The 126,090-nt window shown below is 34.8% G+C and overlaps 2 protein-coding genes across 5 annotated transcripts; both read left to right on the forward strand.

Moving 5' to 3' along the window:
• Window positions 1-8,147: 8,147 nt before the first annotated feature.
• LOC129244796 (ell-associated factor Eaf) lies at window positions 8,148-75,614 on the forward strand. 3 transcript variants are annotated; one of them, XM_054882642.1, is made up of 9 exons: window positions 8,148-8,626; window positions 9,670-10,604; window positions 10,725-10,817; window positions 66,094-66,232; window positions 70,464-70,600; window positions 70,767-70,854; window positions 70,923-71,305; window positions 71,387-71,757; window positions 74,258-75,614. In XM_054882642.1, the coding sequence occupies exons 2-9, from the start codon at window positions 10,478-10,480 to the stop codon at window positions 74,609-74,611; spliced, it is 1,692 nt and encodes a 563-aa protein (XP_054738617.1). In that variant the 5' UTR covers window positions 8,148-8,626; window positions 9,670-10,477; the 3' UTR covers window positions 74,612-75,614. The 3 variants fall into 3 exon arrangements, with proteins under 3 accessions (XP_054738617.1, XP_054738615.1, XP_054738616.1); XM_054882640.1 differs by having other exon boundaries at window positions 8,148-8,561; XM_054882641.1 differs by having other exon boundaries at window positions 8,148-8,557.
• Window positions 75,615-107,991: 32,377 nt separating this feature from the next.
• LOC129244589 (alpha-tocopherol transfer protein-like) lies at window positions 107,992-121,214 on the forward strand. Of its 2 annotated transcripts, none has more exons than XM_054882311.1 (4): window positions 107,992-108,138; window positions 119,924-120,309; window positions 120,377-120,749; window positions 120,862-121,214. In XM_054882311.1, exons 2-4 carry the CDS (start codon window positions 119,981-119,983, stop codon window positions 121,114-121,116), a joined length of 957 nt encoding a protein of 318 aa, XP_054738286.1. In that variant the 5' UTR covers window positions 107,992-108,138; window positions 119,924-119,980; the 3' UTR covers window positions 121,117-121,214. The 2 variants fall into 2 exon arrangements, with proteins under 2 accessions (XP_054738286.1, XP_054738287.1); XM_054882312.1 differs by lacking the exon at window positions 107,992-108,138 and adding an exon at window positions 108,175-108,458.
• The last annotated feature ends 4,876 nt before the right edge of the window (window positions 121,215-126,090 follow it).

Below are 126,090 nucleotides of genomic sequence, written 5' to 3' on the forward strand. Positions count from 1 at the left end.
TTCAAGTGAATCAAATTAATAATAATCAATAAGAAGGCATATGCAAATACAAATACGTGAATTTATATATGTACATATGCGCATATACATACATATATACGCTCACTTAAGTAGGAGAGAGCAAGATGTCGAACGTTGCCGTTCGTTTGCTTTGTTTGCTTTGTCGTTCGTTCCGCGCTTTCGCTTGCAGTTCATTCAATGCAATGAGCAAGGTAACGACAAATGAGCGAGGTAACTACATATGAGCAAGGTGACACTAATGAGCAAGGTAACACTAATGAGCAAGGTAACACTAAAGAGCAAGGTAACACTAAAGAGCAAGGTAACACTAATGAGCAAGGTAACACTAATGAGCAAGGTAACGGCAATGAGCAAGGTAACGACATATGAGCAAAGTAACGACACATTTTTTCGTGCGTGCAGCCTGTTAAATCGAATTATAAGACGTTATCTAGTCAAAAACAACAACTAAAATCCGAAATTGTTTGCCCTTTCTTTGTGAAATTTTAATGTTAGTGTAAGTGTTTAATCAAATATGTTTCATTTTAAAGACAAGGGAAACCGCAGGCAGGGGCTAGTATTAATATAAAAATCAATTTCATTAGCTCAAATCACAATAGAGCTCAAAATTCCAGAAACAAAGTGTGATTGACATCCGAATGAGAGTTTAAACCAGAGAAAATTAACTCTTTCCGGGGCGCTGGTATAAAATTTATACCACATTTAAATATTTTTCCTGCATTTTATGCGCATTGGTATAATTCTTTTGACACTTATACAGGCAAATTTAAGCTTACATTTTCTAAAAAAAAAAGAGGTTGTCTGCAAAGTCGGTTTACTGACGATAGTTTAACGTGATAACGTCATAAGAAAATACTGATTGAATGGTTGCATTTTTCAAAAGAAAATTTTAATTTTATTTGTTTGATACATATTTTGTATGGATATAGAGAATGAGTTAACATTAACATAACATATACTTTAACATAACATAACATAACATAACATAACATAACATAACATAACATAACATAACATAACATAACATAACATAACATAACATAACATAACATAACATAACATGACATAACACAACACAACACAACACAACACAACACAACACAACATAACATAACATAACATAACATAACATAACATAACATAACATAACATAACATAACATAACATAACATAACATAACATAACATAACATAACATAACATAACATAACATAACATAACATAACATAACATAACATAACATAACATAACATAACATAACATAACATAACATAACATAACATAACATAACATAACATAACATAACATAACATAACATAACATAACATAACATAACATAACATAACATAACATAACATAACATAACATAACATAACATAACATAACATAACATAACATAACATAACATAACATAACATAACATAACAAATTACCCCGTATTAAAGCACTTATCAACAGCTTTCATTTGATACCCATATTGTACATACACAACCAAAGGTTACCCGGGTCCACGTTTTGACCTATATCTCGAGACCATATCTACCAATATGTACCCAAACAATACGGAAACCATCTTCAATACCTCCTTAACAATGTGTGTAAGTTTGGTTTAATTCGGTGCAAAGACCCGGCGGGTCCACGTTTTGGCATATATTTCCAGACCCTAGTCATCAATAGGTATGAAAATTACCCCCTATTAAAGCACTTATCAACAGCTTTCATTTGATATCCATATTGTACAAACACATTCTAGGGTCCACGTTTTGGTCTCTATCTCGAGACCCTAGTCACGGAGCGGATGGAAATACTCTGAACTAAAGCATTCACCAACAGCTTCCATTTGATACCCATATTGTACATACACATCCGAAGGTTACCCGGGTCAACGTTTTGACCTATATCTCGAGACCCTATCTACCAATAGGTATTCAAACTATACGGAAATCATCTTCAATACCTACTTAACAATGTGTGTAAGTTTGGTTTAATTCGGTGCAAAGACACGGCGGGTCCACGTTTTGGCATATATTTCCAGACCCTAGTCATCAATAGGTATGAAAATTACCCCGTATTAAAGCACTTATCAACAGCTTTCATTTGATACCCATATTGTACATACACATCCGAAGGTTACCCGGGTCCACGTTTTGACCTATATCTCGAGCCCTATTTCCAAAATAAAATATAATCCATGTTACTCGTGATGTAGCTTTCGAATGGTGAAAGAATTTTTAAAATCGGTCCAGTAGTTTTTGAGCCTATTCATTACAACCAAACAAACAAAGTTTTCCTCTTTATAATATTAGTATAGATATGGTAAATATTACCATACATTTTTTCCTTCAGATATAATAAAAAAATAATAATAATAACATTAAAACAACAGGTATTATTAACAAACTTGGTTTTATTTGAAATTCTCAAGTAAATCAAAATAATAATAATCAATAAGAAGGCATATGCCAATACAAATACGTGAATTTATATATGTACATATGCGCATATACATACATACATATATACGCTCACTTAAGTAGGGGAGAGCAAGATGTCGAACGTTGCCGTTCGTTTGCTTTGTTTGCTTTGTCGTTCCTTCCGCTCTTTCGCTTGCAGTTCATTCAATGCAATGAGCAAGGTAACTACATATGAGCAAGGTAACTACATATGAGCAAGGTAACTACATATGAGCAAGGTAACACTAATATGAGCAAGGTAACTACATATGAGCAAGGTAACTACATATGAGCAAGGTAACTACATATGAGCAAGGTAACTACATATGAGCAAGGTAACTACATATGAGCAAGGTAACACTAATATGAGCAAGGTAACTACATATGAGCAAGGTAACTACATATGAACAGTAATGAGCAAGGTAACACTAGTATGAGCAAGGTAACGGCAATGAACAGTAATGAGCAAGGTAACGACACATTTTTTCGTGCGTGCAGCCTGTTAAATCGAATTATAAGACGTTATCACGTCAAAATATAACAAGTGTTTGAAAGAGATAAATATATATGCTTTTTATGCGCAAAATGAGTAGAATATTGAAGTATGTATTAAAGTGTTACTCAGAGGTTATCATATTTTGAAAATAAAAGCACGTGCTGCATCGGTTTCCTGCAATTTTAATAAAATAAAGTGTTTATGAATTAATTACTCAGCCAGTGGAATAAATATAATTAAAAAACCCTTAGTGTGGAAAGTGTTTAAAGTTCCTGGTACAAAAAGTATACCACCGCGCGGTATATACGGTATATACGTATGTAAATGATAATGGCTAAAAAACTTAAGCAGGGTGATATATGCAAAATATTGGAAACTTTCGATGATGAAATTGATTTAGCAGAGATTCCTTCTGATACCGATTCAATTGTTGATGAAGTTAAAGTATTCGATGAAGAAAACTTGCAGGAACTCTTTGATGCCATCGTTAAAGATGACAATGAGGATGTGGGAATTGTTGAGAGCGAAGAACTAGGGCTTAGCAGAGCCCATAATTCACGAGAAGTTTATGATAGCGATGATGAAGTTCCTCTAGCTGATTTAAGGAGAAACCGTGAACTGCTTGGGTCACCCAAGTGGAGTAAGCAAAATTCTATGGAACCATTGGTAATATTTTCTGGCGAGATGCAGGGGCTTACTGATGTTATCGAAAGCATGCCATCACACGACAATTTTTCAATTTTCAGTTCAATTGTAACTCAAGCTGTGGTTGAGCACATAGTATTCCAAACTAATTTGTATGCTCAGCAATCTGGTAAGTCATACATTCCAACAAGTGTGTCAGAAATATATGCATTTATTGGAATCAACTTTTTGATGGGAATAAAGCATCAGGCCAGTTATCGAGATTACTGGTCATCTCGCCCAGAGCTGAACGATAGCTCTATATCCAAAATAATGCCCGTGAAAAGATTTGACAGGATTTTAAGCAATTTTCAGTTGAACAACTCTTCTAAAGGGTTTTTCAATAAGGGCGGGTAGATGTTGAAATGGAATAAAATGGCGTTTGCTGTGTGGCACGTAGTGCCGTCCTGCTGGAATCACATGCCGTCTAGGTCCATATGGTTCAATATGGGCCATAAGAAATTGGAAGGGCCACCACGTCTACCGAAAAATGGGCGCAATGCGCGCAACGTTTGCGTTAATGAACACTCATTTTGATAATAAAGTTTTATCATTTGAACGTGCTGTTCAATCGTGTAACTTGCCATGATGATTTGGCATAAACAACTGAATAATAAACAAAAGATTTGATAGGTGTCACCAAAACGAAATGGCTGCCACAGGGCGCCAAAATCGACCCGCGCCAATTGAAAAACCCTTTATAATGCAAAAAAGAGGATCACCATCATTCAACAAACTCTACAAAGTTTAACCATATTTGGATATGCTGCAAGAACGCTTCAAACGGTGCTTCAATCCTGGCGAGTACCTTGCGGTAGACGAATCAATGATAAGATTTAAAGGTAATTTTTAAGATACGTTGATATTTGTATTCTACAGAAACTGTTTTAATAGGACGATCAATTTTGATCCAGTGTATGCCGAAGAAGCCAATAAAAAGAGGGTTCAAAACTTGGAGGTTGTGTGACAGCACTGGTTATGTCCATCGGTTGGAGATATCCAGATCGATCCAGACGAAAAAAAACTCGGAGAACGGGTTGTTCTCGGCTTAACTACTGATTTTGGGGGGAAACACCATAAAGTGTTTTTCGATCATTTTTTCACTTCGTTCAACTTGATTCTTGAATTAAAAAAGCAGTTGATAAATGGCTGCGGAGCAGTGCGAACCAATCGAAAATTTCTTCCTACCGATATTAGACCTGGTAAGCAGTTAAAACGGGGCGACTATGATTGTCAAATAAGTGATTCTGGTAAACTCTTTATGAAGTGGATTGACAAAAGAGAGGTTACAGCTTCATCTAACTTTCATGATCCCAGTAAATTTGTAAAGGTACAACAACACCAAAGCGATGGTTCTGCCAAAGAAATCGAAAAGCCTGAAATAATACACGACTATAATATGCACATGAATAACGTTGACAAGTTAGATCAGCGAGCTGAATAGAAACAGCCGCAAGTGGTGGCACCGAATATTTTTTCACTTTCTTGATATTGCAGTCGTGATTTCTTTTATTATTTCTAAAAGTATAGGGTACCACTTACCCCTTAAGGACTTCAAACTTGATTTGATTTCAATGCTATGCAGTTCAGCCTCACCACCTACTCTTGGAACCAAAAATAAAAAGCAAGCTAGAGTCCGCATAAAGAAAAACAAACCGTATGTAGACCCAAGCCTACGATCCTCGTCATCTCACCAACCAGTCAGAACAACCTTGCAACAACTTGTAATGTGCCACTTTGCCTCAGCAAAACAAAAACTTGTTTCAATGAGTTTTATAAATAATCCTCGCACTTGTACAAAATCCTGCAAGGATAAACATTTTTTTTTACATTTTCTTCATTGAATGTCTCGAATAAATGAAATAAAAAAATCTTTGTGTTTAATTTTTAGCGATTTTTTTCAGTGCGCCGGAAAGAGTTTATGGAATTCCATTTACATTCTCTGCTTGTAGCGAAGCAGTGCGCGTGTGCACTGCATTGCCAACCTACTTTTCCCAACCTATCGTATACACCAACCAAATGCATGCGAAAGTTTACAGTGCCTCTCCAACTATCTAACAGAAATAATTTTATACCCGCAAAGGGTGTGTGAGACCGAAAATTGTATAGAGTACTTAAGTTATTAATAAAATAATAAAAAGTTTTTAAAAAAATAAAGTACGAATAAAATCATATTTATTATTAGGGAGGATTGTGTTAAACCACACAAATCACAGATTAATAATATGCGTTTAGTTTTATTTGAAGCTCATAGCGGTTTATTAAGCCAATGGCAAAAAATTCTTACGAGTTCTCCGGTCTTACAGACCAATGACAGGTGAAAGGGATAATAAGTTGACAGTCTTTTAAAAAATGACTTTTCATTTACAAACTAATTTGTAGCATTAATTTGTTTAATTCGGTTTTTAAAGTTTCTATATTTTATTCATCTAAAACAAAAAAAAAAACACATTTTAAATATGTAAATACTAGTTTGTGAGTAGTCCGTGAAGTAATTTCGACAATATTCTCTTCAATCATTTAACCCAGGCACATCAATAAGGCCTCACCACTAGAGCGAATAGAACAATGCAAGGCGCATTCATTGAAGGTGGTAGCACTAGAACAACAACAATGTTTTGTACGTGTGATTGTCAAAGAAAAGTATTGGCAAAGTAAAAAACCAAAAATGAATCGGCCTGTTTCATTCTGGGCTGACAGCCACATGGACACGGCAAAAGAAAAAAAAAACAAATCAGCTGATTTACCGATACCACCTGTAATAGATTCGCATTATTTTGTGCGTGCTTGGATTCTCTAGACAAAACAACAAAGAAGAATTTGATAATTTAGAGAATACATAAAATAATAACAAAAATCAGATCAGTTGCTCTACTGCTACTGCAAAGGCAAACTCATAGAAGGTGACTTGGCTAGAGCAAAAACAATATACTCATGTATTTTCAACCTTTCATGTTGATATGTTAACAAACAATTAAGACAACAACAAAGAAGGAGGACGGTTTGAAAAAAACAATGCAACTACTATAGCGGACTAAGCATGCGTGGACAGGTGGGTAGCGCATTGAACATTTGTTTTTGCTTTTGGTCTCTAAAATTTGAAAACCTTTAAACCATAATTGACATTTTAGAATAATTTAAACAAAATTTTACAATTTATAGACCAAATAAATATAAAAGTATCAAACCAGCTGCTCTACTGCTGATACAAACTAAGATTTAGCCATCCGCGGCAAAAATGTGAGAGTAACTTTGACTGTTACGTCGTAGGTGACTTCACAACACAATTGTGCTCGCTCACCTCACTTGAAATCTTACGCTCTTCTTGTGCCTGTAAATGTGTCAAATGCACAGGTACACAGCAGCCAACATTTCGATTCTTCCTAAGAAATTACCGCGGAATTAACTCATTGCAGACCATTTGTACGCCATATGTTACAAAAACTTGAAAGAATATGTAAGGAAATTTCCGGTAAGCTGTAATTGCCAAGGTTTTTAAGGAAAACTGATATTGCCAAGTTTTTTCTGCAAAAGTACGGCACTTTAAAACAGCAAGTGTGGAAAAACCCGTGTGGTAAAAATTTAGATCTTGAAATTAGTAAAATTAAGTAAAAACATGCGTCGAGCAGTTTTTTTGTGTACCTGAAAAAAGTAGCCGTGCTGCTTAAAAATATAATTACATGAAATGTAGTTAGGAATGGTAATACAACACATTGACGACGGCACATCAGTTCATTTATTTATTTGTTTAAAGTTAGCGGTTGCATTACATTTGAAGGAGCCCAATTATTTTATGCTTTTTTATTAAATAACGTTAGATTTTTAAGTGGCATCACTATACCTGCTTATTATCGCCTGTTAAATAAGAACTAGGTTTAATTTGGTGACGTCGGCAAATGCAGCCTTCCAGCTGAAATGCAGCGAAATATGCTATTATGATTGCTTTCATAAGAAAGTGTGTATTTTCCCAATTGACGGATGTTCTCTGCCTTCTGTCGTGCTGAATGTGTTTATACTATTACCGTTGGAATTGCCAAATTTGACATATCAGCAGTTTTTACAGGAAAATATTAATACTTGAAACTTGGATACTTGAAAGCGAAGACCAGTAGTTACCTAATAAATTCTCATTATTAATGATCTCTAGTTGTTTTTAATTAATCTCTGGATATATTTTATATACAATATAAATTCTTATTTTTATTTGTTGCTGTAGTTTAATAAAATTAATTAAATTTTCCGTGAGATCTGTTTGCTTGCTTTACGTTCCAAAATTTTGCTCCTTTGTATTTAGGCGATATTTTCAAAAAGAAAAATATCACGAGCCATTAAAATATATAATGAAAATAAATATGGCATGACTTAATGCGTGGATTAATTTTCATTTACCTCCAATGCAACCCTGTAGTACGAATAGGAGGAGAGCGAGAAATAGCGACAAATGAGCAACCACACAAAATCACATAATGTCACACAGCGAAAAGACGAAAAGACCAAAAACGGTGAAGTAGCATTGAAGTGATGAAAGTGCAGAAGACGTAGACGTAGACAAGACAACGACGACAGCGCGACGACGTTGAAATCAATCGAAAGAGAAAATTTTTATTTGACCAACAGTAATGAAAAAGTGCTTAAAAAATCATCAACGGCGTGAGTGCGGGAAATTCGAAAAATTAAATAATTGGGAAAGTGCAAAAAAATTCGTTTAGATTTTTGTGGACGTGTAAAATTTCATTGTCGTCGTTGTTGCGGCAGGTGCGCTGGAACGTCGCGAGGTGCGCCGTCGTCGAAATCGAAACCAAAAACGTCGACACAAAGCATCGAAATAATTCCGTGTGGAAAATAACCCCAAAAAAGTGTGAAATTAAATCAAATACAAAATTAGTGTGCCGAGGCGAAGCTGTGTGGGTACATATACAATTTCTTTTTCTTTCGTATAAGCTAGCGTGTGCCAAAGATAGTGTAGTAATAAGGTACAGACAATATGTAAAAAAAAATCCAATAAAAATTGTAGTGAAAATTGCAACAGTTTCGCCACAGGCAGCAACAGCTCAAACACACACAGCACCACTGTCGCCACGACCACCATACCCGCCCGTCAGCCCTCACCTTTTATTTTTCTTACTGTCACATTCGCAGCTGTCGCCGTCGCCGTCATCGTCATCGTCGTCGTTAGAGTCAACGTCAATGACGTCGACGCACGCGTTGCGTAGATTTGTAAGCAGAAAACGGTGGTGCAGTGCAATGCGCGCAGTTTTTTCTTCATTCCTTTTATACCCATTTTCCACTTCACCTTTACTTTTCTTCTATGAAAAGTGGGCAACAGGCCATATGCTCGTGGGGGTGGCATTGGCGACAGCTGGGTGGCGACGCCGTCTGTCAACGCTGTTGCTGTGCTGAAGGCGTTAGCAGTGAATGTAACGGCGTGGCATACCTTTCAAAGTTGTCGCACGCATTGCGCTGCTGCGCTTTTGTTTTGTGAAAGCCGGAGGAATGTGAAGGACGTGAACGCAAGCAAACATATGTTCTGACAGTCTCAATATATGCAAAAGAAGAATGAGGAAAACGATATTTAGAACAAACGAAAATAATGAACTGAAGATGAAATGAAAAATGTTGGGATGTGTGAAATACGCGATATTGATAATGTACCTGCCTACTAAATTTACAGGTTCATCTGTATAGACAATTTACAACGCTGCCACTAAAAAGTTCATTAAGCAAAGAGGTACATATGTATGTATATAAGTATGTTAGGCAGCTTCCTCAATTACAGTGTTTAGTTAGTGAAAAGTTTTCCGTGCGTGAAGAATATATTTGCATTACTCCTCTGAACAAAACCTTGACATAAGTGGTCAGACCTTACGTGTACCACATTTGTGTTAAATTTATAATTACAAATTTTCAGAACGTTCGAAAAGAAGTAATAATAATCGCATACACAATCTTACGTGTTTGCCTACAATGTGATTAAGGGTGTAATACAGTGAATAACTTCGAGATTTTTTGTTTTCAGAATTGAATATAAAAAATAATTAAAAAATGCGTGCTAAGTGTAGTGCATATTGTCAGTTGTTTTGAATACAAGCGAGGTGCTGGGTATAGCGATACGGCACCCGATAGTGCAATTCGCTGTTGAATTTTAAAATTTAAGTGTAAATAATATTCTATTTTTTCGTACGGTGCGTGTGGTGCAATTTCGAATTGCACCGTTAACCGAAAAAATTCCGAAGTCATCGGGCACCACTACGTTACAGCGTCTCAAGGCCAAGGCTGCAGGTGGTAGCGTGAAACGCAGTCGAATAGGCAGCGCAGCGGCTGGGACAACGGTAACAGCGAACAATAGTAGTGGTAGCGGGATCGGAGGAAGTGGTCGTGTAGCAGGCGGCCGTAAATTTACAGCAGGCGGTGTACAACAATTGCAACGAAGTGGCGGCGGTGCTGGTCAGTGGGCAGCAGCGGCGGCGGCGACGACGACGAGTGGTGCGGGTCCTGGCAGTGGCGGCAGCGGCAGCGGCAGCGGGCAAGGAAATTCAACGACGTCTGACTCCGCTTTGTTGGGTGAAAGGGAATCGGCATATTTGCATGGTTTTCAATCACCAAGCTACACCACCACAACCGCAGGAACACCCACAAAATCATCATACCATCAACAGCAACAACAACAACACCAATCCAATATCAACAACTACAATTATAACAACCACCACAACAATAGTAACAACACCAGTGCCAATTATTGCAATTACTCAGCGTACGCCAATACATCATCGTCGGCATCGCCTCACACCAAGCTACCAACGGCCCCTGCAGGTTCAACTACGATGATGATGACCAAACAAAAAAGTTCTCTAGCAGAGCGCCTAAATATTGGTGACGAAGTGCGCGAATTAAAGCTCGGCTGCACGTTTAATCCGAAAAATACAACGACCGCCTTTCACACGATAAAATGTAAGTGCGCCGCACCAACCTCGAGTTGACATTATTATTATACTTTTGTGCCCTATTTACTTTCTACTTATACTGTAGGTGTATATTAAATATATAAATATTTTTTTTCTCTTTAAATAGATGACTTTAAGCCAGCGAGTGTGGACAAAAGTAAAGTAGCTACTGTTGACGTCGGCTCCAATAATCAAGTTACAGTAACAGTGCCAAATCTAGGTGAGTTGAAAAAAAAAATTAAATTATAATAAAAGAGGGTCTACCATGACAGAGGTTGTACACTTAGAATATTAAACTTTGGAAAATTATAAAATTATTTATTTATTCAACAAGTCAACAACACGTGACTTCGAACTGTTCAAAAGAATAATGAAACTACTACTAAAACTAACTAAACTAAAAGATGGAGTTGAATAGTACAGAAAATTATTTCTAAAGAACCGAGAAATCTAAGTTAGAATTGGAGATCTCATTAAAATGATGAAGTGCGAAAGCTTTAATGATCTTAATACTAATTTAAGGTACACCTTTTACACACTTTCAATCCTGTCAATTAAAAATGTGGGGTATGACCTCTAAATAAACTTGGCGTATTCCTAGAGCGCACGAATACAAGAAACAGCAATTTCAGGGTATCAGGGTCCCTAAAATTTGAGCTGCCACGTAAATAGAAAAGTATAGAATGAAATCCAAGCGAAGATAATTTATATAGCTGAGAAAGATATAAGGCCGTATTCACTAAACGCAGTGAGATTGGGAATTTAAGATATTGGTTTGCAATGGGTAGTGGTTTGCCTCTAATAACAGCGAGCCTTAGTCCCCTTAAGGTATCATTTTGCCATTTACGCCATTTTAGCTTTTTCAGATAAATACGCGTATTTCCAGAAGAATTTCCATTTAGAGTCTAGCCTTTTTAGTCTTTGCTGGAGATGAATTTAGCACTAGCTTTTTTGTGAAGGTTGAAACATTAATTCATAAGGTTTTTGTTATACACAGAACTATATTTTTATAAAAAAATAATTAACAAAATTGACCTTAAAAACTATTACGAATATTGTTAAAAGATAAAGCCAGCACAAGTGTATATGTATGTATCCTGTATAACAAATTTCATATTCAAAACATAACACCAAGAAACACCTGCTATGAAAGGTTCTAGAAAATTATTCGCGATCAGCTATTGTGAGTGATCTCATTTATGAGCGTTCGACGGTGGGCAACAATGCCCGATCGTCTCATATTTTAGTGTTCAAAATACATTATATTACCGATTTTCTGAATTTAATTCTTTTTTTTCCTATTTTTCCATTCTTACATATGAATGTATGTATGCTCACATGCCTACCTGTTCTGGTTATAGCTAAGATGGATTACTTTTTTTTGTCAGAACAATTAGTCCATTGTACTGCACTCGGGTTCCCTTTTTAATTTTCTTTAAATCCACCCGACCTCCGCAGAAATCAAAGTACAAATATCTTGTGGTGCTAAGAAGATAAGGTGGCCGCTTCTTTCAATAACAAATCAGTGCCAAAAACCTCCAGCCTGATTCGAGCGAAAGCCGGGCAGACGCACAGAAAGTGGTTCACCGTCTCATCCTCCTCTCTACAAGGTGGGCAGAGTGCACTGTCTAAGATGCCTACCTTTTCCATGTGTGTCGTCCAGAGAAAGTGACAGAAAAGTCTGCGCCATTAACTCTGGCTGTTCAGTTTTGTTCGCCAAGCCTTAGATTTAACTTAGTTTTCATAGAAACTAAAAGGCTCTTACTCACTACATCTTCACGATCGCACCATTGACTATGTTTAAAAATTTTTGTTTTGCTTATTTGCTTTCTTTGTCCACATGCTTTACATTTGTGCGAAAAATCTATTTTCTATGGTATATTTGGAGGAATAGGAACAATTCAAAATAGGTGAAAAAATTATATAATTTTCTCCATGTTTTTCAAGTTAAATAGAGGTTTGGCTTTTCTGGTTAGCCGTGTTGCTTGTATGGTAGGATGGCTTAAGTCATATGAAATTTGGTGTAAAGGTCTCTTTGCACAAGTTTGCATAACTTCTTACAACTTGGCTAAACTTTAGAAAACTTTACGCTGCTTACGTTTCGCATACAATCATATATAGTAATCAGTATTTCTAAAAAAAAAAAAAAAACAAAAAAAAAAATCAAATTATACTTAAAATTTTTATATATTATTGCCCTTCATACAAAACTGTAGAAATAATGGCTTTGTTATCATTGAATTTGAACTCTTCCGTAACAAAACTTTCAGCGAAATCTAAATTCAGCAGTCTGCCTTTTCTTCGTTTGTTGTATTCATCATATTTATATCTGACAGTTTAAAATTTATGCGAAGTTATGCGAATTATGCAAAATAATACATTAAGTCTTAGCTAACATAGAACTTACATCATAGGGGATTTGACAGAGAGAGGGAGGCGAATGAAATGGAAATAAAATAAATAACTTCACTTTAGGTTAGTTGAATGGAATCAAACTTCCAATCACTAGTTGTTCAGACCTACACAATCTCAGTTTTTCCTATCTCTGTAGTAAATAAATACTTTTATTTACTTTCTGTAGTAAATAAATACTTTTCACAAAAATTGCTGAGAGCCGGTTAACGGTCTGTAGTTGGCCACACCTGCTGCATGCTCTCCACCATGGATTATAACGGTACTTGTTTGCTATTTAGTGAATAACTTTCCAAGCAAACTGTGAGTAACCATTTAGTTTGCTAAGAAGAAAATAAAGAGAGAGAGAGAATGTTGAGTTGGTATATACAGTTTGTCAAGAATGACTTTTGACATAGAAAATAATTCAATTTTTCGACTTCAGTAGCAAAAATAGCACTCCTTATTTATTTTTGACTACTTTTTTTTACTGATTCATATTTATTCACATCATTTAAACGGAATTAATTAAAAATAATTCAAATTCTTTGGAAAACCAACAACAAAAACAAATAACACTATTTCGACACTGTTTTTACGTTTTACTTTTTCAATTTCTTTAGAATGTGTTGCGCGATTAACTTCGATTTACCGTTAACACTGCTCAGCAATGATCACTTTGATGCTTTTTGCTGCAAATGAAGTCGGAAAATTGAATTTATTTTCTATGCCAAAAGCCAATCTTGACATACTGTATGTACATATCATATTTCTGAATCTCTTCAGGAGGTTAGGTTAGGTTGACCTGGCTGGCTGAAAGCCATCACATAGACCTATTGGTCCTTAGCGGTACCAGATGGAGTTTGACCCTTACGTTACCTTGTAGTAGGCTTCTTGTAATAAGCCTGCGGTTTCTTCGAATCTAAGTAAGCTCTGGAGCTCTAACACCGAGATACATTCTAACCTATCATATTGTAGAGCTCCTAAACATGTCATTCGGGTTCTAGCTAATGCAGGGCAATAACATAGAAGGTGTTCAAGGGTTTCCCCCTCTTCTAGTTCATTGCAAAATATGCAGCTATCATTGTTTGCGATTCCCATCTTGTATGTCTGTGCCGCTAACAAATTGTGGCCTGTCAGTATACCTACAATAGTTGTGATTTCCTTTCTCGACAGGGCTAACAGGAATCTGGCGTATTTATCTGCATTTTGTGTACAAATGATTTTTGCGGTTCTACAAGTGGCTAGATTATTCCACCTCCTGTCTATCTTTATTTTCATGTTCGCAGCGAAGTCATTGTTTACCGTATTTAAAGGTTTCAGTATGTCGTTTTCTTGTTAGAAGTGTACCTATGTAAACAGCGCTTTTGGCAATCTCATCTACAATTTCGTTTCCTGCAATGCCTTTATGTTTGGGTACCCAATAGATGTGTAACCGTCTGTCTGCGGCTAGTCTCTCTATGGCTTCCCTGGTCCTAAGAACGTTTTTAGATGAAATTTCATATGAGTTTATTGTCGCTTGATGTTCAAATAGATATTTTTTATTTTATTTTCATGGTGGAAGATCGTTTTGCATTTGTGTTACAGAAGATATCCGTTCGGCGAAGCCAGTAGAAACGACTTGCATCTGCAATCTAAATGCCAGTAATTATCGTAATTCCCTATATCGGCCACTGCTAAATGGTATAAAGTTCTGAAAATTATTTAGAAATACCTGTTTGCATATACAGGGTGGGCCATATAGCGTTTGCTTTTTGAACCACCTATTTTTTTGAGAATGACATGTCAAATGTGGTTCATAATTTACTTAAAGGTTTGACATTAACGAAATGGAACTCTATACGCTTGAACAAAATTGGGAAATATTGAAAACCTATTTCCAAAGTGGTGAGTCTTCTTCTTCTTTTCTGATTTTCACATCGGTGGCTACGTCAATAAGCAAAATTGTCGGATTTTGGGCTCAGAAAATCCACACTTAACTGTAGAGAAGCAAATGCATCCACAACGAGTCACTGTTTGGTGCGGTTTTTGGTCTGGCGGCATCGTCGGACCATTTTTTTTTTTTCGAAAATGAGCGAGGAGCCGCGTTTACAGTAAATGGCGAACGTTACCGTGACATGCTCAACGAGTTGTTTCCAAAAATTGAAGAGGATGACATGGACGACATTTGGTTTGAAGAGGACGGTGCAACTTGTCACACTGCGAAAGTTACACTCGAACTTTTGGCTACCGTTTTTGAAAACCGAATAATCAGCCGAAATTCCGATGTCAATTGGCCGCTTTGGAGTTGTGATTTAAGCCCGTTGGACTATTTTTTGTGGGGAGCCGTGAAGGGCAAATGCTATGCGAACCATCCAGAGACGATTGATGCTTTAAAACACGAAATCGAAGTTGCCATTCATGAAATTGGAGCCCAAACAATCGAAAATGTGCTTAAAAATTGGGTTGATCATAAATTGACAATGTTCAATCTTTAAAAAAAAAAAAGTTTGAAAAAATATTAATTCGTTTTTTTTTATAGCCGATTCAAAAAGCCAATTTGACATGGCCCACCCTATACTAGCACGTGTTTTGTGCATTTATGTTTTATGCATTGCATAATTCAATTTAAAAAACTCGCAATACTTTCCTTATTAATCTACTGCTATTTCAATGTTACGGTGTTTTTAGTCAAGTTTGATGAACACGTGCCGCTGATTATTCGCATTAAACGCGACCGGAGGCTCATATTCCACGAATTTGATATTTTCCAATATGCCTGGATAGACGTTTTTTGATGCCATGAAAATATATTCACATACATTCGAACAGATTTGAGTGGCGAATTTGATTTATTTTGAGTGCTGATAGCATATTTTTGATAAAAAAACAAAATGTTAAGAAACTTCAACTGATAGTTGAAAATTTATAGCTTTCAGCGCTGTTAAAGCACGACAAAAAATATATACTTACGTAAAATAATTTTATTGAATAATAAGAAAAAATTATTACTGTGTTTTTAATGCATGCGCATACGTTTCCAAGTTGTTTTCAAGTGTCATAATGCGCTTGTCCTTTATATTTTCATAAATTTTGCATTGTTCTGTTGTTAAGCGAAAGAGATAAAAAAAAAAGTTTCTTCCAAACAAATGTCATCGGTTATTAACCCACTTTCATAAAGCCTGTATCTAAAAATCCCATATGTTGTACAATATTGTTCGTGTAAATTTCTATGTATGCGCCTCGCAAATGTATGTGTGTGTGGGTATATTAATGAAGCACACTTGTTTTGTTTGACATTCAGTTTTCAGTCTATTCCAACAATAAGCGGTTCGCATTATCGTAAGAGTCATAAGGCGACCAGCTGGCTATGCCATTCCCTCCCTGTGCGCTGTGCTGCGCTCACACCCCTCATATCACTTGCTTCGCACTGGCATTTTGACGATAATCAGCTGACTTGTTGTCTCGCGCTGGCCGATAGACATTGATTGTTTTCACTGAATGTTTTATAATTTTTTGCCGTCCATTTCAATAGTGTTGCTTTGAAAAATCATTAAAATGACAACGTAAAAGGATGATGATATGGAAATGGAGTGAATGTGTGCATGTATGTGTATCCACATAATCTGTTTTCTGTTTTCTAAGAATAAGTAACTCAATGAAAGTGTTTGTGAGGGAGTTGAAGCATTGAATATTTGAAAAAGTTTAAAATTATTATGAAAAGCCATTATAATTAACACAATGTGCGAGTTAAATATAATTAAAAAGATAATTTTGTAGATGCAGCTATTATAACTGGCTCAGCAATGTAAAATATTAATATAATAAGAAGAAAAAATTTGTTTAGAAAAACGGAACTCGCTAAAAACAAACCATACAAAAGTAATTTATTTAAATGTCAAATCTCGCTAAAAGTAAATGAAAAAATGTATAAGCTCCAGTTTTAATTCGTATGCGTTCGTATTTCTTTCTAATATGCGTGTATGTACATATGTATGTATGTCTAGGTCTTCATGCGCAAATAAGTACTTGAAAGCAAGCCAGAACAGAATTAAAAAAATGCTCAAAGCCCAGTCGCGCAATTACAATTATCAATTTTGCCAAAGCTTTAAGGCTTTGAGTTGGGCGCAGAAAGCAAAATGAGCATGGGAAAATGCCAAAAATCTGTCACGCTTGCTGAAGTACAATGCGCACTGGGTCAGAAGACCCGAGTGAGTGGCCAAAACTCTTTTTTCTTAGGAAAAGGCCATAAAACCGATTAAAACCACGTTTATTATAGTTTTTTAACTCTATGAATGCGAATCTGAAGTCAAAATTAAAAAATTCAAAATGGCGGATCCAAAATGGCGGACATGAATTTTAAAAAATCCGTATTTTTGCTTCAAACTCAGAATCTAGGGGTTTAGAACAATGCACATTACGAATATAATGTCAACTTTGAGAAATTCAAAATGGCGGATCCAAAATGGCGGACATAAAATTTAAAAAATCAGTATTTTTGTTTCAAACTCAGAATCTAGGGGCTTAGAACAAAGAAAATACGTCTAGAATTAGCTGTACTCATACACCCAGGATACACCGCGAGGAGGATTCTAGTACGATTTAGTATCCCAATTTTTTTTTGTAATTTTTGTAATTTTTAATTTTTTTTTTGTAATTTTTAATTTTTTTTGTAATTTTTAATTTTTTTGTTGTAATTTTTGTAATATTTAATTTTTTTTAATTTGACTTAATTTTTGAATCTGCATTTAAGCTCAATTTATTCAGAATCAGAAGTTTCTTCTTCTGATAGTTCAAGTTCATCTAGAAGTTTGTGAACGTCATTAGACGCAATCATTTCATGATCGCGTTCGGCCTCTGTTTCATCTTCCGATTCATATTCGTCTTCATTTGCACTGGCACTGCTATGATCATTTTCCATATTTTGAGTATCTAACAAAAGTAACTGTTTAACTTCTGCTGAAAGTGGTAAACGTCTTCTGTTATTAGCTCTAGACAACCTGTTCATACTAGACTAGTTTGACTTGTACGCTATCAGCTCTACTCTGTAGCTGACAATGTTTAACTACATAGTTAGAGCAGAGCATTATTTGGGGTACTACTGCTGCTCTGAAGTAGTAAATGCAAACACTGAATTAAACTCGATTTTCCCTCGATAGTTTTGGCTCAAACATTAATGGGTCAGAATTATTTGAGATTTCTCTCACACTAATATCGATATTTCAGACATGTTTATGAAAAGGCGCAAAAAGGCGCATATATACCTTATTTAATACTTCTTTACGAACAATTTGGCATAAAATTTAACTCATTTGATAGGGGAACTTCGGGGAACTTTGTTTCCAAAGTAAGTCATGTATGAATAAAAAACAGATTTTGTTGATTAAATGTTAAAAAAAAAAACTTATTCAACATAAATACACATGGTTTCAATTATAAATTATTTTTTGATATCCATAAAGAAAAGTTATGGACGATAATAACATCTTGAGTAGTATTTTTCACAACAACTTATTGATAAACATTGTTTCAAAGTGTTAAAAATCGAACTAAAACTTTGACTTTGAACTGTTACATAAAAAAAACTAATTGATAAAAACTAATGAAACTTCATAATTTGGTGTAAAAAATTACTCAAAATAAGATGATGTTATAAATTTCCTATTTAAATTAAGTCGAAAATTTTTATTTTTGGCCACTCACTCGGGTCTTCTGGCCCAGTGTGCAATGAGGTGCGCTGGTCGATGTTTAAAATGCAACACCCAGCGCTTCAATGTGATTTGAAATTATTTTCAGATAAGAGCCGTCAGTGCATAAACCTATGTACATGCATACATTCAGTAACTTGTTTTTGTACAATACTTATTGATTGATTGCTTTCGCGCTAGGGTAATTGGAAATAAGACATTTTGGAGCCCACAGCCCTTAGTGGCTACTTATTCCATATACAATGTAGCTGAGATGGTGGATCAGTAAGCCTTGAAAATTAGAACATATCTGATTGCTCTTTAAATTATATATTTTGTTTGTAACAGAGAATATTTAAAACCAAAAAACAAACGCATCCTAATTTTCTGACTGGTCCAAGGCGCATTCATTAAAGGTGGTGTCGCTAGACCAACAACAATGTTTTGTACCTTTGATTGTTAAAGTAAAGCATTGACAAAGAAGAAAAGAAATAATGAATTCGTCTTGTTTCATTCTTGGCTGACAGCCACATGGACTCGACGAAAGAAAAAGAAAAAAAAAAAACAAATCAGCTGATTTACCGATACCGCCTTTAATAGATTCGCCTTGGACTGGTCTATCAAGTAGTTTGTTGCAGCAGACGCTCACTCATTTTCGTAAATCGAAAAGGTGGAATGTTTAAAAAGTTTTAGGTGGAATTCCTGGCTAACCGTTGAAGAAGAAAGCTTTTTTCTTCAGCACAACGCACTTGCGTACAATTTCACTGTCGCTGTGGCGAAATTACTTTGATTAGGATGCGAAATGCTGCCTTATCCAGTATTTTATGCAGATTTAACTTCTGTTGAAGAAATGTGGCGGCGGACCATTGGCTTGAATGAAGAGGTCATATTTTGAGAGTCTCGAGAAATCTTATTATTAGGAGGGTATGGAAAAATTGGAGTATTTTATGCAGATTTAACTTCTGTTGAAGAAATGTGGCGGCGGACCATTGGCTTGAATGAAGAGGTCATATTTTGAGAGTCTCGAGAAATCTTATTATTAGGAGGGTATGGGAAAATTGGAGAAGCGTTGTATGAAATGCTCCGGGCTGATAGGTTGTATAATAAAACATTTTATTTTTAGTTGCGGGCTAGAGTGCTTTTTTTCAATTTTTAAGGTGCTTGCTAATCCACCCGCGTGATGAAGGGTGTTTCTTAAGAGCTTGAGAACTTAAAATGATAATGCAAAACAGAAATATTGTTGGAATGCATTTTTTGTTATTATAATCTGGTTGGTAATTTCATGGCATTTATTTTTTGAATATTATACGAGTTGCATGGTCCATTTGATTATCCCGATTTTTGACTACTTTTTCCAATAAATCTGAATAATAAAATCTAAATGAGCCCAATCACCAAAAATGAGACATAAACGATGGTAATTTGGCTTCAATTCTTGCATGAACTATATTTTATAGGCATTTAACTCAAGATCCATACGAAGAATGTTCCTCGTAGTCGAAGGACAAAGGCCAACCAGTTGAGAACGACGACGAATCAGCATTTCGGCGGCGTCTTCTTAAACATTTCGTTGATTAAATTTCGTGAATAGATTTATTTTCTTTTCAAAGTAAATTTATACAATTTGTAAGCGTTTTCTGGGTACCTTGAGTATATAGGTATGCTGTGACCTGAAAGATGGTGAACTATAGTTGATCAGATTTAAATCAAGGGAAACCCTGATAGAAGACCGAAACAGTTCTTGCGTGCAAATCGATTGGCAGAATTGAGTATAGGGGCGAAAGATCAAGAGTAGCTGGTTTCCACCGAAGTTTCCCTCAGAATAGCTGGTGCGTTTCAAATTTATGTAAAATAATCTTATCTGGTAAAACGAATGATTAGAGGCCTTATTTTCAAACTTTAAATGGGTAAGAACTTCCTCACCTTTCTTGATATGAAGATTGTGGTTATGATATAATGTGCCCAGTGGACCACTTTTGGTAAGCAGAATTGGCGCTGTGAGATGAACCAAACGTAATGTTACGATCCCTAAATTAACATTTTCTGGCGTTAAACGATTCATGATGCCTTGCCAAATCTTACTCACACAGTTTGCTATTCTTAGCTGTGAAACTATAGTTATTAATATCGAAAGTTCTCATGTAGCCGAAAAAGCACTCGATACAAGGTCGCGCAAAATTAATCATCCAATTTTATTATTGAATAATTTTTTACTAAATAAAAAACAAAAATGATTTTGAGCCATGGAAATCTCAAATGCAGTTTTTGGAGGTTTACAAACGTATACAAGGTCAAATATGGCTGACGTGCGACGCCATTTGCAAAAATTATAAATCTTCCGATAGGGTGATTAATTTTGCGCCACCTTGTATAAGTGATTGGTCTTTCAATAAAGCTTGCATGATATATTTCAAATCTGAAGCTCAGCACTATAAGTCTCAAGAGTCTTTGACTCTTTGCGAAATGACCCAAGCGCATACGAGAAAATTGCGATATTTTCAAAAGCTACTTTAGACATTTTTGATTAACAAGACATTTTTCTGCACTTTATATTGTATGAAACAAAGGAAGCCATGGGGAAGGCCAAGCGCTCAACTTTTGAAGATATCTCACACACAAAAAACTTTAATAACGCACAATTTCCCATTGCTTGCATGTACGAACGTATGCACATACGTCGAATTCTTTAATTATCTCACATTTCTATTCAGCCTCTTTTCCCCCCCAACTCGCCAAGTAGGAGAGGCGTTAATATTAAAGCACACCAACAATGTGTTACGCTCATAATTAGACCCAGATTGAATGATCAAGTGAAAATTCCATAGCCGGCGTCATGTCGAAAAACTGGTCAGAACTCGGAACAAGTTCATTAACAAAACATAATAACTAACAACAACTGCCTGTCAGAACGAACTGAATGCCGAACTAAAGTACCCATAATGGCCAGCGGCAGGGTGGCAGGTGGTATTGGAGGCAGATAATAATGCTTGAAATTGCACTACTGTGCTTGTTCTACAATAAAACTAGTGCATACATGTGTATGTGTGTATGTGCATGTGTTTGTTGTAAATTGGTTGCTGGTTTAATGCCGCTGGCGTCTCATGAAACGTCACAAATGGGCCGTTGGATGGACGAACGCACTTAGCCGCCATGCACATGTACGTGTGTATGCATGTAGGAATTTGAAGATCCAGTGAAATTGTAATGAAGTGCATGCAAACATATGCACACATAATATATTAGGCCGGGTCGATTTGTGGGGAGGCAAAAAAATCACCCATTGCTCTGTGAAAATCATATTCTAGGGATCAAAATAAGAAACTTTGCCGAAGGAACCATACCTCTAAAACGAATTCTGATGTCCCCCAATTTGGGTCAAATAGACAAGCACTTTGACCCATTTTTAAATCGACCCGCCCTAATATACCTATATGCCTATGTATGCATGTATTTTTCATGTGTGTGGTCTAAATGCTGTCGAACGCATCTAGCTTCGAACGATTTGCTGTTACTTTTTCACTTTTTAACTGTTTTTTTATATATTTTTTATTTGCTCGTTTCGAGTTTCTATTTCTGCCATTCTTTCTTGGCTTACAGCATTCACTTCTAGTTGTGCTAAATCTGTTTTTTATGCTTTTTGTATTGGCAACAATTACCGGCGTACGGGCGATTAGCTGTTAGTAGTTGTTGTGCCTGCTTGCTGCCCATTGCTGTCTGGTTTTTCGTACTTTAGCCAATTTGCCTTTTTTGCTTATTAGTTTTCTCGAACCATCATATTTTATTTGGTATGCCAACTATTTTTTGAAGTAGCAACTGGCATAAGTGGAGCTCATACCTTGGCGCTGGCAGCACATGTAATGAAGTGGGGGAGCAGAGGGATGTTTATAGAAGTATTTGTAGTAAACCAGCTGTGCGATTATAGCTGCTTAAATTTTTTGGAATTATATTTTGATTTTTGCCATTTTAACTATTTTCATACAAACACACACACACAACGCCACAACTTTCACAACCATTGGCAAGTTCTGTTTTATTTCTATTATTATTTCTATTTATTTTTTCAATTTCGTTGTTTTGCTTATTTAACTTGCATAAAATTAATTTTATGCTTCACTGATACTTTTATTACCCGCTACCCTTGCCCCTCTACACTGCTTTCTCATCGCGTAGCCTGCTTTGCTGCTTTTAGAATTAACTTCCATACTCGTACACTGCCACTTAGCTAAGCTTCATTAATGGTATTCACTGCGACTGCCTTACTCTACACGTACAGGGTCTTTCAAGCTCCCCAGAATTCCTCTTTTAGTAGTGTTTTGTTTTGAAAATTGTCTCAGATCGGTGGCATCTTTTTTGAAAAGTAGAAAATATATAAATTTTTTAAAATATGTTTAATTTTGCTCAAGAAACGTATAAAAATAATAAAAAAAGTGAAATATAAAATTATTTGCGCGTATACTTCTACCAGCTTTTTGACCGAACTCCTCCTGCTCCTATTTGTGCTGTGCGTTTTGATGTTGTTCCACAAATGAAGGGACCTACAGTTTTTTAAGCCGACTCTGAACAGCAAATGGTTATTTATGAAGAGCTTTTTCGTGGCAGAAATACACTTGGAGGTTTGTCTTTGCCTGCTCAGGGGCCACCGCTATTAGAAAAATGTTTCTAAGATTTTGCTGTTTCATGGAAGGAGACTCGAACCTACGCACTTCCGAATGGTTGTCACACACCAACCCATTCGGCTATAAATTATATATTTTCTATCAGATATTTTAGGCACCTGACTCGGCACAACGCATAAACCCACATGAATAACTCTTTTACTAAATTAAATTTAAAAAAAATAATATTTTGAAGAAGCAAATATTTACTTTGCCCTTTACGCGCTCCATTGCCCGTCTGTTTGTATACTGCAGCTGTGTAATTCACAAATGTCAAATATGATTGACGTAAAATACCATTTGCAAAAATTACAAAATATTTCTATAGGGTGATTAATTTTGCGCCACGTTGTATATATCTATTGTAAGGGAGGTATTGAAAAATATCTACCTTTCCGGTTGAACGCCGTTTAACAAGAGGGTGCAACAAGCCACACAGCCAACGAAGCAAAGAATTTATTGTTACTGAGATTAGCGAGAAACATAATTTAGCGACATTCTGTAACAATTTGACCTTCAAAACCAAACAATTTAACACCGTTGGATTATTGGCTCCATTTGCATAATGGGCTATCTCAAATATGTAATTGATGTGAATAAACCAGATACAGTTGACGCTTAAGATAAAGAAAGAGCTCCAGTGCTGCTTGAATGTCAAAGAGAATTTCACCAAAATAATAGACTAAGCCCTATAAGCGTTCCCACGACAGTCGGTTCTACGTAACCGGAACGACCCGGAATTTATATCCGGCCAAAGACTGTCCCTTCAGCAGCATTCTCCGTATATGTATGGGGAATGCTTATGCTGTTACAACAACAACAACAACAACAACAACAACAACTCCCTATAAGCTTCTATATCCTATTTTGACCGAATTTAACAAAGCGCGCCAGTCGTTTTTTTCCCGTGTAAACCGGTGAGCCAAGTCCTTCTTCATCTAATCTTTCGAACACAGAGGAGGCCTTCCTCTTCCTCGGCTACATACATATGTGTATATATACTTATATATAATAAAAGATGTAAATAATTCCCATTCAAAATGTTTCCAATATGAATTTAAAAAAGAAACTCGTACTTGACAGACCCTGTAGTTTACTATCTCATTTAAACATTTATGTATTCTTCTTTTTCGAGTTATTTTCTAATGCTCCAAATTCAATGTTGCCATCAATTGAGGTTACCCACATTTTTGCCGTTTACGTACACACAAGCGGTGTTGAGGACAACAATAGAAACGGGGTTTTTCCATTAATTTTTAATATAATTCCATATTGTGCTTACCAGAAAAAAGAGAGTTTTGTCTCGTCTCCATAGTGGTTTGTTTATAATAATAATTGCCGCTTACACCCCTTGTTGGGCGTTTGGTAGGGCTCTTCCTCCTATTTGTGGTGTGAGTCTCAATGGAAGGAACTACAGTTTTATGATGGCTCCGAACGGCAGATGGTTTTTTATGAGGAGCTTTTGCATAACAGAAATACGCGCGGAGGTTTGCCTTTCTCTGCCAAGGGGAGATCGCTATTAGAAACACCTTTTTCTGTCATGTGTGCTTTTTTTGTTTTTTTTTTATGCTCGGGGCTTCGAAGTCGTGCACGCAGCAATCATTCGGCTATGGCGGCCGCCACAGTGGTTTACCGTATCAAAATATCCTTTTATACCATAAGTATTTATTACCTCTTTAGTTGATGAACAATTTTTATTACTGTTATTAAAAGCTTAAATGTTAAAACTTCCTGCGAAAATAAAACCGTTTTTAACAAGATTTTGAATCCATATCACATTTTGGAAATTTTTCCATTATTAAAAAAATACCAGTGTGTGTTACACAGATCGATTTGTAGCCAAGTGAAAGATGAAGTATTAAAATGTAAAAAAACAGTTATCTCTTACAATATAACTTATATAATCTTTATACAATCATTTTAATAAAAAACGAAAAAATTAATTTAAATTTTCGTAAGAAGTAATAAAATTTAGTGCTAAGCTCAAACTTGGCTTGACAAAAAAAAAAAAGAAAAAAAAAATAGCAGTAAAATAGTATTAAAAAAAAATTAAATATAGGGCAGAGCTGGGTAAATGCGATTGCCTTACATCTTACAATTAAATTCCAAATGGAATTGGAAGAAAAATTATTTTTAAAATTACTATGAAATTATGTTGAAAATTATTTAAAAATTCTATGGAATTGAAAAGTGATCACCTCCTTTGCTGTGGACCGCAGGAATCGATTACTAATTACAATTTCTTCTAATTTGTAATTGAGAATAATTTCATTACATCTGTATAACCCAGCTCTCGCATATAATTATCTTGTTCAACCGCATTCTTTGGATATTTGAATCTGTCTCTAACATTCGTCTCTATTTGTTGATTTCAGAGGATCAATTCTTGTTTTCAGTACAGTTATCCCGCTTAAACTCCCACTTTAGAGACATTTTCTCTTTTTGATAAGAAAGCCGTACAGTTTGTTGATGAAAATGCGCTGCAAGTCGCTTCTATTATTTTTTCCAACACTGTATATTAATAAAAAAACTGAAATGTATTGTAGCAAAACAGAAAAGAGTTAAATGTGATAATTGTCAAATGTTTATTTCCATATATTTTACAAAATTTGTTTAGTAAATTAATCGTTCGATGGCGTGACAGTTGGATACACAATTTTATAATATTTTTTTTAATAAAGTTTTATTATTTAATGTTTTTTTTTTGTTTTTGTGACATCTAGCGAATTTTTCATTCGCTCTACGTTTCGTTAAACTGTTTTTTTTATGTACGCATGTGTTTATATGACTTTTGTCTACAACTTAGTTGGCTTACTTTTGTATCGAAGTAGCTTTTGCTTTTAGGTCAATAATACCTGTTTTTATTAAGACAGATGCTAAGGGTACAGCTGTGAATGATTAATTGTTTAAATATCGGCATAAAACTGAGCAAGTTTGTACGTGAAAGGTAGAAAGTAAATTTAAATTGTTTTGCCAGAAGTCTACAATGGTGGCTTGTGCGCGCATGTATACCTAGCAAAACCTTCAAATTTCCTATCCGTACAAGTGTATGCGCATAAGAGGTGGCGCATAATTAATCATTATTTTTTAACTTTATTTTGTATTAAGCCTCTGCAGAATTTTTCTATGCGTATGAGAGTGTATGCACATAAAAGGCGCAAAATTAATCATCCATTTTTTTTATTTGCAATTTTACTGTTATGTCTTTTACAATTTGCTTGTACAATTTGAATCTTTAAAAACTTTGTTTTTTTTTTGTTTTTAATAAACTTTTTTCCGATAGGGTGATTAATTTTGCGCCACCTTGTACATAAAATTTTGAATAAAAGTATGTTTTTTCGCCTAATTTTACTAATTTACATTTATAATTGTCGATTACATCTCATTCTCACAAATGGAGGGACCTACAAGTTTAAGCCGACTTCGAACGTCAGATATTTTTTATGAGGAGCTTTTTCATGTCAGAAATACGCTCGGAGGTTTGCCATTGCCTGCCGAGCGGCGATCACTATTAGCAAAAAAACTTTCTAACCCAATGGCTAGTAACGCACCAGCACAATATTTCGATAAGGTGATTAATTTTGTACATACAATTTTGAATAAAAGTATGTTTTTTCGCCTAATTTTACTAATTTAGCACTCACAACTTCACGCTTCCACCATTTCGTTACCGGCAAATAACAAAACCTATGGTAAATTTTACAACCTTTTCACACTCGCCGCACAATTTTTTATCACAGAATTTAATTATTGCTATCTTAGGTGTTAACACCGTGGTAACAATAGCAAAACAGCTGATGCTTGTTTGCAATTTGGAATAGAATAAAAATAAAAAACTTAACTTAATGAACTTTGTTCATTGTTTGGGCCTTTCCTAAAACATGCAAAATCAGCATTTCGGCTCTAAAATGAATGAAATGAAGAAAACGCCCTTTTCGTTGAACCTTTTCTCCATAGAATGTCTTCACTTCATTTCTAAGTTTCTATGGAGAAAATGCTTGAGCGCTGCCCGCACAGAAACTCATACTTATCTTCTTAACTTGAAATATATGCATACGGATTTATGTACATATGTACTTTTAATAAATAACGAAAAAAAAATTTAGCTATCGGAAGTCTTAATGCCTTTTGATCGAAAGTACCTAATATTTGGAAAAATCAAACGGAAATAAGTAAAATTAATAACAACAACAAACAAAATACGTAAAGCCTTATCATTTGCCTACGGCACTTGGTGGCTTATAATGTCTTATTGTATTATTTTCTTATCAGTAGCTGTCAGTGTGTTTGTATCTATGAACACTCAGTGGTCAACTTTTATGTATAATAATTTATTTATTTTTGACCAAATAACTTTTTTTAGGAGTTTTTTGTTTTTATCATTGGAAAAAATATTTGAATTTATTATTTCCATAATATTGCTATGTAAGCGTGACATGCATACATACATAAATATAAAAATTCGTATCTGTTTAAAATCTTGCTAAGGGAGGTTTATGAGGTCTAAAAATTGCATCTGTTCACGATTTTTTGTTTTAAGGAAAAAATTAATTTAGCACTGCTAAGTTTTTTCTATCTTTTAATGAACATTTAAAAACTATAAACAATTTTTGTACTGGTTAAAATAAGTTGAAAAAAATGTTTAACATAGAAATTAGTAGAGCGCTGCAACGGTGCAGTTTCCAACTGGCGTACAAGACACAGCTCGTAATTATTATCTAAAGCAAAAAATTCAAATGGATTTCTAATTGTCATGATTTTTTATTCTAGATGAACTAAGAAAACTGAGAGAAATTCCAAAATTTTAACTTTTTGGAGGTTTTAAAGAAAAAAATGCCTTTCTATAAAAAAAAATTCACTTCATTTTGGTATAAAAATCTTGAAAATTTTTTTTTATCTATTTTCTTAGTTCAAATAGAAGAGAATTTAATACTGAAGGGAACAAGCTATGATTCATTTCAAAAGGTTCATTAGTTATTTTCATTCATGTACGCCAATTCAAAGAAATCATAAAAATGAAAAGTCGAGAAAAGAAGATAAAGTTTGTACTATAGCTGTCCGGTCACAGCGTAACTACCTAACGCTCGCCTACCTCTGGCTTTGTATCTACGGAAATATTGAGTATTAGGCTCTGTAACTTTGTGTGAATGTTCTGAAATATATTAGAAATCGCTTAAAACGAAAAAAAAAATATTGTATTTTTTTGACCTTATAAAGGCATCCATTGTGCACGCCGCACAATACTTCAGTCAAAATATTGCTTCTTTAACAGTCACTTGACGATTTTCCAATACGTTTTCCTGTATTTTTTCTACGATTTCTGGTATGGTTACTGTTTTTGCACGTACTTGACGTGGATCGTCTTCAAGGCTTGTACGACCTCGTTCAAATTCAGCAACCCATCTTTCTATTGTACTAATTGATGGCGAAAAGTTCTTATACACTTTCAAAATTCGTTCATAAATTTCCGTTGCTTTTATTCCTTCCATAAAAATTCGATCACTGCCCGAGACTTGATTTTTTCGATTGTAGAAAATACTTTGACACGTCGATACTCAATGGCTTGTGTAAACAAAGGCTGAATTGTCAGATTGAAATGAGACTTCACATACGTTCATATGAAGAGTCTACAAAAAAATGTAGGTTAGAGCAATGCCCTCTCCTATCGAACCGCAAAACTTATTGAAAAACGTGGTATATTTTGAGGTTTGCCTTTGCCTGTCGGATAAGAGAAGGCTGTTGAAACAAAAACTGTATCTATCATATGGAACCCATCGAACCTGGTACCAACAGTACAGTTGTTACGCACAAATGCACTCGGCTTGTGAAGTGGGGCCGCACTTATTTACCTTCACTTGAAATTAAATTTATTGCGGCCTCGAAATTGAACTTGTGTTATAATTGAAAAGGCTTAACAGACAACCTGAAGGCCACAGTCAATTCTATTCTCTTCCATGATGTTTTCAAATTCTACTAAATAATTAACTTCATAACCTTTTATTTGCGCTCGGCTATTTATTAGATTATTACGTTTTTATGAGCAAATTTAATTGTATTTAGGAAACTGTTTTTAAGCGTACTATACGGAGTTTTTTTTCCTTTGTAATTAAAACTCATTTCCTATTGAATTGCATTTAATTGACCTTTAGTGGTTACATGAAATGATGTAATCGGGCAATCAGTTCCGATTAAGTTTTATTATTTATAAACGTTTAAAAATTCGCAAGTATGTCAGGAAATACTATTTATTTCACTCATGCAAAAAGGTAATAGATGTATTATTTTAAAAATGTTGTTCAGAAAAAAATTGAAAAGTATGTTTCTTTTAAATACAAAAATAACACTCAAGGATGTGTTTCGATATTTAATGATCGCGATCTGGATAAAAATTTTGTACGTAAATGCAACAACAACAAACGGATCCTGTTAGAGATCTGGCTCAACTTACGATGTATTCTGTTCGTTTTGTTTTTCGTCATTATTTTGGCAGCACAGCGATTTGCAATTGGCAGCACTGGCGGTGAGTTTTCGCATAAACAGATGTGAGAGTAACTTTGTTTATTAAAGGCTAAATTAGAGGTGCCATACCATAACGCCATAACCATATTTTATTTTATGCTGTTATAATCATAAAGGAAAAACTGTTTGAGACAGGACTTAGAGACTGATTACCAAGCATGCAACGTATTTTAACTGTCAACCCGTATGCGTATTTACCCAATTTGATACCACTCAACTTTAACTTATCCAAAAATGCAGTTGTCAATGGAAGAAAAGTGTTTTGTGAATATAGAAGTCTTTTAGAAAAATGTAAACAGTAAATATCGTCTTAAGGTAGTAGTCTGTACTTGAAAAAAACTGATGTAGGCTGGAAGTCCGTAGGTAAACTTTTCTCAAAAACAGTTGCTGACAGCAGACGACAGATTCTTCTCCAATGTCCATTTAGAATCATAAATTATTAAATTACGCAAGTAAGGCAACTAGCAGTTGGGGCTATTGGCCTTCACGTTGTTATATTTTAGAGAGATTTTTGATTAGCTTACGTACAACTCATATGAAATCTGCGGCGTTGACTAATTTCCTTTCGCCATCATTGTTGTTCATCATTTATATAATCAGGATTGCTTTTAAACCGCGCTTACCTGTGAACAAAATTTAAGTCTCCATTATTTAAATATTTTGTTAGCAAATCAATTGATTTAAGCATAAAATCAAATGATTTTCTTTTCAATTAACTTTGTTACATGAAATCGGTTGTTACCTCGAAGCATTATATTACTATTCCACATGAATACCTAATAATACGTAAATTCTCATGCATAATCGATTATTTCAACTGGAAAACTAGTTATTAGCGTAAATAATATTTAATGGTTTTATTGATTAATTATTTCAATATGTAAATCGATTACTTTATATTAAAACTATTTGCTTTATTTCACTTTCACTTTCGTTATTACTTTTATATTACTATAAACTCGAACAAGGGCTTAACATCTCATTTATACGATTTTTTTTAAATAGAAGCGTATTATTAGTACTTATATACATATGTACATACTTATATTACCAGATCAGCTTAGTAGGTTTGCTACTAAAAAAGCATGAAACTTCGATTGAAATTGATTTTGACAATTAAATTGAGTTAAATTGGCTTGTAAGTCACAGTGCAGTCTTAATAAATCGCAGTTCACTCTATCGGTCATTTCACTTCACTGCATCGATTATTATATGCCGTCGGTCTACAAAATCTGCAAAAAATTGAGAATATTCGTGATTAGTTAAATTTATTTATATTTTTTTTTCGTACGTCCACTTTACAGTTAAAATGAGAATCTCGTATATTATGACCTTATGTTGAGGCTATAGAGTGAAAAATTCGCTATGTAGGATGGCTTTTCATAACGGAATTGTAACGGTTTACTTTAAGCTTATTATGTATTTTTTATATGCAGAAATTTTAAGCCAAAATTTCTTTATATTTTTTTTATTTATTTTTATTTTATATCTTTTTAATTTTTATTTTTAAACTTATTTAAATTTTTTGTATTATTTTTTTATTTTTTTTTAATATTTATTTATTTTTTTTTAATATTTATTTATTTTTTTATTTATTTATTTTTATTTAATTTTTAAGATTATTATTTTTTATTTCTTTTAATTCTACATCGAAAATTATCGAATTTATTTTTGGTTTTATTTTAATATTATTATTATTTTTTTATTTATGTTTTTTTTTGTTTTCTTTTTGTTTTTTTTCAACTCTGTTCGAAGTTGTATCAAGTTAGTCCATTAGTTAGTGCGTTTCTTAAAGGTGGTTTTAAAATGAATAAAAAAGATGTTTAAATTATTTATTAATCAATAATATATTTTCCTTCATTATTTACAATGTCTTCCCAACGTTTAGGCAAATTTTAAATTCCCTGCTAAAAAAATTTTTTGTCCTAGGAGTCAAAATACGCTTCGATATCCCTTTTTATAGCTTCTTTTGAGGAGTAGTTCTTGTTACTCATATGACATTAAAGTCCATGGAAAAGGTGATAATCACAAGGTGCAATATTCGAGCTCGTCCAGCTTGCCTAATGTTTGCCTTGCGGTATGAGTTCTTGCGTTGTCGTGGTGAAACAAAACTTTGCGTCTATTCACTAAAGACGGTCGATTTTTTATGTGCCTCATTCAGGTTTGATAGCAGATGGGAATAATAATAAGCAGTTATCGTCTTGTTTGGTTCCAGAAGTTCATAATGAACAATACCGGCCATATCCCACCAAATGGACAGGAGAATCTTCTTGGGGTGAAGGCCAGCTCTAGAGGTCGGTTCTGCTGTTTCATCTTTATCTTACCATTGGCGTTTGCGAACAGGATTATTGTAAAGGACCCATTTTTCATCACCAGTAACGATACGGTTCAAAAAGCTTTCATTTCAAGCCGTTGCAGCAGTTGAGAACACACATTCACTCTCTGCTGAAGGTTGGCGACGGAAAGTCTATGCGGAACCCATTTTTCCAGCTTTGAAACCTTTCCCAACTAAACCAGATTGCCTGTGAACTGTTCCATGCGATGAATTCAACCTCTGAGCTATCATATCGACTGTTAAATTTGTCTCAGCTTCCACGAGTTCGAGCAAGGCGTTGGAGTTAAAGACTTCAGGATGACCAGCGCGCGCGGCATCCTCCACGTCGCAGTTACCACTTCGGAATTTTGAAAACCACTTTTGCGCTGTCCTTACACTCACGGTATCCTCTCCATGAACAGTGTTTATCTCTGCAGCAGCAGTTATTGCATTTTTACCACTTTTATAAAAAAATACAAAATATCCCTCTTATACGCGTTAGAAGATTCCATTTTATTTTTTAACAACATATGCTTCTATCCGCGATTAAAATCACTTGTTGAATGCATAATATATCAAAGAAAATATAAATAGTTCCGTTATATTCCGCAAATAATTTTTTGTATGCATAAATCGTACAAAAGTGAAATTATGGGTAAAATACGCACGAACCTATGGACTGACCTGATAGTATTTACAACTTTGATCCATAAGAAATCTATTTGGGATAGTTGTCGATTAAAATATTACAGTTTTACCGCTGTACTGTGATGTGTTTTTAAACAATCGCAAATAGTAGTAGAAATAATTTTCAGCTAAGACCTATCTAGGTCCCTACTAAACCGAGTTCTCTTAACCGTTTTACTACCATACCATCAGCAGTTAGTTTACAAAAATTCGGCTCAGCTGTGTTTGAGCAAGTGTGCATTGAACGTTCCCTGCAATTAACAAAGTCGAGCCAATTAATCATCATATTTCGTGAAATCTACAAAAGCAATTCCAAAAACTTATAAAATTGTTTAACGAGAGCGTTAGTCACACAATAATAAAATCATTTTCACACTTGTAAAATATTTTCGAATATTTTTTTTATTGCTTATTGAGTTCGGTTGTTCTTCCCTTTTACTTTCTGTCAACTACATATGTATTAGCGTTAAACAAAAAAGCCGGCAGCTGTGGCAAACAAAAAATAAATACTAATTCACATCAATTAACATTGAATGAGTGAGCTTCAAACTACACACGCACACACGCACATATATATATATATATATATGTATATATATTATATGTACGAAAAGTACGCAAATGCTGTGCTTGTGGGTAAAGAGGTGCCACCCCAGCGTACACTAACAAGCACCATTTGCCGTCTAAAGTGGCTCGCTCGTTGTTGTTGTTGTTGTTAATCTCTAGTTTGTTATGTGTTGGCGTTAATTGATTTAACGCCTTTCACTTGTACGCGTACGCAGCGCTGCAGGCAACATTTATTTCAATTTCGCTTAAATGTGTAGTCTATTTATTTGACGCTATTTGCGCACTAAAGAAACGCATTAGGAAAGTGCAAGGTGGCACAAAATTAATCATCCAATTAGGGTTTCTGAATCAGTTTTTAATAAATTAGAAAATTTTGAGTGATGGACATTTTTATTTGTGAAATTTGATTGGCGTGCGCCGCCATTCGCAAAAATTATGAATCTTCCGGTGGGGTGATTAATTTTGCGCCACCGTGTACTTACAACATCTCATTTCTAGCACAACAATTATTAAAAAATTAAATATTTACTACATACATACCTACACTCTCGTACAAAATAATAGAATCGCGTTATTTTGACCAGTTTTGACAACTTTTCTTGTTTTTGTAATTTCAAGCAGAAAATTCTCAGCATCGTTTGCAAAAAAAATTGTCAAAAATCAAAATGATTTTTGATTGACTTCTAACTTTTATTTTATTATACCAAAATCGAATGTGCCAACTCGAAAGTTTTCTAAAGCCTGATTAAAAAGTTGAAAATTGTTAAGATTATTTCTTGAAACTTTAAAATTTTTTTGGACACAAAGTTTTAAACTTTGATTTATATTTATTTATTTATTTTATTAAAAAAAGAACCAAAGGCAAGTAGTAAGTGATTAATATGTCGCGATTTTATTATTTTGTCCGCAAGTGTACATATGTATGTGGGTGCCTATATAATGGATGATGAGATTTGTAGTGTCGCATAGTGAGTTGCTAGGTTTTTTAATAGGCTTCTATTAGCAGTTTTAACACAAATGAGCGACAGCCACTTCGTCAAGGCCGTTCGCGGAAATAAACGCACAGCATTGCTGCTGAGTTTTTCTGAGCTGTCTGTTCACACTGCCATGTGCTAGATGTTTTTTCTTTTTTATATTAATTTTTTTATTTCTTTTCTTTTTTTTCTTTTTTTATGTCTTTTTTATTTCTTTTTTTATTTCCTTTTTATCTCTTTCTTAAAATACACACATACATTTGCACACATATCTACCGAAATTTGGCTCATTGGCAATTTTTTGACGTCGTCGCTATCAAAAGCCATATCCCACATAGAAAAGCGGAAAAGAAATTGGAAAGGTGAATGTGCGTCAAAGGAAAAAACTGATAGAAATATGCATTATACATTCATATGTACGTATTTGTGTGTGAGCAATTTTTACTTATATATGCACACAAAAAGCAGAAGTATGCAGGCGAGTTGTAGAAAAAAAAAAAAAAAACAATCCCTCCCGTAAAATGCCATTTCATTTTTATTATGAAAAGAGATTATGTAAATGTCGTGCAAACTGTCAGCAGCGTCACCGTCGCCGTCATCAGCAACTCCTGCACGGTATGTGCAATGGTACTTAATTTGCCAGCACGCCGCAGTTCCACAGTTTCAGCGCTAGCGGAAAGGAAAAAGAAAATAGCGTTGAAATGTAGAAAGAGTTTGCTTTCATTATCGTTGGCTATGCTAGTATGTATGTATGTGTGCATGCATGTATATGCACACATATTTCCTCAACTTCCACCAACAAAAACTCTACTACGATCAGTTACTAGTATTCGTACTGCAGACGCCCATTCAGTCATTCGTTCATTCATCCATGCACTAATTTTCTGCAACTATTCACCAAAGTGTGATGATGGAATATTGCCACCAAGCAACCGAACGACGACCAGCCAACAAACAGTTTCGAAACTTCTCGCGGTAACTACTAGCGACAACTAATGTCAAACAAACAAATATTGCCATCACAGCATAGCCAACCAGCCAGCGCCGTTAAAGCATTTTCGTTGCTTTTAATATTTTCCACCTTACTTTTATGTTATGGGTTTTACGGAGTAAGAAACTATGTTGTTTTAAACTTTAATTTGCCTTTCGAATTTGTAGACCGATATCGATTATTTTATTGCATAAAAATTAATTCGATTATTTTATAAAATATTGATTATTTTAATGTATAAAAAGTAATCGATTATTTTATTGTATAAAAAGGAATCGATTCTTTTATAAAATATCGATTATTTTATGAAAATTATCGATTATTTTATACAAAATTATCGATGCAAACGATAACTAAATTTTGCTTAAAAAGCATATAAGTAAATCAGTTGATGCCGTGAACCTTATTTTTATTGCTCCTAGTTTTCTTTATTATTTTTTTTCAAATGGACATATTTTTTAAATTAGTAGTTGGAGGAGGAAACCGGCCATACACTCCCACACAGACCCAATTATAAATTTATTTATAATTAAATGTTTACTTCTGTCGAAATTCGCTTTAGTTTATTAACAAAGAACCATTTTCGCTTCTGACCCATAAAGGGAACTTTGCTATCCCAGCCGATAAACTGTTCCTATTCTGCTAACTATTCTTAACTTTAAAGTGCGATTTAACTCCCCGTTTTCTCTACTGCATGCAAATATAAATTTGCTAGTTTCTCAGAAAGTGTTCAAATATTTTCAAGGCTGTAATGTCCATAAGCAAAACCAGCTGTTTTTTCATCATCGCCTTAATTAATTTTACTTCACTTTATTGCTTCTTTTAAAAGCTCACATTAAATATATCGACCGATCTTTTGAGAGAACGAAAATGTGTTAATCGCTGTAATGTTATAGACTAGTTGAGAAAACCGTCTTTTAGCATTGATAGACGGCGGCGTAATACGGATTACCGGGACAATTAATCTGATGAAAATTGGCAGACGATTGTTACGTGGGTTAGTGAACAGCTGATTTGTTTATTGGATAGTTTTGCCAGTAAAAGATGGATCTCAGGCAACAAATATGGGTATTAGCTGCCCTGATACTAAAAAATAATTATTTAGTTAAAAAAGGAAGCTTAGATTGCTATTTCTCAAACTGCTTCGGAATATCAAAATTCGTAATTTTTTTGTTGGAAATAATCGTCCGGATGAGTTGATTATTCAAAGGTTGGTAAACAAATCTTAAGCAACTGGTTCTGTCGAGTATAGAAAAGGTGGTCTATGTAAATAAGCCAACAACGATTCCAGAGCTCAAAGACAACTTTGGGATCAAGATTGAAAATTTTAATTCTCTTAAGACAGTCTGTAGACTTGCTAATGGTGGACATTTAAATGATGCCACTTTTCACTTATAATTAGTGAGAGCCGTATTTTGAATAAAAATAGTGAAAACTGAAAGAATTTAAATTTCTACATGTTTTACTTGTAACAACATCCAGACGCATCTTCTGCAATGCCCTTTTTATGTGAACATCGGTAAGCTAAAGAAAAGAAGCAGAGAAGCCTTCTTCCTTCACTGGTAGCGATTGCATATTTTCCTTCTGTCCTAATAATACTTCTTCTGCAAATATGAAACGTAACAAAAAAATTATTATTTTTTATATGAAGCATAATTCCGTAAGGATTTCACTTTTCGCCACATCACTAGCTACAACTTAATATTACTTCAGTGCCATCGTCTGCATGCTGTAGTAGTACGAGTAGTGGTACCACTTTTAATTTTCTCCATTCCCCTTTTGCTTCACTGTTTATACTCTGCAGAATTGTTAGTGTACATAGTTGACTCCTACACATTGTGGCGATGACTCTTGCACACACACACCTCTAAATAATGTACTCTAGATAGATACCTACTCCTTTTCATTTGCGCTTCTATGCAACGCTTCGTTGATTTTCAACGGAAAATACTAGAAAATTATAGCATTTTTTTCTGAGTTGATATTTATTCTTTGTTTCACTTTTCTTTTGAAACTTAATGGCTGCAAAGGTAAAAATATTTAAAAATAAGCTTACGCGCACATGAACACAGACATATATACTTACACATAAGTATGAACGTATGATGCAGCTATAATTTGTAAAATAACGTAAAAAATTATGTCATCACTAAGGCGTCGCAGCGTCGCGGGCGGTTGCTCCTATTAAATAAAAAATAAAATACCTATTTTTTTATAAATGTATTAAATGAATGGGAGGAGGTACAAGAAGCTCATCAACTTACAACTGAGCATATTTATGTTTGGTAGCACATAGACGCCATACTTTGCAACAATTTTCCTCCACCTGGAAAGCCACTCACCACGCACAAATTTAAGTTCATATAAAACAATTTTTATTACTTAGTTTTATCTGTTTGCTTTAGTCTCCGCATAACACATTCAGCGCGCTTAATTTGCCTTCATGAACAGGTGATTTTTTCTTCTTTTACTTTTATTTTTCATTTTTTGTACACCATAAATTTTGCACGGGTTTTACTCTTGTCAAGGTTCTCGCATTCATTGCTTGCGGTGTTGTGGCATGGCTTGACAGCGAGGTGTTGTTACATTGCTCTCACTTGTTTCCCCCTTTAACTTTGGCTAATTACTTCGAGTTGACATGTAAAACTAAGCACTGCCAATTTTAAGGTACATTTTTATGAATGGCTGGTGTTTATGGGAGGAGAATTTACACTGAATTATGAAGGTGGGGGAAGTTTCAATAGCGTCACAACAGTTTTAAATTTAAATACAAGTTAGCGCAAAATTAATCTTCCAATTTTGTTTTTGAGTAACTTCTACTAAATAGTAATAAAAGAGTTAATTTTGAGTGATGGAAATCTTTATTTTGAGCATTACGTGCTCTATTACTTGTCTCTTTGTGTACCGCATCTGTACGAGTATAGTTCAGAAGTATCACATTAATAGGTGTACGAGTATTTGTGGACTAAGAATGGTGACTAATTTGCGACTGTGTTAGGCGTTTTCTGCTGCTGATGAAGTTAATCAGATTTTTGATATCAAGACCTGCTATGTCAGCAGGCGCAAAACAGAAGTGAGAACCAAGATGCTTAACTCTTAGTACCATGAGAGCGGGGCAGCTAAGGAGCAGATGCTGACATGATTCAACCTCATCTTCCATACAGCTGACGCTAAAAGGACTCGAAGTAATTCCGAGTCTCACGGCATGTATACCCCGCGGATTGTGCTCCGTGAGGATACCCACAAAATTTGAGAGCTGAGATTATTTTGCCATCCTCAGAATATCCCTCGAACCCCTCCGATCCAAACGTGGCCAGAAGGATTTCGCGACCTTACACATTCGTGTACTTGCCCAGCGGTCGCTGAGTTGGTGCAAAGCCCGTCCCTCCAGGAGTAGAGTGCAGGTTGTCAAGGGAATCCCGATCCTCTCCTTTCGCGGGCACACTGCCTCACAGGTATCTGTCCAGCTCGTCGGCTTCGCAGTTTCCAGCAATGTCACTATGACCAGGTACCCAGATTATCCTTATGTCGAAGAATTCTGATGCAATCGAAAGTGAGACCAGGCATTTCCAGGTATAAGTAAGTATATTAAAAATTACTACCGAAATTCAGAGTTGGTCGCATTATTCGTCTCACAAAGCAGGTTCTGTGTGCAATAGTGGCTAAATTCGTGCCAAAATATTCGCTATTGAATGTTTCTCTGCTAGTGAGGCTGCATACCGGTTGAAGTACCAAAAATTTTGCAAATTGACGTAATTCAGTTCAAAATGTACTAGTCGATTACAGGCGTTCACCGGCATTGGAAATCTTTGAGCAGCTATGTGGTCAATTTTGCATAAGATCGTAGAATACACCTTTAAAATCAAAACATAAGGGGTTGCATACGTACTTTTTAAAAGGGATAACAATAAAAATAAATACAAAACAAATTTCACATATTGTTTATTAGTGCTTAAACTTTATAAAAAAATGTATTTTAATTTTTCTTTATAAAAATTAGTATATAAAAATCACGTGACCCAAAGTACAATGAAAAAAAGTTGCTCCATGGTCTGCATCACTTCTCCTTGAAATGTTGATAGATCTGTAAAAAGTAAAAAAAAAAAAGAATTAAACAAAGTTGTAGTTAAAGTCTGTCAAAAAATTTTGCAATTTACGGAATTTTTAAAAAAGGTATGCGATTTACATCATAAATGTCAAACTTTAATTATGTTTATACATTTTTTTAATAAAAATATCAAAAATAAATCTATGGAGAAAACACTTTCAAATGTTAAAAAAAAACCGCATCAAAAAATACTAAAAACTGTATGAGTTATCATGCAGACTGTGCCGGAAAAAGTAATTTCGGGAAAAACGAGTTTAAACTTTTAAGGGGGGGGGGGCGGGGTAGGGTCACAAAATCGAAATTTTGTTTCTTCACTCATCTTATAGTAAATCATTTCAAGAATGTTGTGTCAAAATTTTAAGTGAATCGGAGCAGAACTCTCAAAGTTATAGCCTTTGTAGGCAACTCTACCTCGAATGCGGAGCATAGATAATTTTTCAGAGTCATTTTTTCAAACGCGTTTTTCCCGAAACGACTTCTTAAAAGTCGGTGCCAATCACAACTCCGAAACTATTCAACCGATTCTTTTCAAATTTGGCACACGTTTTCTAAATCAAAAATACCTCCCCCCCACACTGTTTTTTTTATTTTTTTTTTTTAAGGTTGTTTTTCACTTACAAATATGGCGAAATTTTTCGCCAAAAATGCTCGTTTTACGTTTTTTTGCCACCAAAACTACAAAAATGAAAAAAAAAAAAATTTTATTCATGTGGGGGGGAGCATTACGTCATACTTTAACTGAAAAATTCGACTTTTTTGGTTTCAGATGATTCTACGACGAATGCCGATTGGCACCGCAGAGCACCTCTCGAAAAACATATCTCCAAAAAAACTCTGTCATGGGCTTATTTGTCAATATTTTATTATTAATATTTTTTAAAAACTTATTGAAAAGATGTACAATAACATGCAACTGATTTTATTAAAGTATCTTAAACCATATTTCTGTAAAAAATTCAAAAAAAAAGTGTTTTTTTTTAGCGCTAAACCCTACCACCCCCTTAAGTGCAAACGAAGGACAGCTACCTGTACTCATCAAACTCTCGTCGGACAGCATCATTTTCTACGATAACTTTGTATCAATGGAAAAATTTTACGTTTAAAACTATAAAGAAAAATAATCTGTAAGAAATGTAATCGATCTTTTGAAAATTCTGAACGTATGTAACCGGCGGCCGCCGTAGCCGAATGGGTTGGTGCGTGACTACCATTCGGAATTCACAGAGAGAACGTAGGTTCGAATCTCGGTGAAACACCAAAATTAAGAAAAACATTTTTCTAATAGCGGTCGCCCCTCGGCAGGCAATGGCAAACCTCCGCGTGTAATTCTGCCATGAAAAAGCTCCTCATAAAAATATCTGCCATTCGGAGTCGGCTTAAAACTGTAGGTCTCTCCATTTGTGGAACAACATCAAGATGCACAACACAAATAGGAGGAGAAGCTTGGCCAAACACCCAAAAAGGGTGTACGCGCCAATTATATATATATATATGTAACCCCTTAACTCAAGTAGTGAAGCCCTTAAGTTGTTTCGGGTGCTCCAAAGAAGCTGTGCTATGCCCCTATTGAAATAGTATTTTTTCTAATATCGCGACTTTCAACTACAATGCAAAACATCATTTATGTTTAATGTAGATATTTGCAAATTAAAAATATATGCTTATTTAAAAGTAAAACCTCCTCTAGAGTACACTGCTGCACTGAATTTACGATTTTTAAGGGAACTCCTTCACCTTTCTTTATAGAAGCACTTTGCAAAATCTTTAACATTCCTTCCGAACCCCTCTTTTATACATAATTTTCTTGAAAATACATATTTCATTTTCAAATTTATGTTGTGCTAAGCCCTTTCTTTATCTCATTATTTATCTATCATATCGTTAGTAATTTTAATTAAACTATATTTTTAGCTCAGTCTGAAATCTTTTATTTTTGGCTTCATTTCCATTGTTATTTTTAGTTAATGATTTTTAAGTATTTATCACAGAAACGACTCTCCTCTACACGTATTTTATGATTATCGCGCTCGTACGTGCATAAAAACTATAACATGAATTAGCATTTTGCGTCGATTTCTAAAGCTGAAGGTGAAATTGTTGGCAAGACCACACTAAAATGTATACAAAAGCAAATAATGCCAGAATAACAATAAACACCACCATTAACATTAACATTAATGTAACGCAAATCCATATATATATATATGTATGTATATATGTATGTATGTATAATATATAAAATGTCTAATTATTAGGCTGCTTCATGAATATTAGCAGACGTTTGGGGGCCATGTGAGAGGCATGGCATAAGCAAACAGTATTGTTATAGATACCACGAACTTTTATTAATTAATTTGTGCTAAATAAAGATTTGCTAATATTAGTTACATTTTGAATATATATGGAAATTTATAAACTATTCTTGCTTCTTATGTCTACCGACTTGCCAATCAGATTTACACTGACTGAGCGGGTTTTCTCTAGCTTAAAGAAGGAAATAATAACATTTTAATCTAGTCTTGAACGTGGGCAAAAAAAAAGTATTTATTTTTTTCTTTTAATTTAATTTAATTTTTATTTTTTGTTCTATTTCATTCTAGTTTTTGTTTATTTTATTTTTACTCCATTTTAATTTAACATTATTTGATAAAATACGTATTCGCCCAGGTGCACTTAAATTGCGAAATCGAATTTTTTACTCCTCCCACGTTGTATTTTTTCTCTAGCCTTCTACTACGGCATACATCTCTCCCCAACTGCATTGCATTTATTTTGTGTCCATTGACTGACACCAATGCACCAATTTCTCCTCATCACCCAAAAGCTGATTATTTATACGTACCGGCGGCCAGCAACGTACATACGCGAATCTCATTTAATCCATTGTCTGCGTTCACTGGCCGCCGGCTTCATTGAGCGCTTTCGTTTTGCCGTTTGCCATTCTCATTTATCTCCTTGATTCATCAGCACGCAACCGTCAGCATGCATATCTCAACCATTTGATTTGTTGTTTCATTGTTTTTATATTTTGTTTTTGCTCTGCATTAATTTTCTCTTCAAATTACAATAGCCTTTCAGTTTTTCGATATTTCTCTGAAATTTGTGATTTATTCGCACGTGTTGATTGTTATTGTTTTTTTGTTTTAGTGTGTTTTTCTGGTTTTTGTAATTTTTTGCTGCTTTCGGTGACCTTAATATGAAATATAATTTACGCATTTTTCCATCATTTAACACTTGTTCAAATATGAATTGCTCCAAGTGGGAGGTGTGAGTTAAGTAAAATAGCAATAGTTAGAAAAAAGCGTTTTAGCAAAGCTACTGGAGTCTGTAATATGAAATTATTATTTACTTATTTTATCATCTATTATCGTATTTTGCATTTCATTTTATTTTAATTTATTTAATTTTCTTTGCGCTATTTTATTTTAGTTAAATTTATTTTATCTCATTTTATTTTGATTTTAGTTTGTACATATTACTTTACATTATATTATATTTTCCATTAAATTTTATTTTATGCATTTTTTTCATTTTATTTTCTTTTATTTGATATTATAATAATTTATTTAATTTTTTTATTATTATTTGTTTTTATTATTATTATTTTTTTTTTATTATATAATTATAATTTTTTTATTATTTGATTTGATTTTTTTATTGTTTTATTTTAATTTATTTCTTGTTTCTCAGGTTATTTTTATCTCATTTTATTTTGTTTGTTTTGTTTGATATTCTCTAATTAATTAACTGTTTTGTATTGTATCATTTATTGTAAATTTATTATATTTACTCTCAATCTCAGTATATTGCCCTTTCCCACACTTAATGCTGCATACCTTTTTAACTCATTTGCATCATCAACATTTTCACAGTTACACTTCAAAATCCCCATACTCATCAACGCTGTTATCAACAGCATCTTTTCGATTCGTCCTCAGTTAGTTTTGTTGTTATTGTAGTGTCATTTGAGTAGTATGAATGAAACATGGGATCACACATCCATACATACACACAGGCAAACAATGCATTATTGCGTTCGTACTTTTACTTCACCTAAACGTGACTTCTCAGGCCAATGAGAGTGCGAATAAGCCGTCAAGTCTCTGCCAGCGTCGCTGTCTCTGCCACATCTGCCAACATTTACAGCAGTCGACATCGATGTCAATGACTTTTCTGTGCTTAACGTCGCTGCTGGCTTAATGTGGGATGAATTTTGTGTGACGCTTAGAGCGATGGGATATGCTTATAATTTTTACTTTATTTCTCCTTTTACTTACTGTTTTGGCGATTCGGTTTAGTGCTTAATTTTTGCGTTTCTCTTTTTTCTCACTCGCCCAAAATTCTTTTATTTTTAATTAAATCCCCTTTGGGTATTTGCATTTCGCATACGACGTCGGCATCTCTTCTAATGAAAATAAACTACTCAAGCAATAAATTTCCCTGCCGAGTTGCTTATACAAGTACACGATAAATTTGTGATTAAAGCGGATTTTTAAAATTTACTTTGAAAGTTCGTAAAATTCAAAACAGCAAAAAAAAAAAAAAAAATAACAACGATTAAATGAGAAGGGAGGCAAAGTGAAATAGGCCGGTTTATACGTAAACGAGTATACATATATTGCTGATTGGATACCGGTTTTGATTTAATAAGTATACAGTTTTCGTGAAAGGCGATTTAAATTTAGCTTAGTAAGCTTGGCGAAGGCAACAAACGTTTTGAAAACTTTACGACATTAAGGAAACTTCATAATAAAAAAAAAATTTAATATTAATAGAAAAAAGCGCTTACTGGTTGTAACTATAATTTGAAATTATTTTGTCCTAAATTTCACATTGTCAGTTCATCATCAACAAAATCAATTTTCGTGTGAGATGCTCATACACAGAGATAATGAAAAATGGCAATGAACTCAGTAGCCACAAAGTCAATGGAGCCAAGTAAATATATATTTTTTTTTGTTTTCGAAAAAAAAAACCGCATGAAACTGAGCTACTTACTGGGAGAGCTCATGGATGCTTGATATTTGTGTTCGAGAGACTCATGTGAAGCTGTAATACTGGCTGATGGATTTGTGCAGGTCGGCACTTCCCCTTTATACCTCCTCGTTTCACTTTGATTGGACTTGACGTGATTAGTCTATTGAATTCATCCATTTTACAACAAAGTTCAAATGCCTCTATGTTTGTGAGCTGATGATGAGCTTTCTTGAGATTTTTAGATTTAAACACAAGTTTATACTACTTGGTCTTGGGGCACTTAGACCAAAACATTTCAAGATTAAAATTAAATGCAATTCAGCGAAGCTATACTGAACATCCCGCTTGCTCATCGAAAGAAGCCTTACATTCTTATCTATTCAAACCAAGATGACTTTTTTTCGAAGACGAGGACAAAGTATCAATGAATCAGCACTTTTTTATGGATAACCCGCGGAATAAAACTATTTTAAATTAAACTAAATTAAATCAACTTAAAATTGGTTTGAATTTAAGTAAATCGTATTGAAATTCTAATTACAATTGAATTGAAATAAAATTTAATTTAATTATCTTCTCACCAAAACTTTTCGTATCAAACTTCAATTTAAATTGTAAAGCCATGGAAAATATTGCAACAACGCTTTTATCGCATTTTGAAAACTTCGCATTTAACGAACGAAATACATAATTAAAAAGTTTTCGTTGTCTTCTATCTTTTTTCTTTTTTGTTTTTTTATTTACTCCTACTTTGTTATTGAACATTGGAGGAGAATAAAAGCGAAGGGGCAATGGGGTGTGCGGTCGCACTATTCGAACGAATAAGAACACACATGTATACATATTTAATTGAATACTTGTTTTTGTATAAATGTACACACACTGCTATTCGAGTGTGCGACGCGGCGTATGCGGTACAATCGAATTTGTGGAAATGGAAAAAATGTGCCGAGAGATTACAAGGCGTTATCAGGCAGGCAGGCAGGCAAGCAAGTCAGTCACTCAGTCCCTCATACGGTGTGACTTAAATTTCTTTGCAGGTGAATTCTGTCTACTGGGTGTTCACTCGCCGCTTGGCTTTTATCTCTACAGTTTTCCGTTTTTGTTTATTTAATTTTTTTTTTTTTTTTTTTTTCATTTTATTCAATTCGAATTTTGAATGCGTGCTACAGTTGAAAAAGAAATTAAATATACTGAAAATAAAAATAAATAAAATTAAATGCCATGAATTTGTAGAAACAACTCACGTAATGGAAGGCAAATAAAACAAAACAAAAAAATACCCAGATTGCGTTGAGTGCAATGTAAAGTTGCTGGTTGATTGTATTGCAGGCAAACTGTTGCTGTTTTTATATCTATTTTCATTTTGTTTCGTTTTGTTTTGCTCTTTTTTCTTGCCTTGCGTACTGCTCTTATTGTCACCATCAACAGCTGCTGTCGCATGTCAATTGTAGTGATGTGTCAATTGCCAACCAACCACTGGCAATCACTATACTTCACTCACACGCACACACACACGCGTATCATCTACTCACTTCACCTACCTCACCCACATCACCGAATGCAATGAGATGGCCTGGCGAATCAATATTGTTTTTATGGTGTTGCAAGCAATTGCCACTCAAGTTAAGCTATTCAATACAATGATATGTGTGCGCTGACATGTTGCTGACATAAAGCTGCATGCAACACGCACTAGTTAGCTGGCGGCAGCAGGTGCAAAGTGCAGGAGGTGCAATGAGTGAAGGAAATTGATAATGCGCATTGCAATTGCTTGGGAGAAAAGATTGATGGGAAAATTAAATATATTATTAGTATAAAAAACATTGTTATGGGAGCAGCTAATTATGCTGCTGATTTGAAAAAGGCCGCACGAGAGTGGGTATGTTTTTATTTGTATACCTATGTGCGTGTACTTATGTATGCAATAATTGTCGCATACTCGTATATCCTTTGTTAGTTTCACCCGTCATTTACAGTATGCGTCTTTATGTTTTATATCGTCTCTCAACGGCAGAGCGGTTTCAGGGGAAGATTTTTTCATAGGGGAAATGCCACTTCTTCAGTCATTTATGTAGTTGCGCCTGTGAAGAAGTTGTTGGTATGACGATTGAACCATTGTTCTCTCCTTCTCCAGTTTCGCTCAAATATCAATAGGGGTCCCCTACTCGAAGTTGACCAGAGGCACGATGCAGCCCGAGCTGCCGTTTAGTCCTTGAGTATTACTATAGCCAATTAGAAGCGGCTCAATTACGCACACGTACAAACACTTGGCAGCACTTGGCTTAATTCTGCCTTAGCTAACCTAAACTACAGCTTCAATTTCATGTCGATAACTGTGTAATGGAAAAGCGTCGAGGGATGAGAAATGTTTTTTTTACCTTTAGATTTTAATATTTTACCAGGTTTTTTGTTTTAATTCATCATCCAAGGAGTAAATTTTTCCAAAATAAAAAAAAACTATTTTTCGTATTTGTCTCAAGTTTTTTTTTAATTAAATACTATTGAGTAACTTTTTTCTAAATAAAAAAAAATATTTTTCGTATTTTACCCAAGTTTTTTTTAAATAAATATCCAATGAGTAACTTTTTTCTAAAACAAAAAAAAAATATTTTAAATGGAAATCTGACTCGTACCAAATACATACGAGATGTGTTCAAAAAGTGTCGCGAATTTTGAATTTTCGCAGATTACTATATTCGAATTTCGATGTTTTTGTGGCGATATGTTGGTACTCATGTCTCTCACTCATGGCGACGAATTCGGCCATTTTGAATGTTCAGTTAATTGTTGACAGCTGCTTTGCTTGCCCGTGTTTCGGCTCGTCTTCGATTTTTACCTATTCAAAAAGATGGATCAAAGAACCTGTATCAAATTTTGTGTGAAAAACGAAATTAAGTGCGCGGAGGCATTCCGAGGTATGACTGTGTCATACGGAGAAGCTACTTTGTAAAATGTTCTCAGAAGGACGGCCGAGCACTTCAACAAACAGACGAAAAAATTGATGAAGTGAAGAAAATGGTATTGGCCAATCGTCGAATCACCGTTAGAGAAGTTACTGAGGACCTAGACATATCGATTGGCTCGTGCCATTCGATTTTTCGATGATTTGGGCATAAGACGGGTCGCCGCAAAATGCGTACAAAAACTGCTCAATTTCGACCAAAAGCAGCATTGCATGAACATTGCTAATGAGATGTTGGACTCTGTCCGAGACGACCCAAATTTGCTTCAGAGGCTCATAACTGGTGACGAATCGTGGGTTTATGGCTATGACGTGGAAACCAAAGCTCAATCATCTGAATGGAAGCTGCCACACGAACCAAGACCGAAAAAAGCGCGCCAAGTTCGGTCGAATGTAAAAGTTTTGCTTACCGTTTTCTTCGATTGCAGGGGCGTTGTGCATCATGAGTTTTTGCCAAAAGGTAAAACGGTCAATAAGGAATATTACCTGCAAGTTATGCGCAATTTGCGCAAAGCAATCCGCCAGAAATGCCCGGATTTGTGGAAGAACAAAATTTGGTCTTGCATCACGATAACGTCCCTGCTCACACATCGTTGCTTTTGCGTGACTTTTTGGCCATAAACAACACACTAGTGATGCCACAGCCACCGTATTCTCCGGATCTGGCCCCCTGTGAGTTCCCGAAACTGAAGAGGCCCATGAAAGGACGACGCTACGCTACGATTGACGAGATAAAGACGACAACGAAGGAGGAGCTGATCAAGATAAAAAAAATGATTATTTGAAGTACTTCGAAGATTGGAGAAAACGTTGGCATAAGTGCATAATATCTCATGGGGATTACTTTGAAGAGGACAAAATAGATATGAATGAATAAATAAATAATTAAAAAAAAACACAAAATTCGCCATACTTTTTGAACACACCTCGTAGGACGGCATTTGCAAAAACTATAACTCTTCCGATAGGGTGATTAACTTTGCGTTGACTTTGTATAAAACTCTTTGCCAACTGCCGAATATTTCACAAAAATATCTCCATGGGTAGCAAAGTTGTAAATTTTTCAATACAGTCCCCAGTTCTGTTAGGTTTTTAAAGCATTTTGTTCGAATATTTTTTTAACCTTTTCCCGAGGATTGGTTCTTCATGACTATTTTTCAATATTCGTTCACCTTTTTAGCACATTTTTTGAGTTTTTCAACAACGTCAGATGCATCAGAGTTAGTACACTTTTGAACTCTAATCTAATTTTTTAGTTCTGGCAGAATTTTTATTATAGCATTCACTTGATTGTTATTTGCAATAAGCAATTAATAAACTACTAAATTTTAATCATTCCATATAGTAATTGCCAAAAATATTTGTAAAATGCTGCGAAGCTGTTTTTGTTGTAACATAATAAAATATTTTCCACTTATGTTTACGTCGGAGTTTTTCCATTTTAACTTTGACGCAAAATCGAATTATTCTTATTATAAAGGGTGGTTAAATTTCAAGGGCCGATGTTGAGTGTGAACCACACCTAAACGTCAACGATACCGTTGGACTTCTTTCTTTGGGGTTATGTGAAAGAAAAGGTGTAAGTCGATAAGCCAGCAACAATTCAAGAGCTATACGATGAGAGAATTCGGCACATTAACGGCATATGCCTCAGCGTCATCGAAAATTTGGACCATCGGATGGAGGTGTGCCGCCGAGGCGGCCATTTGGCCGATATTTTGTTCCATACGGAATCGAGCCATACCAATATTATCATCATAAAGAGAAATTACAATAATTTCCTAAAAAATTGTATTTTATTCAAAATCAACACCGGCCCTTGAAACTTAACCACCCTTTATATTAAATAACTAATAATAGAGCAGGCTGGCTAGCTATTTAAGTCTACGGTGCCAAATCCAATTATAAAAATGGTTTGTGTCTCGAATGAATGTATGTTTCACCTAATTTGCCAAACTTTGGCAAAATTACAAAAACAAACATAAAATTAATATCAACACCAAAATATGTAGTTTGAATAATGAAAATTCACAATTTTGCGTACACAGATTGTTGGCGTCCATGCTGCCGACCAAACTGCCGGCACACACCCACAATATCCATTTAACAGCCAATGAAAGGTAGTGAGTAATAGGAGACAATGTGTGTGTGTGTGTGTAGGGTTATACAGTGTCAACTGATTGCATTTGTGTGTGCATGGGTGGGGAAATCGGAACAAATGACGCATTTCACAGTTGTTGAAAAACGTGAGTACTGTTATTAATATATTAAATAACGGAAAGCAACAGGAAAAAAAAACAACAAAAGCCAAGAACAAGCAAATATGTAGTATATCAACAAATGAATTTCCTGGGTTGCACAAATAGAATCAAGCAACTGCTCAAAAAGGTTTGCATAATAATAAAACATACATGCATATGTACACACATATGAATAGGTGAAATAGTAAACAACAAAATAAATAACAACAATAATAACACACTACCTGAAAACTTTGAAATTAAATTTTGTGCTGGCTTGATTGAATTCACGTTTTGGATTGGAGTGTGTGGCGGCGAGAGTCTATGATAATAGAAACGGGGAGCGACATAGCGGGATTGGAGTTCAGTAAAGGTGTGCCAGAGGGGAAAAAACCAACAAAATAAAACAAAAACAATATATAGATAGGCAGATAAAATGGCATGGACAAAACGAATAGCGAACGAACTTAGTTTTACATATGTACATATGCGACGAAGGCGAGAAAAAAATTTAGCACATACCAATATGATGTCGTCAAATGTGTATGTGTACATTTGAGAAAATAAAATAAAAAGATTTAACACATGTTGCTGCTGCTGACGTTGGCACTATAAAGTACCACTGTCACTATTGTTGCTGCTCTCAACCCCTACTTCTCTCTACCTCTCACACTAAGCCGCTTACTACACACGTGTTGCATTGACGTACACACGAAGAACTGTGAAAAAATAAAATGAATTAAAAAAACAAGCAGACGACGCCACAGGCAGGCAATGTGCGAAATACACGTTTTATTTGAAAGCTTGGGGAAATTAAATGCATTTGGGTGGGTGGGTGTTTGCGTTGAAAAGAGGCAGCGAGTTGCTAAAGAAAATACCTACATATGATGCATGCTTGCAAACATGTGTGTTTGTGAGTAAAGAGAAAAGGTCAAAAGCGCACATATCAATTCATGGGAAAACACCTTATTTGCTTGCATATTTCAACGGTCATTTTTTTATTGATCTGTTTTAGGTAGGTGACGTTGGTAACGTACTTGGGCTCTTGAGGGTTATGAGCAGTAATAAGTTAATAATTTTTCAAATATAAATATTTCCTAGAATGTAAAGAAAATTTACGGATGAAAGTAAGATAAAATAAAATCTTTTGTTTCCTGATATTACAAATCTAATCCTTAATGCTTTTAGACTCTATAGTTAAAATAAAGATCAGCCATGTTTTTTTTCACATTCAAAGGATGGGCTATAATTTTCTTAAAAAATATTTATTGAAATTTAGTAATGGTAGGAAATATTCACATAGATATCAATATTCTGTTCAGTAGGCTGATCCATCCGAGAATCGGAATGCAGTCAATTGTGACCAGTAAAGTATTTAGTCTCCTCTTTGCATATTGAAGCTAAAACTGAAAAAATATGAGGAAAAAATGCCAAGGTGTGCAACTCAAAAGCACAATTTCATCGTGATGGTATACCACCATAAGCAAAAAAAAACGTGAAATGTTTTTAAATTTTTTTTTTAATTTTTTAATTTTTACAATTTTTATTTTTACATTTTTTACTTTTATATTTCAACGTACATTTTATTATTGATCTGTTTTAGGTAGGTGACGTTGGTAACGTACTTGGGCTCTTGAGGGTTATGAGCAGTAATATAGTTAATAATTTTTCAAATATAAATATTTCCTAGAATGTAAAGAAAATTTACGGATGAAAGTAAGATAAAATAAAATCTTTTGTTTCCTGATATTACAAATCTAATCCTTAATGCTTTTAGACTCTATAGTTAAAATAAAGATCAGCCATGTTTTTTTTCACATTCAAAGGTGGGCTATAATTTTCTTAAAAAATATTTATTGAAATTTAGTAATGGTAGGAAATACAGGGTGGCTGATGAATTTTGCTACATTAAGAAACTCAAATAACTTTTTTTTAATGTATGGAATTCATTTATTTTTTTCAAGTTGAAGGTCATTAAATTTTATTAAATGTAGCTTAACTAGTTTTAAAAATAATTGAATTTAAATGCCCCCCATGCTCGTTGACACAAGTGCGGCATCTTAGTAAAAAGTAGTTCATTACTGCTTTGAGAGTTGCGACAGGAATAGCCGCAATTGTTGCCCGAATGGATTGTTTTAGTTCATCCAAATTTGTTGGCTTTGTTTTATAATGTTCTTGTTTACATAAACCCCACAAGAAAAAGTCAGGTGCAGTAAGGTCAGGCGACCTGGGGGGTCAACGAAATTCGGAGTTTCTTGAAATCAGTTTATTGGGAAATTTTCGTCGCAACTCTGTCATAACAGTCTGGGCTATGTGAGACGTTGCCCCATCTTGTTGAAAGCACACAGAGTTGAAAGGAATTCTCTTTCGGCGTAGTTCTGGATAGAAAAATTCTTTCAGCATTTTCAAATAACGGTCTCCAGTAACCGTAACGGTGTGACCATTTTCTTAAAAAAAAAAATATGGCCCGACAATACAGCGTGAAGAAACCGCACACCACACTGTCACGCGAAGAGGATGCAATTCCGTCTCGTGGAGTATCTGTGGGTTAGAAGTACTCCATATTCGACAATTTTGTTTGTTCACATTGCCGTTTAAATCGAAATGGGCCTCATCAGACATGAAAAGGCAGTTTAACATGTTTTGGTCTTCTTCCACCATTTGCAGGATCTTCTGGCAAAATTCCAAGCGAATCGGCGAGTCTGCTGCATTCAGTTTGTTAACCATTTGAATTTTGTAGGGAAATAAGTCTAAATCTTTGACACCAAGTTGAGCAGATAAGCTTCTTGTTGAAACCCTTGGATTGCTTTGTAAAGCTGCAGTTTCGATGATAAGGCCTTCTTGCGACTGTTCCTTGCTCAGCAAAATTATTCACCAGTCTCATTATGGTCCATCTGCTCGGGGGATCGCCGCCAAACATCCGCCTGTACTCTCTCTGTACCAAAACTACTGACTCCAGTGCGTGATAGCGGCGGACTATCCAAATTCTTGTTTGCGTGTCCCAGTTATCCATTTTAATAAATTTTAAAGATCAATCTGCAAATTAAAACAAAAATGGAACAGATAACTTAAAAAGAAAAAAAGTTATTCAATTTTTTTTTTTTTGGTAGCGACTTTCATCAGCCACCCTGTATTCACATAGATATCAATATTCTGTTCAGTAGGCCGATCCATCCGAGAATCGGAATGCAGTCAACTGTGACCAGTAAAGTAGTTAGTCTCCTCTTTGCTACATATGAAAGCATTTGAAGCTAAATTGAAAACATATGAGGAAAAAATGCCAAAGTGTGCTACTCAAAAGCACAATTTCATCATGGTGGTATATCGCCATAAGCAAGAAATGTTTTATTTTTACATTTTTTACTTTTATATTTTTGCAATATTTATTTTTATAATTTTACATTTTTTATTTTTATAATTTTACAGTTTTTATTTTTACATTTTATATTTTTATATATTTTTTTTATATTTTTATATTTTTACATTTTATATTTTTATTTTTTAGCATTTTATTTTACGTAATATTATTAATTTGCTTTTCACATGCCTCGCGCTTAGCTTTTCCATTGCACTCGACGCGTTTGTTGTCAATTCAAAAATATTCGCCTTGCAGTCTTTCTACGGAAGTTTTTATATAACTTTTTAACACGTGCTCGCTTTTGAAAAATGCATCAGCTGCATGGAAAAATTAACACAATTCCGTACTTGCTACTCGTTTTCCCCTTCTTTTTCCATTCCTATTAAACTGCGAAGTGTTTATTTGTGCATGTGTGGATTTGTCTATCAGATAGTACTTTGTGTTGTTGCGAATATCTCGCTGGCTGGTAGCAATGGAGCAGCACGTTTTACATTGGTAATGTGGCACGTTTTACATTTGCAATTATAAACACTAGACCTATATATACTTGTTTTAGTGTAAAAGAAATGAGTTTAGAGATGTTGGTGTCTGGATTCTTTTACTCCATTTGATACAAATGTTGAATTTGTATTTTATTTTGAATGAAATTACAGTAATATGTATTAGTTACTAGTTGATATCTCATAATTACAGTTACCTCTTAACCGGTCACTTCACTTGAGCGGACAATTTTCCTATACCAAGTCTTATGTATCGGAAGAATTTAGCCTCACTTGAGTGTACACCCGTCTGGCAAAAGCTTACTGATGGTGAGTGTCCGCACAAGTGAGGTTTCACTGTTCTTAAGGAATCAATTAAAATACATTTTTTTGGCCACTATTGACAGTTTCAAGGCGCTAGATTTGACCTCTACATAAATCTCTACGTAAATTTTTAAATTCCTTTGCAACGATAACAGAGGATGACTGAAGTCAAAGTAAATTTTGTGAAAATCGTAAAATACATAAAAAGTTTGAAATAGATATAATAAAAAAAATCAAATCGATTGAATAGCAATATTTGAAATGTCTGCAAAGGCATTTCAAATTTAGCAACAATGAAAAGTAAACCAAAATAGGCAATGTAAGAAAAAGGAAAGCCAACTTAAAAGCCAAAGTTAAAAATTCAATAGCTAGCGGATTGTACAAACTATGTAGACAACAGCGCTTAAAACCAGGATCAGCAAAGAGGTGGTGTTGTTGTAAGTGTATGACGTAAATAATGTAAAGAAACAAATTTTGTGCCACGATTTTACAATTTTTAAGCTTACTTTGGTTGTATTGTATTTGTTTTAATTTTTTTTTTTTTGTTTTTATTTTGTTTTTGTTTACACTTACAACTACATAATATTAACGGCATCACAAAGGCCAATAACCATAACCGAACAACCACACAGAGTCCAGTCCATGGCTCTACCTCCATTACAGTGAGTAGACAATGAATAACTGAACGAACGAACGAACCAGTGACCGAACTGTTTTATGTCGTGCAATTAAATGGCCATGGCATAGCAAATCGTATTACGGTTATCTGTGAAACGGCGGTTTGCTTGAAGTTAGCCAATGAGCAAGCTGGTGAACTGTCTCATTTGTTGTTGGCGGGCCTTCTCCTCCATACAACTGAAATGATCAACGATCAACTGAGAGCAAAAACGGGCGTAATTGTGTGGGTATATCAAAATAACGTGGCAATGTGAAACGATTTTAAGATCTATTTTGAGATTATACGATCGATCACTTTGGCAGCAATTACCTTTAACCACTTGCGGTTGGGTTTAAAATGACTTATAAAAGACTTGTAAACATATTAATGTGTGTTTTTGTTGGTTGTTTGGAAAGTTGTTGGCTTAAGTTTTTGTGCACATCAGTCGCATGTAAATTTAATTTTTTGTATTTGTAAAACATTTTTCAAACAGTCTTTCGTATTGCAAAAAGCAGGATGAGAGTGTTAGAGAAAGAAGTTGGTGGGCCCAAAGTTTATAGACTGCTGAAGGCGAGTTTGAAAAAATTTGATTGCAACATTTTTGGTTATTATAGATTGGCGGTAACATTTTCTAGAGCAGCTGATTAGGCTATTATATTACAACAAAAAAAAATGTACAACAGTACAGTCGCAGGCTCATCATTGTTGGTATTAGAAAGCACTTCTTGATATTTTATGTACTGAGAACGCATTGCCGGTGGGCTACGCACACGCCCACTCACCTGCGGCCATCACTTTTAGACAAAAAAATACAAAGCTATACAGAAAGTTTGTTTTCTAATCGCAGTGGTCCAACGGCAGGCAAAGAGCAGGTGAAACTTCAACCTCATGTCAGTCATGAGAAAGCTTCTCCTAAATTTATCAACCATACCAAGGGATGTGGAAAGGTAATGCCAAATTTAGAGAATTCATCAGTTTCAATGACAAACGACATGACACACATATATACATATGTACGTTTGTAATCAACAATGCCCTTTCTGTTTTTGAGACCTTCAGCATTCTCAATATTCATTAAGCAACTCTGAACTTTACGGAAAACGCTTGTAAGGTTTCCATAAATCGAATCAAATGTGAGAAAAATAAATAAACATGCAAAAGGGGGAGGGCGAAAGAAATAAATTAATTGAAAAGAAAAAATTAAAAAGCGAAATGGAAACAAATTATTTCGTTTGCTGTGTAGTTGTAATAAATGTAATAAAGAACAGGTTACTCCTGGTCAAGTAGCAGCTACAAAAACAAACGCATGCATGTAGAAACAGCAGCAACAGCTGGCCAAGCCGGCTGGTTGGCGCACGAACTTTCCAAAATACTTTACCGGAGCAAACAAATCAGAAAACCAGATACTGAAAACAAAAAGAAAAAACAGACACACACACCGCGTAGTCTAAAGTACGAAGCTGAGGTTGAAAGGTTGGTGTAGATGAAGAAAAGAACAAAAAACACACAAAAAATTGACAAAAAAAAACACCCCAGCAACTGTATACCTATGGTAAGAAGTTTGAGCAACAGCCGTAGACCCGAAAACATGCAGCAGTGAATGTTTTGGCTGCCGGCAAGACAAGCTGTTTGTCGCTTTGACTGCCCAGCCAGCCGGTTGGTTGTTTGCTGCTTGGCGTGGTGCGGTGCTTGTCGTGGAGTTGAGCCGAGCGCTTCTCTAACTCGTTCACAGTAGCAAAAGCAAGCAGTAACAGCAGCAGACACGCGCCCGCTCAAGGTCGTACGTTCCTTATGAAAGCCAACCGTCTTTAGCTGTTGCTGTTTTGGTTGCCACAAATAGTTGTGCAGCTGGTGGCGGCGGAAGTGCGGTGCGCGGAACGAATTTATAACTGACTATAGTCGTGCCATTTATGTATATGTATATGTGCATGTGTATGTGCATGCCATTCACGCAAACAGGTCTATGCATGCGGCTATGTGTGAAACCGGAACAGGCGAAACTGTTGAAAATGTTATGGAAGTGGTTTTTAAGGCTTCTGCTCTGATTTCATTATTATAACTTTCTTTTTTGTTGGTGTTATTTATTTTTATTTTTTCTAGACATTTTTCTAGTTTAGGTCGTTTATAGAGTAATGTCGTTCTAAAAGGCAATGCTGCTGCTGCTGCAAACACGTGTTAGCCACTCAAACGTGCTCTGCTGTGAAAAATGTAGCTACCACAAATCGATAGTTGCGAGAGTAAAAATAGATTCTATTTCCGGCGACATGGGTAGGAATTTTTATGAAAAATGCAAATTTTTGTTTACTGTCTTCCTTTATTTAATGATTTTTTTTTGCCAAAAGTGCGAATGCCATGACCATTTTAGGGTTAGTATTTGGTATAAATTTTCCAATTTTTTATATGCAATGCTTTTTGCACACAGATATTTGATTTTAGTTTAGTTATTTATATAGAAACGTTTATCTCTTTATTTATTAGGTGAAATCAAAGGTTCGCGGAGTTTTTTCGCTTAATCTCGACGCTCAAATTAACATATTTAGGAGGGTTGCGTTTTTTTATATTTTGCGCCTAATAATGAAAACACAGTAAAATAATAATGAAAATGGCTTTATTTTTATATTCGCAAACAAAAAGTAATCATTAGGTGCCAAATCAGGGCTGCAAAGTGGATAATCAATTATTTTGATCTTTTTACTGCCCCAAAAACTCTCTTTTGTGAGCCGATAAGCGAGAGCTCGCGCTGTCGTACGGTGCACTAGATAGGGCTGAACTGTGCTGCGCCTGTTTGGTCGTCTGGAACTAGTGATTCGCAGTGGACTAAGCTTCAGACATGCCAAGGATAGCTACTGGATGCCTCCTGATGTCCCCTCGACAGCACCTACATACATAATGAGGCACTAACGCTCCTTGATAATAAAATACTCAGCAAACGGTTTATACTTGGGTGCTACCGAAGGCTTCACCCATGTAGACACCTGCTAGAACCTGAGTCGCCCGCCTGTGGCACGTCAGAAGGCATTTCTTCAACTACTCCGCGAGATATCTAGGACAAAACTAACCAACAACTACTGGACCGGACAGACGCTAAATGACATTCTTCGGGGCTGCACCTTCCACCTTCTCAAACTCCCGACCTCTGAATACCGCAATCGGAGTCCAACCACCACCTATTGCAAATGAAGAGCTTCAGCTACCCCGAGGGATCCGCTTAACTTTGGCACAATTACGTTCTGGCTACTGTAGCAGACTAAACTCCTAGCTATCAAGAATCGACCCCGACATACCTCACATATGTCCAGCATGTGAAGGCACTCCGAACGACAATAACCACCTTTTCACTTGTCACATCAAACCTACTCACCTAACACCCCTCTCCCTCTAGACCCAACCTGTTGAAACAGCACGTTTCCTGGGCCTACCGTTAGATGAGCTAGACAAAGATGGCCGGTAACTACATTTCACTGATAGGGCTTAGTAAGCAGCTACAACAGCAACTCGCGTTGTCTTCGGCGGTTGGTTTTGCTTAATTCTTCGAAAACTTCTGGATTAAGCTCGTCTTGGAACACTCATATCGTCGATTACTGTTTTGTTTTCGGCTTATAGATCCAAGGTACGCCACTTGTTACGATGTCATACGAGGCGTGCTTTGCACCACCGCGGCTGAATTTCTTCAATTATTTCTTTACACCAATCAACACGAATCCGTTGTTTTTTTTTTCAAATTATGTGGTATCCAACGAGGACAAATCATCATGACGACCAAATATTCATGTAATGTCGAATGTATGCTAGTGCCACCAATGCCCAAGGATAAGGATACCTCTATCTCGCGATATGTCTTACGACGATCTTTCGTTGTCAATTGACGCACAGCATCGATTGTTTGCTACCCTATTTTGAAGTTAGTAACGCTCATCTGATTACTTTGGGAGCTGCTTTCTTCCCAAAATGCAGACCCTGAAGAGCAGATTGAAAATTAAGTACTCGATGATTTTAAGAACAAACAATTCTTTATGTAAATTGTGTTAAAAAGTTGTTTGACAAATCTTCAATTCCTGTGCAATGGAATAACTGCTCAGATGCCGGTCCAACTCGCTGTTTTCTGTGATTTGATCAACATTTTCGGCGATTGGTCTAACTCAACAGAATCTTTGAGAATCTTGTAATGCTCTTGCATTTAATGCTGTTTCGTGGCTCATAAATAACACATATTTTTTTCGCCGTTTGCTCCGATTTTTCACCTTTGTCATAGTGGTACCGAAGCAAGTAGCGAATTTTCTTTCCTTTTTACATTAATTTTGCAACGCTGCAACAAACAACTGGCTTTAAAATAAAATAAATAAATAATTGGCGTGTACACTTCTGTTAGGTGTTTCGCCGAATTCCTCCTCCTATTTGTGGTATGTATCTTGATGTTGTTGGCTTTACTCAACCCAAAATGGCCATAGAACGTTTTTTTGAAGCTAGAACCACTTTTAAGCTGCCGGTTAGTATGACCCTTTGCAATATGAGTTATGACTAACAAAAAAATATTATATACAATAACAGAAATATTTCTATTTAACCTTATATTTAAAATTTTTTCGCAACGTAGCTTCAACTCGACAGATTTTGTGACAATGCCGGAAGTTCAGAACTTATCGAAATGTCAAGGTTCAATTCAATAATTGCCGTCCCCAGAGGCTTATATTCTCGAGGCTCTATGTTTACAACATCATAATTTAGCATAATCGGCATTTTTCAGCAAAAATGTTTTATCGATTATTTTTGCGAAGCAGGGGAGAAAAAATAAAATAAACAAAAGAGGAGTCGGCAAGAGGAAGTATTTTCCATTACGTTAATAAAATTTTCCACAACAAACCAAAAAAATTGTCAACGTTGCATTTCTACACGGTCAAATGTACATTATTTATGGCAATTCTCCTCTGCGGTATGTTCTTTTTAGGAGGCCACTGAAATTGGGTAAAAATTTATTTTACACAGCATAGGCGCTGGTAGTCATATCTGCATATTTATGTAAAAAATAATAATTTTGGGATATGACGTTCTTTTAGCCATTTACAAAATTAGTCTCACGATCTCATATTTTTTTGTTAAAAAAAGTGATGTCAATATTTTTTTGAAGGGATATTTTTTTATTTTATTATTATATTATGGCATTATTGAACTAAAAAATTGTGACCAAGTGAGTAAATCCTTGCTGGTTGTATTTGATTTTATTACCTGGAAAGTAAAAATTTTACATTTTACATAATAACTGTTTTACAATATAAAAATATCTTTAAAAGAAAAGAAAATTTTGGTTGTGTTAGCTTTTATTACTTAAAAATGGTTCTACTGGAAATTGCAACTTTTACATTTACATATACAATATAATAACTATTTTATAAAAAAAATAATTAAAAGAAAAAAAATTTTAAAGAAAAAAATTGTTAAAGGAAAAAATTTTTTAAAAGAAAAAAGTTTAAAAAAAATTAAACATATTTTTTTTTACTGGCAATTACAATTTTAACATTTACATATATAATAACTTTATAAAAACCAAATTTAAAAGAAAAAAATGGTTAAAGAAGAAGTTTTTAAAAAAATGTCTTTCAAAGAATTATTTTTGTAATTTCTTTAAATTTCTTATTTATTTATTTTTTGCCATCATTTCCCACCTTTCAATTCAATCTTTAGAAGAAAAGAAAGTTTTGGTTGTGTTAGCTTTTATTACTTCAAAATGGTTCTACTGGAAATTGCAACATTTAAATTTACATATATAATAACTGTTTTATAAAAAAAAAATTTAAAAGAAAAAAATTTTTAGAGGAAAAAATTAAAAAAAAAAAAGTTAAAAAAAAAAGTTAAAAAAAAAAATTTTACAAAAAAATTTTTGCTTAAAATTCCAACTCTAACATTTACATACATATGTATATAAGTGTTTTATAAAAAAAATTTAAAAGAAAAAAAATGTTTAAAGGAAAAATTTTTTTTTAAAGAAAAAAGTTTAAAAAAAAAATTTTTTTTAGAATTTTTGTTTTAAATTTCTTATTTCCTTATTTTGTTTGCCATCATTTGCCATCTTTCAATTCAATTTTAAAAAATGAAAACATTTTCAAAAATCTCGATGGTTTTCGAGAAAAGTGACATAATTCAAAAATACAAAATACTGAGTTGGGTCAGTTTTCTAGATAAGTGACGCGCCAATTCGATCACCTGACAAAACGACACTAACGCCATCTCTCAGAATTGCTTCAAGATTCGCTTATGACGCTTTTCCAGATAAAAATATATAAACTCTGTAGTTGATTTTTGCTTTTAACGGCAAAACTCTGAATTTGAGTTAATTTTGAGTTGTGTCGCTTTTCTCGAAAACCATCGATATGTACATCTGGAGATAAAAAAATATGAACTCACTTTCTTCCTATTTTTTGAAAACTGTGCTAATTTCTTAATATCTGAAATCATAACCGAATTCAGGGCAAATATAATATGAGAAATGACGGTCAAATACTATGAGTAAGACGATATTTTTAATCAAGTATAAGGACATTTTTAAAGTAAAACAGTGCAAAGTTTTCATAAAAATGTATCACAAAAAATGTGACTTAATTCTCATTTATCTTGTGAAAAACGCTTTGTGTGCTGCAAGTAAAAATATTTTCCGAGCGCTTCTGAAGAGCTTTTAGGTGAATGTAAAATGTATATGTATATATACATATATCTTAAATATTACCCCTACATATTCAGCCCTTTAAACTAACTTGCAGTTTTTTCAACAAATACGTATTGGTGTAGCTGGTGTGGGTGAGAATGTTTTATATAGATAACTAAATTAATTAAAATTCTTTAACTCATTTGCGATGATTACTTAGTGCGCTCATCGTACAAAAGCATGTGAATTCACACGATGTACCAATAGCAACCAACGTACCAAACATACATACACACATAAGTAATCAAAGTTTTCATTCCAACGTCTCTGCGTCTCTTTAAAATGCGCTGAAGCGTGCCGCTTACATTGGACATGTTTTTCACTATCAACACCAACAAAATTACTTGACGTTGTGAACGTAAAAAGGCGACGACGTCTTTGTTGTCAACAACATTACTTGGCCACTGATTACTATTGCTATTTGTTGCTATTGCTAGTATACAAAAAAGTGAGGGGAAAATACGCAACAGTGGTTGGAAACAAAGGAGACACAGATATCATTGGTCAATCTAAAAGTGCCGGTGTATTACAAATCTATATGTAAGGAGGTGGGGAAGCGAAAGAGAGTGGGAGAGCATAGGTAGGCCGAAAAAGTAAAGTGCGATACAATAACGCAGCAATCTGCTATGCATTGTGCGATTTACACGCATTTACGCAGCATACACTCATCTGGTGGTTTTTTGTTGTTTTTTACACACTTCCAAGTGTATGCATGCTTTGCGTTACATTGCGACGTGCTAAATATGTATACAAGAATACATACATATTTATTTGTACGCTAATGGCCCCGAACCGGACCAGTTTATGTGCGACGCCAGTACAAACTCAGTGTCTCAGTTCAGTGGTGGTGAATCGAAATGTGAATGCGCCGCGCGCTGATGACGTTGACGTTGGAGTTAAAGTTATAAATGAAGTAGCGGACGTGAATGCTGACTCTGACGTTAACCTGACTGAGCCAACACATACGCTGATTTAATGTTACGAGATAGCTGGTAATTTTTTCATTTATTAAATTGTTTTTTTTTTCGTTACTTTAACAACACCACTCCGCTACATACCTACGCGCATACATCTCTTAGAGTGGTGCTACCAAAACAAAAGAGCAATAATTTTTCGGCCTTGAGATGACTTGGCTTTTAGTAACTAACCAAAGCGTTCATAGCGGTGGTGAACGGGCACTCATATACATACATATATACAAGTATAAAAGCAAGCCTGCATCACGCAAACGTACGTACTCAGCAGCTGACACAGGGACGCTAGATGCCATGGATTAATGGAGTGTTGGTTGATGCAATAGTTTGATGCCTTGATTGTTTAGTTGTTTTCTGTAATCTGAATGGCTATTTTTGTGGTTGATAATTTACTTAATTCGCAGTCGGTTCAGTTTGTTCATAGGGAATTTCCATGGGTATACCTACTTTTACGAATATAATAAATATTTTAAATGCATTATTTTGCTTTTATTGGATATCCCAAATGAGTAATTGTGCCAATGTTTGAAAATACATAGTTTTAATGTACTTTATGCCGATTGTTTAATGGAGGCATGTCTTGTAGGGAATGTCTCATCAAACCTCCAGCATCAATTTTGAGTTTTGTGCATATTTTGGCTTTTTCTGATTTTTCGAAATAATTACTTACACCCAATGAACCTCACTTGGACGGACACTCACCGTCAGTCAACTTTTGTTCGCCCTATAGAGGTGTCCGCTCAAGGGAGGGTAATTTATTCCGATATCGAAGATTTGTTTTAGGAAAAAATATCCGCTCAAGCGAAGGGCCCGTTTGATGGGGGTGTCTGTTAGGAGAGGTTACACTGCATATAAAATTTAAGAACTGAAATATGTATACAGTGCATTCGTGCATATATTCCACTTTATTTTTTGCCCAAATGCCCATATTTATATTTCATCTTTTTTGTGACAATATTTTTTTTTGTTTTTTGATTTCTCGATTGCATTTCATTGCTTTGCCTACTTTATTTTTCAATTACAATGCAGTTGCTTATCGCTTATTTAAATAAATTTTATCAGTCGGAGAATTTAAAAATAAATTTACTGATAGTAGCTTACTTCTCCACTGACCTCGTACAATGCCATAAAATAATTTTATAATATCCGCAGCGAATTATTACTTATTTAGTTCCACATAAAGATTTTTATATTTTCCGTGTGCATTTAAAAAATATAAAGGATTTTTACTAATAACAAACTGGTTAGTCTTAACTTTGATATATATTATACATACAGTTGCGAGCACAACCACAACGAGCAGTACCCAAAAAAATATTAGTTAAAAAAAATGTAATCAATGATGTGGGAAATTTAGATCCAGAGCGTGGGAAAAAGAGTCCAAAGGTGTAAAATCAAATTTAAAAAATATTAAAAATTGTATAAAATACAAAAAATATAAAAAGAAAAAAATATAAAATATAGAAGAAAATATATAAAAAATATGTAAAAAAAATAAGAAATATAAAGAATATGTAAAAAATATATAAAAAGTATATAAAAAATATATGAAAAATATAAAAAACAGTAAATATATAAAAAATGTATATAATATAAAAAATAGAAAAAAATATATAAAAATATAAAAAACATATAAACAGTACAAAACAAATTTATGATAAATATAAAAAAATGTTAAGTGTGTAAAAAACATGTAAAAAATACATAAAAAATGTATAAAAAGTACATAAAACATATTTGAAAAATATAAAAAAATATTAAATACATATATTAAAATATAAAAAAAATTTATGATAAATATAAAACAAATATTAAATATATAAAAAATGTGTAAAGAATACATAAAAAATATATAAAAAGTACATAAAAAATATATGAAAAATATAAAAACAAATGTAAATATATAAAATATAAAAAATATATTAGGTGCGCAACTAAGTTCCCGCTGTTTGTCAATAGACCCCGCCAGCAGTGTGTGCTAGTCGATTCTAATATAACCTAAACATTATAAACCAAGCTTAGACATATGGTAAGCAAACTGCTTCGACACATTAGTGATTTTGTTTTGGTATCACCCACCCGCAATATTTTCCAGATATTGCGCTGTCCGATTATCACCTGTTCCAATCGATGGCACATGGTCTAGCTGACCAGCAGTTCCATTCATATGAAGACATCAAAAAATGGCTTGATCCGTGAATAGCCTCAAAAGATGAACAGTTTTACCGCGACGGTATACGAGATCCACCAGAAAGATGGGGAAAAGTAGTAGCCAGCGATGGGCAATACTTTCAATGATTCACATGTAACAATTTTTTCAGAATAAAGTTGTATTTTCATCAAAAAACAGCGAGAACTTTGTTGCGCACCTAATATAAAAATATAAAATATATGTGAAAAAATTAAAAAATATGTAAAAAAATTAAGAAATATTTATAAAAAATATATAAAAAATATGTAAAAAATATAAAAAAAATATATAAAAAGTATATAAAAGATATATGAAAAATTTAAAAAATATTAAATATATAAAAAATAAATAAATAAAATAGTACAGATTTGGTTTGAGTTGTTTTTGCACCAGTTTAACCTGCTTCAACAGCGTAACATCGATTTGAGCGCTCCACACATACCCATATACACTTAAACACATTCCATTTGGGTGAGTAGCCATAGTGCGGTTAGAGCGCCCCCAATTTGTTACGCTTTCAACGGCGCATGCACAGCGCTTTTGCAAGGCATTAAATTTCCTTGTTGCATCTATGCAAACACACTCACACGGCTAGTAGTTGCGTGTATGATCTGTGGTATGTAATTTAGCAAAACAAGCGATTTCCATTTGTTTTTTTTTTTTTTTAATTTTCAACAGACAAATACCATTTGGCTGGCTTTTAAGGATACGAACACATTTCTTTGGTTATACATCAAATGAATAATTTAAGAAACTTTTTTTTCAATAAACTAAAAAAGCAATAAGAAACCAGTCTATGAAGGAGTTAAATTTATTGCTTCAAAAGCAAAAACTGTCAAAGTTGAATAATTTTTTCATCAAAAGTGGACAAAAGCGTGCACTTACGAGGTACTTTATTTAATTTTTTATTTTTTTCTATGTCTTGTGGCTAATTTTTCTTGCGGTTTTGTTATTATGTACTGCATTGCTTACGTTGTATTTTCATTGCAATAGCCGTTTTTATGCATTTTTATTTGTGCGGTATGGTTTTTTCTACAATTTTCCATTCACTCTTTTTGTTTTTGTTTGTGATACTCTGATGTTGTGTTTTTGTTTATTTTTTGTTATGTTTTGGTTGCCCGTCTGCGGTATTTGAGGTGTGTTTTTGCTATGTGCTGCTTTTTGGTGTTGCATAATTTATGCCACACCAGGAAACCTGTCGTCGCCGTTGTTGAAAATGCACTAAACCTGAGATGTTTTTTTTTCTTCTTCTTGAATTACAATTACCATTATTCATTATTGCATCAATCAGTAATTTTGGATTTTTCTTTGTTTGTTACACGACATATATACATACATACATATATACATACGTGTGAATGCAAGTGTGTGTGTGTTTAAAAAGTTGTGGCACTGTAATAAAATTTGAGTTTGCAATAATTACTTGGAAATCGCGAAGCAATATTTTTTTCTTCCTCCTCTTTTTTTTTTTGTTTTTAGTTTTATATACATCGCCTTCTCATGCTTAGATTTGTGGTTGCTGATAAATGCTAAAAATAATAAACCGGACTTTGGGTGACCGAGCGCATGAAAAACCACATAAAAAGCTAATAAGTAAAATTATCGTATCAAAAATATTCCTCGTAAAATCTATGAATCGCTCGGTGGTCAACCCCAGCGTTTTTACAGCAGTACATACCTACATACATATGTACTTATGTATCGCATTAAAAAAATATATTGATTCCTCTTAACAACGCTATCTATTTTTTCTCTTTGCAGTAAGTTCCGGTGTGCCTCATACAGTTTATAAGGGAAATCACAGAAAATACACAAAAGAATGTTTATTGATTTACGATCGAAAAACCGGTGGTATTACTTTCGAGAAACTGAATCACAATATACAAGTGAAAAAGACTAGGTAAGTGGAAAACAATATTGCATTATAATCAAGGCGAATAAAGTTGGTATCGCTAAATCAGCTGATTTGATTTTTTTCTTGCGCCGTGTCTGTGTGACTGTCAGCCCAGAATGAAACAAGGCGAACTCATTCTTTGTTTTCTACATTGCCAAGACTTTGCTTTGACAATCAAATGTACAAAACATTGTTGTTGGTCTAGTGTCAGTCACCACCTTTAATGAATACGCCTTGATTAAAATATTTCAATTTAAACATTTTCGTAATTAGAATGTCATCGAAATCTTAAAATTCATTCAAAATCCTGAAAACCGGTCATTAACAGACCATTAAAGGACCAGTAACCAAAAATAAATTAAAAATATTACATTTTTAAACCACGCAAATCGTTTTAACTATAACTTGAAATTATAACAATATTTATGGCGAAGGAAAAAAAATATAATATAATATAAAATAAAAATTAAAAAGCACACGAAATTCTTGAAAATGTTAATTTCGAACTTTTTAATACAAAAATGAATTGTTTTATCAGTAAAACGGAATATTGAATTTTCGCAGTTATTCAAAATCTTCATTCAATATTTACTCTGGTTCGAGTTTGCAAATATATACAAAATTCTGAAAGATCCACAAATCCAAAATATAACTTTGTTACCAAAACTGATTTTGAGTGATGGAAATCTTTATTTTGATCTTGACGCGCTCCATTGCTTGTCTGTTTGTAAACCGTAGCTGTATATTATATAATTGGGTCTTACTTCCAATATTGGGTGTTTGGCTCTTATGACATCTTCCACCACCTCGTATTAAAATGAAAAGATTTACAAAAAATGGACAAATTAAAAAGTCAAAGTAAATAAATAACTACAATAAAAAAATCAATGGAAAGGCATTACAAGTAAATAAAATGCGAATTGAAAATAAAAGATTAAAAAAAATGCTAAATGCAAAAGTAATTGGTAATGGAAAAAAATCAAATAACACCACAAAGTCGTTAATTGTAAGATAATAATGGCGAAAAAAATCGTCCAGTAGAAACCAGAAACATAATTGAAAGAAACCTTCTCCAGAGTTTAATGAAAAAAAGCACTGAACACATATGCATGTCATTAATTAACAGTACAATTCCTTTACCTTGAGTAAAGTATGTTTGTCAACCTTAATAGGGGTGTGCTTTTGAAAATTTACTGCGGCTATCGAGGCATTCGTATAAAACAATGTTTAATTTAATTAGAAATTTAATAATTAAAACTGTAGCAGTAACCGATTCAAAACTCTGAAAACTGATTTTTGTTTAGCATTGATAAAAATATTAATACAATTAAAAAAAAAATGTAAAAAATTGAAAACATTTAAAAAATTACAAAACTAAAATTAAATTAAATGAGAAAAAAAATATATAAAGAAAAAAAATGAAATGAAAAGAAAAAATTAAAATGAAAAGAAAAAATAAAATAAATAGAGATAAAATAAAATGAAAAAAACAAAATGAAATGAAATAAAAAATAAAATAAAACGAAATAAAAAAAGAAAATGAACAAACATAAAATTAAAAACAAAAAACAAAAGGAAAAAAATAAATAAAATGAAGAAAATAAAGGCAAAACATAGAATGAAATAAAAAATAACTAAAATATGGTGAAAGTATAAAATTAAAAACTTAATAAAATAAAACGAAAAAAAAAATTAAATAAGTAAAATGAAAAGGAAAAACTAGGATGATTAGATGGATGGATAGATTAGACTAAGATGGAAAAATAAAAATCTAAAAAAGCAACAACTAAAATCAAGTATTCAATAAAAATATAAAAATAAAAATGAAAAAATTAAAATTGAAAAAAAATATAATAAGCAACAACTAAAAAAAGTATTCAATTAAAATAAATATAAATAAAATGAAAAAAATGGAATAAATAATAATGGAAAAATAATAATAGAATAAATAAATAAAATATAACTTAATAAAAAAATTAAAAAAAAAAGAAAAAATAAATAAAATTAATAAAATGAAAAAAAAACTACGATGATTAGATGTATGGATGGATTATATATATATATATATAATTGGCGCGTACACCCTTTTTGGGTGTTTGACCGAGCTCCTCCTCCCATTTGTGGTGTGCGTCTTGATGTTGTTCCACAAATGGAGGGACCTACAGTTTTAAGCCGACTCCGAACGGCAGATATTTTTTATAAGGAGCTTTTTCATGGCAGAAATACACTCGGAGGTTTGCCATTGCCTGCCGAGGGGCGACCGCTATTAGAAAAATGTTTTTCTTAATTTTGGTGTTTCACCAAGATTCGAACCGACGTTCTCTCTGTGAATTGCGAATGGTAGTCACGCACCAACCTATTCGGCTACGGCGGCCGCGATGGATGGATTAGGCTAGGATAAAAAAAATCTAAAAAAAGCAACAACTAAAAAACAAGAGAAATGATGAAATAAGAAAATTAAAAAATTAAAATTAAAAAAAAAAAAAACAAAAAAGATAATAAGCAACAACTAAAAAAAGTATTCAATTAAAATAAAAATAATAGAAATGGTAATAATCTAGAAAAAGATACTATGCTCAAACAAAAAAAATATTCCATTAAAAAACAATAATAAACTAGCTGATTTTCGATTTTTGACTTTATTTGAATAGCTTTGACTTACATACATATAATATATACACACAGCGCGCAACAAAATGATAGTACCTCAACATTTTAACCACTTGTGACAGGTTTGCTTTTTTTTTTTTTCTTTTTTTTTGTTTTAAATTGTCTAACAAAAACCGTATAAACCTAATTTCTTCAAATTAAAAAGGAACAAAATTAAATTTCAAACCAAAATTAGAAAAATTGCATGAAATTTTCATCACAATTGCACGGTTTTCGTCGTTCGAATTTCTATGAAAATTTTTGGTAAGCAGTTTTATAGCTTACTAAATTTAAACATCGTTGATTTTTATAATTTTTTTTAGCTGACGGTGTTATGCACTTTGTATGAATAATTTATTCTCTATATGGAAGAAAGCTAAAGTCAGCTAAAAAATTATAACAAATCAACGGAATTTTTTAAACTTGCACTTTATGGCTATAAAATTTGCACTTTATGGCTATAAAATTGCGTAGCAAACATTTTTCTAGAAATTCTAATTAACCCTTTGGGGACGAGTGTCGGCATATAGCCGCCCAAATTAGTTCGTAGCTACAACGAACGCGAGGTCTGTCGTTCTGAGCAATAAGATACGCATATGTGTAGTAAAAGATTCACGTTTTCATTCAAAGACATCAGGCGCCATTAGCGATGAAGTCTTATCTTCCTTATAATGTAAACTTACGATGTGAGACGACGGTAGAGTAGTTTCCATGACAGTCGGTTCTACGTTACCGAAACGACCCGGATTTATATCCGGCCAAGGACTGTCACTCCAGCAGCATTCCCCGTGCAATGTATGGTCAAAATGAATTTCAACTCTTCCATTCAGTCTCTCAGTGCCACTGCCAGAGAACCCAGCAGGTTTTTTATATATTTTATATTTTATCCCACGCACGATGGCTAGGCGATCTAGAGATGATACGTTAGATAGTGACAGTTCTGACGAATATTACTTTAAAGATTTCGGCGTTACTTCGTCAAGTGGAAGTGAAATCCATGCAATAAAGAATTTACTCAGGCATTTCAACTTTAGCAGTGATAGCAGTTTGTTTATAAATACTTTTTGATTTTATGAAACATTTTTTCTTGTGTTAAATAAAGCCTTAGTTTTTATAACGTTCAACGTATTTATTTTCTTTACTGCGCACACCAATACATCTCGTCCTCAGCGACGCTCGCCCGTCGAGCGGCTTCGCTCCCAAAGGGTTAAAATTCGTGCAATTATGATGAAAAATGAAATTTGTGAAATTTTTTTAATTTTTATATAAAAATTGAAATTTGTATTTATGTATATGGGTTTTGTTAGGCATTCCAAATAAAAAAAAAAATATTCAAAACTGACCAAATGTTGAGGTGCTATCGTTTTGAAGGGGACTGTAAATTACACCACGATTTTTGCATCATAGCTGCATACCCTAATCCTAAACTGTATTATATTTTTCTAATTTCATTAATTCACATTAATATATATATATAAATATATATTATAATATATATATTTTTTTTTATAAAAGCTTGCATAACAATAACATTTTTACATAAACGAATAATAACATAAATAAAACTTTTTATTCACTTCGTTTTCAGGAGTGAGATGACAAACAAGCCAAGTGCGATAGCGGCCGGCGCGAACGTTGTAGCGCCTCAGCAAAAACTAGAAAATAGCACCATGCGCATCACATCGAAGACGAAAGTGTCCACAGGGAGTCGTCGGAATAATATAAGTAAGTGCAAAAACGAATTTTAAATCGTATGCGAAATTTTTCGGTTCAGATATGTATGTATGTGTGTATGCACATATATTATAATATTATTTATACTGTTTTTACATTGTAATATATATCTATTTTTTTCGCTATTCTAATATTACCAATTTATATTTTATCCCAGTTGATTTTAAGCCAAGAAATTCGCCATCCGCTTCAGCTTCACCGTCTGCACCACCATCCATTCACAAAAGTCCACAGTCAGCTCCGGCGTGAGTATTACGAAATATATTTAATTAAAATGAGACAATAATTATTTGTTTATTTATTTTTTCTGCAGCTGGAACGCGCACAATGCACAAGCCACGCTACCTAGCATTCCAATGATCTGCGATGACGACGATGATGGCATGTTTGGTTTCTCCTCCGCTGCTGGTAATAGTCAAGCGCACGGTGGTAGTGGTAATGACCCGTCGAATATTTCTTCATCATCCTCGGCTTCGAGCCATAACAATTCGGCGCATGAATATCCCATGCACCAGCAGCAGCAGTACCAACAGCAACAACAACATCCGCATCCCTCGTCGACTAAACAGTCCAAGCAATCGCATCGCAACAATCAGAAACGGCACAATAACCTTAGCTCAGCGGCGTCTGCAAACCCGATGGCGACGGCGCCGAGTCATGGCAAGCAAACGAAGCATAACCGCATGGAACAACGAAGTATGTTGAAAACTAAGAAAAAAATGATTAATAGTTCGAAAAATATTCAATTACAACAATAAATTTTTTTTTTTTTATTAGCTTCCTCGCCACAAAACTTCGCGCAGCAACAACAAAGGCAACAACAAAATCATTATCAACAACACCAGCAGCAGATGCAGCAGCAGCAACAGCAGCTGCAACAACAATCAAACAACAATCGCATGTACTCCTCAAACTCCACATCCTCAGCTCATATGTCGAATGGTGGCCTTGGTGGTTATCACAATAACAATAATCTATCAATGGGCAATCATAGTGGCAACAATCACATGCACCAGCAGCATCATCAGGCGCAACAGCAGCAGCAGCACCACCACTACCAACATCAAGAACAACAACATATGGCAGGCTTGTCATCGCCACACGACAGCGATGCGGCCATGGCCAATGCGGCGGCGCAGCTAGAGCAGGTGAGAACGGATGGGATGTGTGCCAGGGTTGGGCATTTTGCACTTCCACACATTTTTAGTGGTAGTTAAAATAAGGGTTTCATTAGCACTAAATCTTCAGTTTTTCAGTGTTTGAACTATCCGCTTATTGCATTAATTATTTAGTGCACTATGCCCAACCCTCGATGTGGCATTATTTCATTAGGGCTCAGAGTTTGTTAAGAAAATTAAAAATAGCATATAAAATTTGTAAGCTCATGTGGCGTGCTGTGAGACACCAAAGTTCACCATACTGGAAAAGCTCGAAATATTCCCAATAGTGTTAAAAATTTTTTCTCGGGTAGATTTCGTTGTTTATTAGTATTTTAGAAGCTGTTTTGTGGGCGCGTGAATAGGTAGTTAGTGTCATGAGCGGGGTACCTTCACTTGACGCAGATGGGCTGGATATGTCGGGGTCGATACTGGTATGAAATATCCCAAAGACGATTGTATTCATTCAGCTTCTAAATTCATATCTCTATATTTTTCGAATTGAGAAAAATTAAACATAAAAAATTATGCCAATCGCAGTTGCGTTTTGAAAACACCACGAAATTTTTGATAATGCCAAAATTGCAGGTTTTGAGAAAATGTGGAAAAAATTTTAAATTTTGATAGAATTCTGCTTGAAATATCCACCTAAGCCGGAAATTATGCATGAGATAAAAAAAAGATAAAAGAAATTAAAAAAAAAATTTAAAAAAAATTAAAAAAAAATTAAAAAAAAATTAAAAAAAAATTAAAAAAAAGAAAACAATTAAAAGAAACAAAAATAAAAAATAAAATAAAAAAAAAAAAATAAAACTAAAAAATAATAAAAAAACTAAAAAAAAAAATTAAAAAACATTTAAATAAGAATTAAAAAAAATTAAATAAAAACAAAGTTTAAAAAGAAATAAAAAAAATCAATAATGATTTTACAAGGTGGCGCAAAATTAATCGCCCTATCGGAAGGTGCATTTTTTTGCGAATGGCGTTGTATGCCAATCATATTTAACAGTTGGAAACGGGCAAGCAATGCAGCGCTATACGATATATGTAAATAAAGATTTCCATCACTCCAAATCATTTTTTTTATTTAGTAAAAAAGTTATTCAAAAACAAAAAAGTGGATTATTAATTTTATACGTTAAAAGAAAACATTTGTCGTCAAGTGTTCAAATTGTTTTGTTAATAGAATTTGATAGCACATGTAACTGAGCTCTTTCTTGAGTCGACTTAGGCGATTAGCGCTTGTGGGGTGCGGGGGTGCAGTACACTATACAGGGCTTGTGATTACGTTCTGGATACTGTAGCTGACTAAACTCCTATCTATCCAGAATTGACCTCGACATACTAAACATATGCCCCATCAAACCCACGCACCTAACACCCCTCTCCCTCTAGACCCAACCTGTCGAAACAGCAAGTTTTCTGGGCCTACCGTTAAATGAGCTAGACGAAGAGGACCGGTGATTTACACTACACTGACAGGGCAACAAACATTAGCACTTGTGATTATAACAACAACAAAAACAACGTTAGCACTTGTGATTATAAATTTAAGCTACCACCAGTAGAAGATTTCATATAAAAAATCAAACTGCTTGATTTTTAGTTTAAAATATGTTTCTTTTATTTTGTTTAATGCAATTTTGCTAGTGACTGTGCTAGTGTTGAATTGTAATCAAGCTTTTTTTATGTATTTTATTTATTACTAGCTTTACCCCGCGGCCCCGTTCGCGTAGGAGTAGTTTTGAGGGATTTAGGATATGTATATAAAAGAATTACCAACAATAATTTCATAGAAAATAATTTTTTATTAATATAATAACCATAATATTATAATACCCGGATCCGTTGCTATGCCTCGTTGAATAAAATCAAAACAATCAATCAGAAAAATATCAAGCAAAATTATTTTTATTAATTTTCTATCTCAAACCGTTTTTGACCTTTGCATTTGGGTCATAGTTGAACAGCTTATGCGGATTATGAAGTCTATAGTGTGCTATAAATAGTGGGAAATAGGAAAAACTAAGATTTTTTAGATTAAATTTAAGCAAATGTTCGATTATTAGTAACGATTATTTTATCGCTTTTGGCACTGGCCATTAAGCGATGTATATAAATCCTGACCAAATTGTTAAACAACATACTTAATGTCAAAGGACAGATGTATAAAATAAATGAAAAAAAAAAAAATTAGTGACGAATGAGAGTGGGGGCGCGGCCTGGGGGCTGTGGGAAGGGAGTTCCATCATAAAAACATGCCTATAACCTTCATTGGGTGAAAATATGAATGTATAAAAATTTTTACGTCATTTGGTGTTGTCGTTTCGTAGTGATGCGCGGACAACGTACAGAGACTCACCTTTATAGTATAGATGTTATTTATTTTGTTCCAATTTTTTTTTTTTATAATCAAAATAACATTTTTTTTTTTATTTTTGTTTTCTTTAATAAAACTAAAACTAACCAATGTAACCTTTCTCTCTTCCAGCAAATTCGCGGCCTTAGTTCATCCAGTTCGAGTTCTGGCTCCGATTCAAGCGGTAGTGATAGTGGCAGTGATTCTGAGGATAGCAGCGACGATGAGGTTGGCGCTGATAATCTCCAAACTCATCACCAACAACAGCCACAGCATCAAATGCATCAGCTGCCGAATTTGATGTCAGCGCTTCCACCAATGCCTGCAGCAGCGTCACAACACAGTCGTAATCCCCATTCGTCTGGCTATGCGTCCAATAGCAATAACAATATGAATAGCCACAACAATAACAATGGTGCATTTACAAGTGATTTGCTGCAGAACGATCTGCAATTGTCCTCAAATTCTTCCGATGACGATGATTAGTAGAATATACATATACATATACGCGCTACTTTTACATAAGTACATATGTGAGAACAACAAAAACGTCGTACACAACACTACACATAGAAATATGTTTCTGCTATTTTTTAAATTGTTTGTTTCGCTATGTGTTAGTGTATCTAATGTGTATGTATTTATGCTATGTACATAGCATAGTAATTTAGGCAAACAAAGGAGTTCTAGGAGTTTTAGGAAGTTTTAATAAATTAATATTATTTTTATTATTTGATTTCAATTTGAATTAAAATTTATGATGAGTCGCTTGCAACGTTTTACTCCTTTGTTGTAGGATTTAACTCGCTGAAATTGTTTTTATAATTTTCCTGTTGTTATGTAAGCATAAAGAAAACATTGAAAGTGATGTACGGGAGGGGTAAAAAGGAGAATTTAATACTAGAAAAATTTAAAAAACTCAAAAGAATATGTATGTACTAAGTAAATAAAACAAAAATAAAAACAAAAACAGAAAAAATAGAAGAAGGAGGCGAACATTTTTTGTAGAAAGAAAGCAACGCTTTAAGTGATAAAGCATTCATGAAATTAGTAAATCCAAAACTTTAAGTCTACGCATACTATAAACTAGCAACACAAAAGTGTGCTGGAGGAAGCGAAAACATAAAATAGAATAGTTGAAGACGAAAAATAGCAAAATAGCATAAACAAATAAATACAAACGAAAGAAATTGCCAATTTGTATATTTAAATAATTTTTGTCACTCATTTTTGTATTAAATAAGTAAGTTTAGTTAAATTATGAAATGAGATATGGAGAACATTAAATACGAAATTGTGCGAGAATAAGTGAAAAATGTAAAACGAAAACAATTAACAGCACATACGCAATCAGCAACTGTGAAACATTATTGAAAAGAGATTTATAAACTACAAAACAATAAAAAAACTATATATATATAAATAAAATGGCAAATAAACGCACTTTAGTGAAATACGTGCATATATATGTATGTATGCACATACTTAATAGATATATAGAGTTTTCTAATGGGGATAGCTCGATGTTAACATATTTGTTTGGCGGCGGCTTTGGTTTTTTAGTGGCGTCAAATCTGTTGTCCAACAACATCAAGACGCACGCCACAAATAGGAGGAGGAGTTCGGCCAAACACCCAAAAAGGGCATACGCGCCAATTATATATTATATGAATCTGTTGTACATCATGCAGCCACAGTTGCCGAATTTCCCAAATTTCCATGACTAGTTAACGATTGAGCAGCAGCACGTGGAACTTACACAGCTTTTTTATGAAAGATAGGGCATTCCTTTATTATTAACTTCAATTGGCCATCTAAATCATGCAATTCCACTCCCCTAAACTTTATTTTGTGATGTCCTCTGCAGTCGCAGTTTTATGCCAATAAGCTGTAATCGACCTTTCTTCTCAAAGGCAACATAACCAATATTCATTGGTCAATTTTAGTCGCACATTTGGAACAGATCCATTGAAAATTTGAGCTCTCGAATCCGTGCCACCATGCGCAATCGCGGCGCACATTTTAATGGTGTCTCATCTTCCATACCTAATGGCATGCATGCGCCTTCCAAGTAATACCAAATAAAAAAAATTTTTTTTTCGACCCGCCCTTATTGGAAAACCCTATATATGTATGTCTAATGAAACAAGTGAGATACATAGTGGGCTAAAGCAGAGATTTTGTAAAGTGCATGAATTTTAGTTTTAAAATATTTTTAGTGCCCACATCAAAATCATTTCTTACCATTGATAACTTTTACACTTAGTCGATGCCTTGAATATAGTGCTTGCGAGGGGCAAACGTTCGATGCATTGGAATCTGCTTTCGAATTTTCAACATCAGTTAAAACAATTTTAAATCAAAATTTTACTGATATTTAAATAAGAGAATTGTTTTTTTTTATTAAAATGTTTTTAATATTTTTAATTATAATTTTTAATTATTATTTTATTTTATTTTTAATATTTTTCATTATTATTTTTTATACTATTTTTAATTATTATTTTTTTTTTTACTATTTTTAATTATTATTTTGTTATTTTTATTTTATTATTATATTATTTTTATTTTTTTTATTATTTTATTATTATAATTTTTTGTTTTTATTATAATTTTTATTTTTGTGACCACCCTTAAGCCCGGACTGCAATCACATTAATTATAACGTGTGAGTCGCAGTTGAAGTAAGGACGCTCTGAACACCGCCATCACCATTTGTTTTACGTTCAAAGTGCCGGGTTTACCTCTATGACGCTGAATTTTTTGAAAAACTAACTGAAACACGAAAAATCTAAGAAAAAAATCGTTCCTCATCTTTCAAGCCACGAAGTCGTGCTTGAATTTTAAATAAGTATGTAGTTATTAAAAAGAAACCGATATAATATATTGGTTCTTTTTTTATAATTTTGCTTTTTTTTTTTTAAATCTAACTGAATTTCGAAAAAATCTTGAAATGACCTTCCAATTAAGTGCTAACCGCAATTAAAAAATATTTGATTTAGTAATAATTGGCTAAAAATTTATTGTATTAAAAAGTCTTTAATGAAAATTTATTCTTTAATCTCAACTCATATTTTTTTACGATTTGTAGTAAAATCTAGTTTAATCTTTTGTATCCTTATTGTATTTTTTTTTATCCATTATTTTAATAATTGCCTTAAAATGAATATTGAAAAGTCGAAAGTAGATTTTTGCACTTACCGCAAAGCAAAAAAAAGAGAGCAGAGAGTAGGAGAAAAAGCATTACTGACAAATTGCTTTTGCCTCCCGTTGGGGTAGTTCAAGTTATGCTCTTTTATTTTTGTTGGTGTAATTTTTGTTTAGCTTGAAATTTTTTGTAAGCAATTTTTTTTTGCATGCTTTCTCTTTGCCTTTGATAATTAGAAAAAAAGGAACGAAGCAAGTTTCTTAATAATACAAAAGAACTAGAACTGCATAGCCCTGTTTATTTGAACTGTTTACGAGTATTGTATACGTTTACTCAATGCCTTAGTTTGTTCTCCTTTACTTGTAAGGTGGCATTTAATTTAGTGCGAAATATTATAATTTTTATTTATTTAATGGAATTTGATTTAATGCATAGTTCACTCATCAAAATGAAATTATTCCAATTTTCCTAGAATATTTGCAATTGTTATATGTAGAATTACAAACATTTTAAATTATCATATTTTTTAAGAACAAAATATTTGCAATGGAAAAAATTGGTATTTTAGAGACAATGAAACTGTTTAGTTGAAGCAACATTTAAAACAAAATGGCAAAAATAAATTTATGTAATTTCTGCATTGGTGTATTCGTTGTCAAATTTCATTGCCAAATCTTAAAAGCTTAAATTTAAATTAAAAATACGCAAAGAAGAGAAATGTACCAATATAAAGCAATGCAAAATAGATAGGCCACCAAAAACCATAGGAAGAATGCGCTGATTCCCAGAGTTTCATAAAATTTCAAGATTCCATTTAAATTCAAGAAACTTTTAATGCTTTAAAAAACTGTATCATACAATCTCAAAACCAAATATTTTCAGTATGAGTAATGTATGAAACCTGCTTTGCATGTGAAGGTCGCTTAGCCAAGTTTCAGTAGTCATAAATGATATTTACCCTTTACGCACTTTTATGCCTTTACCGGACGTTCATAAATGAAATTCAAAGAATATGAATATGAATAAGGATTTGAAGTTTTATATTTTGGAAAACTATTATATTTTGAAGGCTTTCAAATTAATAGTTTTAGATTTTATGATTTATTTCATAAAAAGAAAAATAGTTATTTTCATTTTTTTCTCATACAAAGAAAAATAGTTAATTTCGATAATTCAAAAAGTTCACTTTCAATTGCATCATCCAACTTTATGAGAATACAATACATGTGGGCGCAAAATCAACATCTTTAATTTGACTTTTACGAGCTCCATTGCTTGTCTGTCTGTATGTTGCAGCTGTCCAGTTCACAAGTGTCAAATATGAAATTTGCAAATTTATAAACCTTCCTATAGGTGATTAATTATGCGCCCAATGCTTTTTTATTTATATTAGTAACAATTTTTTTCAAAAACGAACTTGGATGATTAATTTTGCGCCACCCTGGATATATTTTGCGCGAAAAGTACACAAGTAATTTATTCAAAAGTAGTGTCTACAGATTTCTCAAAAATTAAGAAAAAAGCTAGTTGAAAAATGCTCGAATTTTGTGTTAAATTTAAAATTTCAAGTTTTTGTATCGATCCATATGAAATTTCAGAATTCAAACCATTCGTGGAAGTAAAATCATGAAATTTGAATGAAAATTCATACGCACATTTAAAGCGGAAATTTAAAATGTCAAATTTCTGAATTAAAATTAGAAATTTTCGCTCATTCATGCAACTAAAATCAAAAAATTATTAAATTTGAATTAGAATTCAGACGCACATTTATGTAAAGCGGAAATTTAAAATTTCATAGGAATTATGGAAAGTCACCGTGTCCTTAGTTTTAGCTCACTGAGTATGAGTAGGTAAAGTCAGCTTTTCAGTGCTAGTTTAATTATTGTGCGTCTTTATTCTAAATTTAACCTCACAATTAACCAAAAGTAGGATTAAACTTGCATTGAAAGGGCAATATCTACTGCTTCTTTGATTACTAGGCAAATGAGTGTACGTCTGTGACTACGAAGGAAGAAATTGTTCCAAATTTGCCGTGGAAATGCAAAACGAATTTTCTTGTTTGAAGCAAATTGCCGCATACCTCAAAATAGTTTTGCGTATTGGAAAAGATGAATCTCAATTTCCGGCGATTTCCGACAATTGGAACATGCAAGGCGATACAATTTACAAATTTATAATAACTTCGCCTTCTTCGTGTGGTAAACACGATAGAATAATTGAAAACTTTTTTTAGTTTTCACAAACTCACAAAAAAAACAAGTTTGGTTGCTCTTGGGGTGTAGAAATACAATATACTCTCTGAGCAGTGAGCCGTAAGCCCAGGCAGCTAGTGCCCCTTTTATTGTAAAATAATAATTGATTGTTATTTTTCATATATTAAATAAATAAATACAATAAAATAGTCTCTCGTCGCTCTCGATTGCGGAGAACTGACAAAAGTAACATTTTTCGTGCTGTTTTGAGCGACTGCGGAACGCCAAAAAAAAGCACACTCTCAGTAACTGTTTCTTTATATGATAGATAACTATTTGGCATGCAATTCTATTTGCTTAGCATATTTCTAGGCAGTTTCATTGTCGCATAGCTCACCATAGCACTTAGCTCACTTAACAGGTACAGGAGGTAAATAGCAATTTATTGAATAAAACAAGTTTTTTTCTTTTTTTTTTTTAAACTAATGTTGCCATTTCAACTGTGTGAAAGTTGTAAAAATAAAATAAAAATAAAACTGCGCTGTTACACATACATATACACAATAAAATAGCTGCAAATAGTTAATTTGTATTTTTTGTATACATTTTTTTTGCTTTAAGCAGTTGAGAGAGGAGAGTTGCAAATTGTGTGCGTGCATGTGTGCGCTCATATACAGACGCAGAACCCTCACTAAGTGCGCTATTCACATACAACAACTATTCTATTTAGTTAGAAAAGAATGCTGTTAATTTATATACATATATTTTTTTAGTATTTTCTAATTGTAATTTTTATTTGGGACTTATTTTCAAAAAAAGTTTTGGTTCACCCAGCATAAATTTGCCATTCTTAGCTCTTTTAGCTCTCTTATGCTCTGTTCACACGCCAAAACTTTAGCCAATTCTATGCAAAATTATGTTTTCGATTTTAAATTTATTATTTAAATTTTAATAAATCTTTAATATTAGTAATATAATTACATAAGTTATAATTTTGCTATTAACTGCTGGTTAATATTATTATTATTTTGTAATTTGTTACGAGAAAAAACAAACTCATAAAGACATTACTTGTTTTGTTACATAATTTTTTAGCAGAAGAATATATGAATTTACATAAAGCGAAAAATAATAATAAATTTTTATTACAAAAATCAATTGTTATTAATGATCATATTTTTTTGTTTGTCTGTCACGCTACCTTCCTTAGTCTAATTACTAACTATTGAATTGACTTTCTAATAATCTTAAGTCGAAAAATGCAAAACAAAAAAAATGAATAAAAATGCAAAAAGCATACATAGAAATGATCCATTTGACATATATATATGTATGTATGAATATGTCCTTGTATGTAAATTTATTGCAATACGTAAGTGAATAAAAGGAGTTTGTTTTATTTTTATCAAGTGATACACACATATTTTAAATTAATAGCGTATAATAATTGTATTTATGTATTTTTAATAAAAAATAATGTTGGACTTTGTTTCTTATTGCATATGTATGTAAATAGGTGTGTATTTTTTCTTCGTTGTAATATTTTTCGATTTTGATTTTTGTTCGTTTTCCAGTCATATGATTTTCTCATGCACTTAATTCGTTTCGCTTGGTTTATTATTATTATTATTTATAGAGGATATATGGCGCGCATACCCTTTCTGGGTGTTTGGCCGAGCTCCTCCTCCTATTTGTGATGTGCGTCTTGATGTTGTTCCACAAATGGAGGGACCTACAGTTTTAAGCCGACTTCGAACGGCAGATATTTTTATGAGGAGCTTTTTCATGGCAGAAATACACTCGGAGGTTTGCCATTGCCTGCCGAGGAGCGACCGCTATTAGAAAAATGTTTTTCTTAATTTTGGTGCTTCACCGAGATTCGTACCTACGTTCTCTCTGAGTTCAGAATTGTAGTCACGCACCAACTCATTCGGCTACGGCGGCCGATTTTCAATAATTATTATTTGTATTTGTCTCACTAATTAGGAAATTCTTTACTTTTTCATTTCTTCTCAGGCAAAAGGTAGGTTAAAACCCTTTGTTATTTTGCTTAAATTTTACTTTAAATGTTTATTTATTTATTTAAGGATTGTATTTTTCAATTTATTTTTTACTAAGTGAATTTAGATATGTTGCTAGTTCATAATAACTAAAACACTGTTCTTCTGCTTTATTATATTTTCTGTAAACCACAATTTATTAAAAAAAAATAATTGAGAAAAATTAATGAAAATCCTACTGTATCGGATCTACGTTTTTGTGATTGTTTTAATTAATTTAAGAGAAAGTTTGTACTTTTTTTTCGTACTTTTCGAAAAGTTTTTCTAGCAATAATTTTTTTTTTAATGCTTTCTGCTAATTTAATTTAGTTTGTTTAATATTAGCTCAAATTTTATTTTTTTTCTTGCTCACTTCTCTCGGGAGCATGGGGCCTCGACAAGACTCAGTTTTGCGTTGATTTCGTTAAGGGGATAGATACCTGTTAACGGCCATATTTCCCTGAGTTTCATTAAAATTATTTAAAATGAAGAAGTCAATATATTTTTTTCAAAATTGGCATACAGTTTATTTATACATTAAAATAATATAAAATTTTTTTTATTTATTTCAATCATTTAAAATGGAGGATGTACACTCAATTCTTTCAAGAAGGTCGCAGCGGACCTTCTCAATCCGCGGGCATTGTAGCATCGGCGTCAGTGACCTGAATACATTTTTTGTTTATTAATGTCAAAATTTTTATATGAATTAACAATAAATGGAAAAAAATCGGGCGAATAAGATGCTTAAAAAAAATGAATTTTGGGGCGAACTTCCCTACTATTTTTGCTTTGAAAAAATTCTTTTATCGAAAATTTTCGAAAACTTGTAAATTCACATAGAAAGTAATATCATAAAAACGATGTGTGTTGTCGTGTACGCCAATTCGAAAAAATATAGTTTTGAGAAAAACGCGTATAAAGTTTGAACACATGAAAATTCAACCTCTCCCAGCGCTCGAACGCAAAAAATAGAGTCGTCACGGTTGACAATCTATAATATAAGAAATACTTAAATTTATGTTCTAAAAATGTTGTGACATATTAAAGGATTATATTAATATTTCATGAAAAAAAAATTTTTTTTCGAAATTTAACAGGGATCTGTCCTTTTAATGGAAATCCAACTGTATCGGATCTACGTTTTTGTGTTTGATTTAATTAATTTATTTTTTTTTTAATTATAAGACAAAATTTATAATTGTTTCGTACTTTTCGAAAACTTTTTCAAGCAATAATTTTTTTGCTTTTGTTTTACAGCTTTTTATTAATTTAATTTAGTCGCTAGTTTTTTAATATTAGCTGAAATTATATATTATATATTTTTAAATATATTTCTCCGCAACCAATAATTCATTAACAAAATAGTATTGAAAATTCAGCCGAATTTTTCTTTTGTGATAGTTCAGCTATATCAATTTAATTTATTTAATTCTATTTTTTTAAGGTAGTAGTCTGGTCAAATACTTATTTTTTATAGATATTTTTTAGGATTTTGTTTTTTTAAGAAAATAAAATGCGATCGTTTTGATTTTATAGTATGTTATTATTGACATCAAATAGTATACAAAAACAATTTGTTTTTTTTTTTGCAATATTTTTTTGTAAGGGTGGTTAAGTTTCAAGGGCCGGTGTTTTGAATAAAATGCAATTCTTTTAGGAAATCATTTTCATTTCTCCTTATTATGATAATATTGGTATTTCTCAATTACGTATGAAACAAAATATCGGTCAAATGGTCGCCGCGACCTCAGCGGCACACCTCCATCCGATGGTCCAAATATTCTATGACGCTGAGGCATAATTGAGGTTCTATGCCGTTAATGTGCCGAATTATCTCATCCTTTAGCTCTTGAATTGCAACTGGCTGACGTTTATCTTTTCTTTCAAATAACCCCGAAGAAAGAAGTCCAACGGTGTCAAATCACATGATCTTGGCGGCCAATTGACATCGCCGCGACGTGAGATTATTCGGTCATCAAATTTTTCGCGCGAAAGAGCCATTGTTTCGTTAGCTGTGTGAGAAGTGGCACCGTCCTGTTGAAACCACATATCGTCCACATCCATATCTTCCAATTCGGGCCATAAAAAGTTCGTTATCATCTCACGATAGCAAACACTATTCACAGTAACTGCCTGACCGGTCTCATTTTGGAAAAACTACGGCCCAATGATTTTCGGCAATCACTCTTGGATTATCATTCGCCCAAATGCGGCAATTCTGCTTATTGACGAATCCACTGAGGTGAAAATGTGTCTCATCACTGAAGATGAAGTGCGCGATATGCCCGTTTTCAAAATAAGCCTGAATAACTTTAACGCGTTGCTCGATTGTGTATATTTTCATGGTTCAAATTGAGTTAGTCTGAAATTGAAAAATGTCAAATTAAATGCAGAAAAAAACTTGACGTTTAGGTGTGGTTCACATTCAACATCGGCCCTTGAAATGTAACCACCCTTTAGTAGAAAAAGTTAAACTGATTATTATTCTGTAGACCCGTCATTCGGGCAGATGCTACAATGGGAAAATTTTTTTTGAAAAATAACAAAATGGTGCACTTTTGAAAATGGGTTTTTGAGTTTTTTTAAGCTTATGTTTCTAATGTTATTCATATTACATTATTAGTATTTTTTATTCGTGAAATTGTGACATTTTACTAGTTTTGTTTTCATTACTATTGATTCTTTCCATTTCAATTCAACCGGGCTATTCGGGACATGTTCTTCGATCTCGATGTAACTCAAATACGTGGCTCTCTGGTCAAAATAATGAGACACGTATTTTTTTGTTTACCCGAAAAAATGTTTTTCAAGATTTATCGGCACTTTTGTTTTTCGGCTCAAAATGGATTTTTTTTTTTTCATTATATAAGAATTTTTTTTTTTAATGCTCATAACTTAGTCAAAAATGAACCAATTTTAATGATTCTGGGTTCAAAATGATCGTCATTACTTACACGAGTTACTTCATGTACAAACAATAGCAAAAAAGTAGTTGAAAATTTTGTATTTTGCAAAAAAACCAAATGCACTCGGAGGTTTGCCATTGCCTGCCGAGGGGCGACCGCTATTAGAAAAATATTTTTCTTAATTTTGGTGTTTCACCGAGATTCGAACATACGTTTTCTCTGTGAATTCCGAATGGTAGTCACGCAGCAACCTATTCGGCTACGGCGGCCGCTGCATCTGGATGATTAATTTTGCGCCACCTGGTATATATGCATGTTGTTTGATTTTAATTTTTGTTTGTTAAACCTTTTTGAAGTTTGCAATTTAGTTTCCACGCTCCTGTACAGGTGTAATTTTTTCAACTTATGGAGATTTATATATTCTCGTTATACCAGCATTTTCATTATTTGACTAAATATTTTTCTTAGCATATCGTTTTTTATTTATTAATTTTTTTACAAATCTCGACTATCTTAACAGGCTATTCCGTGCATTCATAGTTTATTTCAACTAAGGAGCTTAAGCTTTTATACGAAAAGAGCTACACTTATCACAAACCGTCAATATAAAATAATTAAAAAAAAGAACAGAACAACAAAAACACCGTCTTTAACTATATTTGTCAATAATAACATTTTGGGTCAATTGATTTACTTTACATTACACTAACAAACGATTTTATAATGCCATCCATCTATTTAAGAATGTATTGATTGCAATTTGTACTGTCCATTAGTTGTCGTCCATTTTTAGGCAACATTCCCAAAAATGCAAAACTTAAAAATAAAAATTTGTTCAACGCCTGCAAAAACGAAACAGAAATACATTAAAAGAAATAATTATTCTGCTGCCTACTGTAAAGATTTTTTTTAGTTTTATGTGCTTTTGAGAGAGAATGAAATATTGCTCAATCTACGTAAATTATTTTAGAAGGTTCAAAAGATGGGAAGTATATGTAGAGAACGTGAAATTTTCGCGCTGAAATTTTTACCGAAATATACTAAATATATATTAAATTAACTAATTTACCAAGCATGGGCTTTATTTTCTCAAATTTCTTCGGAGAATATAAGAAATGCAAGCACAAAAAGTAATGATTTTTACCAGGAAAAAAAAACGATTATTTCTCTTAATTTTTCTTTATTTCGATTTATTTTTTATGAACTATGCTAATTTTGCATGAGTTACACTGCATTTTGGGTCAATGTAAATATGCTTGAGTATTCGAGTATGGTTATGTGCAATCATGAATTGACCTGTGTGTATTCTGTGAACTCTTGCCGAAAAAAATAAATGAAAAAGAGAAGAAAAATTATGTTATAGAATTCTAAGTGATCAAGAACATAATTAACACAAATGCCGGCGAGTGTTAAAAAATATCGAATTAAATTAAAAAAAAAGTAAAAATAATAGAAATTAAGAAACCAACAACAACAAATTACTTTTAAGTTACAAACACCCCCTCAAATTAAATGCCTTTAACATTTATTAAAATTAAATTCACCTAATATTAAGTCCAATGAAACAGATATGGAAACGAATAAAATGTAATTTAAATACATACTTAGAGAAGCATAAAACAAAGAATAAGAAAAAAAAAACAAAAAAAGTAGTGCGTTTTAATTCATGTTTGGAATCCAGGAAAGGAAAGTATTTGATTAAATGAAGGGTAGGTAGGTAGGTGTGGTGGCTGTCGCAATGACATACTTAGACCTTTCATAGGTCCATTGTGATACCACTAGAACTTATCCTTACACCCCATGGGTTCCTTTTCTACCATCCGGTAGCTTCAATAAACGAGCAAAGCTTCGTTAGCTTTAGATGCGCTATGTCTGCTACATCCTTAATTCGTTTGCAGTGGTCGTCAATAGTATAGGGAGGTCTCATCCGAAGCTTTTTTAATATTTTCATTTAAGAGGATAGTGGCGGGTCCCAAACCCAGCGCACAACCAGCTATCCTGGAATGCTTCGCCTTCTCACGTTAGCTCACTCTCGAACGGGTATTCGGAAGCTACCCAGAGGATACGTTGTAAGCTGCTTGAACCATATGCAGAAGAATCGACCTGGCCACTCCCAAGTGAATGGCGATCAGTAACTTTCCCCACTTGCGTGGACTTCTACATATGAAACCATCCTCCACCGCCTTGAAATCCAACGCAGAATCTTTCTTGCCAACAAGTACTACTTTGGACTAAGTAGGCAACTGAGCAGTTCCTCTCTCGACGAACAAATCTAACATTCTACAAGGCTCTCATCATGCCCGTCCTAACGTATGGCGCAGAAGCTTGGACGATGAAAACATCCGATGAAGCGACGCTGGAAGTGTTTGAGAGAAAGATTCTGCGTAAGATTTTTGGGCCTTTGCACGTTGGCAGCGGCGAATATCGCAGGCGATGGAATGATGAGCTTTACGACGACATAGAAATAGCGCAGCGAATAAAGATTCAGCGGCTACGTTGGCTGGGTCATGTCGTCTGAATGGATACATTTAATATTTTTTTTTATTTTATTATTTTTATTTTTGATATAAATTGCTTAAATTGTATCGATATTTATGTAATATCGCCTCTTGAGAAACTTTCGAATGTGTGCCACATTTTAAAACACATAAAAATGTAAACAAAAGGGTTGAAAACAAAAATCGGTCAAATTTGCTCAAAGCCTCCCTACCACCTAGTTGCCCTGTCTGAATCGTCTCAGCCAAAATTGTACAACTTACTCAATTTTCGTCTGATTTGTTTTTTTTTTACATATTTAAAAAGGTTGACGTTTCCATAGATTTGTGTAATAGATTTTCCTACTGAAAACTTTGGAGAGGTTGATAGAATTTCACTTAAGCCTAACTATAGATAGAAATCTTATCTCTACCTCTCGACATGCCTACACGAAAGGGAAATGGGTAGACACAGCTCTCCATAACCTTATTTACACGGTAGAGAGTTCACTGCACAAACAGGAATTTACTTTAGCTGCTTTTCTTGATATTGAAGGGGCATTTAACAATGTTGATGGGGGGGCCATTATTGTAGCACCCACTGATCTTGGAATTGGGCTCACTGAATCTTGGTGGAACCGGGTAGGCTTCATTGACAAAATGCGAATCATTGAAGCGAATCTAGAAGAATCGATGCTCAGGAGATTGGTAAGTAGAGGTACACCGCAAGGTGGAGTCCTCTCACGGTTTTATAGAACGCAGTTGTAAATAAACTTCTGTCAATACTGGAATCGGTGGGCTGTAAGGTGATAGCTTACGCCGATGATGTTGTTATTGCTGTCTCTGGTAAATTTGTATCTACATTAAGAGACCTAATAAAAAAAGGTTCTAGATATACATACTTTCTAGGTGGGCAGAAAAGTGTGGTCTAGGAGTCAACCCAGGCAAAATACAACTCATATTGCTCACTAGGAAACACAGAATCCCTCAGCTAAGTCTAATTATGCTCAAGGGGGAAGCTCTTGTGATTTCAGAAGAAGTCAAGTACTTGGGACTAAACATAGATAGGAGATTGACTTGGAAATCAAATATCTTAGAAAGAGTTAGGAAAGCGAACCTAGCTTTTTATGCCTGTAAGAGAGCTTTAGGTAAGATCTGGGGAAGTAAACCAAGGTTACCATGCAGAAAAAACCTATTCTAATTTATTGAATAAAGTGCAGAAATCATTGGAATTCACAATATGTGGCGTCATGAAAACCACGGCATCCATGGCTTTGGATATCATATTACATCTGCCACCCCTAGATCTCTTCTGCAAATACTTAGTGGCCTGTTCCACTTTAAAGCTCAAAGCGAGCTGACAATGGAAGACGGTCATACATGGACATTCAACCATCTTAGACGCCTATACGGATATAATGAAAATCCCTTCTAGACTGGAACGGCTTGAAGAAGATCCAACACCCATCACACCCATTAAGATTTACACGGACGATCTAAAATGCACACCGGCGTAGGATCAGGGTTATATTGCGAAGAACTTTCTATCAATGAATCATTTAAACTACCGGATCACTCAAGTGTTCTTCAAGCGGAAATAATCGCTATTCATGAAGCCTTAAAATGGCTAGAGATAAATAGAATATCATCACCAGATATCTGCATTTTATCAGACAGCCAAGCTGCCCTACGAGCCCTGAATGCATTCCAAACAACATCAAGGAGTATGTTACGTTGTCGCCAATCTCTTAATGAGATGACCAAACTAGATTGTATTATCTTATGCTCGGTTTCAGGCCACAGAGATATACCGGAGAACTGTAGAGAACTTGCAAGAGAAGGTACCTGTAATTGTATGGGGGTGCCTCTCGTAACTTGTAAGCTTATTATTAAGGACGTAGTAATCAGTTCTGTAAATCAAAGATGGATTAGTGTCAATACCTGTGAAATTGCTAGGCAAACATAGCCAAAGCTAAATCTACATCTGTCCAAGAATATTATAAAATTGAGTAGATTACAAATAAGGACCTTAGTAGGAGCCCTCACAGGCCATTGTCTCATAGGAAATCATGCAAGGAGATTAGGGGCTTACATGCATGATTTCTTTCGTACCTGCAGGAATGAGGAGGAGTTGGAAACAACTCAATACTTTTTTTTGCACATGCCCAACTCTATCCAGAAGCAGGAACCGATATTTAAGATCCTACATACTTCTTAATGAGCATAGATAATCTATACACTTTAGGTATCAACAATCTTTTACGCTTTGTCAAAAGCTTAGGATGGTTCAATATGAAAAAGGAAATGTAGCCCAGCCCCCGCGGTTCACAACGGACCCACTTCGTGGTCTATGTGGCATTGTTGTCTCTATGTGCGATGCGCCTGCCAAACCTAGCCTATTTTCATTTTTTAACAATTAATTCAATGAAAAGTTTATATTAAAAATTATATGGCAACTCTATGCCAAAGAAAGGACTTTATTAAAGGTCTTTGAAACAGAGTTTCGAGTTTTGTAAAAATTCGACAAATTTAATAAATATAAAAATATAAAAAAATAATGAAAATTATAAAAAAATATAAATGTATAGGTACATGGAAAATTCCGCTTTTTTAGGTGTAAAAACTTCTTTTTACATCTGCAAAATTTTACACAAAATTTGTGTTTACCGCGTCTTTGTATTATTAGCTATCAATTAAGTTCATCTTCTTCATTCGTTTTATTGAATTTGTGCTGATTGTGAATAAAATTTCAAGAACGTGACTTTTATCTCATAACTCAAGTAAACAAAAGTAAGCTTTGAACTTTTGTAGTACATACAAATAAAAGAAGGGAATTGATGCCACGTTTTTCACACAGCACGTGCAACGGCTAATAACACTGATCGACAAAAATAAACTTTCAATGATCCCTTGCACTTGTTGAAAAAATTCTGCAGATCGGACAGTGTCAGAACGTGCTTTGTGAAGCTTACGTTTTGCAACAGATTTTGCATCGCCGCCTGATGCTGCTAATTCACGGCGAACCTCATGCACGAACGAAGAACGGGCGCTCTTAAGAAAATTAGAGATTTCTAATTGGTGTGATTTGCGAATATAGCGACGACAACTGCAAGTCTCTTCATTTATTGAGTTAAGTTGTGGCCCTCCATATCTTGTCTGAGGACAGCAAAAAGAAAAATAATGTTTTCGGAAAGTTATACCCACATATATGCATGTCCTATACCTATAATCCTAACATCGCTTATGCTTAAAGGTCTGGAAAGTCTAAGTCGAAACTCTCTCAATGCCAAACAACATGCTTATCAAAGTTGGAAATCTTGTAAATCGGCTCTGCATGAGTGCGTCAGCAAAATCGAAAAAAAACCTGGAAACAAGAGAGTACCTACACTCTTGGTGTGTTTTGTGGACATTGAAGGAGCTTTTGACAATGCTACCTTTGACTCAATGTGCTCTTCTATCAGAAGTTATGGAATAGAAGAAATCATTGTCAGATGGATTCACTTATGCTATCTAAAAGACTGCTTACCATGGATGGAGAAAGCGATGAAGGAGTCAAAGTTGAGGTTAAGAAGGGTTGCCCACAAGGCGTGGTACTCTCTCTCCTACTTTGGTGATTTGATGTGGATTCTCTTCTTAATGATCTGCAGGAAATAGGACACATCCAAGCCTACGCAGACGATGTGTGTGTTAATCTCAGGACGATCACTTGAAGCTATATGCAATAAAATGCAGTTAGCTCTAAATAAGATTGAGCATTGGTGCGAATTGCATGGTCTCTCGGTGAATCCTATAAAAAGTACCTTAGTGTTTTTCACCAGGAAACGCAATATGGAAGGTCTGTTACTACCCACATTGAAAGGGGTAACACTGCAACTGCCTTCTGAGGTTAAATACTTAGAAGTAATCCTGGATAGTAAGGTTACCTGGAAGAAGCAGGTCGAGCAGAAGGTCTCTCGAACACTAAAAGTCTTCTGGCAGTTTAAGAGAACCTTTGGCAAGACATGGTGTCTAAGACCCGCGATAGTACACTGGCTGTACATCACCCTGATTAGCTCCTTATTATATACGCCTCTGTAGTATGGGGGAAGGCTACAATGGTTAATTCCAGAGTAAAACCCCTAAATGGAGTCTGGGGAAATGAAGAAAGCACTGGCCACTTTCACATATACCACTAGTTGTCGGAGCGGAGCACACTGTTCTCGATGCCAGTGGACAATTGGGTATCTGTCGTTAGCTTCGGTAGGAAGTATGATGTTTTGATCCCAGATAGAGATCAATGGTTATGTCCAGATAACCTATTAACGGAATATCAGCACACTTTCTACACCGACGCATCCAAAACCAGTGATGGTAGCGGATCTGTATGCTACTTAGACGAAGACACTAAGTACTTCCATGTCACAGGTTAGATGGCCACGGTATTCCTTACGCAAGTCTATGCCATCTTGAATGTGGCGTACTGGCTAATTGAGAAAAAGTGGCGGGGTAGCAGTATTGGAATTTCTAGTGACAGTCCAGCTGCACTGAAAGCCCTTGCTAATCCACGCTGCTCTTCAAAATTAGGCGGTCAATGTAGGACAAAACTGAACAGTGTTACAACAAAGTTAGTCTTATTTGAGTGTCTGGGCATTTGGCATTGCAGGGAGCGAGTTAACTGATAAATTGGCTAATGAAGGCTCTGCAAGTATGCCACTAGGCCCTGAACCCTTTCTAGGTGTCAATTCTGCATCCATTCAACTGTGACGACTTCATGAGGTCTACCCATAGAGGACGTTGGTCCGGGTTGAACTCGTGTAGAGTAGCCAAGTGCTTTGTGAAAGAACCAAACAGGAAAATATCGACTTTTCTCCTAAAACTGAGAGTATTGGTGGGTGTAATCACGTGGTCAGCATATGGCTGCCATGTGGGGCATAGACAGCCCGATATGCCTATCCTGTCTTGAGAGTGACAACATTGCAGAGCATTTACTCGGTAGCTGTCCGCCGTTTTCCAGAATCAGACTTAGGATAGTGGCTGGCGCTATACCGTGTATGGCGCTATGTAGTTCATACTCTTCCTCTTCCGGATCTCTTAAGATTCATTAATGAATCCAAGAGATTTGTTGACCACCCATTTTTTATCTTTCCTATCTCTATTCTTTCTACTGAAATTTATTCGGGTGTAGTACAATGGTCTCCTGACTGAGTGCTTGGACTTGTCCAACTCCCCACAAATCTAATCTAATATGCATGTCGTCAAAAACCGTATGCACCCTGTATTTGGTGAAGTACGTGTTTTCTTATTTTCGATGATCTTTCAGAAAATCCCTACTTATGAGACCCCAGGAATTATTATTATTTTTATTTCGTTGCACTGTGTAATTTGATGAATGAACAAATTACTGCCCCACAGTCTCGTTTATAAAAATAAATTAATCTGACTTTGCTTATTTAATAATTGGCCCATTGTACATTACTTAAGTGTAATCGAAATTGTAAACGCACAAGAATAGACAACCTGGATTCACTAAGTGTTCGTTTGTATTTGTTTCTAGTTATTTGATTTATTTGTTTGCATAGTACCAACACTTGACCACTGCATTCTGGCTATTATTCAACATTTAAGTACATTTCATTGATTGACGAATTCTTGAGTTGCAATGCCTTCGCACTGTCAGTCCACTCATTGAGTGCAATGATTTGTCTTCACATCAATTCATTTATAAACAAATAAATTCTGATTGAAAATAAGCACGTGCGACTTTTTAACCCTTAATAGTGTTTTTTTTTTTGGTTTGAAATTTTAATTACTGTTCTTTGGAGGTCAATGGTTTTTTATCAATTTTATATCAATTTGCGCTTTTAGATTTCATGGCAGTTGTGAATACGCTGCATTCAAACTTTAGACGCGTTTTTCTCAAAACTATATTGTATTTTTCGAATTGGCGTACACGATAACTCGAAAAGTTACTGGCAGATCTCCCTGAAATTTTGCACACATCTTTTTTATGATATTACTTTCTATGTGTTTCAAGTTTTCCGAAATTTTTCTAAAAAATAATTTTTTCGAAGCAAAAATAGTAGGGCAGTTCGCCCCAAAATTCAATTTTTTTTTAAGTATTTTATTTCGCGATTTTTTTTCCATTTATTGTTAATTCATATAGAAATTTTGACATTAATAAACAAACAAATTTTTGGTTTTTTGTATTCAGGTCACTGACGCCGATGCTAAAATGCCCGCCGATTGAGAAAGCCCGCTGCGACCTTCCAGGAAGAATTGAGAGTATATTCGCCATTTTAAATGATTGAAATAAAAAAAAAATTAATATTATTTTATTGTTTAAATAAACTGTATGCCAATTTTGGAAAAAAATATATTGACTTCTTCATTTAAATAATTTTAATGCAAATCAGGGAAAATATGTCCGTTTACAGGTATCTGTCCCCTTAAGTCGATGCAACCGGTTTGAGTAAAGAATATTTTTTTAAATTATTTTTTTGTTTTTAATTTTTGGAGTTGTGACGCTTGTTTGTTTACATTTTGGTTCACACTCAAACTACCGAATTGCAAAAATAATAATGAATATTAGTAAAACCTCATTCATACAGGAAAACATTTGTTGTTTCAAATCGGTTTTTGTGATGCTCGCGCTCTGTCAACACCTTTTATGTTCTCGTTCTTTTCTATGTCGTTGTTGACTTTAGACTAAAAACTAAGTTATACCAGTTTTTTAAGGTAATAACCACACCCGCTAGCGACGAATCTTGCTGGATAACTTTGTTGTTACTTTCACATACAAATTTTTCGCCACCAGATAAGTGGCGAATCGGAGGCGCCTACAAAATACATGCACAAGCAACGAAATGAAAATAAATAGTGTTGCTGTTGATAAGAAACTAAGTTATCATTGGTATCAGTCAACTTTACAAATAACGTTGATTTTCAATATTACCAAAAAATGCGGCATTTCTGTAGCAAACCAAAAAGAATGTACCAAAGTTTCTTCTTCTTCTTCTTAGCATCACAGTCCTTGGTGCACCATTGATTCATTCACAACCTTGCGCCATCTGCTCTATCTAAGGCCTTTCCACCAAAATTTGATAAAAGTAATAATTTCACTCAGTAGTGAATTGACTCAGAAAGTCTTGGGGACACCACGTCATTCAATTTCCAAACTTGTAGTTGTGTTTACCGGTCATTAGACGATCGGCACACACGCGGAAAAGCTAGGTTTACCATTTAACTCCCCATGCAGAAGTCGTGTGGGCTTTTCAGAGAAAGAGACTGTTTAGCAGGTTTGGCAACCAGGCGCTTAAGGTCACTGGTCGTTTCTTCGACAGCCTGGGGCAGTGCGGCAACCTAAATCCTACCAATCTGCTCCATTATATCAACAGCTCTGGCTGGCTGTAGAAATCGGCCTGTTGGAGGTCGCATAATGATATCAAAACGGCGCTTCAGTGCTACTTGGGTAGTGTCAGAGTGGTGTTTCAATCGGTTCACCTACTTACCTACCTAAAGAAATACAGTTTAATATGTTTGAAGTTTAAGCGCACGCTGGGTATAACTGGGCTCTTCTTCACTCATTTAATGCTGAAGTTATGCCAAAGCTGGCTTTTCTATATTGCAAAATGCCAAACCGCCACTCACCATAACCGTTGCAATGACTAAACACAACAAGAAAAAAATAAAATAAATAAAAAAATAGAAAAACTGAAAATAAAAAAATTAAAGTAAACCACTTGTCACATTGGTAGCGTGTGAAGAAGCATCGCATGCCAGTGCATTGCAAAAAATCGACGCAGCTTTATTAATATAAAGTTTTTGCTGTAACCACTACACCGCTCAACTTGCTTGCTTTTACATTTATCGCAAAAACATTTAATTCAAAATTGAGTAACAGTTGCATTTTCATTACATAATTACAGTGAAAAACAATAGCAAACATTTTAATTATTGGTGACGTCTGCACGTGCTAGAGTAAGGCAAACGCATTTGGTCACCAGAAACAAAAACAGCATATACGAGGGCGGGCTAATAAGTGTTATAATTAAATAAGCAAAAAAAAAAATTCGAAATATTTTTTTTTTATTTTTCAACACAGACTCCTTTTGGCGCGCTTAAAATTTTTTATTTTTTATTTTTTTCCTTGTTCACTCCTCTCGGGAGCATAGGGCCTCGACAAGACTCTTCCATCGTACACGGTTTTGTGCTGCTGTTTTGGCACCGTTCCCTGAGATTTCGGCATCTGCTAGTTCGCACAGCATTAACCTTGTCCAAGTGTTTTTTGACCGACTGCGAGCTCTGCTCCCTTGGGGCTTCCAGTCCAACGCCATCCTCGTGATGCTATCTGGTGGTTTTTTCAGCGTGTGACCTATCCATCGCAACTTTCTGCGTTTGATTTGCCCAAGCATGGGTTTCTCGTTCGTTAATCTCCACAGTGCATCGTTACTGATGGTGTTTGGCCAGAAAATTCTGCAGATGATGCGGAGGCATTTGTTGATGAAGGATTGTAGCGTCTGTGTGATGGTGTTATGTAGAGACCAGCCATGTTTCGCTTCCGTACAACAATATTGCTCATGTGTAAAAGCCGAATATTCGTAGCTTAATGCGCCTGAAGATTTGCGAACTCCTCCATACTGTATGCATTCGTCCGAATGCCGCCCTAGCTTTGTTTAGCCTACAGTTGACCTCTTGATCTGCTCCGCCATCTGCCGTGATGATGCAGCCGAGGTGGTAGAAGCTTTCAACGAATTAAACAGGATTTTTATAAATTCCTGAAAATATGAAATATTATTTTTTGTGAACTCTCCAAAATGCGCCACAATTTATCATTTAAAAACTTAATTTGATGTAAATTTTCGAGCAATTTTTTTTCGTTTACGTTTGCGTTACACCCTTTATAAGCATATGGCCGATCTCTTTCTCATATTTGAGGTGTAGGGTACGTCTTAATGCTTTCTACAAATAGAGGGACCTACAGTTTTATGCCGCATTCGAGCAGCAGAAGGGTTTTTTATGTGGAGCTTTTTTTCATTGCGTAAATACACTCGGAAGTTTGTCATTGTCTGCCAAGGGGCCACCGCTATTAGAAACAACTTTTCTATCAATTGGTGTTTCGTGCCCACACTGGGTTTCGAACCTATGCTCTTCCGAATGGAAGTTACGTAGCAACCCATTCGGTTTTTTCTTTTAACTTCAAGATATATTTCGTTCTGCTTTTGCTGCATAATAGTCTCACTCAAGAGCTACGACGCCAGTGCTAATTCAGGTGAGGGTCGTTCGAAACTTTCCCGTACACGCAACCAAACAAAAATGAGTGAGAAGTACACGAAGCGTTTTGAGGCGGTATTTTTATGCACGCATTCGAAAGGGCAAAATTAGCTTACGCCGCGGTTGCAAAAGTAATTAAGGAATCAAAAAAGTTTGTTGTCATGTGGAATCAGCGATATAAGGGGTACAAAAATGTTGATGACTACCGAGCGCGGCTTGAAGCGAGTAACGATAAAAAAGCAGGATAAAGTGAACGTCCAACTTTTTAAGCGGCACCCTTCTTTGTGACAACGCCAAGCACGCCCAATTCTTGCTAAAAAGGGAATAGTTGTGAGTATCAACACCATCGAACGTCGACTGAAGTAGGCGAACATATCCTACCGCCCCACATCAGAACCACTGCTCTCAGAAAAACACATTGAGAAATAACAAAACAAGCAAATGGCGTCGAAGTATTGGACTGGCCTTTCCGGTCCCCAGACGTCAACCCGATTGAAAATGTGTGGGGAACAATGAAAACACATCTTGCCAGAAGGCTAGTCCATGATTTAAACCAACTCGTGCGTCAAGTGTGCAAAAATCTAGTCCTGTTTGTCGACGAGCTACGCAGAAAAGCTTGCTGAAAGCATGAAGAAGATGCCAGGCTATACTCGACCACGATGAAGACTACACGGCTTATTGAGTAATTGCGACTTGTAGTTTTGTATATACTTTTATGTAAAAAACTTTAAATTATATATCTTTTATACTGCATGAGTCATCGCGGCTCCTTTTTTCTAGCACAGACTGTATTTGCAGCGTAATTGATGCAGGCATTTGGCTCACTGTACGCAAATGTGGCGCATTGTGATTAATTTCCTCATATCTCATTTTTGATGCAGTGCAGAATGTGTGGACGCTCTCTTGAAATCTTTCATTTATCTCGCTGGTTTTCACTCTCCAATCGTGCACAAAATTTTATTAACTTTTCTCGGTTTAGTCAGTGAGAGCTCCTATTGAGCGACCAGAATATGGTACCCTATTGGTCCTGTTGGAACCTTCTTGTTGAGAATTCCTTTAACCCAAAACAAATGTTGACTAGCGATGCTGCACAGATGTCAGAAATATTCTTCAATTCCCCATTGATTTCTTTCGGAGTTTAGTATTTTATATAAAAGTCCTTGATTACTGCCTGAAACTCTTTTTTTTCTATTTTTACACAAACCAGAAGTTATTTTCTTCACAGTTGACAGCTGACTGCATTCGCGTACGCAAAACTCTAGCAAAGAAAGGCAAATTGAGAGAGTAAAGTGACATTTCAGTTTTGAGGAGGAGCCGATGGTTTCTGCTGGGAAAACTGTTACCATAAAGGGAAATTGTTTGACGCCTCTGATACACACAGCGGCGTACACCAAGAATGTGCCCTATCTTAGAGGCGATCCTAATGGCGTTTGCTTCCTGACGCACAAAATAGCGGAATTGAACTGCGTGGTTGAGTCACTACAGACGTTGCATACGTCCAGAATTTTCAAAAAATCGATTTTTTTCGATATTTCGAAAGCATAGTATCTTAAGAAAATAATGTGAAATTTCCATGCGGGAATTCCCAATATTATAGCTTCTACAGCCCATTAACTAGGTAGAGTGGTAGTGGTACGCGCGCTCCTGTACCTCAAACTTTAAACTCGTTTTTCTCGAAACTCCTTTTTCCGGCACAGTGTGCCTGATAACTCATACAATTTTTAATATTTTGTGATGCGGGGTTTTTTTAATACTCGAAAGTGTTTTCTCTATAGATTTATTTTTGATAATTAAAGTGTGATATGATGATGTAAAACGCATACATTTTTTTAAAGATGCCGTAAATTGCAAAATTTTTCGAAATTCAAAAATACGGTTCGACAGACTATAACTACAACTTTATTTTACAAAATTTTTTTTACTTTTTACAGATGCATCAACATTTCAAGAAGAAATGATGCAGATTTAGTCCGGGAGCCAGGGCTACGACGCCCAGGGGTCATTTTGACCTCATTATTTCATGTCGATAGAAGCTTCGCAGAAGTCGTCCGAAAAGAATAACAACAGCGTACCAAGCAAATTCAATGCTCTTGAACAAATTCTGTCGAAGTTAAAGAAGCAAACCGCCTTGAACCAATTGCTTTTGAAAAGAATTGAAAAGCTTGAACAAAAGCAAGACACCAAAAAATCAAAAACATGAGAACGACCGTCAAAGTTATGGTCTGGCTGCAAATGGAATCATGAAGAAGAGGGAGGAACTTTAACTTATTCTTGAAAACAGAGAAATCGACATTTGTCTTATATCAGAAACTCACCTAACAAAGCAAATGTTCATAAATTTCAGAAATTATTTTATGTATTGTTCTAATCATCATCTAAATAATGCTAGAGGAGGCAGTGCCATTTTGGTAAAAACATCTTTAGAACATTATGAGGAAGAAAAGATTAGTACTGCTGAATTCCAAGCAGCAACAATCAACATTAAAGTAAACGATACGAGTTTGTCCATCGCATCCATATATAGTCCACCAAGACATAATATTAAATGTGATCAATACAAATTTTTTTTAAATAAACATAAGGGAAGATTTGTGATTGGAGGAGATTTCAACGAAAAAAATGTAAGCTGGGGCTCCTGTTTAGCAACTAGTAAAGGCCTCGAGTTATTGAATGCCTCCCAACAACTAGGCTGTGATATTATCTCTACGGGTAATCCAACATATTGGCCAACAGACCTGTCTAAAACACCCGATTTAATCGATTTCTTTGTTACAGAACACATTACGAGAAGCCTAATGTTTATTGAAGATGGAGTCGAACTAAACTCAGACCATTCACCCATTTTTCTCCCCTTTTGAGGGGAATTAAAAAAAATTACACACAACATCTCCCTTTCAAACAAACTTACTGACTGGGACAACTGCAAAAATATTATCGATGAAAAAATAGACGTCAAAAGCATAATAAAGAGTTCTGAAGACATTGATAATGAACTTGAAGACTTTTTGACGCAAATTCAAAATGCTACTTGGATGAGCACACCAGTAATTCAAGAGAAATACTGCCGCCAATCGTATCTAGCTGAGATTTTAAAAATCTTACACGAGAAAAGAAAAATAAGGAAAAAGTGGTAAATATTACGGTTTCCCGAATACAAAACTAAGCTCAATTTTCTTACAAAACATCTTACCAACAAGATTATAGAGTTCAAGAATACAAAATTAAATGATAAAATTAAAAGATTATCGGCAGACAAAACAACGGATTACTCCCTATGGAAAATGACAGCTCATATGAAACGACCTATCTGCCACAATCCACCTATAAGGTTGTGTAATGGTATTTGAGCAAAAAATGATTTTGAGAAGGCAGAGGCGTTTGCCTTGCACTTATAAACAATTTTTCAGCCAATTGAAGGTACGAGGGGTGCCTTTTATACATATTTCGGGATTTGGCAACCCTGGTGTTGCAATCTGGCAACTGACAGCTGTATCGCAAAGTTTGACATTTTTTGGCTTTTACGTACTCAGAACGTTTTGAAATACCAGTGCTATTTGTGTTGTTTACAGTAACTTAAAAGATGCCATTTCGTGCGATTATTTTTTACAACTTTCGACGTAGATTAACTCAGCAACATTGCATGGATGAACTTAATTCATTTTTTGGCGATGAAGCTCCATCAAGGACCAATGTTTCTAGATGGTATGGTGAATTCAATCGTGGTCGTAGTTCACTCCAAGACGAATTTCGTGAAGGTCGTCCAAAATCAGTTGTTGTTCCGAAAACCATTGATGCTGTGCGCGAACTGATATTGCAAGATCGTCATGTGACCTATCGTGAGATTGAGACAATCTTAGGCATTAGTGGGACCAGCATACATTCAATATTGCATAAACATTTGACTGTCAAAAAAATTTGTTCGCGTTGGATCCCACACAATTTGTCAATCGCTCAAAAAAAGGCTCGTGTCGATTGGTCGAAGGAAATGCTCAAAAAATACGATCGCGGGGCTTCGAAACACGTCTATGACATCGTGACAGGTGATGAATCATGAATTTACGCGTATGAGCACGAAATTAAACAGCAGTCGACTGTATGGGTGTTTCAAGATGAGCCAAACCCAACAAAAGTTTTTCGCGCACGAAGCATTTCCAAGCAAATGGTCGCCTGTTTTTTCGGAAAAACTGGACATGTCGCAACCGTACCACTAGAACAACGCAGAACAGTAAATTCTGAGTGGTACACAACCATTTGTTTGCCTGTTGTCTTCCAAGAAATTAGGAAAACCAATCGCCAAAGACGGATCACTCTTCACCAGGACAATGCGAGCTCTCACACATCGAGTCAAACAACTGTATTTTTGAGCACCCAAAACATCGAATTAATGGGTCATCCACCTGTATAGTCCTGACTTGGCACCGAATGACTTCTTTTAATTCCCGTACGTAAAAAACAAACTGAGAGGTCAACGTTTTTCGACACCTGAAGAAGCGGTTGCGGCATTCAGAACGCATGTTTTGGAGGTACCTCATTCAGAGTGGCAAAAGTGCTTCGACAATTGGTTCAAACGCATGCAAAAGTGTATAGATCTTCATGGAGAATATTTTGAAAAACAATAAAGTGATTTTCGATGATTAAAATTTGTTGTTGTTCTCTAATCCCGAAATATAAAATGCACCCCTCGTACTAACACTTTTAATAATCTTTCAACTGTGCTGGATTCAACGTGCATCCAACCGATTACAACTGGAGAATTGCTTAATGATATAAAAAAATTAAAGCTTTAGAAATCGCCTGGCTTTGATCTTATCACATCTCAAGTTTTAAAAAACCTCTCACCAAAAGCTTTAAGAAAATTGCTACGTATAACGAACGCTTGCTTAAAACTAAAGTACTTCCCTTCACAATGGAAAGTATCAGAGATGATACTGACGGTCTTCCCATCGCTATAAACGCAGCTGACCATCATTATTATATAATATTTTCATATGTGTGCAAAATTATGTAAAAAAATTTCAATCGGCATAAAGTAGTTTTACTTTTTAATTTATTTTATAAGTTCGCCTGTTCAGCTGACGTATTTTCTCCCCTCTACGGCGCAGCTGCCTATTTTTTTTTATTCTACTAAATGTCAAAAATACACAAAAAAAATTTCAGCCTGTATTAAATGAGTTGGTAGAAATTTTTTTCCGACACGTTTCGTACCCTCCCACAATCACACCCACCGCGGGTGCGCCAGCTGACGTTCACTTTCGTTAGTCATGAAAGCTAAATCACAAATATAGTCAAGAATTTAACGATATAAAAACGCAGTCCAAAATCGACCCCTGGCTCCCGGACTAATTGTGGAGCAACTGTTTTTTCATTGTACTTTGGGTCACATGATTTTTTATATATGGTACTAATTTTTGTAAAGAATTTGTTTTATAAAGTTTAAGTACTAATAAACATTGTACACAATTTTTTTTATTTTTAATTCTATTGTTATCCCTTGTAACACCAGTTTTCTTTTAGCGCATTTTTGGCGCTATATGACGTATGTAACCCCTTAAAAATTAACTGCGGCAAAACAAAAATTTTAAGTTTGTCTAGAAATTCGAAAGCAGCAGTAAATATTTCGGGTGCTCCAGTAGAATGTGTTAAGCAATTCACATGCCTTGGTAGCGTGGTAGCAGTTTTTGTGGTACGGATGAAGTAGCCAAATTTCCCATTGGCATTCTGTGTGCGCATTGACAACCTTAACGCTCACACAAAATTGACATTTTTCAAGTCCAACGAGGTATCGGTTTTGCTTTACGGTTGCTGCTCTTGGAAAGTGACCAAATCCATCACTTGAAGCCTCCAGATTTTCTTAAATCGCTGCCTGAGGTGCATTAGTTTTTTTTTTTTTTTGCCGAAACGATAACGAATTCCGGTTTGCTAAGAATGATGCGAATAGAGTCAGTCAGAAAATCGAGATGGATTGGTCATACACTTCACAAATACGAAAAATGCATTGTCCGAAAGGTAAAGAAGTGTAGTCCTCCTGCGAATGCTGGTCGCAAGCCTGGTAGACCAAGGAAACTTGGAGGCGGACGGTCAAAAGGGAAGCTAGAAGCATCGGGAATAGCTGGAGTGAATTAAAGCTCTTTGCCATGAATCTCGCGAGGCGTAGGCGTGGTTGATGCCCTGTGCCACACGAGAGATTGAGTATCAGAAGAAGAAGAAGCCAGTGCGAATACAGCCGTCCGATTTGCTCGATGGCACTTTGAAAATGAAATGTTAAAACAACAGAGTGCCCACATGGGAAAACGGGACAAATTCAAAACATAAATTTGACACACATTTAGAAGAAGGCGCAGATGGGGAGTAAGCCTGCCCTCGTAGGCAGCAAATTTTTAAGTAGTACAGAGAAGTGAAGTTTCAGTGTTTGCTGTTTTGCTTCTTTTTTTTTTGTTAATATGACAAGCAGAATTATCCGGTAAATGCGGCGCGATAAGGCGCTTAACAAAAACGGTAACACAAAATTATAAAAGAGTAAGCAATAAAACCACAACAACATCTGCAAAGCAGTATTAACTGAAATTGTAGAAATAAAACGCAATCGATTGTTGCTAGCAACTAACTGGTAGCAAAATCGACTAGAAAAGAAAAAGCAAGGGCTATGCATTGCTCAAGCTTTAATGCATCTATTAATTAGCTGTTGTATGTACTCGTAGCTGCACTTGTAAATACGAAAATATTATAACCTATCTAAAGTGCAAGGTAGCGGCTGATAATCCACTTTCAGCTGTAAAACGTATTAATGAAGGCTCGCACACCAGCTCACGAGCACACAGAGATATAAATATCGATTCCACTTTGTTGTTTTTTTTTTATTCTCATTCTACCAATAAAACGTGAATTGTCCTAATATTTAAGTAGTACTAATCTGAAACACAAATTCATACATATGTGTACTTGCATGTGTGTGTGTATGCAAGCACTTTGAAGAAATGGGTCGATATTCACGTTGGTTTTTGATGGCCGAGGGTTGTTGTCGATTTGGGCGCTATAGGCGAGTAGACGATTCGGCGATAACTGCATGGTGGGACAAGAAAGACACTTTTTGAGGAGCAATGAAACTTAAATGATAAAAAAGTTAACAATTTGTGTATGATTTATTTACTGCTATTGCTAAAAAATTTTGAAAACTGGTTTTTCGTGCGTCAATACACTGCATTAAATAACTATAGCGCAGGTAGGCCGATAGTCTTAGCTACTAACGCCTTTTTAATGTTATATAATTATTCATAATTATATTTCTAATATAAAAATAAGTAAATAAACTATAGAACAGGTACTTTTTGACGAGTTTTGCAAATTTATTGATTTCTTAATTAATTTTAATATTTTTTTTAAGAAAATATAGTTCATTAACCTGCCAAGACTATGGAAATCGAAATTTAAAAAAAAGTTACAAAAATACTTTTTGATCAAAAATTTTCAGAAAATAATCGCGTATGCAATTCTGTAGCCCATTGAATTTTATTTATTTATTAGAAATTTCAAGTGGGTCGGAAATTCCGACGATTTTTGACAAATTTTTTAAGTGAAACTTCTTAGGCGTCGATGGACGAGCGAGAATGGAGAGTTAAAATTTCAAGGCCATGCAACGTTTTGGGCATTTTCGTTCCGCGAGAAAGAAAAAAGATGTAAAGTAGAGGAAAAGTGGAGAGAGAGAGCTATGCCTTGTATATATCTTAGATACACTTTAGGCTATTTTTCCTTGTGGTTGCTAATTTCTAGTGAGAAATAACACTGCCTACTTTTTGGCGCTTGTTTGTTGGTGCAAACTTGTAGGAAATACATTTTTGGTGCCTACTTTTTGGCGTTATATTTCCTTGGTGCCGACTGTTTGGGGCGTTTTTGGGCCCAATTTTTTTGGGTTTTTTCGGATTTATTGGTATTGCCTTGCTGTAATTTGTGCCGTTGTGGCGGTCCTGGAATCGCTGCGTTTGTGCGGATGATAAACGCTCGGAGTAGTGCGCGTTGTTGCCACTGTTTGTGTCCGGCGTTTACCTACACCGGTCGACCCTTCTCCGTTTTTTGTAAATTTTGTCTATTTGTATTCTCTGCAAATGTTGTGAATTTATTTAGATATATATTCTTCCCTTCTTTATGCAAATTTCACTTGAAGCTTACACTTTGCTCAATAAGTTATAACTGATAACCTGCATACCCGAAATGTTTCTAAAAATTCTGATTAAAAAGTTGATGAAAATTTGTTTAATTTGCTATAAGTTTGAAACTTCGATTTGTGTAGTTATTGTTGGAGAATGAACTATATTTTCTGTAAAAAAAATTATTAAAATTAACTAAAAAACAAATAAATTGAAAAAACTCGTCAATAATGGGCTATAAATGTGCGTACTCGAATTTTTTCAGAAATTCTGTTTGAAAAGTTTGATGAAGAGTTTCAATGAAAATTAGTTTGAAAATTAAATTTATACGGTTTTTGTAGGAAATTGAATATATTTTCATAAGATATTTATTAAAACAAAATAAGAAACAAATATATTGTCAAAACTTGTCAATAAGCCCCTGTGTTGTAGTCATTTAATGCCTGTATAGGCGGTGGAAAGTCTCCTCTATTCATCACAAATGCAAAACTCTAAGCAAATTTCTTTGTAAAATTTAGCTTTTATTCAAAATATGGCCGTTATAACACCTTAACGCAGCATTTCGTTCCTTAGCACATCCAAGATTTTAACTCTCATTCCATCACTTACGATATATCGCAACTACTATTTACTATCAGGAAAACGCTACGATCCCCTCTTAATATTCAACTGATCATTTTTTTCTGTAGCTGAACAGTTATGCATACGGTAGATGTCAGCGCTTAATAAAATCCTGCCTTTCTTGACCAAGCACCAAAGCGAACTGCGACCCTAGTGTTGGGTAGCCGTTGGGTTTACTAGTTACGATTTCTGCCGAGCTCATCAATTAAAATATTAGAATTTCTAGATTTAACTTGTAGGTATCTGATCTTAGATTTAGTTATGGAAATGCAGCCCATGTTCAGCGGAAAAAATGAAATATGGTATGCTTTCCCTTTAACATTTCGATTGTAATAAATTTTTTATTTTGCAGTTGCTTTCTGTGCGCTTGATACATAAATTTTGCCGATATGTATGTACGTCTTGTGCGCGGATGTGCAAGATTTCGCTATAGAAATGATATTTATATTGTCCAAAAAATGTATTTTTTTTTACTTTAAGTTCATATTTTGAGGGTGAAGCCAAAAAATAAATTTTCGTGTATGCAGTTTTTTATTACTGAACTAGACACACATCAAGTTCTGTATGGCGTTCCAAATTACACAACTTTTTTCTATTTTGTTATGTATAGTAGTGTTATTGTTGTTTCGTCATGGAGCCACCCATTTTGGGTGTAATGCGATAGAAATTAGATACAACAGATTGGTTGATTGATCGATTCATTTCTTAAGTGTGAAAACGATTTTTGCCAAAATAAATGACAAATACATATATCTAAATATTTAATATATGAACAAACGAGATTTTTAAGAGCAAAATTATGTCAACATTTTTTGATAATAGATGTAATATTTTTGAATACAAAAATAGAATATTATTTTTTGTAAAAATTATATATTTCTTATAGAAAGATGCATTTTTGTTTTGTATTTTTTTTTATTTTTGTTTTGTATTCTGATTTGCTTATTTCGCTTCTGTATGCAATAGTCATAGCTTTCGTATGTATTAGGGTTGTCTGTTTTTTATTTCGTCAAAAGTTGAGAAATTTTAATGAAACTTGGAAAAACCGCTAATACTCGTATAAACTATAATTTTGTGAAAGTAATGTTTATCAATGAACATTCCTCCTTTCCAATAGTTTGTGCGAAGAAATGGCTAACAAACGTTGAATATGATTCACGCCCAACTAGTCCGTCCACGTCAAAAACATATGATAACATCGAAAAATTGGCAATTTCATACGAACTGTCCATCGGATAAGTATTACTACTGAGCTGCTGAATTTGAAATCAACAAAAAATATGTAATCAAATTTTACATAACAATGCTTGCATACCGGAAGTATGTGCTAAAATGTTTCCCGAAATTCTCACAATCCGTTTTGTCTATTGAGAGATTTCTGTAGGTTAAGTTAGGTTAGTCTGAGACAAGCCACTCGGCCCAATGTGATACCTGCATTTGATTTCCATCCCCTAATTAAGTTGTTCAAACCACTTAGATCTTTTTAAGAAGGTAACTGGACCATCTAGTGACACATTTTGCCCATTTTTCCCAGGTCTTCAAAGAAATAATCGTCAAGATATTTGGCATGGCTTCTTTAAAGTGCAGCACATTCACAGAGGAGGTGTTGTACCGACTCAATTTCCCCTATATCCACAACTCTTGGAGAAGTTATTGTGACATACACCCATTTTACAGGCTAAGGTGCCAATAGGGCAGTAACAATTTATAACACCTGTGAGAACGCTGTTAGTTGGTCTGTTGAGTCCAAGCGGACATTTTGTTCTTTTAAGTCAGTCAGTTTTGGCCAGAGTGCCTTGGAGACCCTGCAGTTAGTAGTTGTAGATTACTGTCTATTGGTTTCTGCGAATTGGTAACGCTGCAGTCAATCGCAGTATACAATTCATTTAGAGGATTGCTTAAGTCCACTACCACTCGCTGAAGCAGCGCCTTTCCTTGCATCCTTTGCACACTCATCAAGTATCAGACACTAAAACCAGCGAGCAATGTAAAAACAGACATGCAAATGCAAACCCATTCGCGTCCGCTGGTATACGACCTCATGGCCTTTTGGGTCCTCTACTTATCACAGTACCAAATCCAAACCCAGTTCCATTATTAAACTTGAGAAATAAGTAGAGACGGGTTGGGCTGAGTGCATGTGCCTTTCTTCTGGATGTGTTTACCTGAGAAGTCTCAACCTTTTCCGCATATGGAATCAAATTTTTTTTCTACAAGGTGGCGCAAAATAATCACCCTGACATTGTACCTCAATCACATTTGAGACTTGTAAAATCAAATTCAATTTTGTTTACTTAGTAGCCAATTTATTGAAAAACAAAACTTATGATTAACATATAATATGTGCCACCTTGTATAAGCTATTCTTATTTATTTATTTATATAGTTATTAGACTCAAGGTAGTACGAGAGCGAAGACTAGCTACCAGTTCCTACAATTCGTAAAGCTTTTCCCAAATATTTTATTACTGCTTCTTTGACATTGAAAGTTTTAAGCAACAATTATTCAGCCCTCACCCACTGTACGGATATGTTCGCCACACCAAATACTTGCCGATAATCCACTTAGGATCAATAAACGCAAACAAATTTTGTACTGTTTTTGCTATTTGCCCGTAGCATTGCGTTTTGTTTTTAGTTTATTGCCACTGCCGTTGTTGCTGGCGCGGGGTGGTAGGCACATGATTAGTTGTTAAGTGTTTTGAATACATTGGCATTAGCTTTAACTAAATTTGTATTTGTTTTTTCCTTGCATTACTTATTAAAATGTATTGTTATATACACACATACCTACATACGTAAAAGTAATTGCGATCGCTTTTCTTGCGTGTTTTATTGCAACTTTTGCTGAGTTACGGCTGTTTTATTTTATTGCCTTTTTAGCCGTTTTCATTGCTTTAGTATTACTTAGCGGTTCCCAACAAGCTTGCAGCATTGCACTTTTTTATTATTTTATTTTTAGTTTTTACTCTTTGCTTTTATTGTGCCTTTTTAACTCACTTTAATTTATGTTTGGTTTTTTTGTGTTTTTTATTTGTTACTTTTTCATTCGATTTCATTACTTTGACATATGCGCTGCCATTGTCGGCTATCGTTGCAATATTGCTGTGACAGTTGTTCGTGGCGCCTCAGACGGTGCAATACAAAATCTGGCGCTTCATCTTATTTAATTTCACCTGTTGGCCTGCAGCGATTGCTTGTCGCACTACAGAGAGCGGGAAAAAGCGCGAGATAGAGGTATGGAGAGAGGGTGAAGTGGTGTTGTGCCTTGTGCGTGTTTACCATAAAAAATACAATATATCAACATTTATGGATTAGACGCGTTGGTGTGCGTATTTAAAACAAATTGACTGCAAATTGTTGCTCAAACGAAAATTGTGAATTGTGAAAATGTAATCTTTGTAACCTTTTTAAGTATCTTGTGCAAATTCAAAGAGTTGTTATTGCTTTAGTGGGCATCGAAGTAGCAAAAGGCGGTATAAGCAAAGAAAAAATAAACTGCCGGTAAACAATACTGACCTTTTCTGCTACTTAGTTTTAATGAATACAACTTATTGGTAAGTCGCCAAGTTAGCGCTTTTGGCGTAAAGTCTTTGATGCCAAAACTTAAAATTAGAAACATCAGAAATCCTTTTTTTTTCAATGGGTTAATGAATTTGTTTTTATGTTTAATTTTTTATTTTTTTATTTCTATTTCACTTAATTTCCCCTTCTTATTTCTTAATTAATTTAATCTTATTTTTTTAATTTCTATCTAAATTCGTATTAATTTTTTACTTACTGTTTCACTTATTTTAGATTTTTATCCTCTATTTCCTAATATTTTTTTATTTTCAATGTAATTAAAGTTTTTATTTTTTATTATTATTGACTTACTATTTAACTTTCCATTCACTCTTTAATTTCTTTTTTCTATTTTCTATTTAATTGCTTCTTCTGATTTTAAATCTTCATTTTTTGTCGAATTAATTTTTTGTTTTTAAATTTCTTATTATTTACTTAATTTCTTCTTGTATTTTTACTTCTTTATTCTCTTTTTAATTTACAATATTAATTTATTAAATATTTTTTAAATTTTCTTTTTAATCTCCATTTTCTATTTAATTGTTTCATATGTATTTTATTTTTATATTTTATATTTTGTTTTTTTGCTCTTTTGTTTTTTATTTACGGATTAATTATATTTCCTTCTTTAAATTTTATATTTAAATTATTTTTATTTTCTGTTTCATTTCTTCTTCTATTTGATTTTAAATTTTATATTTAATCAATCAATTTATTTTCTTCCTCTTTTTATTTTTCATTTCCTATTAATTCTTCTTTTGTGTTTTATTTTCTATCGACATAATTTTTTTCATTATCTATTTAATTTACATTTACTACTTATTTTTGATTTATACATTTTTTATTATTTATTTTCTATTTTAACTTTGAATCTCCATTTTACATTTAATAATTTTTATTTTTTCTATATTGTATTTTCTCACTTTTTAATTTTTATTTTCTGAAAAATTAAATTTCTTACTTTACATTACTCAAATTTTTGGTTTCTTTTTAGCTTTTCTATTTTCAATTTAATTTCTTGCTTTATTTTTTATTTTCTGTTGTATTTTTTAGTTTCTATTTAATTTATTTTTTAGTTTTAATTTGCCTTTTTTGTTTTTCTTTTAATTTATTTTTACACTTATTTTTACTTCTTCTTCTTCTTAATTGGCGCGATAACCGCTTACGCGATTTTGGCCGAGCTTAATAAAGCGCGCCAGTCGTTTCTTTCTCGTGCTAACCGGCACCAATTGGACACACCAAGTGAAGCCAAGTCCTTCTCCACCTGATCTTTCCAACGCAGAGGAGGCCGCCCTCTTCCTCTGCTACCACCAGCTGGTACCGCATCGAATACTTTCAAAGCCGGAGCGTTTGTATCCATTCGGACGACATGACCCAGCCAACGTAGCTGCTGGATCTTTATTCGCTGCACTATGTCTATGTCGTCGTAAAGCTCATACAGCTCATCGTTCCATCGTCTGCGATATTCGCCGTTGCCAACGTGCAAAGGTCCAAAAATCTTACGCAGAATCTTTCTCTCGAACACTCCAAGCGTCGCTTCATCGGATGTTGTCATCGTCCAAGCTTCTGCGCCATACGTCAGGACGGGCATGATGAGAGTCTTGTAGAGTGTTAGTTTTGTTCGTCGAGAGAGGACTTTACTGCTCAGCTGCCTACTTAGTCCAAAGTAGCACTTGTTGGCAAGAGAGACTCTACGTTGGATTTCAAGGCTGACATTGTTATAGGTGTTAATGCTGGTTCCCAAATACACGAAGTCTTTTACAACCTCAAAATTATAACTGTCTACAGTGACGTGGGTGCCGATACGCGAGTGCGCCGACTGTTTGTTTGAAGACAGGAGGTACTTCGTTTTGTCCTCGTTCACCACCAGACCCATTCGCTTTGCCTCTTTATCCAGTTTGGAGAAGGCAGAACTAACAGCGCGGTTGTTAAGGCCGATGATATCGATATCATCGGCATACGCCAACAATTGTACGCTCTTATAAAATATTGTGCCTGAGCGATTAAGTTCTGCGGCTCGTACGATGCTCTCCAACATCAGGTTAAAGAAGTCACACGACAGTGAGTCACCCTGTCTGAAACCTCGTTTGGTATCAAACGGCTCGGAGAGGTCCTTCCCAATTCTAACGGCGCTGCTGGTGTTGAGCAACGTCATCTTACATAGCCGTATTAGTTTTGCGGGGATACCAAATTCAGACATAGCGGCATACAGGTAACTCCTTTCTGTACTGTCGAATGCAGCTTTGAAGTCGACGAAAAGATGGTGTGTGTCGATTCTCCTTTCGTGGGTCTTTTCCAAGATTTGGCGTATTGTGAATATTTGGTCGATGGTAGACTTTCCAGGTCTGAAGCCACACTGATAAGGTCCAATCAGTTGGTTGACGGTGGGCTTCAGCCTTTCACACAATACGCTCGCTAGAACCTTATAGGCGATATTTAGAAGACTAATCCCGCGGTAATTGGCACAAATTGCAGGATCGCCCTTCTTATGGATTGGGCAGAGCACACTTAAATTCCAATCGGCAGGCATGCTTTCATCCGACCATATTTTGCATAGGAGCTGATGCATGCACCTTACCAGCTCCTCGCCGCCATGTTTGAACAGCTCAGCCGGGAGTCCGTCGGCGCCCGCGGCTTTGTTGTTCTTTAGGCGCGTTATCGCTATTCTCACCTCGTCATGATCGGGTAACGGAACCACAATTCCGTCGTCATCGATTGGGGTATCGGGATCTTCACATTCTCTATGACATGCGCAGCTGTCACCGTTTAACAGGTTCGAGAAGTGTTCCCTCCATAATTTAAGATTGCTCTGTACGTCAGTCACCAGATCGCCGTCTTTGTTCTTACAGGAAAACGCCCCGGTCTTAAAACCTTCTGTAAGCCGCCGAACTTTCTGGTAGAATTTTCGGGCGTTGTTCCTATTGGCCAGCATCTCAAGCTCCTCGCACTCACCTATTTCGGCCTCTCGTTTCTTCTGTCGGATAATACGTCTCTCTTCCTTTTTCAGCTCTCTGTAGCGATCCCACATGGCTCGCGTTGCGCCCGATCGCAGCGTGGCTCTATAGGCGGCATCTTTTCTTTCTGCGGCAGCATGACGCTCCTCGTCGTACCAATTGTTTTTTCGGGCTCGCCGGAATCCGATTTCTTCTTCGGCGGCGGTACGTAGGGAACGAGAAATGTTGCTCCATTGCTCGCGTATGCCGATTTGTTGGGCAGTGCTTTCGGAGAGCAGGAGTGAGAGTCGAGTGGCGAATCTTCTGGCTGTCTGTTGTGATTGCAGCTTTTCGATGTCGAACATTCTTTGCGTAGGTAGATGTACGTTTTTTGCTGCACAGAGGCGGGTGCGCAGTTTGGCTGCAACAAGGTAATGATCCGAGTCGATGTTGGGTCCTCGGATCGTACGTACATCTAATACACTAGAAGCGTGTCTTCCATCTATCACAACATGATCGATCTGGTTTCGCGTTTTTCGATCAGGAGACAGCCAGGTAGCTTGGTGTATTTTCTTATGCTGGAATCTGGTGCTGCAGACTACCATGTTTCGGGCCCCGGCGAAGCCATCAGCCTCTGTCCGTTACCGGATGTTTCGTTGTGCAGGCTGAATTTTCCGACTGTGGGACCAAAAATTCCCTCCTTGCCCACCCTGGCGTTGAAGTCGCCAAGCACGATTTTTATGTCGTGGCGGGGGCAGCGCTCATAGGAACGTTCCAGGCGCTCATAGAAGGAATCTTTGGTCGCATCGTCCTTCTCTTCCGTCGGGGCGTGGGCGCAAATTAGCGATATGTTGAAAAAACGGGCTTTGATGCGGATTGTTGCGAGACGCTCGTCCACCGGAGTGAACGACAGTACTTGGCGACGAAGTCTCTCTCCCACAACAAATCCGACACCGAATTTGCGCTCCTTTACATGGCAGCTGTAGTAGACGTCGCAAGGTCCTATGGTTTTCTTTCCTTGCCCCATCCATCGCATCTCTTGGATGGCAGTGGTGTCAGCCTTTGCTCTCACGAGGACATCAACCAGCCGGGCAGAGGCACCTTCCCCATTAAGGGACCGGACATTCCAGGTGCATGCCCTCAAATCATAATCCTTATTTCGTTTGCAGGGGTCGTCATCAGTAAAGGCAGTTCTCATCCGAGGCTTTTTTAATCTTTTCATTGGGGGGGATTATTTTTATTAATTTTTTTCTATTTTGTATTTAATTTCTGCTTTTATTTTTTTATTTTAATTTATCTATTTTGTATTTTCAATTTTCTAGTTAATAAACTTTTTAATACCTATTTTTTATTTAATTTTTATGCTTTTATTTTGCTTCTATTTTCCATTAAATTTCGTTTCTATATTAATTCTAGTTTTCATTTATAGTTTTTATTTTTTATTTCTCTTATAATTTATTATTGATTTTAAATTTATCTACATTCTAATTTTTTTTTTTAATTTTTTCCATTATTTATATTTATTTGCTGATTTCTATTGGATTTCTTATTTTACTTTTATTTTCTATTTCCTCTTTAATTTCTTTCCAAGTGTTTTAGTTTCTATTTTGAATTTAAATATTATTTTTTAATTTCATGTTTTCTATTTAACTTTTCACATTAATTTTAATTTATTTTAATTTTATATTTTTTTAAGTTATTTTTTATTATTTGTTTTAAATTTGCATCTACCATTTCTAGAAAAAATTGATTTTCTATTTAACTTATTCTATTATTTTTTATTTAATTAATTTTTTATTTCCTATTTCCTTTTTTCTATTTTTTTCTAATTTAATTTATTTTTATTTCTATTTTTTGCTTTTTTTGTTATTTTCCTTTTTACTTTTATTGGTTGCTCTTTCTCATTTTCTATGGTGTATTTTTTCGACTTACGATTCAAATTCAAATTTTTAAACCGGCGCGTAGTAAGTTCGGCCTTAATTCACAAAATTCGTTACATGCGAAATTCCAATCGACCTCTCTTTTCCCAATCATTCCTGCTTTTCAATATTCTTATCACTTAAACATTGTTTCGCGTAAGTCAACAACCGCAAAAAGATTACAATCTTCTGCTCCCTCTAGCCATTTGGTGCTGGGCTATTCAGTTCACTTAGTTCCCAGTGCTTACAGATCTGAATCCAATAACCTCATTAATTGCCTGAATTGGGCTCTGAAATCAAATATAATTAGACAACCGCGACAGTTCATAATCAGAGAAGGCATTAAATTAGTCATTTTAATTTCTGTGAACTTTTGACTAAACAACAATGTCAACTCAGCACTTTCTAGCGCTTCTATTCGTACGTCGGTTCAGAACTTTGTAGCACAAAGTTTCTAATAAAGTTTGATTGAAAATGTGAAATTTTTTTTTATTTTTTACATTTTATTTCGAAACATGTTGGTATTCGATAAGCATTTCCTTCATTCAAGGAAATTCAATTCAATGGTGGTCTTTTCATCATCATGAAACTAGTTCTGCTTTGAAATGGTCCGATAAGGTTTTAGTGTTCACTTGTTTCTAAGATGCACTCGTAAAGTGCTAATTTGCACCATATCCAACTAAGCTTTGGATGTCCTTTCACCTAATATAACAAGTAGCGCGCGTGATATTGCTGTTGTAGCAGTTCATCAAGCCCTGCCAGTGCGGTGTAGTTACCGCTCGTCTTCGTCTATCTCATCGAACTGTAGATCCAGGAAACATGTTGGATTCAAAAAGGGGAGGGGTGTTAGGTATGGCGGTTTAAGAGGGTATGCGAATAGGTAGTTAGTATCGTGCGATTAACCTTCCTATGACGGACATTTATATAATATGCAGGTGTAGATTCTGGATAGGTATAAGTTTAACATCTAGAACATCATTGTACCAAAGTAATGCGGGTCTCACGAGGCAGCTGAATATCTTAGTCTATGATAGGTGGTAGTTGGACTCCGATAAATATGTTCGGGGGTCGGGAATTGAGGGGGGGTGATAATCGCTGTTCGGTCAAGGCTTGCTAAGCGTCTTCCTTTGCTCCTTAATCAGCATAGTAGCATCGTTGTGGAGATACGCAGGGGAGACATCAGGACACATCCTGTGGCTGTCCTGGTGGCAGTATTTTGGCAGGTTTGAAGTTAGTCCATTGCGAATCACTAGTACCAGCCGACCTGACGGGCGCAGCATAATTCAACGAATGATCGGCCGATTGCTTTAAATGTTGCCAGCCACATTTTTTTGTACTTGCCCCGAGTGCTAGCGTCTATTGAGGTGAGCAGCTTGTTGTTGTTTCAGTCTTTAGTGGTAGTTTGACCTTCTTCGTCCAGGTCGTAAATAGCGCGCATATTTTTGTTGTGGGTGAAACTCTTAATTTTCTCGTATTTCATTGTAAATCCAACAAAACATTCATGCGCGAAGGATTTGAATCCATAGCACATAATTCATTTATCTTTAAACTGTTACACATTTGATACAATCAGTCATTTCTCTGCCAACCTTCGGAAGATCTTCAAATATTTCCGTTGCTTTCAATGTTTGTTTAGGGGCTTTATTATATCTTTTCGGCAGTTCGTTCCTCCTGCTTCTTCAATTATTCATTTCTTCAATTGGGAAATGGCACAAAAAGTTTTGCAGACCTCAAAAAAATTCGACCACTTGTATAACTTAAAAAACAAACAATTCAAAGCGATTTCCAGGTTTAGTTATGTAACTACTTTCTTTCCGTGCCATTTTGTCTCCTAATAAATCGCGTTCGCAACAACCAAATGCACTTGATTTTAAATTTTGTACTGTTTTCTCATTTTTCTATATTGACTACATTCAACGCCAACAGATGATTGCTGACAGATGGGGGAAATGGGTAATTTGATATGGAAGTGACAGAAAATATGGAAAAACTGGGGATGCAAAAAAATGCAAAGCAAGAAAAAACTAGTGAGGCGTAGCGATAAAAAACGTGTAAATTCAATATCTAAAGATATAGTAAAACTGATATACATACATACTCGCATGTACATTCATAAGTCAATGCTTTACAAACACGCAATTGTGTCTACATACAATGAGCTTGGACGCTTACATATCGCTCAACTGCACCAGAATAAATTAAGAAATCAAATTTAATTAAGTATGAAAAATGAGCGAAATGCTATGTGAAGAATCAACAATCAAGCTATTTATTGCTTATCGTTCGTGCCCTCCAAAAGACCTCTCCTAGAGTGGAATCGATTGAAGAAAAAAATAGTTACATACTTTTACTTTTCTATGCGAGCAATGGGTGAATTTCACACGCCGATACCCGGGTGCAGGTAGTAATCGGTCGCATTGAATATCTTTTCCCCCTTTCGATAAATATTTACCTATTTTACAAGTACATAATTATTATTTGGAAGGAAAATTATCCAAAGGGCTCCATGTCCTAGCTGAAGTAGGTCAAGTTGACTCAAGCGCAAATGAGAGTAGATTAATAAGTCACTGCAAATTAGAATAGATGGCATTGCCACATCAAATTCAATATTTTGCTTGTCAAAAAGCATATTTTAAAACAATCCACCCTAATTTCCTAACTGATACGTCAAAGCTGGCCAAAAGTCGAAAAAAAAGTTTCTAGATAGAGTTTTTTTGTCTTTGGGTTGGCTACAGTAATGCCTTGAGTAGTGAAAACCGTTCATAGCAACGTCCTGTACCCTAAGTATCCTCTGTATTTTCAGTCGCAACGTGGCCTTCGTTTGAGCATCGTATTACTGTCGATGAATAGTGAAAGTTGTACACATTTGAAAGATTTTGTAATGGAGTAAATTGAACAAAACCAAATGGAATCATCTTCGGAAGGTTAGTAAAATACGAGAAATCTTTAGTACATATCAATACCTCGACACAAAATTTTTAGCTGCAGCAATACGCAATTTTTTTTATAAAATTTGAGTTTTCAAACTGTATAGTAATACAACGCCGTCATAAGCTGCTTTGAAACCTATTAAAGGTTACTCAAAAAAGTAATGGTTACTGAATAAAACAAGATTCAGCTGCTACCACTTGCTACCTTGCGACCCCGAAAACATATAAATTTACATGCATCTTGATTATGTTCTTGAATATATGCTATTTCACGTGAGGGGGTGGCCAATAGGGGTGGAAGGGGATGGATTTTCAAAATTTTAAGATCAAATTCGTAATCAGCGACCCCGACAACCCCCGAGTAAGAAATTTTGAATCAATTACTTAATTTTTTGAGTTTTGGCCAGCTTTTCGGGAATCGGCCGCACTGTGAGCCAGTCAGTCAGCCTGTTGCCTTCGAGTATTTTCGTGAAAAATGGACGAAAATGAATTTGGGATTTCATGTGCTTTTTAAACTCGATTTTCTGCACGATAAAAACTATCGACCGAATTAAATATCCAATTTTGTTTTTGAATAACTTTTATACTACAACACTCGCCGTCGTCAACGTGCAAAGGTCCAGAAATCTTCCGCAGAATCTTTCTCTCAAACACCTCAAGCGACGCCTTATCGGATATTGTCATTCAAATGTGAAATGGAATCCGAAAGATGGTTGCGTATCTTCAACGAGTTTTTACGCCATTTCCTAAAGGTAAACGAAATATGGATTGCATTACAAGACTCTACATATCAAGAAACAGTCGAGTAGGATAAACTTGTCATTCACACCAGAGTCAGTTCTGCGTTAGAAACTGGAACGACTGGGACTTACATCGCGTCCAAAACTCTCACATCAGTTGCATTTCCTAAACAATTATGGGGAATATTTATGCTGTAACAACAGCAACAGCAAGGGGACCAAAAATTCATGGCGATAGTTTTATTGAGTCCACAGAGCTGTAGGAAAGGTTTGAAGCTAAAGCAAAGGCCTTGGCAAAGCACAAATTCCATTCACCAATACAACAACCTACCGGTGCATAAGACCGCAGTCGACACGAGGAGTAAGAGCTAGTTTTCCCTCAGTCGAAAAAAACACGAGTCGTTCCGGTACTTATAACCGGCTGCCATTTATGGTCGGGATATTGCGGAAGAATCGACCACGAAATACAGAATATATGTCCGGCGGAGGTATACCGTACGATACTAACCACCTATTCATATGCCCTCTTAAACTCACTCACCTAACACTACTCTTCCTCTGGAGCTCGACCGGTTAGCACTTTTTCTGGACCTACCATTAAATGAGTTAGACGATGACGAGCGGTAACTACACTGCACTGGTAGGACCTACAACAACAACAACAGTCGCAATGGCAATGCCAAAAATGCATTAAATAGGTTATAAATTGCTACCTCATCCAACATATTCTCCAGATTTAGCGGCATGTGACTCTTTTCTGTTTCCAAAAATGAAGAAATGGCTCGGTGGTAAACAATTTTGTTAGAATGAACAGGTGATGATAAAATAAATGCCCGCATTGAGGGCCGAGTAATGCGTTCTGCAAAAAATGTATCAAAATATTTGCAAACCTCCCAGTAGTGTCTACAGCTAAAAGTAGGCTATGTTAAAAACATACATATTTTTCGCCGACTAATGTTTTTTATTTCCAGGGCTTATTGTTCCATCTTATAGAGAGGTAAAAGAAAGCTAAAGAAAAAAAACTTTATTTAAGGGGTTAGATCACCGTAGAAGCAAAAAACCTATTTTGAGAATTTTTTTCAGTTTGATCTTTTTTTCAGTTAAATATAAATTTTGCATAAGAACCCACAAATAGTATAAATTATATTAATATATATGTATGTATGTATGTATGTATGTATTAGGTTGGGGAATAAGTAGGTAGCGTTTTTACCGAAGACTTTTATTTAAACAAAAAAAAATAATTATATACATTAGTTTATCAATTATATATTCGTCGTTGCTGTTTACAACTTCTTTCCACTTCTCAACCAATTTTTTGATGCCGTTCCGCCAAAAATCACCTGATCTAGTGTGAAAGAAGTTTTTGCGCCAGTTTTTAAGGACTTCTTTGTTATCGAAGGTAATGCCCTTCATATTCTTTGACAGGGAGCGGAAAATACTGTAATCGGTCGGTGCAAGGTCCGGAGAATACGGCGGATGCTGAAGGGCCCCCCATTAGAGCTCTTGAAGACGGGCGCCCTCCAATCATTTTCATCGACCCTAGCGTCAAGGTAAATGTGAAATATTATCGGGAAAGTATTCTGGAGGTTGTTTTGAAGCCGTGGGCAGACAAAAATTTTGGTGGCAGATCATGGACGTTTCAACCGTCTCACAAAGCTCGAGTGAACCAAGAATGGCTAAAAAACAACGCTCCGGACTTCATAACGTCCACACAATGGCTCTCAAATTCACCAAACGCCAATCCGATGGATTATTCAATCTTTGGGCCATTTTGGAGAGCAAGGTCCGAACTAAAAGATTCACCAGTCTCGAGGCGCTGAAAAAAACCAATGTCCACGAGTGGGCCAAAATACCTGCAAGTCATATTCGGGCAGCTTGCGATTCGTTTCTGGACCGTCTCAAGCCATAGTCAAGACAAAGGCAAGGCGAAGTGATCATATCGAGCAGTAAAAGTAAATTGATTCTTAAAATTGTATTATTTTCACACATTTTTTACTTTGAATTGAATAAAAGTAATTTTCCAAACTATATTTATAGCCTTTTTAATTGGTTACACTTTGAGTGCCGGACCCTGTATTAACCAGTATGACAATTTCAGCTTTGTGTTAATTCTTTTGACTGTGGGTGTACTCGTATATTATTTTTATTATTATTTATATTTTTAACATTTTCCCCACCTTATTTATTTCCCGCATATTTTAAACAAAAGCAAAAAGTCGTTTTTGTTTATTTAATTTCTACAGTAACCTCTTCAACTGCAAAAATTGTACTGCTGTCGTTTTCAGATGCGCCTGTTTTGAATGATGTGTGCGACAACGACCGCGCCGGACTACAGTCCACACCAAACATTGACTTATTCGGAAGGCATTTGCAAATGTTTTTTATGCATCGTTAAAGTCTCGTGGCACAATCATTTCTGATAGTAAAGTCTGCATTGTTATATTATTTGGAGGCATTAACATTATAAATCATAATTGTACACCCGTAATGCACTCATAACAATTATCAAAAAACAATAAATCATATGCGCCAAAGCTGTGATAAGCGTCCAAAAAGGACATATATATATGCGCATATATATTTCTTTTCAATAAAACGTATACAGTCATGGCAGCGAAGGGCAAATATAAATGCAGTTTTCCAAAAATCGCAAGCATACAAATAGCAAATGCAAACATTTTCTATTTATAATCTTTTGAAACAAAGTCTACCTCTCTTTTATCTAACTCACCAACACATTCGATTGTGGTGTGTATAGATAACGTAATTTTGGGTCAATTCGCATAATCAAACACAGTACAAAGTGTAGATTCGTTTCGACGAGTTTTACCAACAACGAGCAAAACAGCTCTGTGCTGCACACAAACCACTCATCATCGCATTAATCTAGCCGTAATCTACTAATAAATACCTTAAACAAAATCTACTTTTAGGCAGTCTGCTTCAACATTTCCAATAACACACGCACACCCCGTACCGTCTACGGTATAATGAATCCGTTAAGCGACAACATACCACCCGTCATACGTCCACTCTCACCTGCTTTACAGAAAATCGCCGGCGAGGAACTGAACGAAGTGCCAAGTCGGGTAGCCGACGATGTGCTCGCTCTACGCCAATGGATACACAAACAACCGCATTTGTGTGCGCGCACTAACGATCAATTTCTTGTTGGCTTTCTGCGCGGCTCTAAGCATAGTTTGGAGAAGGCGAAACAGAAAATCGATCGTTATTACACGCTGAAGGCAGCCTTGCCGGAGATATTCAACGAGCGGCGCCAAGTAGATGATCCGTTGGTGTTGGAAATTGTGCGTTTGGGGTAAGAATTTAGTGCTTATAAGATCGATTGCAGTGCTAGAGCAAAGTTATAACGAATTGCTTTACAGTGTTATACTACAGATATCGCTGCCCGAGGACTACCCTGGACCCTGCATCACAATTATACGCGCCTGCTCATATGACACTACCAAATATAAATTTGCTGATATTATACGCGTCGGCTCGATGTTTGGCGAAATTATGACTATCGAGGATGACAACTCCACAGTTAGTGGATATATAGAGGTTATGGATATGAACAATGTGAGCGGTCAGCATTTCTTGCAACTAAAACCGGATCTACTACGTAAATTCTCGACTTTCGCTGAGGAAGCGATGCCGTTGCGTCAGCGTGGTACACATTTTATTAATGTGCCAACGCCTTTCGAGAAGGGTTTCAAGACGCTGAGCACATTCTTTTCAGAGAAAATGCTGAGCAGGGTTGGTGTGGGAGCTTTATTTTTTATTTTATTCTTTATTTTTTGTAATATTTTTTTGTTTTTATACTTTTGATGAGCAAACTTTTAATAGTTAAATTCTTTTATGTACGCAGATTTCCGTCAACTCCAGTCCGGAGGCGTTGTTCGATTTTGTGCCGCGCGAATACTTGCCACAGGAATATGGCGGCGAAAATGGTACTATAGAGGATATTATTGAGCGCATGGAGGCGAAATTGCTGCGTTATCGTGACCACTTTTTGCTTGAGCCGCAATTCGGCACAAACGAGAAGCTGCGCGAGGGTGCACCCTTCAGTTATGAGAACTGTTTTGGTCTGGAAGGTTCATTCCGTAAATTGGAAGTTGATTAGTCAAAGCTGCTTTAATTTATAATTACATAGTAATTTTTCAAATGTATAGACTCATATTTGTTTTAAGAATATACGTAAATATGCATACCGTTTCGTTCTGATGCTGCGTTTTATTCGAAGTAATTTTTTTTTATTTTTTTAATAATTTTTTATTTATTTTTTTGTAAAAATGATTGAGCATCTGAATTTGCAATCACCAATTGTTGTTGTTGTTGTTGTTGTAGCAGCACACACATTTGCCATTCACGTACAGAAATGCTGTTGGACTGGCGGTCCTTGACCTGAAATAAATCTGGGTCATTCCGGACTGCCGTGGGAACGAATGCTCAACATTTTTTTATACTCGTATAGAGGAAAACAAACAACAGAGTCAGTAAAATAAATTGTCAAAAATCTACGCAATTTTTTACTCAGTTCAAACTTGTACTTTATTCAACATCAAAATTTAATGAGCTTCAAAACTGCATACTCGAAAGTTTGCTACTAATTCTGATAAAAAAGTTTGAAATTTTGAACAAAAATTGTTGATTTTTTGCTTTAATTTGCACAAAGTTTGAAGCTAGACGAAATAAGTACATTTTAATAGCAGAAATTTTAAAACTAATTAAGAAACAAATATAGTTTTCCTATGACTTTCTTCAAGACATAAAATAATTTTTAAGCCAAAGCCTTAACTATAACTGTGAGTACCCCAGGTACACTACAAGTAGCACTTACGTGCCGTTTTGATACCACATTGTGAAAGGACTTAGGGAGGAGAGAAAACCGTCTACAGCCATTCAGTGCTGTTGATGTAGCGGAGGAGAGAAAAGAGATCTAGGCTGGAGAACTTCTTCAAGTCATCCCCAAAGGGCACGCTAAGGAATCTCTAGCGCCTAGCCGCCAGAGCCGGACATTTGCAGAGAAAGTGTTCCACAGTCTCTTTCTCTGCATGATCCCCACAGCTTCTGCAATAGGGGTTGTACGGAATTACAAGCTTCTCCGCATGAGTACCGATCACCCAGTGACCAGTGAACACCGCAATGAGTTTGGAAATTGAATGGCAGGGGATTCCCATCACCTTAAGCGTATAACTGTTACAATTTGTTAGTTTTTTTTTTTTTTTTTTTTTGTTGTATCTAAATGTAAATTATACAATTCTAAATGGATTTGTGCCGTAAAAATTTAGTTCATGGATCTTAAAAATATATTATTATTATTTTATTATTAAATATAATTAAAATTTCAACATTAATATATACGCACTGGCTATCAGGGCTATTAGCTTAGTCATGCAATAAGGGGTTATACGCAGTTATGAAGCAAATAAAAGACGAGTTGTCAAGGATTTATCCTGAAGAAACTTCAGAATATTTTAATTTGAAAATTTTTGGCGGTTATAGAAGCATCCTTCAAGAACGTAACAAATTTTTTTATTTATGAAAATGTTGATTATAGAGCGCGCTGCAGGCGATTTCTGGAACCTCCTTTAAAAAAAGACGATTTACGGTGTACATCGTAACTCAGGATTGGATTATCTGAAATCAAAAAACCAAACAAATTTTGTTAATATATTAGATTATCTAGTAATTAATCGTTCGGCTAATCAAAATAGTTAATTTTCACAAAATGGCAGCTTTTAAAAGAAATGATTTCGATTGTTACGTTAAAATTTGGCCCTAAATTGATTATAAAATGGAAAATAAGTATCAGATTTACAAAAGGAACGATTAATTACTAGAAAATGTATCTTTAAAGATTGAGTTAAAACGGTTGACCGATCAAACAAGCCGTTTTCGAGATATCGTGTACACCGACTTGAAAAATGCCGTTTTGAAAAAAACACGTTTAAAGTTTCAATACCTACCTTAAAACGTGCCGAGGCATCTCTACATATTTAGGTATAACTCCGAAAGTATTGCTTAGATCTACTTCTTGAGTAGTTTTAAAAAATTAGCCGCCATGTTGTGGCCACCATCTTGGATTTTAAAATTTTTCATTTTGTATTTTAAAGTAAACTTTATTAGCTAAATTTTGAGACCTCATACAACTCTTTCCGTTGAAATGAATTTTTTTGGTATAGGTTATTAGAATGAATTTAATGAATTTCGATTACATTTTTAGCCATATTAAATGAGCCATCTTGAATTTCGTTTTTGGCCACTCTGTATTGAAAAGTAGATAAAAATAGCTAAATTGTAAGCCCTATTAGAACTCTCTAGGTCAAAAACATTTTGGGACAGATAGGGGTCTCCCGTTGAGAAAGAATGCCCCATATATATATATATATATATATATATATATTATGCTGGTATATTAGTATTCAAGTGACGCCGAGATGTCAGAAGTGAATAACTTCTAATCGGCACATTTTACGATCTTTAAGAAGAAAATATTGCAAAATTCGTGATTGTTTTGGTGGAAGTAATCGTCTGAATGAGGCGACCATTCAAAGTTTGGTGAGAAAATTTCAAAAAACTGGTTCTGTCGAGTATAGAAAAAGGACTGACAAACCAAAAACTGAACGTTCTGTTCAGAGTATTCATGCGGTCTATGGAACGTATCTATAGTTATAATATGGGACTAGTACCCTTTTTTATGCGATTTTATTGCATTATTTCAGATTTATGCGGTTCTTAGCACTTTTGAAACGTATCTATAGTTTTACTATAGAACTCGTAGCTTTTTTATGCTGTTTTTTATGCAGTTTCTTGCGGAACAGAATCTAGTGTATTTCCTTAACTACTATTTCAACGATTTTACTATTCGGTAACCCATTTCATAACGAAAATCTATAAGATAAAATCAGCTGTTTTTGTTAAAAAGTCGATTATCACAAACTAAACAAAAAAATATTGGTGTGGTTAACTCAACGAAAAAACAAGAATTATTTGTTTTAATCGTTAACCGTTTTGGTGAAATTACTTTATTGTGTTATAGTGTTATTAAATATGTCGCACTTCTATGGGCGAAGCTCCTGGAAAAGGTAGGCATCGCTGAAAGTGCACTCTGCCCGGCATGTGGAGAAGAGGATGAGACGGCGGACCACTTTCTGTGCATCTAACCGGCCTTCGCTCGAATCAGGCTTGTGGTCTTTGGCACTCATGTGTTAAAGAAAATTAAAAGGAAACCTGAGTTCTGCAGAATGGACTTAATTTTGTTTAAGTGTTGGACTTGCTAGTCTGTCCCGACAAAAAAAAAATATGCTTTATGATTTATCGATTGCAGAGGAGGTAGTGAGCCCTCAATCTGTGGATCGACGTTTGCTTCGGGATGTGGTCAATCCTTTTCGTTTGGCAGTAGGGGAGTTTCATAAAATGTTTCAGTTAACTCCAGACTTGGCTGAGGACCGCATTTCTTAGCTTGACAGTCAACTTAGAGGTTCCAGAATAACAGCGATTACGACTGGAAAACAGGTAAATCTTAGATCTTCTAGTTTAATCAATTCTAAATTCTGCTTTTATGTTACTAGGTTCTAGCTGCATCCCGATTTTGCTCTCAGCGACCAGTGGGTGAGCAACAGGGGAATTCCATGAGTCAGTTGACCGTTAACCGTAGCATGCAGATGCAATGAACCGCTCCATGTTTTGCACAAAGGTGCGGTTTCCTATGGCCTAAGTTGAGCGGTCAGATGCAAAAGAAATTTTTGATTTGCTGTGTTGGGGCGCGGCCTCTTTTAGGAGCTGTCAATGTCATCCTAAAGCGATATACGAAAAGTATTAAGTAAACAAACTAATATCAAATAATTCAATAACTTTATTTTGTGGAAATATATATGAAAAATCAAAATCGCATTTAAAACCTTGGCTAATCTGCATTTTTTTATATTTAAAATTTTTAGTGTTGCAGGACTGAGTTTTTTATTTTTATTCCAGGGTTGTGCAGGTCTTTCAGAACGTATACCGCAAGTATGGAGACTTTGGAGACTGGAGCACAGGCTACTAGGAAATGTATGACGTGGCAAGAAAAATAACAGTGATTTAAACCGCCCGTGGAGTTATTATAATCTTTTATTTTAAACTTTGTTCAAGATTTAAAAAAATTCGAAAAATGTTTAATTAGATTTTTTTTTTAATTTGTTTATCAAAATTTTTAGACTTTCTATTTTAATTTGTGTACACAGTTTTAAAGCCCTTTAAATTTTAGTACAACAAACTTGAAGCGCAATTTGGAAGGAGGTCAAAAATTGTGTGTATTGATAATTTCTTTCCATGACGATGTTTTGCATTTCCTCCGTATAAAAACTAAAAAAATGTCGTGTATTTATATATGAAAAAATGATTAAAAATCAACGAAAATTTCAAGTATTCTTTGCGATATTTTCTTTAGTCGAAATACCTCAAGGTGAAGATAAATTGGTTATGCCCACAAACTTGAACTTGTCTGAAGGCAAAACCAGAGTCACAAGTCGCCCAAGTTAATAATATAAATTATAAATACCAGTTTAGATTAGATTTGCGGGGGTTGGATAAGTCCAAGCACTCAATCTGGAAGCCTATTGTACTACACCCGAATAGATTACAGTAGAGAGAATAGAGAGACAGGATAGATACAGTAAGGATGGTAAGACGGAAATATTCGTTTGAGGTCCCTCTGCCGTGAATCTTTCGATTTGAACTTTATCCGTACTCAGTAGATCGCACTTCAACCGCCTAAGTCTGATTCTAGAAAACGCCGGACAGCTACAGAGAAAAAGCTCTGCAGTGTCTTCGTTTTCACTACAAGATAGGCACATTGGGCCGCCAATGATTCCCATGGTACCCATATGCTGATCACAGGCGTTCTGCCCTATGATTACACCCACCAGTACTCTCAGATCCTTCCTACTAAGGTTTAGGAGAAAAGTCGCTAATTTCCTGTTTGGTTCTTTCACAAAGCACTTGACTATACTAAGAAGTCAATAAGTCATCAATCCATAGTTGAATCCTTGACGAATTTACACCCTGAAAAGGTTTAGGATCGAGTAGTAGGCTTGCAGAGCTTTCATTAGCCAGT

Source organism: Anastrepha obliqua, chromosome 4 (genome assembly GCF_027943255.1).
Source record: "Anastrepha obliqua isolate idAnaObli1 chromosome 4, idAnaObli1_1.0, whole genome shotgun sequence".
NCBI lineage: Eukaryota > Metazoa > Arthropoda > Insecta > Diptera > Tephritidae > Anastrepha > Anastrepha obliqua.

Coding starts and splice junctions, on each gene's coding strand:
- LOC129244796 (XM_054882642.1), top strand. CDS start 10,478: ATGATGATGACCAAACAAAAAAGTTCTCTAGCAGAGCGCCTAAATATT. Junction 10,605..10,724: donor CGCCTTTCACACGATAAAAT/GTAAGTGCGCCG, acceptor CTCTTTAAATAG/ATGACTTTAAGCCAGCGAGT. Junction 71,306..71,386: donor TAACCGCATGGAACAACGAA/GTATGTTGAAAA, acceptor TTTTTTTATTAG/CTTCCTCGCCACAAAACTTC.
- LOC129244589 (XM_054882311.1), top strand. CDS start 119,981: ATGAATCCGTTAAGCGACAACATACCACCCGTCATACGTCCACTCTCA. Junction 120,310..120,376: donor TTGGAAATTGTGCGTTTGGG/GTAAGAATTTAG, acceptor ATTGCTTTACAG/TGTTATACTACAGATATCGC. Junction 120,750..120,861: donor CAGAGAAAATGCTGAGCAGG/GTTGGTGTGGGA, acceptor TTATGTACGCAG/ATTTCCGTCAACTCCAGTCC.